This window comes from Periophthalmus magnuspinnatus, chromosome 1, assembly GCF_009829125.3.
Source record: "Periophthalmus magnuspinnatus isolate fPerMag1 chromosome 1, fPerMag1.2.pri, whole genome shotgun sequence".
NCBI classification, from domain to species: domain Eukaryota; kingdom Metazoa; phylum Chordata; class Actinopteri; order Gobiiformes; family Gobiidae; genus Periophthalmus; species Periophthalmus magnuspinnatus.
The window spans coordinates 197817-325000 of NC_047126.1; the positions used below are offsets into that span (position 1 = coordinate 197817).

General features: G+C 49.2%; 12 protein-coding genes across 13 annotated transcripts; 7 read left to right on the forward strand and 5 right to left on the reverse strand.

The window, feature by feature from the left end:
* The first annotated feature begins 4392 nt into the window (after window positions 1-4392).
* Window positions 4393-8158, forward strand: soul4 (heme-binding protein soul4). The gene is made up of 6 exons (XM_033968708.2): window positions 4393-4477; window positions 5431-5597; window positions 5829-5914; window positions 6918-7059; window positions 7188-7371; window positions 7494-8158. The coding sequence occupies exons 1-6, from the start codon at window positions 4395-4397 to the stop codon at window positions 7666-7668; spliced, it is 837 nt and encodes a 278-aa protein (XP_033824599.2). The 5' UTR covers window positions 4393-4394; the 3' UTR covers window positions 7669-8158.
* A 419-nt stretch (window positions 8159-8577) lies between these two features.
* kat14 (lysine acetyltransferase 14) lies at window positions 8578-31789 on the reverse strand. Its single transcript, XM_055222394.1, has 12 exons — window positions 31750-31789; window positions 30809-31020; window positions 29668-29789; window positions 27404-27525; window positions 27102-27274; window positions 16527-16901; window positions 12995-13428; window positions 12330-12437; window positions 11234-11367; window positions 10913-11088; window positions 9654-9844; window positions 8578-8911 (listed from the first exon to the last, which is right to left on the reverse strand). Exons 2-12 carry the CDS (start codon window positions 31017-31019, stop codon window positions 8738-8740), a joined length of 2220 nt encoding a protein of 739 aa, XP_055078369.1. The 5' UTR covers window position 31020; window positions 31750-31789; the 3' UTR covers window positions 8578-8737.
* Window positions 30936-32902, reverse strand: LOC117374929 (protein PET117 homolog, mitochondrial). Its single transcript, XM_033971166.2, has 3 exons — window positions 32722-32902; window positions 31750-31877; window positions 30936-31020 (listed from the first exon to the last, which is right to left on the reverse strand). Exons 1-2 carry the CDS (start codon window positions 32815-32817, stop codon window positions 31755-31757), a joined length of 219 nt encoding a protein of 72 aa, XP_033827057.1. The 5' UTR covers window positions 32818-32902; the 3' UTR covers window positions 30936-31020; window positions 31750-31754.
* A 145-nt stretch (window positions 32903-33047) lies between these two features.
* Window positions 33048-40080, reverse strand: dzank1 (double zinc ribbon and ankyrin repeat domains 1). Its single transcript, XM_033974876.1, has 12 exons — window positions 39978-40080; window positions 39516-39642; window positions 38800-38987; window positions 38606-38655; window positions 37888-37952; window positions 37377-37491; window positions 36812-36967; window positions 35743-35937; window positions 35445-35589; window positions 34253-34356; window positions 33864-34038; window positions 33048-33247 (listed from the first exon to the last, which is right to left on the reverse strand). Exons 1-12 carry the CDS (start codon window positions 40078-40080, stop codon window positions 33048-33050), a joined length of 1623 nt encoding a protein of 540 aa, XP_033830767.1.
* A 1782-nt stretch (window positions 40081-41862) lies between these two features.
* On the forward strand, window positions 41863-50096 carry polr3f (polymerase (RNA) III (DNA directed) polypeptide F). The gene is made up of 9 exons (XM_033973505.2): window positions 41863-42052; window positions 42642-42759; window positions 42889-42956; window positions 43620-43687; window positions 43822-43934; window positions 45542-45685; window positions 46380-46487; window positions 48465-48656; window positions 48948-50096. The coding sequence occupies exons 1-9, from the start codon at window positions 41991-41993 to the stop codon at window positions 49023-49025; spliced, it is 951 nt and encodes a 316-aa protein (XP_033829396.1). The 5' UTR covers window positions 41863-41990; the 3' UTR covers window positions 49026-50096.
* A 3530-nt stretch (window positions 50097-53626) lies between these two features.
* On the forward strand, window positions 53627-86267 carry LOC117378294 (echinoderm microtubule-associated protein-like 6). Its single transcript, XM_055222304.1, has 42 exons — window positions 53627-53823; window positions 54187-54346; window positions 54437-54535; window positions 54676-54744; window positions 54888-55067; window positions 55616-55751; window positions 56168-56369; window positions 56704-56841; window positions 57528-57659; window positions 58791-58948; window positions 59494-59703; window positions 60365-60532; window positions 62084-62306; window positions 62599-62785; window positions 63660-63765; window positions 64070-64163; window positions 66246-66346; window positions 66446-66645; window positions 67122-67233; window positions 67320-67447; window positions 67651-67792; window positions 68032-68184; window positions 69848-69979; window positions 70275-70363; window positions 70463-70639; window positions 70741-70942; window positions 71364-71472; window positions 73669-73744; window positions 73890-74019; window positions 74117-74215; window positions 74858-74878; window positions 74998-75012; window positions 75187-75354; window positions 76336-76544; window positions 77260-77417; window positions 77537-77651; window positions 77866-78126; window positions 78775-78947; window positions 79204-79366; window positions 79650-79744; window positions 79825-79981; window positions 85752-86267. The coding sequence occupies exons 1-42, from the start codon at window positions 53627-53629 to the stop codon at window positions 85917-85919; spliced, it is 6012 nt and encodes a 2003-aa protein (XP_055078279.1). The 3' UTR covers window positions 85920-86267.
* Window positions 86268-88033: 1766 nt separating this feature from the next.
* LOC129456309 (gastrula zinc finger protein XlCGF57.1-like) lies at window positions 88034-92251 on the reverse strand. Of its 2 annotated transcripts, none has more exons than XM_055222437.1 (2): window positions 92057-92251; window positions 88034-90441 (listed from the first exon to the last, which is right to left on the reverse strand). In XM_055222437.1, the coding sequence occupies exon 2, from the start codon at window positions 90362-90364 to the stop codon at window positions 88817-88819; it is 1548 nt and encodes a 515-aa protein (XP_055078412.1). In that variant the 5' UTR covers window positions 90365-90441; window positions 92057-92251; the 3' UTR covers window positions 88034-88816. The 2 variants fall into 2 exon arrangements, with proteins under 2 accessions (XP_055078412.1, XP_055078407.1); XM_055222432.1 differs by having other exon boundaries at window positions 88243-90461; window positions 92061-92251.
* Window positions 92252-92894: 643 nt separating this feature from the next.
* On the reverse strand, window positions 92895-96062 carry LOC117378325 (zinc finger protein 235-like). The gene is made up of 3 exons (XM_055222548.1): window positions 95685-96062; window positions 95280-95353; window positions 92895-94518 (listed from the first exon to the last, which is right to left on the reverse strand). Exons 1-3 carry the CDS (start codon window positions 95750-95752, stop codon window positions 93803-93805), a joined length of 858 nt encoding a protein of 285 aa, XP_055078523.1. The 5' UTR covers window positions 95753-96062; the 3' UTR covers window positions 92895-93802.
* Window positions 96063-96144: 82 nt separating this feature from the next.
* LOC117378347 (gastrula zinc finger protein XlCGF57.1-like) lies at window positions 96145-99027 on the forward strand. Its single transcript, XM_055222444.1, has 2 exons — window positions 96145-96373; window positions 97143-99027. The coding sequence occupies exons 1-2, from the start codon at window positions 96237-96239 to the stop codon at window positions 98668-98670; spliced, it is 1665 nt and encodes a 554-aa protein (XP_055078419.1). The 5' UTR covers window positions 96145-96236; the 3' UTR covers window positions 98671-99027.
* Window positions 99028-99710: 683 nt separating this feature from the next.
* LOC117378369 (gastrula zinc finger protein XlCGF57.1-like) lies at window positions 99711-103215 on the forward strand. The gene is made up of 2 exons (XM_033974960.2): window positions 99711-99913; window positions 100819-103215. Exons 1-2 carry the CDS (start codon window positions 99831-99833, stop codon window positions 102533-102535), a joined length of 1800 nt encoding a protein of 599 aa, XP_033830851.2. The 5' UTR covers window positions 99711-99830; the 3' UTR covers window positions 102536-103215.
* Window positions 103216-103600: 385 nt separating this feature from the next.
* On the forward strand, window positions 103601-108087 carry LOC117378380 (gastrula zinc finger protein XlCGF57.1-like). Its single transcript, XM_033974971.2, has 2 exons — window positions 103601-103790; window positions 106472-108087. The coding sequence occupies exons 1-2, from the start codon at window positions 103690-103692 to the stop codon at window positions 107892-107894; spliced, it is 1524 nt and encodes a 507-aa protein (XP_033830862.1). The 5' UTR covers window positions 103601-103689; the 3' UTR covers window positions 107895-108087.
* Window positions 108088-108902: 815 nt separating this feature from the next.
* On the forward strand, window positions 108903-118587 carry LOC117378390 (zinc finger protein 3-like). The gene is made up of 4 exons (XM_055225697.1): window positions 108903-109089; window positions 110231-110898; window positions 113012-113051; window positions 116964-118587. Exons 1-4 carry the CDS (start codon window positions 108953-108955, stop codon window positions 118585-118587), a joined length of 2469 nt encoding a protein of 822 aa, XP_055081672.1. The 5' UTR covers window positions 108903-108952.
* Window positions 118588-127184: the final 8597 nt, after the last annotated feature.

A 127184-nucleotide genomic window follows, 5' to 3' on the forward strand; every position in this document is an offset into this window, starting at 1 on the left:
TGGCTCTCGTGGCTCTCATGTCTCTCGTGGCTCTCGTGGCTCTCGGATCACTGTGGCTGAAGTATCAGCTCTGTGTCTCTCGTGGCTCTCGGATCACTGTGGCTGAAGTATCAGCTCTTTGTCTCTCGTGTCTCTCGTGGCTCTCGTGTCTCTCGGATCACTGTGGCTGAAGTATCAGCTCTGTGTCTCTCGTGTCTCTCATGGCTCTCGTGTCTCTCGTGGCTCTCGTGGCTCTCGTGGCTCTCGGATCACTGTGGCTGAAGTATCAGCTCTGTGTCTCTCGTGGCTCTCGGATCACTGTGGCTGAAGTATCAGCTCTTTGTCTCTCGTGTCTCTCGTGGCTCTCGTGTCTCTCGTGTCTCTCGGATCACTGTGGCTGAAGTATCAGCTCTTTGTCTCTCGTGTCTCTCGTGGCTCTTGGATCCCTGTGGCTGAAGTTTCAGCTCTTTGTCTCTCGTGGCTCTCGTGTCTCTCGTGGCTCTCGTGGCTCTTGAATCACTGTGGCTGAAGTTTCAGCTCTTTGTCTCTCGTGGCTCTCGTGTCTCTCGTGTCTCTCGTGGCTCTCGTGTCTCTCGTGGCTCTCGTGGCTCTTGGATCCCTGTGGCTGAAGTTTCAGCTCTTTGTCTCTCGTGGCTCTCGTGTCTCTCGTGTCTCTCGTGGCTCTCGGATCCCTGTGGCTGAAGTTTCAGCTCTTTGTCTCTCGTGTCTCTCGTGGCTCTCGTGTCTCTCGTGGCTCTCGTGGCTCTTGGATCCCTGTGGCTGAAGTTTCAGCTCTTTGTCTCTCGTGTCTCTCGTGTCTCTCGTGGCTCTCGTGTCTCTCGTGGCTCTTGGATCCCTGTGGCTGAAGTTTCAGCTCTTTGTCTCTCGTGTCTCTCGTGGCTCTCGTGTCTCTCGTGGCTCTCGTGGCTCTCGTGGCTCTTGGATCCCTGTGGCTGAAGTTTCAGCTCTTTGTCTCTCGTGGCTCTCGTGGCTCTCGTGGCTCTTGGATCCCTGTGGCTGAAGTATCAGCTCTTTGTCTCTCGTGTCTCTTGTGTCTCTCGTGTCTCTCGTGGCTCTCGTGGCTCTTGGATCCCTGTGGCTGAAGTATCAGCTCTTTGTCTCTCGTGTCTCTCGTGGCTCTCGTGTCTCTCGTGGCTCTCGGATCACTGTGGCTGAAGTATCAGCTCTGTGTCTCTCGTGGCTCTCATGGCTCTCGTGTCTCTCGTGTCTCTCGTGGCTCTCGGATCACTGTGGCTGAAGTATCAGCTCTTTGTCTCTCGTGTCTCTCGTGGCTCTCGTGGCTCTCGTGGCTCTTGGATCCCTGTGGCTGAAGTTTCAGCTCTTTGTCTCTCGTGGCTCTCGTGTCTCTCGTGGCTCTCATGGCTCTCGTGGCTCTTGGATCACTGTGGCTGAAGTATCAGCTCTTTGTCTCTCGTGTCTCTCGTGGCTCTCGTGGCTCTTGGATCCCTGTGGCTGAAGTTTCAGCTCTTTGTCTCTCGTGGCTCTCGTGTCTCTCGTGTCTCTCGTGGCTCTCGTGTCTCTCGTGGCTCTCGTGGCTCTTGGATCCCTGTGGCTGAAGTTTCAGCTCTTTGTCTCTCGTGGCTCTCGTGTCTCTCGTGTCTCTCGTGGCTCTCGGATCCCTGTGGCTGAAGTTTCAGCTCTTTGTCTCTCGTGTCTCTCGTGGCTCTCGTGTCTCTCGTGGCTCTCGTGGCTCTTGGATCCCTGTGGCTGAAGTTTCAGCTCTTTGTCTCTCGTGTCTCTCGTGTCTCTCGTGGCTCTCGTGTCTCTCGTGGCTCTCGTGGCTCTCGTGGCTCTTGGATCCCTGTGGCTGAAGTTTCAGCTCTTTGTCTCTCGTGTCTCTCGTGGCTCTCGTGTCTCTCGTGGCTCTTGGATCCCTGTGGCTGAAGTTTCAGCTCTTTGTCTCTCGTGGCTCTCGTGGCTCTCGTGGCTCTTGGATCCCTGTGGCTGAAGTATCAGCTCTTTGTCTCTCGTGTCTCTTGTGTCTCTCGTGTCTCTCGTGGCTCTCGTGGCTCTTGGATCCCTGTGGCTGAAGTATCAGCTCTTTGTCTCTCGTGTCTCTCGTGGCTCTCGTGTCTCTCGTGGCTCTCGGATCACTGTGGCTGAAGTATCAGCTCTGTGTCTCTCGTGTCTCTCATGGCTCTCGTGTCTCTCGTGGCTCTCGGATCACTGTGGCTGAAGTATCAGCTCTGTGTCTCTCGTGTCTCTCGTGTCTCTCGTGTCTCTTGGATCACTGTGGCTGAAGTATCAGCTCTTTGTCTCTCGTGGCTCTTGTGTCTCTCGTGGCTCTCGTGTCTCTCGTGGCTCTCGGATCACTGTGGCTGAAGTATCAGCTCTTTGTCTCTCATGTCTCTCGTGGCTCTCATGGCTCTCGGGTCACTGAGGCTGAAGTGTCAGCTCTTTGTCTCTCGTGGCTCTCATGTCTCTCGTGTCTCTCATGGCTCTCGTGGCTCTCGTGGCTCTCGGATCACTGTGGCTGAAGTATCAGCTCTGTGTCTCTCGTGGCTCTCATGGCTCTCGTGTCTCTCGTGGCTCTCGTGTCTCTCGTGGCTCTCGTGGCTCTCGGATCACTGTGGCTAAAGTATCAGCTCTTTGTCTCTCGTGTCTCTCGTGGCTCTCGTGTCTCTCGTGGCTCTCGTGGCTCTTGGATCACTGTGGCTGAAGTATCAGCTCTTTGTCTCTCGTGTCTCTCGTGGCTCTCGTGTCTCTCGTGTCTCTCGTGGCTCTCGGATCACTGTGGCTGAAGTATCAGCTCTGTGTCTCTCGTGGCTCTTGGATCACTGTGGCTGAAGTATCAGCTCTTTGTCTCTCGTGTCTCTTGTGTCTCTCGTGGCTCTCGTGTCTCTCGTGTCTCTCGTGTCTCTCGTGGCTCTCGTGTCTCTCGTGGCTCTCGGATCACTGTGGCTGAAGTATCAGCTCTGTGTCTCTCGTGGCTCTCATGGCTCTCGTGTCTCTCGTGGCTCTCGTGGCTCTCGGATCACTGTGGCTGAAGTATCAGCTCTTTGTCTCTCGTGTCTCTCGTGTCTCTCGTGGCTCTCGTGGCTCTTGGATCCCTGTGGCTGAAGTTTCAGCTCTTTGTCTCTCGTGTCTCTCGTGTCTCTCGTGGCTCTCGTGTCTCTCGTGGCTCTCATGGCTCTCATGGCTCTCGTGGCTCTTGGATCACTGTGGCTGAAGTATCAGCTCTTTGTCTCTCGTGTCTCTCGTGGCTCTTGGATCCCTGTGGCTGAAGTTTCAGCTCTTTGTCTCTCGTGGCTCTCGTGTCTCTCGTGTCTCTCGTGTCTCTCGTGGCTCTCGTGTCTCTCGTGTCTCTCGTGGCTCTTGGATCCCTGTGGCTGAAGTTTCAGCTCTTTGTCTCTCGTGTCTCTCATGGCTCTCGGATCCCTGTGGCTGAAGTTTCAGCTCTTTGTCTCTCGTGTCTCTCGTGGCTCTCGTGGCTCTCGTGGCTCTTGGATCCCTGTGGCTGAAGTTTCAGCTCTTTGTCTCTCGTGTCTCTCGTGGCTCTCGTGTCTCTCGTGTCTCTCGTGGCTCTCGTGGCTCTCGTGGCTCTTGGATCCCTGTGGCTGAAGTTTCAGCTCTGTGTCTCTCGTGGCTCTCGTGTCTCTCGTGGCTCTCGTGGCTCTTGGATCCCTGTGGCTGAAGTTTCAGCTCTTTGTCTCTCGTGGCTCTCGTGTCTCTCGTGTCTCTCGTGGCTCTCGTGGCTCTTGGATCCCTGTGGCTGAAGTTTCAGCTCTTTGTCTCTCGTGTCTCTCGTGGCTCTCGTGTCTCTCGTGGCTCTCGTGGCTCTTGGATCCCTGTGGCTGAAGTTTCAGCTCTTTGTCTCTCGTGTCTCTCGTGTCTCTCGTGTCTCTCGTGGCTCTTGGATCCCTGAGGCTGAAGTTTCAGCTCTTTGTCTCTGATGAGGTTTGTTTTTCATTCACATTTTCTCTGAGACTTTCAGATGGTGCTTCACCTCAGTCTCTGTAGGTGGCGCTGTTTGTTGTCGTGTGTTGATTCGGGTCTTTCAGGTCAGTCTCTCTCGCCTCATTCTGATTTCTGATTGGACAATCGTTTTGAACCAAAGCACCAAATTCTAACAAATAAATGTGACGTGACGACAGTTTGTTGTGATTAAGAATAAATCAGCGTCACAGTCGATTAAAGAAAAAAAGATTAAACCAACTTCATTTTACACGAGTATGTGACAGTACTCTGAGTACAAGTACACGAGTATGTGACAGTACTCTGAGTACAAGTACACGAGTATGTGACAGTACTCTGAGTACAAGTACACGAGTATGTGACAGTACTCTGAGTACAAGTACACGAGTATGTGACAGTACTCTGAGTACAAGTACACGGCACACAGCGCCCTCTTGTGCCCGCGCTGCGCCTCGGCCTGTAGGCGGTACTCTGTGCGCATGCGCACTGGGGTTGTTTTGGTTCAGATCCTGCTCCAGACCCGGATCATAACCAGACTAACACCTCCGGGACCCGCAGCCAGGTGAGCGCGCGTCTGTGCCACTGTGCGCCCGCCCTGCAGCGCTCTGTCCCGGGCACAGCTCCTGCCGCGGCCCGGGGAGACGCACCGGACTAATGCTAAAGCTAAAGCTAACAGCTGACCTACTTTACGCACGGCCTGGTTCAGACCGGGACAAATAGGCGCTCTCAGGGTTTAGTCCGGGTTAAACACAGACTGACCCGGGAAATAAACCAGGGCAATGATCCAAACGTGAGTCTGTTTACGCCGTGCGTCACAGCGGAGCGGCGCAGAGGAAGCGCACGGTTTAACCGCAGATTTTACGCATTATCTGCTTCATATGTGACAGAATGTGGCTTTAACACGAGACACGTCTGACGTGACTGACGTTTTTACAGCTGAGACTCTGGACATCAGGAACATAAATAACAGAACTAAACACCTGTGTACACCTGTGTATGTACACTCTGTGTACACCTGTGTATGTACACTCTGTGTACACCTGTGTGTGTACACCTGTGTATGTACACTCTGTGTACACCTGTGTATGTACACTCTGTGTACACCTATGTACACCTGTGTATGTACACTCTGTGTACACCTGTGTGTGTACACTCTGTGTACACCTGTGTGTGTACACTCTGTGTACACCTGTGTGTGTACACTCTGTGTACACCTGTGTGTGTACACTCTGTGTACACCTGTGTGTGTACACTCTGTGTACACCTGTGTGTGTACACTCTGTGTACACCTGTGTGTGTACACTCTGTGTACACCTGTGTGTGTACACCTGTGTGTGTACACCTGTGTGTGTACACTCTGTGTGTGTACACCTGTGTGTGTACACCTGTGTATGTACACCTGTGTATGTACACCTGTGTATGTACACTCTGTGTGTGTACACCTGTGTGTGTACACCTGTGTGTGTACACCTGTGTGTGTACACCTGTGTACACTCCTGACCCCGCTGTGCACAGGTCAAAGGGCATGGCGCTCATCTCTCTGGACGACCTGGAGGGGTTGGACAATGACATCACCGACGACATTAGCGATGACATCACAGAGGAGCAGCCAATGGCAGAGGACCGTCTGCTGTCACACTGGCAACGGGTCGCCTCCACACACCAAGTCTCCGTCCCCACAGGTGAGTACTATAGTACTATAGTACCCCCCCGATATACGATACTATACTGTACTAATACTGCACTATACTATACTACATTAATACTGCACTATACTATACTACATTAATACTGCACTATACTATACTACATTAATACTGCACTATACTATACTACATTAATACTGCACTATACTATACTACATTAATACTGCACTATACTAATTCTGCAGTACGATGTTTTTCTCTTTTCAGAAATGACCGGCCCCATCCATGAAATGACTCAGAACAGCCAACAGAGGGAGACACTGCCCTATGCCCCCATCTCCTCCCACGAGAAGGTACTGATGTCTGCTCCTCTGTCTCTGCTCCTCTGGCTCTGCTCCTCTGGCTCTGCTCCTCTGTCTCTGCTCCTCTGCTCCTCTGCTCCTCTGACTCTGCTCCTCTGCTCCTCTGGCTCTGCTCCTCTGACTCTGCTCCTCTGACTCTGCTCCTCTGCTCCTCTGGCTCTGCTCCTCTGCTCCTCTGCTCCTCTGGCTCTGCTCCTCTGACTCTGCTCCTCTGACTCTGCTCCTCTGACTCTGCTCCTCTGCTCCTCTGGCTCTGCTCCTCTGCTCCTCTGGCTCTGCTCCTCTGCTCCTCTGACTCTGCTCCTCTGGCTCTGCTCCTCTGACTCTGCTCCTCTGACTCTGCTCCTCTGGCTCTGCTCCTCTGCCTCTGCTCCTCTGCTCCTCTGCCTCTGCTCCTCTGCTCCTCTGGCTCTGCTCCTCTGCTCCTCTGCTCCTCTGCTCCTCTGGCTCTGCTCCTCTGACTCTGCTCCTCTGACTCTGCTCCTCTGACTCTGCTCCTCTGACTCTGCTCCTCTGCTCCTCTGGCTCTGCTCCTCTGCTCCTCTGGCTCTGCTCCTCTGCTCCTCTGACTCTGCTCCTCTGGCTCTGCTCCTCTGACTCTGCTCCTCTGACTCTGCTCCTCTGGCTCTGCTCCTCTGCCTCTGCTCCTCTGCTCCTCTGACTCTGCTCCTCTGCTCCTCTGGCTCTGCTCCTCTGACTCTGCTCCTCTGACTCTGCTCCTCTGCTCCTCTGGCTCCGCTCCTCTGCTCCTCTGGCTCTGCTCCTCTGGCTCTGCTCCTCTGCTCCTCTGACTCTGCTCCTCTGCTCCTCTGGCTCTGCTCCTCTGGCTCTGCTCCTCTGACTCTGCTCCTCTGGCTCTGCTCCTCTGGCTCTGCTCCTCTGGCTCTGCTCCTCTGCTCCTCTGGCTCTGCTCCTCTGCTCCTCTGGCTCTGCTCCTCTGGCTCTGCTCCTCTGGCTCTGCTCCTCTGACTCTGCTCCTCTGGGTTGTGTGCAGATGGGCGCTCTGCAGTATGAGGAGCGCGTGTACCCGGCCGGGCGCTGGGCGTGTGTGACTCGAGCCGACGGACTGTACGAGCAGAGCATCTCCATGGCCTTCATGAAACTGATGCGCTACATCTGCAAAGAGAACTCCCTCGGTAAGTCCAGAGTCCTGGTCTAGTCCTGGTCTAGTCCTGGTCTAGTCCCGGTCTAGTCCCGGTTCAGTCCTGGTCTAGTCCTGGTCTAGTCCTGGTCTAGTCCTGGTTCTGACCCGGTTTCGTCTCAGGGCGGTACTTGGGGATGACGGTCCCGGTGGTGAGTCTGATCCAAATGATTGAAGATGGATCTGGGTTCCAGAAGTCGGTCCTGACGGGGTTTTTCCTGCCGGCGCAGTATCAGAGCTGCCCCCCCGCCCCCCTGGACCCCGAGATCCAAGTCCAGGACTGGGACCCGATTACGGTCATCGCCCGGTAAGCCCCGCCTCCAACATCATTTACATATTTATATAAAAGGCCCGGTCTGAGGCCCGGTCTGAGGCCCGGTCTGAGGCCCGGTCTGAGGCCCGGTCTGAGGCCCGGTCCTCTCCCTCCAGGCCATTCTTCGGGACCACGAACGAGTCCACGGTGCAGAGGCAGATCTCGGAGCTGTGGGAGGTCCTGGCTGAGTCCGACGGCGTCCGGCGAGATCGCTACATGGTCGCTGTGTTCGAAAACCCCGGGGTTCCTCAACGGCGCAACGAGATTTGGTTCCTCCGAGACCGAATCTGAGTCCCAGCATGCACTGCTCTGACCACGCCGATGTCCAATCACAGCACGGATCTGCTCCAGCCCCGCCCCCTCAGAGGAGATGTCCAATCACAGCTAATGTCCCCCCTAACCACGCCAATCACAGGAGGGAGGCGGATGGAAGCCCAGCAGAGGAGCTCGATCCTGGGCAGAGACAGAACCACGTTCCCCTGAGTCAGACCTGCTCCACATTCCAGACCCGGCACATTAAATGGGATTAAAGAGGGGGTATGTACGTCTGTGGGGTATTAAAGAGGGGGTGTGTACGTCTGTGGGGTATTAAAGAGGGGGTATGTACGTCTGTGGGGTATTAAAGAGGGGAATCGTGTGGAGATTAAAACAGCGTCTTTTTAAAAACAGAAGCTCCTGGTCCAGACTTTCCTCTTTTTGTGTAAATATTTATCGTGTTTATCTACAGAAAAATCCATATTTGTCTTTTGTTTCTGTTCAAATAAAAGTGGAGGTGATTTTATCAAAGACTCGGGTTCATCTTTTATTATTTACATGTAAATCTAAAGAAAATCTGCACAGTGCGGCGCCCCCTGTGGTCGGTGTAGAGCGGCGCCCCCTGTGGTCGGTGTAGAGCGGCGCCCCCTGTGGTCGGTGTAGAGCGGCGCCCCCTGCGGTCGGTGTAGAGCGGCGCCCCCTGCGGTCGGTGTAGAGCGGCGCCCCCTGTGGTCGGTGTAGAGTTAGAGTATTAAATTACCTGTTTAAAATTGTACTTAGAGTAAAAAGTAAAAGTATTTTGTGACGTAATGAAGCTTCAAATGTGACTTTGATAAAGATTTGAGCTTAATTTTGTCCAGGTCTGTTTTTAAAGAGGAGCATTAGAACAGCGCCCCCTACTGCTCAAACACTGAATAAAAGAAACAGCTCAGAGTCAGCGCCCCCTACTGCTCAAACACTTTATTCAACTCAAATACTTCTCATTTGGAAAACATCTTAGAAATCAGGAAAAATATTTCAGATCTACACAAAGTTGAGTCCAGGTCCAGGTCCAGGCCAAGGCCCAGGTCCCGGTCCAGGTCCCGTCCCGTCCGCAGTGGCGTGCTCAGCGGCGCAGGCGCAGGAGGAAGGCGTGCCGGCACTCGCGGCTGTCCAGAGGGAAGTATTTATGGTAAAAGTCCAGGATGTACTCTTCAGCCCGGAACCCGAACTTCTGATACAAGAGCATGGCCGGGTTCGACGCAGACACATGGAGAGTGACGTCCTTACCCATGCACGTCTGTGGAGAGGAGAGCACAGGGGGTTAGACCTGGTCCAAACCTGCTGTAGACCGGGCTTAGTCTTTGTTTAGTCTTTGTTTAGACTTTGTTTAGACCTGGTTTAGACCTGGTTTAGACCTGGTTTAGTCCTGGTTTAGTCCTGGTTTAGACCTGGTTTAGTCCTGGTTTAGACCTGGTTTAGTCCTGGTTTAGTCCTGGTTTAGACCTGGTTTAGACCTGGTTTAGTCCTGGTTTAGACCTGGTTTAGACCTGGTTTAGTCCTGGTTTAGACCTCGTTTAGACCTCGTTTAGTCCTCGTGTAGTCCTCGTTTAGACCTTGTTTAGACCCCATTTAGTCCTCATTTAGACCTCGTTTAGACCTCATTTAGTCCTCGTTGAGACCTCATTTAGTCCTCGTTTAGACCTCACTTAGTCCTCGTTGAGACCTCATTTAGTCCTCATTTAGACCCCATTTAGTCCTCGTGTAGACCTCATTTAGTCCTCGTGTAGTCCTCATTTAGACCCCATTTAGACCTCGTGTAGACCTCACTTAGACCTCGTTTAGTCCTCGTGTAGACCTCATTTAGTCCTCGTTTAGACCTCAGTCCTCGTTGAGACCTCATTTAGTCCTCATTTAGACCCCATTTAGTCCTCGTGTAGTCCTCATTTAGTCCTCGTGTAGTCCTCATTTAGACCCCATTTAGACCTCGTGTAGACCTCACTTAGACCTCGTTTAGACCTCGTTTAGTCCTCGTGTCGTACCTGGATGAGGTGGTAGATCATAAACGTCCCGATGCCGGCGCGGCGCCACTCGGGATGCACCAGGAGGAAGGAGATGTACGCCTGGTTGTATTTCACGTCTGGGACCATGACCCCGAACCCCACCACCACCTTCTTATACAGCGCCACCACTGTGAAGTCGGGGTACTGCAGGCTCTCGCTCAGGTCCACTCCTGGAGGAAACAGCTTTAGTCAAACTCAAATCTCGTCTCTGTTTCAGAATAAAAGTCATAATTCTAAACAAAACTCTTGTAACTCATAACCACATTGTTTCTAACAAATGAAAACGACATAAACCAGACTCCTGCTCGTGACGGGGCGTGCGCTGTGCACACTGCTCCATCCAAACACATAAAAGAGGTTTAATAAACTCCGGGCTGAAGTTTTGAGTCTCAGGTTTGGAGCAGAAGCTCTGACAGAGTAAACCCTGAGTTTAGGAACAACTTTATCAATGGAGAGAACATTCACCGTGGGAACAGTAAACGAGGCGTCCATCTTAGAGCGCCGGGACGTCCTGGGACGGCATCAGGTTTAATATAAAGAAAACTCATTTTAGTCTGAAGATACAAACAGGCCCATAACTGGAACATTTAGAAGTATTATTTAAATACTTCATTAAATGTCCCAATGAAGATGTGCAGATCAGAGTTTTAAAAGGTTAAAACGAAATAAAATGGACTAAAGTCTGACACATTAATCTGACCACATGCTCCAGAGACCGTCCAATCAGAGCAGAGGCCGTCCAATCAGAGCAGAGACCGTCCAATCAGAGCAGAGACCGTCCAATCAGAGCAGAGACCGTCCAATCAGAGCAGAGACCGTCCAATCAGAGCAGAGACCGTCCAATCAGAGCAGAGACCGTCCAATCAGAGCAGAGACCGTCCAATCAGAGCAGAGACCGTCCAATCAGAGCAGAGACCGTCCAATCAGAGCAGAGACTGTCTCTCTCCCTGGTCAGGTTCACAGAGTTTTCACGGTGACTGACTCCAGGTTTAGATTCAGACTTTAACCCTGAAAAGAGTCAACTCAGAGTTTTCAGTTGAGTTGAGTCTGGACTAAACCTGCTTCTGTGATGACACGAGTATCATAGCAACCAGAGAGCCAATCAGGAGTGAGGCTGTTGAACGCCCCGCCCCAGATCTAGATGTGAGGGCGTGTGTGACTGGGCGTGTGTGTGGGCGTGTGTGTGTGGGCGGGCGTGTGTGAGTGGGCGTGGCTGAGTGGGCGTGGCTGGGTGGTACCGGGCCAGAAGGCGTCGTGGCACAGAGCGTTGAGCGTGGGGATGTGGCTCGGTCTGACGTAGCAGTAGTCGATGGGAGAGTCCGGCTCCGGGATCCAGTCCGGGTCTTTACGATGACCAAAGGCTCGGACCTCAGACAGTAACTGCAGCTTCAGCGGGCGGCTCTCGTAGTCCCGCCTGGACACAAGATGAGGCTTAGACCGGGCCTGAGACCGGGCCTGAGACCGGGCCTGAGACCGGGCCTCAGACCGGGCCTGAGACCGGGCCTGAGACCGGGCCTGAGACCGGGCCTGAGACAAGGGATGAGACCGGGCCTCAGTACCTGATGTAGGGCTTGAGGAGGCGGGCGGTGTAGGGGCTGCGGATGCTCTGGTTGTGGGCGGAGTCTGAGCCCATCACACGGTGAAAGAACGACACAGAGCTCAGCGTCTGGCGGTGTCGACTGCAGCCCGTGCTCTGCATACACACACACACACACACACACACAACGTTAGACCCGGTCCAGGTCTAGACCCGGTCCAGGTCTAGACCCGGTCCAGGTCTAGACCCGAGCAGCTCCATTACTGAAAACCTTTGATTCTTATTTTATTGCCTCGATGTTTTGTTTATAATAATTTAAACCACGAAACTGAAGAAACTGAAACTGAACAGTAAGAGAACACACACACACACACCCCTACACCCCAACACACACCTGTACACACACACACACCCCTACACCCCCCCCCCCCACACACACACACCTGTACACACACACACAGGAGACGAGGCTTCTTAACCCTATAGCGTCGGATCCTGTCGTCGGCGATAGCGCGCGGATGCGGACTTTCCAGCAGCGTAACTCCGCCCCCAGTCGTGCTCTCATGTAAATTCAAACGGCGTCTCAAAGCGGAGACACAGGGCTATTTAAATATTTTTCTGTCAGTTACAGTAATCTGCCTCTGTTGCTCCGCGAAGGTGACGAATGAGAGCGCGGGGCTGCGGGGATTTTCCCAGTCATTTATTCGATGCGTAAAAGAAAAAATATGGATGAAAGTGTAAAATAGAAGTAGATGTGTAAAAAAATGCAGTAAATTCTGATACTTCCTTTAATATGATTTTTATGGCTAACAAAAATATAAAAGTCTAGGTGACCTGTACTGGCCCATAGTGTGCTCAGTCCTTAAAGGGTTAACTTCTGAGCGTCACAGTCCATCAGAAGCTGAGCGGGGGCAGTTTGGAGTTTTGACCTCCTCCAAACGGCCCACAGTCTTTAGGGGCGGTCCTGCTTAGGCTCGACGGGACGGCGTGAGCGCAACATAACACGACTTTAACAATATTTCATATACCGTAAAAAAAGTGAACCGATCACTCGATTAATCAAAGTAAATAATCAATAGTTTACTCGATCACTAATAACTGAGCTCCTAAAGTCTCACCTGGAATCTGTCAAGGATCTGAGCATCGCCATTGGTCGCTCTGTGTGTGGCCCCGCCTACATGTGTGCTGTAGACTCCGCCCACCTGTGCACTGTACACTCCGCCCACCTGTCACAGGAAAAGCAGGTTAGACCTAGGAAGGACTAAACCAGGACTGAACCAGGTCTGAACCAGGACTGAACCAGGTCTGAACCAGGACTGAACCAGGACTGAACCAGGTCTGAACCAGGTCTGAACCAGGACTGAACCAGGACTGAACCAGGACTGAACCAGGACTGAACCAGGACTGAACCAGGTCCGAACCAGGACTGAACCAGGACCGAACCAGGACCGAACCAGGTCTGAACCTGGTCCGGTCCTGAGTCGGTCCTGGTGTGGTCCGGTCCTCTGTCAGCCCTGGGTCGGTCCAGTCCTCTGTCGGCCCTGGTCTGGTCCGGTCCTGGGTCGGTCCGGTCCTCGGTCGGTCCTGGTCTGGTCCAGTCCTGGTGTGGTCTGGTCCTGGGTCGGTCCAGTCCTCGGTCGGTCCTGGGTTGGTCCGGTCCTGGTCCGGTCCTCGGTCGGTCCTGGTCTGGTCCAGTCCTGGTGTGGTCTGGTCCTGGGTCGGTCCAGTCCTCTGTCGGCCCTGGTCTGGTCCGGTCCTCGGTCGGTCCTGGGTTGGTCCTCACCAGGCTCAGGGCGGTGCTGGCAGCTCGGTCCACGTCCAGCAGGGGGAGTCCTCTGCTCCTCTTCTCCTGTCGCACTAACAGCTTCCTGCGCAAACGTTTAGCGCTCGCCGTCACCGCTAAGGCTAACGGACATGCCTCCAGTCGCCGTAGTAACAGCCGCTCCTCATACGGACCAATGGGAAGGCAGCGTGCGCCGCCTGAAGCCCCACCCCCCGGAGTGGCCAGCTCCGACGGGGCCGTCTGTCTGCAGCGCTCATTAGTGTCATTGGCATCGTTAGCGCAGGGGGGCGTGTCCTCATCCTCGCTCTCTGCCTCACGTTTGATCGGCGCAGAGACAGGTGGGCGGGCCTTCTTTCGACCAATCAGAGCAGAGCTGGGCGGGACGTACTCCATCCCGGGATCGATGACGGACTCCGGCTCCGGCTCCTCGTCGTCTGAAATGAAAGACGAGAGAAATGTGATTTTATACATTTAAGATGACGTCACCTCTAATAAAACAACACGATTAAAGTTAAGTTAGTTTATTAAGTTATTATAAAAATAAAAACAAGACGATTATAAAAATAAAACAAGACGATTATTATAAATACAAAACAACATGATCATAAATATAAAACAACTCAATTATTATAAATATAAAAAACAACACGATTATTCCACCCATCCATTTTCTTCCTCTTATCCGGGGCCGGGTCGCGGGGGCAGCAGTCTAAGCAGGGACTCCCAGACTTCCCTCACCCCAGACACGTCCTCCAGCTCTCTCTCTGTTTATTCTCTTATGTAGATGAACAGCAGACTGTGTCCTGAGCTGTTCTCTCTGTTTATTCTCTTATGTAGATGAACAGCAGACTGTGTCCTGAGCTGTTCTCTCTCGTGTTGGTTCATTCTCTTCTGGAGTGTGTTTAGTTTCTCCAGTGTGACTCTCACTCTTCACACACATGAACACTTTACTGAACACTAAACTGGACACTTAACACCGGTCACCTTAAAGTCAAGTTTGCTCTGTTGTTCTGATGTTGTATATTTCTACCTCAATGACCATTTTATTTTTAAGCATATCTTTTAACTTTATGCATGCCCTTATTTGCATGTATAATAGCTATATTTCCATTTTATTTTAAATATTATTATTATTCAGTGTTTTATGTTGCACTTTATCACTGTAGATCAGGGGTCACCTTTTTTAACCTGAGAGTGACTTTATGTCACTGAGTCGTACGAAGGGCCAGTTTGAGACGCTCGTCTGAAATATCACACTCAGTTTGCCTTTAGTTCTACATTATTAATAATGATAAATGATAATCATCTGTGTGAACACACTGATCACGTTACAACACACTGATCACGTTACAACACACTGATCACGTTACAACACACTGATCACGTTACAACACACTGATCACGTTAATGATTTATCAAAATAATTATCAACAATGAGCGAGGAGAGAAACAGATCAGTATTTAGCACTTTAACTTTACTGATCTTAGTAACTGTTAAATTTCCAGATGACACTTCACTACATCTCAAAAGTGTCCCATTTTCACTATGACAAACCTTTTTAACAAACATAAATAATACACACTGCACCATGTTTCATAAAGTTATCAATTATGTAATGTTAAAGAAAAATAAGCTTACATATTTTTAAATAAATCTCGGTTGCGTTGTTTGACTTTTTCACCGGTGTCGTGAAAAAAGTCTGTTGTTTCCCCAAAGCTCCCGCAGGGAGTGCGCGTCCCCGCGGGGAGTGCGCGTTCCCCCCGGGGAGTGCGCGTCCCCGCGGGGAGTGCGCGTCCCCGCGGGGAGTGCGCGTCCCTGTGGGTAGTTAGTGTGGAGTTTTGTGAGACGTAGTGACGTGTCCCTCCACATTGTGTCTTTGTCTCCACAGTCGCTCCGCAGAGACGCACATGTTTCTTTTGTCTTAAATGGTTGTGAAAGTGATTCTCTTTATTTTCTTCCATGTTTTGGAGTCAAACTGCTTCATCCTCACAGAGGGAGCACTGGTTTTGTCACGTGCACAATACTGACCTTTGAAGTGAGGTCAAAGTTCACATTAACTTATCTAAACTTCACGTATAATGAACATATGTTTAAGATATTGTCATTTTTAAATCTATATAAACTCAAGGGTGATAAAAAAAAAAAGCAACAGAATAAAATTAAATTTTAGATGCAGCTCATTAGTGAGTTGTGCTGTTTTTAGAACCGTCTGCAGGCGACTCATGTGGGGCTCGGGGGCGACTCGCGTGGGGCTCGGGGGCGACTCGCGTGGGGCTCATGGGCGACATGGCGCCCGCGGGCACAGGGTTGGTGACCCCTGCTGTAGAGAGTTCCTAGTTTGTGAGTTGTGTTCACTGACAATGGCAATAAAAGTTTTCTTAGACACATTTCTTGGTTTGTGTTTCGGGGTTTTGTCCTTTGGTTGAACCACTTTTTGTCTTAGTGTCTGAGATTCTATTTCAAACCCCCAAACTGTCTGACGTTTTTCAGACACACCCGCAGTGTAGGGAATAGTTACACCTTTCCTTCTAGGTTAAGATTCCCTGTTTTTTGTCTCTCTTAGATCTATTGAAGGTCCATTTTGGACGTCCACACGCAGAGAGGGCTTTTTCCACGTGTTGTTCCTCCTTCACTTTTCCATCTGTGTTTGTGGCTTGAGCTCTGTGGTGTAGAGCAGTGGTCCCCAACCTTTTAATCCAGCTGCTTATTCTCCATGTGCCAAAGCAGTTTTGAAGGTTTCATTGCCTCATTTGCTTTTCCCTCGTGTCACACAGAGCGGACTCTGAGACTCACCTGTGGAGACAAACTCTGAGACTCACCTGTGGAGACACATACATGTTTAAGTGGGACTCTTGGTGTTGTCTGTTAAATGTATCTTTCTTTTTTCTTGGAGGATGTAGACTCCTCTTCTGGCTCCTCAGTTGTTCTTTTCCCCTTTGTTAAAAGCTCTCCAAACACTTTTGTTTTGTCTCATTTTCACTCGTTCGTGGCTCTACTTTTGTGCGTCGTGTCTGATGTGTTAAACCTGATACGTCATCGTGGAGACAAGAGCAGATCTATCAGCTATAATAAACTCACCGTTATATCAAATAGATTTCTGTGGGGATTTCCTCTCAGGATTTTCATTATACATCTACGGACGAGCTTATTAGTGCGTCATGAGGGACGGGTGAAAGTTACGTTGGAGAAGATGCGGTCGCTGATAAACGATTTACTGTTTTTGTGCGGCCCGGTGTTTGGGGACACTGCTGTAGAGCACAGATCACTCAGTGGATGGTGTGATGTTCTGACTTTGAACAAAGTCAGAAAATATTGTCTTAAAAAAATTGTTCTCTCATTATTTTGACATTTAGAAAATAAAAATAACTTTGTTAATCCTAACTGACCTAAAACAGTAAAGGTTTAGTCTGATTTAATGAGTGAGAAAAAAGTGCATCTTTTATATAGAGCTGTAAACTTCTGCTTTCAACTGTATAATCCCTAATGACACCAGCGCCCGCGGGGTCCCGCCCGGCGCCCGCGGGGTCTTACCGTGAAACAACGCCTGTGGAGGCATGGCGTCAGGGATGAGGTCGGCCTCGGACAGCAGGCTGGGAGAGGGGGAGGGGCTTGTGAGGGGCGTGCGGTCGGAGGAGCTGATGGAGGACAGGTCCATGAGTTCGGGTTTGTCCAGGGCGCCGCGTTTGGAAGGAGGCTTTGGGGCTTTGGGGGCGGGCTTTGGAGCTTTGGGGGCATGGTCTCTCTGGGTGGTGGGGGCGTGGCCTCTCTGGGCGCGGCGGATGTCTTTGGCCTCCTGAGTGCGGCTTCGTTTCTCCTTCAGCTGCATCGCCTTTTCCACCGGAGTGCTGCCCCCGCGCCTCCTCAGGCCCTCCACTGTGATGGTGGGGTCAGCACATGGCCTCACACCTGAGAGAGGTCAGAGAGCACACAGGGGTCACACAGAGGTCAGCACACAGCCTCACACCTGTACAGAGGTCAGAGAGCACACAGGGGTCACACAGAGGTCACACAGAGGTCAGCACACAGCCTCACATCTGTACAGAGGTCAGAGAGCACACAGGGGTCACACAGAGGTCACACAGAGGTCAGCACACAGCCTCACACTCTTGAGAAAAGACAAAGTAAATAAAACGGAAGGACATTTTAGAGATTCAGACACTGAATCACTCACTGCAGAAACCATCAAATATACAACACTGCACCTCTGCCCCGAAGACCCCGAGGAAGACCCCGAAAAAGACCCCGATAAAGGCCCCGACGAAGACCCCGATAAACTTTATTGATTGGGATGACCCAATGGAATTTTGTGTCAAATTTGGTAACATTTGGGAAAACTAAATTTTCGGTCCTCCATACAAATATATTAGATGTTCTGTAGGGGGCGCTATCGCGCCAATTTAGTTTCTATCATAATGAGTAGCTTTAGGCCCGAAAGTTTTACAACTGATTCGAATTTGAGCCAAATCGGACTTTGCATGCGCAAATGGGAGCAAATTTTGACTTTTGAAAATTGCAAAAATTCCGATGGAAATTTGCGGCTTTGTCGCACGGAAACCGTGAAAGGGATCATCATAAATTGAATAACTTTTGATGCCCCACTTGTCTAGATGATGTACAGTGATTTTCAGCCCTGCAGGTGAAGCGCCTTCAGAGGAGTTGATTAAAATGTGACATCAGCGAAAACGCTGACTTTACATTTTGGAATTTTCAATCCAAGATGGCCGACTTCCGGTGCGTCAGAGGGCGTGGCCATAATAATATAATTTTTTTGGCATCACTTGAAGAATGCGCGTACCGAATTTCGTGGCTCTATGGCAAAGTTGACGTCGGGACGTCTCCCATTGACGCAATGTATTTTGACTTTTGCAGGGGGCGCTGTCGCGCCATTTTTTATGCCCAATGATGCTTCGCCCATTGACTCAATGTTGACGCTGACGCAGCGCGAAGCGCTCATGTCCCCAAACACACTCCTGGCATCGAGCCCTATCCAAGCCCCCATGTCGCCATGGGCCATACTTGTTCCTGCTAAAATGAATGGAAAATATTCAGGGGGTTTTATGTGGTGCATCATTGGGCATAAAAAATGGCGCGACAGCGCCCCCTGCAAAAGTCAAAATACATTGCGTCAATGGGAGACGTCCCGACGTCAACTTTGGCGTAGAGCTACGAAATTTGGTACACACATTCTTCAAGTGATGCCAAACAAAAAATATTATCGCCACACCCTCTGACGCACCGGAAGTCGGCCATCTTGGATTTAAAATTCCAAAATGCCGACTCAGCGTTTTCGCTGATGCAGCATTTTAATCAACTCCTCTGAAGGCACTTCACCTGCAGGGCTGAAAATCACTGTACATCATCTAGACAAGTGGGGCATCAAAAGTTATTCAATTTATGATGATCCCTTTCACGGTTTCCGTGCGGCGAAGCCGCAAAATTCCATCGGAATTTTTGCAATTTTCAAAAGTCAAAATTTGCTCCCATTTGCGCATGCAAAGTCCGATTTGGCTCAAATTCGAATCAGTTGTAAAACTTTCGGGCCTAAAGCTACTCATTATGATAGAAACTAAATTGGCGCGATAGCGCCCCCTACAGAACATCTAATATATTTGTATGGAAGGCCGAAAATTTCGTTTTCCCAAATGTTACCAAATTTGACACAAAATTCCATTGGGTCATCCCAATCAATAAAGTCAATCAGACCTATGTCGTTTTATGGACTGTGTTGCCGTGGTGATGCACCAAACTGCCAATGTTATCCTAATGGGAAACCTCCCAATTTTTCCCATTCATGGAAAAAATATTAGTTTCATGGAATAATATGAAATTTGGCACCATGACTCTTCATGTCATCCTGATCAAAAAAGTCAATCACACCCATGTCATATTTTTGACTGGGTTGCCATGGCGATGCGCGAAAGCGCCCATGTTATCCTAATGGGAAAATTTCCAAATTTTCGTACATTTTAAAGTCTTATAACGACTTATTCGCTTCATTGAGGAATGTGAAATTTGGCACAGTGATTCTTCAGGTCAACCCCATCAAAAAAGTCCGGGGGCCAAGTTTGTATTTTGCACGGTGTTGCCATGGCGATGCCTGCAAAACCGATGTTTTTGCATTTTGTGCATCAGCACTTCCAATGTGTTTTGACTTGTTTGGTGACAAGTGCAGCCCAAAGCCGCAATAAAAAAGGGACAAGTGGCGCGTTAGCGCCACCCCCAGGGCGTGCCGGGTCGGCCGAGTGCGAAGCACGGCCCGCGAGGGCCGTTCGATGCCGCTTGCGGCTTTAATTGTTTTTTGTTTTTGTTTGTTTTTTACCATCACATTAAAACTCGGATCTGGCCCATGAGGGTTGTGAAAAGCTCTTAGAAACACATTGCAATTAATAATTAGGATGTTCAGACTGCATGAAGTAAGTGAGGAATAACTTTCAACCTCTGCAAGCCGTTAAAAATGTATTATTTCGACAGACAGTCAAAATCTGGTACAGTGCCTTTAACATCATGATGAGACAAGTTAATGGTGTACCCACCACCAGAAAAGTGACATACTGCACTTTTAACTCTTCTATTACTCTTTACCATCACATTATATTTGAGTTGAATTTTCCACAAACAAAAGAATACAACATTTTGACAAACAACTCCAAAGACTTGATGGACTGGCTAGAGGTTGGAGACTGGAGATAGGAAAGTGCGCTGAAAGTACTTGTGCCGATAATGGATGAGTTCAGCAGCAGAAAGCACAATAGCGCGCAGAGTAAAAGCTGCTATATTTAGAGAGAAAGAATGGCTTTGAATGGACCGGCTAGAGTGCAGGCTTTACAATAGGAGCTAACATTAACCCAGTCAAACAGCTCTTGAACTCAGGTGAGACGCTATCAGGCTAAGCTAAAGTCCTCAGACATCGAGGCGACCCAGGTTGGTAAACGCAAGACTAACAGTGTAGCAACAACCTGACCTGTTGGAGACTTAAAATATGCTAGCCATTTTCTGTCTGTACTTCACCACAGCTACAACATTCATTCTTTGGGGGGAGATTTTAATACTATATATATACTTATATACTACAACAGAGCAAAGCCGTTGTGGTGGACATTGCAGTACCAAGTGAGAAATACCAGAGGCTCAAAGAATAACTGGAGAAGGCCTGGAAGGTGACGGCATCAATGGTGTCCGTGGTCATCGGAGCACTCGGGTCACGTCAATGACCAACAAGTTTATGATTTTGTATTTTTGTATTTTTTATTGCCAATTTTAATTAGAACAATTTGTAGAGAAGATGGGATCACACTTGACTAGCTACCACCTACTAGCTACTCCTGGACGAATGGGGGATTACAGCGGCTCACTTTACTTCAATAACAGTGTAATAAACATATTACCCTGCTATTCCTGTGCTGTAAAGTGGCCTGTGTAATCAAATATGGTTGTGTCTGAACCTTCTTCTCATCTTCTTAAATACTTACTCATTATATTTTCCTGAGTTCTTAAGTTTCCTTCAGATGAAGGAAACTTAAGAACCTGAAGGAAACTTAAAAACCTACAACCCTAAAGAATTATGGGGAGTACAACGGCTCCAGCAATGATGACACATAACTGAGAGCAGTCTGTCCTGCTCGAAAACCACCAAATGCCACTGTCTTCAAACATCCCAAAAAGGAGCAGGAGCTGCTCAGGCTAGAACAGGCAAAATCTGAGTCCTGGGGTACAATGTCGTCTGGAATGTCGATGACAATGTAAGTGTGACAATGTAGTGTGACAGTGAGAGTTGAGCACACATAAATATTTAGAATAAATTAATCAACAAATTGTTTACAGACAGCATGCTAAATAAAAGTCAACTTCAAGTTTATGATTTTGTATTTTTGTATTTTTTATTGCCAATTTTAATTAGAACAATTTGTAGAGAAGATGGGATCACACTTGACTAGCTACCACCTACTAGCTACTCCTGGACGAATGGGGGATTACAGCGGCTCACTTTACTTCAATAACAGTGTAATAAACATATTACCCTGCTATTCCTGTGCTGTAAAGTGGCCTGTGTAATCAAATATGGTTGTGTCTGAACCTTCTTCTCATCTTCTTAAATACTTACTCATTATATTTTCCTGAGTTCTTAAGTTTCTTTCAGATGAAGGAAACTTAAGAACCTGAAGGAAACTTAAGAACTCAGGTTCTTAAGTTTCCTTCAGATGAACCATTTTAATTAGAACAATTAAAATTGTTCATCTTAAGTTTCCTTAAGTTTCCTTCAGATGAAGGAAACTTAAAAACCTACAACCCTAAAGAATTATGGGGAGTACAACGGCTCCAGCAATGATGACACATAACTGAGAGCAGTCTGTCCTGCTCGAAAACCACCAAATGCCACTGTCTTCAAATATCCCAAAAAGGAGCAGGAGCTGCTCAGGCTAGAACTGGCAAAATCTGAGTCCTGGGGTACAATGTCGTCTGGAATGTCGATGACAATGTACTCTGGCCTGTCTTCTTTTGCATTTGACGCTTCCCAAATCGGATCAGGATCTTCAAAGCCTGTGACGTCGATGCGGTGTTCAGACTTCTCTGACTGGATGTTCTCCTTGTTGTTCATCTGAGTCTCTAGAATAGCTGGGTTCAAACACTGAGGTATTTGGGGGACACTTGTTTCTCCTACATTAAGTGGTTCATTCCAAACTGGATCTTCAAGGTCCAAATTGAAAAACCCATCGACGTACTTGACAGGTTGCATGTTTTCCTCGTTGTCCATTGGAGTCTCTAGAATACCCTGGTTGAAACACTTTGTGTTGTCTATGTGCTCCAGTGTTTGGGTGGGTCTTATTGCTTCCTCCTCATCTCGGAGCGGCTCTGGTACATGTTGTGGGCCAAGGCCAAAATAGAAAAACCCATTGATGTACTTGACAGGTTGCATGTTTTCCTCGTTGTCCATTGGAGTCTCTAGAATACCCTGGTTGAAACACTTTGTGTTGTCTATGTGCTCCAGTGTTTGGGTGGGTCTTATTGCTTCCTCCTCATCTCGGAGCGGCTCTGGTACATGTTGTGGGACGTGTGGACTGGGCTGTTCAGGAGGGCTCAAATCAGACACAGTGTTGGACCCTTTAAGAGCTAAGGCCATGAGGCCACGAGCGTTCTCACTGTATTCACTGTCATCACCGATTAGATGTTCCATCGTCACAAAGGGGTGATGGAGTGCCTCCTTGGGAGTGATTCTCATCTCATGGTCCAGGTCCAGAAGTCTCTTTATGAAATCAGCAAAGGCCAATCTGTCTCTGTGCTCTGGGTCTCCCGTTCTTGTATGAGACCCCTGAAAAACACTGTCTAAAGAGCTGAATTTTCCAGCTAGACAATCTGAGACCATGGGCATGTCTTTTCTCTGTCTGCCATAGTACTCATCTAAGGTTTTAAGTCTCCACTGTGTGAAGTCACCTGAAGGGCTTACAAAGTAATCTAAAGACAGATGTGCTTTTTGGAGCACTTTTTCGCTTGGAAGTCCTAACAGTTCGACGATGGTCCTGAGATTGTCGTATTCTGAGTGTTCACTGAAAAGACAGTCGCCTGTGAAACACTCTGCCAGAGTGCAGCCTAGAGACCACATGTCCACAGCCTCAGTGACGTCGCAGCCTAGAGTGATCTCTGGAGCTTGGTATGGAAAAGGCTGCCCTATGTCCATGAAGCCCATCGTGTCTGCATAACCAGCAAGGCCAAAGTCAATGAGTTTGACTTTAAAAGGCTGCTTACTGTGGTTCACCAGCATGATGTTGTCTGGCTTTAGGTCTGCATGAATGATCCCAGCCGTCTTGAGACCGTCAAAGGCCACCAGGAGCTGCTGTGCCACTGGACGGAGCTCACACAAAGACAATAGCTCTTCTCTCATGTTCATAAAGTCGACCAGGCTCCTGTCTAATGTTTCAAATACCATGCATTCGGAGTCCTGTTCCACAAAGTATTCAATGAACCTGACAATATTGTACTTGTCTGGTTGTAAGAGGCGCAACTCCTCCAAGATCTTAACTTCGTCTTCGAGACTGCTATCGGCGTTCTTCAGGGTTTTAACTGCCACGACCTCTAAAGTCTGAGGGTGAAAGCATCTAGTGACTGTACCAAAAGTCCCTTCCCCAAGTACATCCAAGACGATGTACTCCCCTAACTTAAACGGGGTTTGATCTGGTCTGGAGGAATTTCCTGAAGCCATTTCAGTATGTATTTAGGTTGGTCAAAAAATTAGATATCTAAGCAACAGAAGAGCAATACACGAACAATACACGAACAATACACGAACAATACACGAACAATACACGAACAATACAAGAGCAATACACGAACAATACACAAACAATACACGAATAATACACGAACAATACAAGAGCAATACAAGAGCAATACACGAGCACTTGAAAATTGAATTGAAGAATTGAATTGACTTTGTTGTGACCGTTGAGTTTGATCTAACAAGTACTACAAATCGATTGCTTTGTGTCAAAGAATCAATTTGTGTCAAAGAATCGCTTTGTCAAAGGATTTCTTTGTCACCGTTGCCATGGTGACGAGAACTGTTACTGGTTGCTAGGTGAGTGTCCTAGAGCTGGTCACATGACTTCATGACAACATTATAGAATGCCTCATTTAAATGTGAGCTGGAGAACAGTCAGGATTCTATGGTAGAATTTGCTGTTTAAAGTGACTGTACCTAGTTTTCATATAATTGAGCTAAATCTGTCTTGCTCATTACAGATATATTGTAAACCACAACATCACAAGGGGAGACTGAACATTTTGAGCATTGGATATGTAGACAGACTAATAAACCAGTTTTTTGTTTTTTGTTTTTGTGGGTTTTTTTTATGAAGTAACAACATTATAACATGGCTTAAAGCTCACAAGAATAGAATCAATTTTGTGTAGTACAGGATCTTATATTATAGGACCCAATATATTCTTAGACAAACATAAATTTGGGCAATATGTACATGGTGAATGGTCCGAAACCTTCTATTCTGATGTTATTGTTTTGCCTGGGATTAATTTCTGGTCAATGCACACATTAAAGCAGTATAGATTTATTTTATGACAGTTATGCCTTTTAATTTACCTTTTCGCGGGCTGCATAAAATGACGTGTAGGTTGATGGGGAGAACCTGGGGGAAACCCACCTAGACACAAGGACAATAAACTGCACAGAAAGGCCTGGACCAATCAGGAATCCAACCCAGAACGGTGCAAGACACTCAGTCACCATGCCTCTGAAATGGGATGCTCAGAATGCTTAAGATAAGTGAGGAATAATCACTGCAAACCATTTAAAATGAACTAGTCCTGTTGTCTGTTTACTGCCTGCATACAAACAGCAGTCACAACACCAGGACACAGCACCGCACGGCCAATCTGTCAAATAAAAGCCCACACATTCTAATCGCTGGTTAAATGCTCGGCTGTTTACAGACAACTGTGTAGTGACTCATAATTGTCCACAGAGACGCACTTGTAATTAGTTGTCACTTGACATCTTTATTGTCAGCTGAAGGTTTAGTGAACGGACGTGTGGTGCAACAACAGCAGTCAGGGCATTTCAGATCTTTGGAAACATTACAAGGGGAATTGTGATTGTGTTTACATGTGATGTGTGCCTCAGGTCAGTGGTGGAACGCCAAAATCAATGTATTAGTCACTTTAACGTCTTATCTTAATAACTCTGGACCAGTGCAAACTATTTAAAATGACCTAGTCACATTTTTCATATTTTTTTGAAGATGGTAAAAATCTGATATTAATAAAACTTGTATTTATTTATTTATATTTAAATTTTTTCTATACTAAATGGTAATATACAATGTTAAGGAAGGACAGATGTCATCAAATGACAAATTAAAGTCACATTAAGTAACTTTTTAGCCAAAAATAAGAGCACATTTTTTCATTTTGGTTGTCTTTATTCCACTGAAAACCTTGTGGTCAGCAGACTTGCATCTCCACAAACCTGATCCTGGATGAGGACGAACTCCTTCCTTTTCCTTTGGCTTTAATTTTCCACAACAACGTATAAATGTATCTCCATTGAAAATGCTCCCGAGCAAAACGCTCCCGAGCAAAACGCTCCCGAGCAAAACGCTCCCGAGCAAAACGCTCCCGAGCAAAACGCTCCCGAGCATGGTTGGACTTAGGCCCGAGCCCCTACAGGGCGTAGGGCCTAATGCTTCCGCAACGATGAGTGCATGGGCCAAGCCCATGCACTCATCGTTGCAGACTGTCTGTGGCAGCACCGCCCCCTGCACAGACTCCTGTATCCAAGCCCCCATGCCGCAGACATGGGACATCTTTATTACTGCTAAAATGAATGGAAGTCAATGGGAGGTCAATGGCGGACCCCGACGCCATGGCGAATGACGAGCGCGTTAGCGATCGTCATTCGCCATTGACCCCACGGTGACGTGGGGAAAGTCGAGAGCTTTCAAAAAACGTATAATATGTCATTCTAATGTTATCGGATATATTGTTTTTGCTAAAAATATTATTATATTTCTTCTGCTCTTTGAGCAGTAATTTAACCCCCTGAACTTTTTCAAAAACTCACCAAATTTTGCCCATAATTCAGGTCTGGTGAAAATTTTATTTTTTTATGTGGTGCATCATTGGACATAAAAAAAAATGGGCTGAAAATCACTGTACATCATCTAGACAAGTGGGGCATCAAAAGTTATTCAATTTATGATGATCCCTTTCACGGTTTCCGTGCGGCGAAGCCGCAAAATTCCATCGGAATTTTTGCAATTTTCAAAAGTCAAAATTTGCTCCCATTTGCGCATGCAAAGTCCGATTTGGCTCAAATTCGAATCAGTTGTAAAACTTTCGGGCCTAAAGCTACTCATTATGATAGAAACTAAATTGGCGCGATAGCGCCCCCTACAGAACATCTAATATATTTGTATGGAAGGCCGAAAATTTCGTTTTCCCAAATGTTACCAAATTTGACACAAAATTCCATTGGGTCATCCCAATCAATAAAGTCAATCAGACCTATGTCGTTTTATGGACTGTGTTGCCGTGGTGATGCACCAAACTGCCAATGTTATCCTAATGGGAATCCTCCCAATTTTTCCCATTCATGGAAAAAATATTAGTTTCATGGAATAATGTGAAATTTGGCACCGTGACTCTTCATGTCATCCTGATCAAAAAAGTCAATCACACCCATGTCATATTTTTCACTGGGTTGCCATGGCGATGCGCGAAAGCACCCATGTTATCCTAATGGGAAAATTTCCAAATTTTCGTACATTTTAAAGTCTTATAACGACTTATTCGCTTCATTGAGGAATGTGAAATTTGGCACAGTGATTCTTCAGGTCAACCCCATCAAAAAAGTCTGGGGGACAAGTTTGTATTTTGCACGGTGTTGCCATGGCGATGCCTGGAAAACCTATGTTTTTGCATTTTGTGCATTAGCACTTCCAATGTGTTTTGACTTGTTTGGTGAAAAGTGCAGCCCAAAGTCGCAATAAAAAAGGGACAAGTGGCGCATCAGCGCCACCCACAGGGAGTGCCAGGTCGGCCAAGTGCGAAGCATGGCCCGCGAGGGCCGTTCGATGCTGCTTGCGGCTTTAATCTATTTTTGGTTTTGACGAGTATTAATGACGCCCTGGCTTCAAAAATACAATGTGTGAAGCCTCCTCTTTATTGTAATATATATGTGTCAACAAAACTGAAAGAAAATAGTTAAAGGGCCAATTTTACACTCTCTCTCGCACAAACAGAAGTTTCACAGAGCGCTGAATAATTTGTCACGGACATTCAGGACTAGCATTAGCATCATCCTAAAATCAGTACATTTTGAAAATTTTGCTGCAGTTGAAAAAAATACTTTTTTCAACTGCAGCAGCTCTTAAAAAACACCCAATTCCACTGGAAAACCGCGTACCTGGCAACACCTTATCCCCTCTCCAAAGCTGCAACAGAGGGGGTGCCACAGGGCTCCATCCTCGGGCCTCTGCTTTTTAATCTGAACATAAAGAACCTCCCCTCAGCGTGTGTGACGTCAAGAGAAAGACGTACACTAGAACAAAAAGTGAGGCTGAGTGGGTAAAGTCTATGTAAACTGCAGAGTCTTGCCTTTGCTCTTGGGGGCGCTCTTGTCTGCCTCGGGCCTCAGGGTGGGGGGACGGTTATGGACCAGCTTCCACCATCCAGGCTCTCCGAACTCCTGCGCTCCCGACCGGAAGAAGGCCGGGCTCCCGACGGACAAGCAGCCCGCCACCGTGCTCCACCACGTCGACGTCCTCTTCCTGAGACAGAGACGGTTTAACGAGGATCATAACCAGACAACCGAGGATCTAAGGAGGATCATAACCGGTCTAGAGAAGAATCATAACCGGTCTAGAGAAGAATCATAACCGGTCTTGGGGGGGTCTGACCTGGTTCCCAGCAGAAAGGTCCAGTGGCGTCCGATGAAGGCGCAGATGTCCTCCTTCCACCTGAAGTACCCCTGACGCCCGCTGCCCTCCAGAGACAGGTTATACATGGCCAACATGACCACCTGAGACAGTGAGACAGGTGAGACGGGTGAGACAGGAGAGACAGGTTATACATGGCCAACATCACCACCTGAGACAGAGACAGTGAGACAGGTGAGACAGGTTATACATGGCCAACATGACCACCTGAGACAGAGACAGTGAGACGGGTGAGACAGGAGAGACAGGTTATACATGGCCAACATCACCACCTGAGACAGTGAGACAGGTGAGACAGGTTATACATGGCCAACATGACCACCTGAGACAGAGACAGTGAGACGGGTGAGACAGGAGAGACAGGTTATACATGGCCAACATCACCACCTGAGACAGTGAGACAGGTGAGACAGGAGAGACAGGTTATACATGGCCAACATCACCACCTGAGACAGTGAGACAGGTGAGACAGGAGAGACAGGTTATACATGGCCAACATCACCACCTGAGACAGTGAGACAGGTGAGACGGGTGAGACAGGAGAGACAGGTTATACATGGCCAACATCACCACCTGAGACAGAGACAGTGAGACAGGTGAGACTGGTGAGACAGGAGAGACAGGTTATACATGGCCAACATCACCACCTGAGACAGAGACAGTGAGACAGGTGAGACAGGTTATACATGGCCAACATGACCACCTGAGACAGAGACAGTGAGACGGGTGAGACAGGAGAGACAGGTTATACATGGCCAACATCACCACCTGAGACAGAGACAGTGAGATAGGTGAGACGGGTGAGACAGGAGAGACAGGTTATACATGGCCAACATGACCACCTGAGACAGAGACAGTGAGACAGGTGAGACGGGTGAGACAGGAGAGACAGGTTATACATGGCCAACATCACCACCTGAGACAGAGACAGTGAGACAGGTGAGACGGGTGAGACAGGAGAGACAGGTTATACATGGCCAACATGACCACCTGAGACAGAGACAGTGAGACAGGTGAGACGGGTGAGACAGGTGAGACGGGTTATACATGGCCAACATGACCACCTGAGACAGAGACAGTGAGACGGGTGAGACAGGTTATACATGGCCAACATCACCACCTGAGACAGAGACAGTGAGACAGGTGAGACGGGTGAGACAGGAGAGACAGGTTATACATGGCCAACATCACCACCTGAGACAGAGACAGTGAGACAGGTTATACATGGCCAACATGACCACCTGAGACAGAGACAGTGAGACAGGTGAGACGGGTTATACATGGCCAACATGACCACCTGAGACAGAGACAGTGAGACAGGTGAGACGGGTGAGACAGGAGAGACAGGTTATACATGGCCAACATCACCACCTGAGACAGAGACAGTGAGACAGGTGAGACGGGTGAGACAGGTTATACATGGCCAACATCACCACCTGAGACAGAGACAGTTAGACTGGTGAGACAGGTTATACATGGCCACCATCACCACCTGAGACAGAGACAGTGAGACGGGTGAGACAGGTTATACATGGCCAACATCACCACCTGAGACAGAGACAGTGAGACAGGAGAGAGAGGAGAGACAGGTGAGACAGGAGAGGGAGGAGAGACAGGAGAGACAGGTGAGAGAGGAGAAGGAGGAGAGACAGGAGAGACAGGAGAGAGAGGAGAGACAGGAGAGAGAGGAGAGACAGGTGAGACAGGAGAGGGAGGAGAGACAGGAGACACAGGTCAGAGAGGTGGGAGGTGAGACAGGAGAGAGAGGAGAGAGACAGTACCTGACAGTAGGGAAGTAACGATATCCAAATCTCACAATACAAACTGTACAGTACAATATTATTCTGGTATGAACCTGATGATTTTTGTTGTTATTTGTTGTGATATTTGTTATTTGTTGTGATATTTGTTATTTGTTGTGATATTTGTTATTTGTTGTGATATTGTGAGAGCGTTCATGTTTTATAGAAGAGCTCATTATATTGAGCTCATGTTTGCAATAATGAGCAGAACATTTTTCGATGCCTTTTTAAAGTGCAAAAAAACAATTTATGTTAAGAACAACTGCACTGATGTCTTACTCGGGACCTGCACTGATGTCTTACTCGGGACCTGCAGTGGCGTCTTACTCGGGACCTGCAGTGACGTCTTACTCGGGACCTGCAGTGACGTCTTACTCGGGACCTGCAGTGACGTCTTACTCGGGACCTGCAGTGACGTCTTACCTGTTGCCAGGTGAGCCTCATCCGTTCGAAACTCTCTCGTTCGTCGTCTGAACACTCGCTGCAGATGAACTTGAAGAAGTTGTCGCCTTTGAGGAAACTCGGGGCATCTCCTCTGAGATGAGCTGAGCACAGGACACAGGAAACACACATGAAACACACAAAACACACACGAAACACACAAAACACACACGAAACACACACGAAACACACAAAACACACATGAAACACACAAAACACACACGAAACACACAAAACACACACGAAACACACACGAAACACACACGAAACACACAAAACACACATGAAACACACAAAACACACATGAAACACACAAAACACACATGAAACACACAAAACACACACGAAACACACATGAAACACACAAAACACACATGAAACACACAAAACACACATGAAACACACAAAACACACACGAAACACACATGAAACACAATGTTCATATCTTGGTCACTGAGCACAATAGAGGAATTAAAACCCCAGGGCACAAGGTTAAAACCAACATTTTAAAGTCAGAGTGAGTCTGACAACAGCAGGTACAGAGAGAGGGGAAAGATTTTCATCAGAAAATGAACTGGAGCCAGAGTCGATGGAGCAGGAAGTGCACCCATGATCACTTCCTGTTTGGAACACGGTGGCTTTTATATATTCAGTCTATGGTAAAGATCCACAGATGTTTAACCAGGTCTACATCAGTCATGCCAATCTTAGCCTGACGATATTTTTATGAAATTTTGTGTGAGCTCTGGCTTCATTTATGTGAAACAGAACTTTAAAAACCCACAGCAGCCAATCAGCCTGGTTCAGGCTGACCTCTGACCTCAGCCTGACCTGTGACCTCAGACTGACCTGTGACCTCACACTGACCTCAGACTGACCTGTGACCTCAGACTGACCTGTGACCTCAGACTGACCTGTGACCTCAGACTGATCTGTGACCTCAGACTGATCTGTGACCTCAGACTGACCTCAGACTGACCTGTGACCTCAGACTGATCTGTGACCTCAGACTGACCTGTGACCTCAGACTGATCTGTGACCTCAGACTGACCTGTGACCTCAGACTGACCTGTGACTTCAGACTGACCTGTGACCTCAGACTGATCTGTGACCTCAGACTGACCTGTGGTGATCCACTTGTGGCAGCGCTCGCAGCAGAAGCCCATCTCCTGGTCCAAGTCCTGGTCTTGGTCCGGATCCTGGTCCGGTCCCTGGTCCTGGTCCACGTCAGAGACCACAGAGTCCCCGCTCTGGTCCTGGGACAGATCCACAGAGTCTGACTCCACCATGAGGAGAGTCTCACCCTCCACCTCCCCCTCCTCCAACCCGTCCATCCTGAAACACACAGACTTGGATTAGTCCTGGTCCAAACCTGGTTCAGAACTGGTCCTGGTTTAGTCCTGCTTTAGTCCTGGTTCTTGTTCAGACTTTGGAGAAGATCGTACGGGCAATAAGTGTCTTCAGCGTTTAAAGTGAGGTGCCTCGTTTGATGGTTTGACCCTGGAGGGTACTAGTTCCCAGAGGGGACCAGCATGGCACAAATTGCTTTAGCTGCACAAGAATCACATTCAAGACGGCAAAAACCAGCTATACACAGAATATGATTTCTCTAACCCTGCGCCACTCACTTACAAAGATCAAACTCTAGTATTTCCAGGTCAAATGGTGTAAAGGAGCAGAGCAGTCAAATAAATGCAGAAGAAACAGACGATAAACCAGAAGAGGTTTTGTGTTTACGCTAGCTTTAGCTTTAGCCGCGTCTCAAAGCGACACAAACTGAATTATTAAACATCTTTTTGTGAATCGCTGAGATCAGCCTCATGATTCAGAGTATAATTATTTTAATAACGTTCTGTTTGGGTGACGTCAGTGTCTTAGAGCAAAGTCCTGCCCCTGGATCCAGAGCCTGGAGCAGAGACACAACTGGGCTGGAGGGAGCCGCTCCACAGAGCCGCTCCACAGAGCCGCTCCACAGTCCAAGAGGACCGTGCCAGTGGAAATTAGGCTGATTAGTCCTGGTCCAGACCTGGGTCAGTCCTGGTTTAGTCCTTTCCTGGTTCAAACCTGGTTTAGTCCCGGTCCTGGTCTTGCTGCAGGACTCGGGTCAGTTCTCTTTGTTCTTTTAGACGTTGAAGGTTTTCTTCTCTCCTCTGGAGCCGCTCCAGGTCCCTCAGCACACCCTCATGGAGGCGCTATAGAGCACACACACGTTAGAGCCTGATGGAGGCGCTATAGAGCACACACACGCCTTAGAGCCTGATGGAGGCGCTATAGAGCACACACACACACGTAGAATCCACAGGACGCTGGACCTGATGCACAGATCTGACCTGGTCGTCGTTGTCCAGGTGAACAAACAGCTCCACTTTAAACATGTTAGTTATTCCGAGGTAACACACTGTTTATCTGCTAAGTAAACATTAGCTTAGCCTTATTAGCCCCTTTAGCCAGTTACCCAACTCAGTTAGCCTTGTTAGCCCATATTAGCTCCTTTTAGCCCCTGGTTGCTCCTCTATGCTCCTCTTAGCCCCTGTTAGTCTCTCTTAGCCCCTGTTAGCCCCTGTTAGCCTCTCTTTGCCCCTGTTAGCCTCTCTTTGCCCCTGTTAGCCGCTCTTTGCCCCTGTTAGCCGCTCTTTGCCCCTGTTAGCCTCTCTTTGCCCCTGTTAGCCGCTCTTAGCCCCTGTTAGCCTCTCTTTGCCCCTGTTAGCCGCTCTTAGCCCCTGTTAGCCGCTCTTAGCCCCTGTTAGCCTCTCTTAGCCCCTGTTAGCCTCTCTTAGCCCCTGTTAGCCCCTGTTAGCCTCTCTTAGCCCCTGTTAGCCTCTCTTAGCCCCTGTTAGCCTCTCTTAGCCCCTGTTAGCCTCTCTTTGCCCCTGTTAGCCGCTCTTAGCCCCTGTTAGCCTCTCTTAGCCCCTGTTAGCCTCTCTTAGCCCCTGTTAGCCTCTCTTAGCCCCTGTTAGCCCCTGTTAGCCTCTCTTAGCCCCTGTTAGCCCCTGTTAGCCCCTGTTAGCCTCTCTTAGCCCCTCTCTCCGCTCGTACCTCTCGGTCCCAGGCCTGTTTCACGTGCACGGCGGTCACGGTGCTTAGGGTCAGGACCACGGAGACTCCCAGCACCACTCTGGAGGCTGTAGACATCCCCGTGTCCTCTGTCTCAGCCCGTGTCCTCCTCTGTCTCAGCCCGTGTCCTCCTCTGTCTCCACACACAGGGACCAACTGTGTTTTAAACAGGCATCCGCCAGGCCTGCCCTGAAGGACCCCAGTGTGACGCGCTAAAGTGACTATTTACTTTGTGTGTGTGTGTGTGTGTGTGTGTATGTGTATATATATATATATATTTATATAAAATAATATATATAACAATAGGCTCAAGCTGGAGAAGGCCTGAAAGGTGAAGGAAAATTGCCGTACAGCAAAGATACTGTAGAACCCTCAAGCTCCCGGGCCTCTGTAGAGGACCTGACCCGAGGACCCGAGCTCCCGGGCCTCTGTAGAGGACCTGACCCGAGGACCCGAGCTCCCGGGCCTCTGTAGAGGACCTGACCCGAGGACCCGAGCTCCCGGGCCTCTGTAGAGGACCTGAGAGTGGAACAAGGATGAGAGACCACCCGCGGAGGGGGAGGATGAGATTTTTATACATACAAAAAAAAATAAATAAGTAAAAAGTCAGGAGCAGGAGGCCCATGAGGTCCGGTCGTACAGTGATTTTCCACTGTGGCCTCAGTTGGTGTAACTTTATGCGAGAGTCGATTCTATGGCCTAGAGTTGAATCTTCACATATTTATACATTCAGTTTACACAAGAAGAGATGAGACATTCACCAGTTTAACCAGGGTTTACCTATAGTGAAATCAGAGCGTTAGCATGAACAGAGCGTTAGCATGAACAGAGCGTTAACATGGAAGAACCACAGTTGTGTAGTGGAGGAACATTCAGAGACAGACATATGAAGTGTTACGCATCACAGAAAAGTCAGAATAACACTGTCCCATTTAGACATGGGTCATGTTTGAGCCGTTTGTCCAACAAAGTGACGCCTGACCCTCGCTGTCTCTCCACACTTAAATATGATTGGTCTGTAGAATGACGTCCTCTGTGTCGTCTGAAACATCCTTTCACTTAAGTTTATAGCTGCACAAGGGGGCGGGGTCATAGTGAAGGGGGCGGGGCTCAGTGGGTGTTACTCGTGAGTCCTTCTGTGATGCTGCTGAGAGTCTGAAGCTCGCCACCTGCAGGCGCCGCCCTGGCGGGGCGGGTCACAGTGGTCACAGTGGTCACAGGGGTCACAGGGGTCACTGAGGAGAAGCTCAGGGTCAGTGTGACCTCCTGGGGATCCTCATGGACCACAGCAGAGACCAACTGCAATAAAAAAACAAGAACTCACAACAAGAACAAGAACGATACAGCGGAGGAGAGAAAGGGAGAGAGGGGAGGAGAGACAGAGAGAAGAGAGGGAGAGGAGGAAAGAGAAGAGAGAGGAGGAGGATAGAAAGAGAGAGAGAGGAGAGGGAGGGAGAGAAGTGGAGAGAGGAGGAAGAGCGTGAGAGGGGGAGGGAGGAGGGAGGTGACTGACTCGTCCGAGGCGAGGTTCTCCTAGCAGTGTCCTGAAGGGGGCGTGGTTCTGGGCGTGGCTCCTCAGGTGAGCACACACATGGTCCACCTGCTGCCTCCAGAAACCTGAAATCAAAGAGTCAAAGAGAACGTCAGAGAACTCAGAGAACATCAGAGAACATCAGAGAACATCACGGTTACATTATGGCTCCATGGAGTGAAGAGAGGCCACGGTCACATGACGTAAAGACGCCACGGTCCACATGACCTAAAGACGCCACGGTCACATGACGTAAAGACGCCACGGTCACATGACGTAAAGACGCCACGGTCACATGACCTAAAGACGCCACGGTCACACGACGTAAAGACGCCACGGTCACACGACGTAAAGACGCCACGGTCACATGACCTAAAGACGCCACGGTCACACGACGTAAAGACGCCACGGTCACACGACGTAAAGACGCCACGGTCCACATGACCTTAAGACGCCACGGTCACATGACGTAAAGACGCCACGGTCACATGACGTAAAGACGCCACGGTCCACATGACCTTAAGACGCCACGGTCACATGATGTAAAGACGCCACGGTCACATGACGTAAAGACGCCACGGTCCACATGACCTAAAGACGCCACGGTCACATGACGTAAAGACGCCACGGTCCACATGACCTAAAGACGCCACGGTCACATGACGTAAAGACGCCACGGTCACATGACGTAAAGACGCCACGGTCACACGACCTAAAGACGCCACGGTCACACGACGTAAAGACGCCACGGTCACACGACGTAAAGACGCCACGGTCACATGACCTAAAGACGCCACGGTCACATGACGTAAAGACGCCACGGTCACATGATGTAAAGACGCCACGGTCCACATGACCTAAAGACGCCACGGTCACATGACGTAAAGACGCCACGGTCACATGACCTAAAGACGCCATGGTCCTCCACATGAAGCCGACAGTAGGGGGCAGTAAGGGGCTGAGCAGGTCTAGTGATGCACCGCAGCTCTAGATCCCAGGGGGGAGGGGCCTGTGAGGAACCAGGAGACCAGGCTGGACACATCAGGTCAACATCTCCGACGTTCCTCTGTGGAGGGTGAGGCTTTTCCAAAGGCGTCTGGACAAACCACGTTTCACTCAAAGTGTGTTTGAAGTCCACAGGAGTGTGACACATGACCTCTGACCCCGCACACACCTCTCCCAGGACTGATCCCGCTCGGCCTCGGTCTCCTCTGGTCCTGGTTCTGGTCCTGGTTCTGGTCCGGTTTGGTCCTCAGAGCAGTGGCTGATGGGAAATACAGTCCTACAGTCTGAGTGCTCTGCTCGGCTGTGGGCGGAGCCTTCATTGAGGGCGGGGCCTGGAACAGAAGACCTGTGTCAGATGCCCTCCCTCCTCCCTCCTCCTGTGTGTCAGATGCCCTCCCTCCTCCTGTGTGTCAGATGCCCTCCCTCCTCCCTCCTCCTGTGTGTCAGATGCCCTCCCTCCTCCTGACCTGATTGGTAGCTGCCCTCTCTGTGGGCGTGGCTCTGAAGCCACAGGTGGAGCAGAAGGAGGCGGAGGTGGGCGTAAAGGCTCCACACCTACCACAGGGGCCGCTGCGCCTCTCTGTCCTACAGCAGGCGCTATCACACAGCACGCAGCTGGAGTGGGCGGGGCCAGCAGCACCGCATGCACACAAGGGCGGAGCCTGGAACAAACACAACGCAATGTCAGTCACTGTATTAAAGAGGAGGATTTACCTGTGGGGCATCGAGGGGCGTTAAGAGGTAATTAAAGGTTAGAAGTTTCACTTTTGTTTTTGACGCTCTGAGTCTCTCCTCCCTTTGCTCTCCGCACTAAGCCCCTCCCCCTTCAGAGCACTATCACAATCAGCTGCATCGCACTAATGAAACTCCTGCACATCACACCAGGTTTGTCACGTCATAGTGCACAGTTTGTGTCATGTTTTTGTTTATTTATGGAGGATTGTCATGTGGAGCATGGGTGATGTAGGCCTGTGGGCGGAGCCTCGTACATGGGTGATGTAGGCCTGTGGGCGGAGCCTCGTACATGGGTGATGTAGGCTTGTGGGCGGAGCCTCGTACATGGGTGATGTAGGCTTGTGGGCGGAGCCTCGTACATGGGTGATGTAGGCCTGTGGGCGGAGCCACACACAGACTCTTTGGATGAAAGTGACAAAAACAACTAAACCAGGACTTACAGACAGGTGGAGGATTTACAGACAGGTGGAGGATTTACAGACAGGTGGAGGAGTTACAGACAGGTGGAGGAGTTACAGACAGGCGGAGGATTTACAGACAGGTGGAGGAGTTACAGACAGGTGGAGGAGTTACAGACAGGCGGAGGACTTACAGACAGGCAGAGGACTTACAGACAGGTGGAGGAGTTACAGACAGGTGGAGGATTTACAGACAGGTGGAGGTGTTACAGACAGGTGGAGGATTTACAGACAGGTGGAGGAGTTACAGACAGGTGGAGGAGTTACAGACAGGCGGAGGACTTACAGATAGGCGGAGGACTTCCAGACAGGTGGAGGAGTTACAGACAGGTGGAGGACTTACTTCCAGACAGGTGGAGGACTTACAGACAGGTGGAGGACTTACAGACAGGTGGAGGGAGCTCTGGGGCTGGAGCTGAAGAGCGAGTGGAGCGTCACAAACGAAACACGACTCAGAACGAACAGGAACCGGAGAACGACAGAAAACACATGACATCATCTGAAAGAGAAGAGAGAGAGAGTGAGGGACAGAGAGATAAAAGAGTGAGGGAGAAAGAGGAGAGAGGGAGGGATGGGTGAGAGAGAGAACGACAGAACACACACAACATCATCTGAAAAAAGAGAAGGAGGGAGGGGTGAAGGAGAGAGGGAGAGAGACAGAGGGTAGAGAGGCAGAGGAGAAAGAGTTGAGAGAGAGGGGGTGAGAGAGAGGGAGAAGAGAGGGAGTTAGAAGTTAGGAGGGAGAGAAGTGACAGAAAAGGAAAACAAAAGGGCGAGGGAGAGACAAAGATGAAAGAGGAAAGGAGAGGTGAGAGACAGAAGGAGAAACACATGACATCAACTGAAAGAGAGAGAGAGATTGAGAGAGGGGAGAGAAGATGGAGAAAGGAGGAGAAAAAGTGCAGTACCTGTGCTGTCTCTGGTGGTGGCGCTGCAGCGGGGACAGCGCTGAGGCGAGCTCCACACAGAGGACAGAAAACAGCTGCAGGGTCTGAGGGTCTGACGCCAAGGCACTCTGGACACCTGCAACGTCCAAACAGAGAGGTGACAGGGCATCTGACACGATCTGACACACGGGGAGGGCATCTGACACACGGGGAGGGCATCTGACACACGGGGAGGGCATCTGACACCATCTGACACACAGGGAGGGCATCTGACACGATCTGACACACAGGGAGGGCATCTGACACGATCTGAGACACGGGGAGGGCATCTGACACGATCTGAGACACGGGGAGGGCATCTGACACACGGGGAGGGCATCTGACACGATCTGAGACACGGGGAGGGCATCTGACACGATCTGACACACAGGGAGGGCATCTGACACGATCTGAGACACGGGGAGGGCATCTGACACACGGGGAGGGCATCTGACACACGGGGAGGGCATCTGACACACGGGGAGGGCATCACCTCATAAAGTCTGTGTCTCTCTGGATTCGGTTCTTCTCAGTCCTGCTCAAAGTTTTCAGGAAAATCTAAAAGAAAAAGAACCAAGATTAAACCAGGACTAACCCAGGTCTAAACCAGGACTAAACCAGGACTAACCCAGGTCTAAACCAGGACTAAACCAGGACTAACCCAGGTCTAAACCAGGACTAAACCAGGACTAACCCAGGTCTAAACCAGGACTAAACCAGGACTAACCCAGGTCTAAACCAGGACTAAACCAGGACTAAACCAGGACTAAACCAGGACTAACCCAGGACTAAACCAGGACTAAACCAGGTCTAAACCAGGTCTAACCCAGGACTAACCCAGGACTAAACCAGGTCTAAACCAGGACTAAACCAGGTCTAAACCAGGACTAAACCAGGACTAAACCAGGACTAAACCAGGACTAAACCAGGACTAAACCAGGACTAACGCAGGACTAACCCAGGACTAAACCAGGACTAACCCAGGACTAACCCAGGACTAAACCAGGACTAACCCAGGACTAACCCAGGACTAACCCAGGACTAAACCAGGACTAACCCAGGACTAAACCAGGACTAAACCAGGACTAACCCAGGACTAAACCAGGACTAAACCAGGACTAAACCAGGTCTAAACCAGGACTAAACCAGGACTAAACCAGGACTAACCCAGGACTAAACCAGGACAAACCCAGGACTAAACCAGGTCTTACTGAGTCCTCTGGTCCTGGGGGAGGACTTCTCTTCATCTTCAGTTTTTGATCTGGAGAAATAAAAATTCAGACACAACCTCGTCTCCTTTGTCTCTTCCCTCCTCGTTTCCTTTCCTTGTCTCCTGTCACCTCATGTCCTTCTTCCTTGTCTCCTCTCTCCTTGTGTCCTCCCTCCTTATCTCCTCTTTCCTTACCTGAAGTAGGCGTCGCGGGACGGGAATTGGCGAGTAAGCTCCGCAGGTGAGAGGGCGGGACCGGAGTGAGATGTGCTTCACTCTGATTGGTCAGAGTTATCAGAGCAGGGCTGTCATTGGCTGGATCAGAGGTTGTGTCATAAGTGACATCATCTACCGTGAAGAACTTGGTCACGATCAAACTCTCCCTGAAATCACTGAAACAGAGTCCAGGGTTAGTCCTGGTTTAGTCCTGGTTTAGTCCTGGTTTAGTCCTGGTTTAGTCCTGGTTTAGTCCTGGTTTAGACCCAGTTTAGTCCTGGTTTGCTATTGATTCTGACCTGATTTGGTCCTGGTTTAGACCCAGTTTAGTCCTGGTTTGCTCTTGGTTCAGTCCTGGTTTAGTCCTGGTTTAGACCCAATTTAGTCCTGGTTCAGTCCTAGTTTAGACCCAGTTTAGTCCTGGTTCAGTCCTAGTTTAGACCCAGTTTAGTCCTGGTTTGCTCTTGGTTCTGACCTGGTTTGGTCCTGGTTTAGACCCAGTTTAGTCCTGGTTCAGTCCTAGTTTAGACCCAGTTTAATCCTGGTTTGCTCTTGGTTCTGACCTGGTTTGGTCCTGGTTTAGACCCAGTTTAGACCCAGTTTAGTCCTGGTTTGCTCTTGGTTCTGACCTGGTTTGGTCCTGGTTTAGACCCAGTTTAGACCCAGTTTAGTCCTGGTTTGCTCTTGGTTCTGACCTGCTCTGGGCCTGAGCTCTCACACACACTCGTCCTGGGGGGAGGGTGATGGGAGCGGTGTATTTCCTGGAGCGAGAGTTTGGTTTTGATCCGTCTAAAGTGAAGAAGATCTCAGCGTCCGGGGACTCTGTAAAATCAGAACCAGAGTCAGACCGAGACCAGACCTAGGTTAGTCCTGGTTTAGTCCTGGTTTAGACCTGGTTTAGTCCTGGTTTAGTCCTGGTTCAGTCCTGGTTCAGTCCTGGTTCAGTCCTGGTTCAGTCCTGGTTTAGTCCTGGTTCAGTCCTGGTTCAGTCCTGGTTTAGTCCTGGTTCAGTCCTGGTTTAGTCCTGGTTCAGTCCTGGTTTAGTCCTGATTCAGTCCTGATTCAGTCCTAGTTCAGTCCTGGTTTAGTCGTGGTTTAGTCCTGGTTTAGTCCTGGTTTAGTCGTGGTTTAGTCCTGGTTTAGTCCTGGTTTAGTACCTGTTTGCAGACAGACTCTGGTGCAGGTCTGGATGTGGTTCTTGTGTTTCTGAGTCGGAGGAATCAGGGGCAGGACCAGAGGAGCCGAGATGGAACCGGCCATCGTGATGCACCTGTGACCTCTGCACCTGTGACCTCTGCACCTGTGACCTCTGCACCTGTGACCTCTGCACCTGTGACTTCTGCACCTGTGACCTCTGCACCTGTCTCTGAACAGGTAAAATCTTAAATAGATCACTGAAAACCGGTTGGCTAATGCTAACTAGCTTGTGAGTGTAGTTATTTGACAGAGACTTGTTTACCCACTCACGTCACCTGTTTAGTTCGGTTAAGGCAGTTCTTTGTGGTGTGATTGTTTACCTGTTTAGTTCGGTTAAGGCAGTTCTTTGTGGTGTGATTGTTTACCTGTTTAGTTCAGTTAAGGCAGTTCTTTGTGGTGTGATTGTTTACCTGTTTAGTTCAGTTAAGGCAGTTCTTTGTGGTGTGATTGTTTACCTGCATCACCTGTTTAGTTCAGTTAAGGCAGTTCTTTGTGGTGTGATTGTTTACCTGTTTAGTTCGGTTAAGGCAGTTCTTTGTGGTGTGATTGTTTACCTGTTTAGTTCAGTTAAGGCAGTTCTTTGTGGTGTGATTGTTTACCTGTTTAGTTCAGTTAAGGCAGTTCTTTGTGGTGTGATTGTTTACCTCTTTAGTTCTTTGTGGTGTGATTGTTTACCTGTTTAGTTCTTTGTGGTGTGATTGTTTACCTCTTTAGTTCTTTGTGGTGTGATTGTTTACTTGTTTAGTTCTTTGTGGTGTGATTGTTTACCTGTTTAGTTCTTTGTGGTGTGATTGTTTACCTCTTTAGTTCTTTGTGGTGTGATTGTTTACCTGTTTAGTTCTTTGTGGTGTGATTGTTTACCTGTTTAGTTCTTTGTGGTGTGATTGTTTACCTCTTTAGTTCTTTGTGGTGTGATTGTTTACCTGTTTAGTTCTTTGTGGTGTGATTGTGTAAAAAAAAAAAAAAAAAAGCTCAGGTCAAAGTCTAACTTGAGTAACAGACAGAGCAGTGCCCACAGTTAGCATCGTACAGTTAGCATCGTACAGTTAGCATCGTACAGTTAGCATCGTACAGTTAGCATCGTACAGTTAGCATCGTACCTCCAGGGGTGTTTGTGACATCAGGTGTAAAGTATCAATAGGCCAATATTCTTGGTTTAGACCTGGTTTAGACTCAGTTATTCTTTTACCTTATATATTTTGTTAAACTATATAAAGTTGAATATTTTCAAGTATAAAGAAGGTTTAAATACAGTATTTTTAAAGTATAAAGAGGTTTATATAAAGTCTATGGCCCAAACGTTCACATTTATAACTTTAAATACTCTTTTGTCACTCACCTTTCTGAGCTGTGAAGTCTGTCCTCCCTCAAAGCCAAAAATCATCAAACAAATTCAAATGTTCCTCAAAAACAAACCAGGCTCCTGCTGTTTGGCGTCACCATGGCAACCGGGCTCACCGCACATGCGCACTGATCACCATAAACACAAAACTTACTAAAAAAACACAAATTTATTATATTAAAACTAAAGGTTGTATAACTCATCCAAATACGCACTGTTTATTTTTCAGTCGGAGCTTTGGCGGGAATGTTGAGAAGTTAATATTTAGCTTCGGATGCTATGCTAAGCTAACCAGGTTAATTTATGAAGAAAAGCACCTCCCTTCGCTCATATGCAGTTTTATAATGTATTTAAAATAAAGTTTAGGAGCTGAAACAAACCACAGTTACAGAAATTAACTTAAATTTGAATGTATTACCTTTTTATTTTCTCTGTCTATTTTCTCTTTTTCTTCAGGCAGCGCTTCAGGCGGCCCCAAAGGTCACGTGGCCTCGGAAACTCATGCGCGCAAGGACCCCGGTCACAAACTGTCCAACACGCGCTGTTTACGGGACAAACCGGGACTAAACCGGGACTAAACCTGGAGTAAACTGGGACTAAGCCGGGCCCAGAGCCGCGGCGGGACGGAAACATGGCCGAGGTCAAAGTGAAGAAGGAGAAGGGCGTGCTGGACCCCGCGGAGGTGGAGAAAAGGTGATGCCGCAGTCACATCACCTGAACTCGGACACGTCTCTGAGGACGGCCCCTGGAGCCACGGGGTTATTTAGATTTCACTGTTAAAGGTTCTATGTGACACAAAACTGACTCTTGTTATAAAAACAGACCTGGAGTTGTGTTTTGTTTCATTCTCACATGTTTGAGTCACTTTATTATTAGTCTGTAACATCTACAAAGATCAAAATGCTCCGCTCCACCTTGTGATGTCATCATGTTAACTCCTCCTTTTACCTTTAGTTCAGTCGAGATAAGAGACAACTCCGGGACTGAAATGATCCAAACGATTCTAGTGAAGGTGGAGTTTAAAAACACAGTGGAGCACTTCCTGTATCACCACACAATGACATCACAAGGTGGAACAGAGTGTTTTCAGTTTGAGAGAAGAACTCAGCCTAAATCTGCAGGTTTATGTTAAATATGTGAGAATGAAACAAAAACACAACTCCAGGTCTGTTTGAAACATAAAGCGGCTCTTTAACGTGTTCTGGTGTTGAGAGGAGGAGGAGGTGCAGAGGAGGAGGTGCAGAGGAGGAGGTGCAGAGGATGACTGGTGTCTCTGTTCCAGGATAAAGGAGCTGTGTGAACAGTTTCCTCAGGGCATCACTGATCATGTGATCCAGAACGACATGCCCCACCTGGAGCCGCAGCAGAGAGCCGGAGCCATCAACAGACTGCTGTCCCTGGTACGACTGGGACGAGTTGGGGTGTGTGTGTGTGTGAGTGGGTGTGTGTGTGTGTGTGTGTCTGTGTGTGGGGGTGAGTGTGTGTGTGTGTGCGGGAGGGCATCTGGTCTAAACGTGTCTCTGTTCCAGGGGCAGTTGGATCTCCTGAGGAACAGCTCTGGTTTGTTGTATCGTCTGAAGGACACTCAGGGCTCCAGGTGAGACAGGGGTCAAAGGTCAAAGGTGAGGGCTTTAGTTGAGAAAGGGGTCAGGTCCAGGTGAGTCAGTTACTACGGCAACACACACACGGACAAACTCCACGTGTGTGTGAGTCTTTAAATGTGTGTTTGATTCTTTAAATGTGTGTGAGTCTTTAAGTGTGTGTGAGTCTTTAAATGTGTGTGTGAGTCTTTAAGTGTGTGTGAGTCTTTAAGTGTGTGTGAGTCTTTAAGTGTGTGTGAGTCTTTAAGTGTGTGTGAGTCTTTAAATGTGTGTGAGTCTTTAAATGTGTGTGTGAGTCTTTAAGTATGTGTGTGAGTCTTTAAATGTGTGTGAGTCTTTAAGTGTGTGTGAGTCTTTAAGTGTGTGTGAGTCTTTAAATGTGTGTGAGTCTTTAAATGTGTGTGAGTCTTTAAATGTGTGTGTGAGTCTTTAAATGTGTGTGAGTCTTTAAATGTGTGTGTGAGTCTTTAAGAGTGTGTGAGTCTTTAAATGTGTGTGAGTCTTTAACAAACTTTGACAAACATGGAGGCTCTGACCTCAGTCTAATGTTCCATGTGTTTGTGATCATTAAAAAAACCTGTACGCTAACGACACGCTAACGACACGCTAACGACACGCTAACGACACGCTAACGACACGCTCATGTTTGTTTGTTGCAGTAAAATGAAGGGCTCAGACAATCAGGAGAAACTGGTCTATCAGATCATTGAAGATGCAGGGAACAAAGGTAAAACCAGGACTAAACCAGGACTAAACCGGGACTAAACCAGGACTAAACCAGGACTAAACCGGGACTAAACCGGGACTGAACCGGGACTGAACCAGGACTAAACCAGGACTAACCCCGGTCTGGTGTTTCAGGGATCTGGAGCAGAGATATTCGCTTTAAGAGTAATCTTCCTCTGACTGAAATCAACAAGATCCTGAAGAACCTCGAGAGCAAGAAACTCATCAAGGCCGTGAAGTCTGTGGCAGTGAGTCTGAACAGCTGCAGGGTCTGAACAGCTGCAGGGTCTGAACAGCTGCAGGGTCTGAACAGCTGCAGGGTCTGAACAGCTGCAGGGTCTGAACAGCTGCAGGGTCTAATGCTGCGTCCTCCTCAAAAACAGACCTGGACTTGTGTTTTGTTTCATTCACACATGTTTGAGTCACACTTTATCAAAAGTCTGTCTCAAAATACTCTGTTCCACCTTGTGATGTCATGAAGTGGTATGGTGGGAGTAACGGTTCCTTTTACCTTAAGTTCAGTCGAGATGACAGTTCCAGGACTGAAATGATCCAAATGATTCCAGTGAAGGTGTGTGGAGTTTAAAAACACAGTGGAGCACTTCCTGTATCACCACACGATGACATCACAAGGTGGAACAGAGTGTTTTCAGTTTGAGAGAAGAACTCAGCCTAAATCTGCAGGTTTGTGTGTGAAACATGTGAGAATGAAACAAAACACAACTCCAGGTCTGTGTGTGACGAGGAAACGACATTAGAACAGATCAGAGAAAAGAGGAGTCTGGCCCTTTAAACGGCCTCCAGCCCAAAAGTGACCAGGCCCTTTCAAAATAAAAGAGCAGGATGACGTTAAACTGTCACAAAAACCACAACAACCACAACAACAACCACAACAACCACAACAACAACAACAACCACAACAACAACAACCACAACAACAACCACAACAACAACAACCACAACAACCACAACAACAACAACCACAACAACAACAACCACAACAACAACCACAACCACCACAACAACCACAACAACAACCACAACAACAACCACAACAACCACCACAACAGACTCATGTGACTGCAGTGCAAATATGTGTCTGGGCTCTTACACGTCCTCCTCTCTCCTCCTCCTCTCCCTCGTCTCTCCTCCTCTCCTTCCTCTCCTCCTCTCCTCCTCTCTTGTCCTCTCGTCCTCCTCCTCTCCCTCATCTCTCCTCCTCTCCTTCCTCTCCTCCTCTCCTCCTCTCTCGTCCTCTCCTCCTCTCTCGTCCTCCTCTCTCCTCCTCCTCTTCTCCTCCTCTCCTCCTCTCTCCTCCTCCTCTTCTCCTCCTCTCCTCTCTCTTCCTCTCCTCCTCTCTCCTCCTCCTCTCCTCCTCTCTCCTCCTCCTCTTCTCCTCCTCTCCTCTCTCCTCCTCTCCTCCTCTCTCCTCCTCTCTCGTCCTCTCCTCCTCTCTCGTCCTCCTCTCCTCCTCTCTCCTCCTCTCTCCTCCTCCTCTTCTCCTCCTCTCTCCTCCTCCTCTTCTCCTCCTCTCCTCCTCTCCTCTCTCCTCCTCTCTCGTCCTCCTCTCTCCTCCTCCTCTCCTCCTCCTCCTCTCCTCCTCTCCTCCTCTCTCGTCCTCCTCTCTCCTCCTCCTCTCCTCCTCTCTCCTCCTCCTCTTCTCCTCCTCTCCTCCTCTCCTTCTCCTCCTCTCCTCCTCTCCTCTCTCCTCCTCTCCTCCTCTCTCGTCCTCCTCTCTCCTCCTCCTCTTCTCCTCCTCTCCTCCTCTCTCCTCCTCCTCTTCTCCTCCTCTCCTCCTCTCCTCTCTCCTCCTCTCCTCCTCTCTCCTCCTCTCTCGTCCTCCTCTCCTCCTCAGGCGTCTAAGAAGAAGGTGTACATGTTGTATAATGTCCAGCCTGACCGCTCAGTGACCGGAGGAGCCTGGTACAGTGACCAGGACTTTGAGTCTGAGTTTGTGGAGGTTTTAAACCAACAGTGTTTCAAGTTCCTCCAGAGCAAGGTACTAAACCGGGACTAGACCGGGACTAAACCGGGACTAGACTGGGACTAGACCGGGACTAGACCGGGACTAGACCGGGACTAAACCGGGACTAGACCGGGACTAGACCGGGACTAGACCGGGACTAAACCGGGACTAGACCGGGACTAAACCGGGACTAGACCGGGACTAGACCGGGACTAGACCGGGACTAAACCGGGACTAGACCGGGACTAGACCGGGACTAGACCGGGACTAAACCGGGACTAGACCGGGACTAGACCGGGACTAAACCGGGACTAGACCGGGACTAGACCGGGACTAGACCGGGACTAAACCGGGACTAAACCGGGACTAAACCGGGACTAGACCGGGACTAGACCGGGACTAGACCGGGACTAGACCGGGACTGAACGGGGACTAGACCGGGACTGAACCGGGACTAAACCGGGACTATGAACGGAGCCGGGACTGAATGTCTTTCCTCGTCTCCTCTTCTCCTCCCTCCTCGTCTCCTCTTCTCCTCCCTCCTCGTCTCCTCTTCTCCTCCCTCTTCGTCTCCTCTTCTCCTCCCTCCTCGTCTCCTCTTCTCCTCCCTCTTCATCTCCTCTTCTCCTCCCTCCTCTTCTCCTCTCCTCCTCTTCTCCTCCCTCCTCTTCTCCTCCCTCCTCTCCTCCCTCCTCTTCTCCTCCCTCCTCTCCTCCTCTCCTTCCAGGCGGAGGCAGCGAGGGACAGTAAACAGAGTCCGATGGTTCAGAGAAACGCGTCTTTTGCCACGTCACATGAAGTTTGGAAATACATCAGCGAACTGGGCATCAGTAAAGTGAGTCCCCCGAGACCACCCGAGACCACCCGAGACCCCCCAGACCACTCGAGACCCCCCGAGACCACCCGAGACTCCCCAGACCACTCGAGACCACCCGAGACCCCCCAGACCACTCGAGACCCCCCCGAGACGGCTACTCCTAACGAGACCCCCCAGACCACTCGAGACCACCCGAGACCCCCCAGACCACTCGAGACCCCCCGAGACCCCCCAGACCACTCGAGACCCCCCAGACCACTCGAGACCACCCGAGACCCCCCAGACCACCCGAGACCCCCCAGACCACTCGAGACCACCCGAGACCCCCCAGACCACCCGAGACCCCCCAGACCACTCGAGACCACCCGAGATCCCCCGAGACCCCCCCGAGACGGCTACTCCTAACGAGACCCCCCGGTCCTCCTCCGAGCGGGACCCCTCGCTCCTCTGAACTCTTTGCAGGTTTTAATAACCGTTCTCTTGTGCTGCGTTCAGACCATTAGGGTGTGGAGTTTACATGCAAGTCTATGGAGGATTTACGTCCAGGTGTTTGCAAATGTCAGAGCGACGCGAATCAGGTGTTGACGTGGCGCATCTTGAGTCGGTCGCTCTGTTCTCTCGCCGGTCGCTCTGTTCACTCGTCGGTCGCTCTCTTCTCTCGTCGGTCGCTCCGTTCACTCGTCGGTCGCTCCGTTCTCTCGTCGGTCGCTCTCTTCTCTCGCCGGTCGCTCCGTTCACTCGCCGGTCGCTCCGTTCTCTCGCCGGTCGCTCCGTTCTCTCGCCGGTCGCTCCGTTCACTCGCCGGTCGCTCCGTTCTCTCGCCGGTCGCTCCGTTCACTCGTCGGTCGCTCCGTTCTCTCGTCGGTCCCTCTCTTCTCTCGTCGGTCGCTCCGTTCTCTCGTCGGTCGCTCCGTTCACTCGTCGGTCGCTCCGTTCACTCGTCGGTCGCTCTCTTCACTCGTCGGTCGCTCTCTTCACTCGTCGGTCGCTCTCTTCACTCGTCGGTCGCTCTCTTCTCTCGTCGGTCGCTCCGTTCACTCGTCGGTCGCTCTCTTCTCTCGTCGGTCGCTCTCTTCTCTCGTCGGTCGCTCCGTTCTCTCGTCGGTCGCTCCGTTCTCTCGTCGGTCGCTCCGTTCTCTCGTCGGTCGCTCCGTTCACTCGTCGGTCGCTCCGTTCACTCGTCGGTCGCTCTCTTCACTCGTCGGTCGCTCTCTTCTCTCGCCGGTCGCTCCGTTCTCTCGCCGGTCGCTCCGTTCACTCGTCGGTCGCTCCGTTCACTCGCCGGTCGCTCCGTTCTCTCGCCGGTCGCTCCGTTCACTCGTCGGTCGCTCCGTTCTCTCGTCGGTCCCTCTCTTCTCTCGTCGGTCGCTCCGTTCTCTCGTCGGTCGCTCCGTTCACTCGTCGGTCGCTCCGTTCACTCGTCGGTCGCTCTCTTCACTCGTCGGTCGCTCTCTTCACTCGTCGGTCGCTCTCTTCTCTCGTCGGTCGCTCCGTTCACTCGTCGGTCGCTCTCTTCTCTCGTCGGTCGCTCTCTTCTCTCGTCGGTCGCTCCGTTCTCTCGTCGGTCGCTCCGTTCTCTCGTCGGTCGCTCCGTTCTCTCGTCGGTCGCTCCGTTCACTGGTCGGTCGCTCTCTTCACTCGTCGGTCGCTCTCTTCTCTCGTCGGTCGCTCCGTTCACTCGTCGGTCGCTCTCTTCTCTCGTCGGTCGCTCCGTTCTCTCGTCGGTCGCTCCGTTCTCTCGACGGTCGCTCCGTTCTCTCGTCGGTCGCTCTGTTCACTCGTCGGTCGCTCCGTTCACTCGTCGGTCGCTCCGTTCACTCGTCGGTCGCTCCGTTCTCTCGCCGTCTCGTCGTCGTTACTTGTGTTAAATGTGTTCAGTGCAGCAGAGCTAATACTTTAAATGTTCTACGTGTATTTTTACTCTTGAGTAAAATATTTGGATCTACCCGCCTCGGTCCAGGTCCTTGTTTAACGGTTGAGGTCCGTGTCTCACAGGTGGACTTGTCCATGGAGGACATAGAGACGATCCTAAACACACTGATCTACGACGGGAAGGTGGAGATGACGGTGATCGTGGCGAAGGAGGGCACGGCGGGCAGCGTGGACGGACAAATGAAGCTCTACAGAGGCGTCAACAGCATTACCGCGCCAACCGGCCTAGTCAAGACGCCCTGCGGCTTGTGCCCGGTACCGCAACGCACACGCCAACGCACACGCCAACTGACATGCCAACGCACACGCCAACTGACACGCCAACGCACACGCCAAGTCTCACACGCCAACTGACATGCCAACGCACACGCCAACGCACACGCCAACGCACACGCCAAGTCTCACACGCCAACTGACATGCCAACGCACACGCCAACGCACACGCCAAATCTCACACGCCAACGCTCCATTGACATTCTGTAATGTGCTGATGTCACATGGACCTATCAGAGCTCAGGATGTGTGCGTCCTCTGTTTTTGTTTCAGGTTTTCGACGACTGTCACGACGGTGGCGAGATCTCCCCCTCCACCTGCATTTACCTGAGCGAGTGGCTGGACTTCTGACACTTCCTGTTCCACATTTCCTGTTTCCTCACTTCCTGTTTCCTCTTTGAGCCGCGTTGGAGTTCAGGAGACGAGCCGTGTGATTGGTCCGAGTCACAAATGACGAAAAGCCTGGATCCAACCTGAGGTTACAGATGAAGAGATTAATGCCTCACTCTGGAACATTGCATTTTGGACCCTCACATTTGTTTAAACTGTACTTTGCTGATTGTGACTTGGTTTGGTGGAAAGTTTTGGGATTGATTAGCTGACCTTGTAGTTAGAGGGTGACTGCACCTCCTGAGCCACCGTTGCCTTAAAAAAAGATAATTTATTACCATATTTAAGTTTTTCTGTTTCTAGAGATGTGTTTAGTCGAGTGTTGTCACGGTACAAACACTTCAAACTGGATTTCGATACTTGATTCCGATACCGATACCGCGGTGATAATAAAAACACTTTCTGTGATTTTCCACATTAAATGGCAGAACTTTCCTTGTCTCTGTGTAATCCCAGTTGTCCAGGGGAGTTCCACAAAAAGTCCCATAAACTAAACTAATTCTTAGAAAAAGGAGTTTGAAGTTGTCGTACGGTGACTCCACTCACCTGAAGGCACCGTCCCTCTGCCGTACGACATCACGGACTGTCCCTGAACGCACCGCGGCTCAAACTGAACAGAGTGTGTAAATAAAGAGGCTCTGATTGAAGTTACCTCTGCTGTAAAAATGTAAAAACTTCAGTTTAGAAATATGTTTGTTTGAAAAGTGAATTTGTAAAAAAAATTAAGAAAAAAAATTTGTTTGTTAAAAAAAAAAATTATTTAATTTTTTGACAGAAAATAAAGTGCTGTAAAAAAATGCACCAATGATATTTGAAGGATTGACACGTGAGCAGTGACGTGTCGGGGTTAAAGGGCGGGGCAAAAAATATCAAATTTGGAAGAAAATAGATTTTTATTTTCCCACTTTCTTGCAGCTGCATCGAAGCAGCGAATTTTTAAACATTTGTACCAAAACGACGACGTGACGCTGCAGAATCTACGAGTATCAACAATTAAGAAAATAAAACTGGAGAAGGAAGAGCGGACGTCACAGTGGGCGTGTCACAGTGGGGGTGTGTCACAGTGGGGGCGTGTCACAGTGGGCGTGTCACAGTGCTGGTGTGTCACAGTGGGGGTGTGTCACAGTGGGCGTGTCACAGTGGGGGTGTGTCACAGTGGGGGCGTTTCACAGTGGGGGCGTGTCACAGTGGGCGTGTCACAGTGGGGGCGTCACAGGGGGCGTGTCACAGGGGGCGTGTCACAGTGGGGGCGTGTCACAGGGGGCGTGTCACAGGGGGCGTGTCACAGGGGGCGTGTCACAGTGGGGGCGTGTCACAGGGGGCGTGTTAAACTCAAACATGAATCACTCCAAAAACAACTTCGTAGGCTCAATGAGAAGTGATGGATTCAAAATATATATTCAAGTATATTATGTTATCTCACTGTTCATTTTAAAGGTACTGTAATGTAATGTTCACTCTTTATTTAGTCATTATATTCAACTATGTAAACTATGTAATCTGCACTAATGTTTGTTCTTGAGTCTTGCAGAAAATGTCTTTTGAAAGTGCAGGATCCCACGGGAAGAAGGTCACTGTGAAACCGAAACAGAAACATCATGGGAGGATGTTTTGTGGAAAGAGTGACCTTCTGGAAATGCAAAAACAAAATATATTTCTCTGTGAATTTCCTCATATGTTTTTACACTGCTTGCAAAGTATACGCCCCCCCCCTTCAGATGTGTATGTAACTAGGGTTCCCTAACTTTAATAAAAGAGGTGAAAGACGGTCTGGGCCCCAGAGAGGGTGGGGGTTTGTAACTGGGGTTTTTTGCCTCTCCGCTCTTTCTCCTCAATATTGAGACAAAATAATCTCTCTTGTCTTCTCTTCTCTTTTGAACTCTAATATAGGTTGTGAACCTATCAAGAAGAAACGACTGAAACATGAGAAACATCTGAACAGAACACCTCGACCTGAACCTCGACCTCGATATTGACTTGATTTACTCTAGAACACGTGTCAAACTCAAGGCCCGGGGGCCAAACGTGGCCCTCCACATCATTTCATGTGGCCCTCGACAGGGTGAACTCAAAGGTCTGATGGTCTTAAAATGTCATTTCTTCAGGAGATATGCAGTTACACAGCCACATTTTTACATCTAGGCTAATGCACATGGAATATTTGTAACTTGAACAAGTAATAAACACAGAAACAGTGAATTAACAAGTTAAAAAAGTAGTTAGATTTATTTTACATCCGGCCCTTTGAAGGCAGATATTTTGCTGATGTGGCCCCTGGTGAAAATATGTTTGACACCCCCGCTCTAGAAGTTATATTTTTTTCTTCAGGTAATTTAAAAAAAACTGGTTGTGAACTACATTTCCCACAATGCACCGCGGTGTGAAGAGGAAGTGTAGATCTGAGCTTCAAAATAAAAGCACAGACTCCACACAGGCCCTGAACAGTGAGTGTGGACCCTGCTTTGTCCTTAAAGACAAAAGAGACAGTGTCCTGACCACAGCTGGACACACAGATGATGCTTTTTTTAATCCTTTTTTAAATCCTTTTTAAATCATAAACTGTCTTTGTGCTTTTGCTCTGGTGAAATGCCCGGATGTCCTCCCGTGTCTCTCTTGACCCGTAAATCCCGTTAAATCCCGTTAAATCCCGGCGGTTCTGCGGGTCTTTGCTGGGGCGGGTCGGGGAGAGGAGCAGGACCGGGAGCAGGACCGGGGAGAGGAGCAGGTGTGAGCCGGAGAACAGCGCCTCTGTGCCGGCCTGGAGCTGCAGGAGGAGTCGGTCTGTGGAGGGACCGCGGGGGCCGTGCTCATTGTGGCCGCGTTTGGACGCTCTTCAGCGGGGACAGTGTGAGGGTTTGACCGGGAGCAGACGGAGGATCTCAGGGTTTAAACACATCTCTATTTAAACGGAAAATTTCACCGTTTCAGATCCTGTGACCTTCACGTGCGCGTGTTTCAGTAGAATCACATCAGTACCACGTGACCAGGAGCACGTGACTGAGCATCTCCAGCGCGTTCACACTGGACCCGGAGAAGAGCCGCATTAAACCAGAGCTCAAGTACAGGATATACAGGATATACACAGAATACACGGGAAATATACAGGATATACAGGATATACACAGAATACACAGGAAATATACAGGATATACACGGGAAATATACAGGATAAACACAGGATATACAGGATATACACAGAATACACAGGAAATATACAGGAAATACACAGGATATACACACAGGATATACAGGAGAAGAGCTAAAGTATAGAACCTGTGACCCTCTGGAGCCTGGGCAGCCTCTGTGTCTCCAGGAAACATAAACATAGAGTTTATATAAATGACGTTAAAGCAGCGTCATATATTTTGATGTGAATCACAAAGTAGATTATTTTTAGCTCATTTTGTGACTAAAGTTGTAAAGTTGTAAAGTACAGGAGGCTAAAGTTAAAATAATAAGAAAAGGGACAAATATAAATCTGTAGCCTGTCACCATCATCACTGTGTGGACTTACCGCTCACTGTGTGGACTTACCGCTCACTGTGTGTGGACTTACCGCTCACTGTGTGTGGACTTACCACTCACTGTGTGTGGACTTACCGCTCAGTGTGTGGACTTACCGCTCACTGTGTGTGGACTTACCGCTCACTGTGTGTGGACTTACCGCTCACAGTGTGGACTTACCGCTCACAGTGTGGACTTACCGCTCACAGTGTGGACTTACCGCTCAGTGTGTGGTTTATCAAAAGGGCTAAAGTTTCTGTTTTTAAAAAGAACCGAAACTGAAATTAAAATCAGGCTGAGAACTGTTCTTTTGATATTTTTTATTAGACTAAAATTTTAGACTAAACAAAGTTGTGACATGTTGTTAAAAGCTCACAGTGCCCCCTATCGACTGTGAGAGGAACTGTGTCTGGGCCAAAGATTCACAAAGTGCTGGTCACGTTTATACTGTGGTCATAAAGTGTTTCTACCTCCAGCTGTGCTCAGGGGTCAAAGGTCACAGGTCAGGGCTGTGCTCAGGGGTCAGGGCTGTGCTCAGGGGCCAAAGGTCACAGGTCAGGGCTGTGCTCAGGGGCCAAAGGTCAGGGGTCAGGGCTGTGCTCAGGGGCCAAAGGTCAGGGGTTAAGGCTGTGTTCAGGGGCCAAAGGTCAGGGGTTAAGGCTGTGATTCATATTTTTCATATTTGTAGTTCTGTTGTTTCCAGTCTCTCAGGCTCTTTTTAAACTTTGACCTTTCAGCAGTTCCGTCTGAGGATATTGGAGTGAAGGATTGTGGGAAATGTAGGTCGAGCTCTTCTTTAAAAAGACTCTTTGAACCTGAGGAGATTTGTTGCGTTTGAAGAAAAGTTTTTAACAAATTTTTTAAAGACATTGCCTCATCTGAGCTGATCTGAAGATCCTGGTCTGGAGAATCGGTTAACAATATTATTATTAATAATAATAATAATATTAATAATAATATTATTATTAATAAAGTAATATATTCAAGTCTCTCTGGCTCGTCAGGATAAATCTCCCTGAGTTTAATATTCTGTAGTCCGTGTACTTCTGCCCTGAGACATGTGTGATAAGACCGCCCCCCGCGGTCGCCTGCATCTGGAGTGGGTGTACGGTTACCGTGGACACCAGTGTCGGAATAACCTGTTCTACAGCGCCGCCAAAGAGCTCGTGTACTTCACTGCCGCTGTGGGCGTGGTCTACAACCCGCGAGAGCACACGCAACGCTTCTACCACGGCCACACGGACGACATCATCAGGTAAGACCCGCCCTAAAACATGTGACATCATCAGGTAAGACCCCACCCCTCAGAGTCAGATACACAAGTCTTCAGAGTCACACAAGTCCTCCGAGTCACACAAGTCCTCCGAGTCACTCGAGTCCTCCGAGTCACTCGAGTCCTCCGAGTCACTCGAGTCCTCCGAGTCACTCGAGTCCTCCGAGTCACTCGAGTCCGAGTCACATAGACCTTTTGTGCTGTAGACGAGCTCCAATCATAAACTTTTAAAAATGTTATTGGTAAAAATACATTTTAGACAAACAGCTCCAGTGTGCTTCCTGAAGGTGGCGCTGTTGTTTACATGTTTTAAACTGGATTAAATATTCTGCTGTCATTTGTCAGTTTGGCGCTGCACCCGGACCGCGTCCTCGTGGCGTCGGGGCAGGTGGGGGCGGAGTCTTTCGTCTGTGTGTGGGATTCTTACTCCACCTCCACCGTCTCCATCCTCCAGGGGGCGCACAGTCATGGTGTGTCCGGCCTGGCTTTCAGCGCCGATGGGCAGGTGAGGAAGAACTCTAGTCCTAGTCCTGGTTTAGTCCTGGTTTAGTCCTGGTTTAGTCCTGGTCCTGGTTTGACTCAGTCTCTGTTGCAGCGGTTGGTCTCTGTGGGTCTGGACTCTAAAAACACAGTCTGTGTTTGGGACTGGAGACGAGGACGATCCCTGGTCTCAGCCTCGGGACACTCGGACCGGGTGAGTCCTCCCGGGTCTGGACCTGGTCCGGACCTGGTCTGGACCTGGTCTGGACCTGGTCTGGACCTGGTCTGGACCTGGTCTGGACCTGATCGGGTCTGTTTTGGTCCTGTTTATTTCTGACCTTTTTTTCTCCTCAGATCTTTGACGTGAGCTGGGACCCTGTTCAGCCCGACCGACTCGTCACCTGTGGAGTCAAACACATCAAGGTACGGAAGGGCATCTGGCACACGGGGAGGGCATCTGGCACACGGGGAGGGCATCTGGCACACGGGGAGGGCATCTGGCACACGGGGAGGGCATCTGGCACAATCTGACACACGGGGAGGGCATCTGACTCTTTCTCTCTCAGTTCTGGAGCCTGTGTGGGACGTCCCTTTCGTTCCGGAGGGGCGTCTTTGGAAAGGTCCCGGAGCAGACGGTTTTGTCCCTGGCGCTCAGAGATGACATCACGTACTCCGGCGCTCTGAGCGGAGACGTGCTGCTGTGGAGGGACGCCAGCGTGATCAGAACTGTCCCCAACGCCCACGCCGTGAGTCTGAACCGGGACTAGACCGGGACTGAACTGGGACTAGACCGGGACTGAACCGGGACCAGACCGGGACTGAACCGGAACTAGACCGGGACCAGACCGGGACTAGACCGGGACTAGACCAGGACTAGACCGGGACCAGACTGGGACTAGACCGGGACTAGACCAGGACTAGACCGGGACCAGACTGGGACCAGACCGGGACTGAACCGGGACCAGACCGGGACTAGACCGGGACTGAACCGGGACTAGACCAGGACTGAACCGGGACCAGACCGGGACCAGATCGGGACCAGACCGGGACTGAACCGGGACTAGACCGGGACTAGACAGGGACTGAACCGGGGTCTGAAGTGTAGATGGGTAGAGCTGAACAAAAGAAGAGAGGCAGCAGAGGCAACAAGCCCCTCGTCTGGGGCCCCTCCTCTGGGGCCCCTCCTCTGGGGCCCCTCCTCTGGGGCCCTGCTCCTGACAGGGACCTGGGTCTCTGATCCGGGCTCTAGTCCGGTCTCTGGTCTAATCCGGGTCTGGTCTCTGGTCCGGGTCAGGCGGGGATCTTCAGTTTTCAGGCGTCTGAGGACGGATTCTGCAGCGGAGGCAGAGACGGATGTGTCCGACTGTGGGACATGGACTTCAACCCCATCACCAGGATCAACCTGAGAGAGAGTCCCCAGGGCTACGCAGGTACCAAACTGGACTAAACTGGACTAAACTGGACTAAACCAGGACTAAACTGGACTAAACTGGACTAAACCAGGACTAAACTGGACTAAACTGGACTAAACCAGGACTAAACTGGACTAAACTGGACTAAACCAGGATTATGTGTTGGAGGACAGTTCTGTCCACATGTCTCCGTGTGTTGGGGGACAGTTCTGACCACATGTCTCCGTGTGTTGGGGGACAGTTCTGTCCACATGTCTCCGTGTGTTGGGGGACAGTTCTGTCCACATGTCTCCGTGTGTTGGGGACAGTTCTGACCACATGTCTCCGTGTGTTGGGGGACAGTTCTGTCCACATGTCTCCGTGTGTTGGAGGACAGTCCTGTCCACATGTCTCCGTGTGTTGGACAGTTCTGACCACATGTCTGGTGTCCTCAGGTCTCTCGGTGCGCTCCGTGTGCTGGAGGTCAGACAGAGTCCTCGCGGGGACTCAGGACGGGGAGATCTTTGAGGTCCAAGTTCGAGACCTGAACCGGCCCCTGGTCTTGGTCCAGGGCCACAGTGAGGCCGAGCTCTGGGCCCTGGACACTCATCCCAAACAACAGGTGGCCCTGACCGGCAGTGATGACCGCTCCCTCAGGTCAGTACAACACAGTGATGACCGCTCCCTCGGGTCAGTACAACACAGTGATGACCGCTCCCTCAGGTCAGTACAACACAGTGATGACCGCTCCCTCAGGTCAGTGCAGTGATGACCACAGACTCTTCAACTTGGCCGACCTCATTTTCTCCTGTCTTCCTCTCACACTCTCTCCTCTTTCATTTAAGCTTTTCTGACGTCTCTCTCTCTCCCTCTCTTCTCTCCCTCTCTTCTTTCTCTTCTCTCCCTCTCTTCTCCCTCTCTTCTTTCTCTCTCTCCCTCTCTTCTTTCTCTTCTCTCCCTCTCTTCTCCCTCTCTTCTTTCTCTCTCTCAGACTCTGGAGTTTGGTCGACCATCGTTTACTCGCTCGCTGTAACGTGGAGGAGGGCGTTCGAAGCGTGACCTTTCACCCCGACGGGTCGGTCCTGGCTCTGGGGCTGAAGGACGGCTCCTTCACCGTGCTCCGCGTCAGGTCTGAACCAGATGCCCTCCCACACGTTTGACCCAGATGCCCTCCCACACGCACACGTTTGACCCAGATGCCCTCCCACACATTTGACCCAGATGCCCTCCCAGGTGCAGTTTGTCTTTGGGGGACAGTGGCTCAGTGGTTGAGTGTTGGTCCCTAAACCTGAAGGTCAGAGGATCGAGTCTCGCTCAGACTCAGACCAAGTTCTGTTGTTGTGTCCTTGGGCAAGACACTTCACCCACATTGTAGTATGAAAGTGTGTGTGTGTGTGTGTGTGTGTGTGTGTGGGTGGGTGGGGGGGGGGGTGTGTGTGTGTGTGATGGTGGACATTGATAGATTGGCAGCCTCACTTCCATCAGTCTGCCCCAGGGCGGCTGTGGCTACAGTCTCTGACCATCACCAAGTGAAATGAATGAATAAGGACGAAAGAGTGAAGGTTTGAAAAACACATGAAGTGTAAGATTATTATTATTATTATTGTCTGTTTGTTTATTTGTTTGTGTGTGTTTATTTGTTTGTTTGTGTGTGTTTATTTGTTTGTTTGTGTGTTTATTTGTTTGTTTGTGTTTATTTGTTTGTGTGTGTTTATTTGTTTGTTTGTGTGTTTTTATTTGTTTGTGTGTGTTTATTTGTTTGTTTGTTTGTGTGTGTTTGTGTGTTTGTTTGTTTACTGTTGTTGTTGTTTCCAGGGACATGTCGGAGGTCGTGCACGTGAGGCAGCGCCGTGAGGTCATTCACGAGCTCAAGTTTTCTCCGGACGCCGCTCTTCTGGCCGTGGGCTGTAACGACGGCTGTGTGGACATTTACGCCACAGCACAAAGGTACAAGACGAGGAAATACCCCTGTGTAATACCCCACACAGGGAAATACCCCTGTGTAATACCCCACAGAGGGAAATACCCCTGTGGTAATACCCCACACAGGGAAATACCCCTGTGTAATACCCCACAGAGGGAAGTACCCCCTCTGTAATACCCCACAGAGGGAAATACCCCCTCTGTAATACCCCACAGAGGGAAATACCCCTGTGTAATACCCCACACAGGGAAATACCCCTGTGTAATACCCCACAGAGGGAAGTACCCCCTCTGTAATACCCCACAGAGGGAAATACCCCCTCTGTAATACCCCACAGAGGGAAATACCCCTGTGTAATACCCCACACAGGGAAATACCCCTGTGTAATACCCCACACAGGGAAATACCCCTGTGTAATACCCCACAGAGGGAAGTACCCCCTCTGTAATACCCCACAGAGGGAAATACCCCTGTGTAATACCCCACACAGGGAAATACCCCTGTGTAATACCCCACACAGGGAAATACCCCTGTGGTAATACCCCACACAGGGAAATACCCCTGTGTAATACCCCACAGAGGGAAGTACCCCCTCTGTAATACCCCACAGAGGGAAATACCCCCTCTGTAATACCCCACAGAGGGAAATACCCCTGTGTAATACCCCACACAGGGAAATACCCCTGTGTAATACCCCACAGAGGGAAGTACCCCCTCTGTAATACCCCACAGAGGGAAATACCCCCTCTGTAATACCCCACAGAGGGAAATACCCCTGTGTAATACCCCACACAGGGAAATACCCCTGTGTAATACCCCACACAGGGAAATACCCCTGTGTAATACCCCACAGAGGGAAGTACCCCCTCTGTAATACCCCACAGAGGGAAATACCCCTGTGTAATACCCCACACAGGGAAATACCCCTGTGTAATACCCCACACAGGGAAATACCCCTCTGTAATACCCCACACAGGGAAATACCCCTGTGTAATACCCCACACAGGGAAATACCCCTGTGTAATACCCCACACAGGGAAATACCCCTGTGTAATACCCCACACAAGGAAATACCCCTGTGTAATACCCCACAGAGGTAAGTACCCCTCTTTAATACCCCACAGAGGTAAATACCCCTCTTTATGGACCCTCAGGTATAAGAAGGTGGGTGAGTGCAGAGGAGCACCTGCAGGGTCAGCGGAGGCCGGAGGAACAGCTGCAGGGTGCATCTCTCACCTGGACTGGTCAGTGGACAGCAGAGTCCTCCTGACCAACGACGCGGCCGGAAACAGAGCCTTCTACAGGATGCCCGGTAAGGTTAAGGTTTAGCCCTGGTCTAGTCCTGGTTTGGTCCTGGTTTAGTCCTGGTTTAGTCCTGGTTTAGTCCTGGTTTAGTCCTGGTCTAGTCCTGGTCTAGTCCTGGTTTAGTCCTGGTTTAGTCCTGGTTTAGTCCTGGTTTAGTCCTGGTTTAGTCCTGGTCTAGTCCTGGTCTAGTCCTGGTTTAGCCCTGGTTTAGTCCTGGTTTAGTCCTGGTTTAGTCCTGGTCTAGTCCTGGTTTAGTCCTGGTTTAGTCCTGGTTTAGTCCTGGTTCAGTTCTGGTTTAGTCCTGGTTTAGTCCTGGTTTAGCCCTGGTTTAGTCCTGGTTTAGTCCTGGTCTAGTCCTGGTCTAGTCCTGGTTTAGTCCTGGTTTAGTCCTGGTCTAGTCCTGGTCTAGTCCTGGTTTAGTTCTGGTTTAGTCCTGGTCTAGTCCTGGTCTAGTCCTGGTCTAGTCCTGGTTTAGTCCTGGTCTAGTCCTGGTCTAGTCCTGGTTTAGTCCTGGTTTAGTCCTGGTCTAGACCTGGTCCTGGTCTGTTTCAGGGGGGAAGCCGGTGTCTCTGGACGACCTTCGGGGGGTGCAGTGGATGACCTGGACGGGGGTCGTGGGGTCAGAGGTCAACGGCATTTGGCCCAAATATGGCTCCGAGTCCAACGTAAACTCCGCCCACGCCAACCTGAGCTCCGCCGTGTTAGCCACCGCGCACGCTAACGGCCAAGTCCGGCTCTACCGCTTCCCCTGCAGCAGCAGAGGTCAGATGCCCTCCCAGGCTCCTCCCCCCTGTGTCAGATGCCCTCCCATCTGTATACTTGTATAAACACTGCAGTACTCTGTATACTTGTATAAATACTGCAGTACACTGTATACTTGTATAAATACTGCAGTACTCTGTATAATGTACAAATACTGCAGTACTCTGTATACTTGTATAAATACTGCAGTACTCTGTATAATGTACAAATGCTGCAATACTCTGTATACTTGTATAAACACTGCAGTACTCTGTATACTTGTATAAATACTGCAGTACACTGTATACTTGTATAAATACTGCAGTACTCTGTATAATGTACAAATACTGCAGTACTCTGTATACTTGTATAAATACTGCAGTACTCTGTATAATGTACAAATGCTGCAATACTCTGTATACTTGTATAAATACTGCAGTACTCTGTATACCTGTATAAACATTGCAGTACTCTATACTTGTATAAATACTGCAGTACTCTGTATAATGTACAAATGCTGCAATACTCTGTATACTTGTATAAATACTGCAGTACTCTGTATACCTGTATAAACATTGCAGTACTCTATACTTGTATAAATACTGCAGTACTCTGTATACCTGTATAAACACTGCAGTACTCTGTATAATGTACAAATACTGCAGTACTCTGGTGTTTTCAGGGGCACAGTTTAAGAAGTACTGCGGTCACTCGGCCCCGGTGACCTGTGTGCGCTGGAGCTCCGACCTGCAGTGGCTCCTGTCGACGGGCGGCGCCGACCACAGCCTGTTCCAGTGGAGGTTTGTGCCCGAGGGCGTGATGGGCGGAGCTCTGGAGCCGCTACTGCGAGGTACGAATACTGCAGTACTAGTACTACTGTCAGACCACCGCGGTACTACCACAGTACAACTACTTTTACTTCCACTGTAAATTATATTGATACTACAGATGATGTCATCCACATTCTGAGGCTAACCGGAGGCACTGCTCTGTCTGAGGCTAACCGGAGGCACTGCTCTGTCTGAGGCTAACCGGAGGCACTGCTCTGTCTGAGGCTAACCGGAGGCACTGCTCTGTCTGAGGCTTTGTTAAACTTTGATCTGAGTTTTATTTTAACACAATCTGACCTTAAACATGTGATGTGTTCTGTTCAAGTCCCTCAAATAACATCAGTCACAAGCTAGCATTAGCATTAGCACTAGCATTAGCATTAGCATTAGTACTAGCATTAGCCAACAGTGTTTCATTGAGTGACTTTCACCTTTTTGTGTAAAATCAAACTCTGGTCCGTGAGCTCAGAGTCGAGTCGTTTTAGAAAAGCTGCAGTTTTGTTTTTTATAAATGTAGATTTTTTTAGCGTCATGAAAAAAATCAAACTTTCCCTTTACACGAGAAATAATTAAACGACCTGAGGCAAAGAGCGTCAACAAACACGACCTGAGGCAAAGAACGTCAACAAACACGACCTGAGACGAACACGACCTGATACAAACACGACCTGAGACAAACACGACCTGAGACGAACACGACCTGAGACGAACACGACCTGAGACGAACACGACCTGAGACGAACACGACCTGAGACGAACACGACCTGAGACGAACACGACCTGAGATGAACACAGCGAGATACTGCTCAGTCACTGCTCAGGACAAAGATAAATGTTTAAATACAGAATGTGAACGTTTAAGTTTGTGGTTTTACTCAGAGCAGGTCTGCACCTCTGACCCTCCACCAGGTGGAGCTACACCACAGGGTCTACACCTCAGACTGACCCTCTGACTCTTCTGACCCTTTGTCTGTTCTGACCCTTTGTGTGTTCTGACCCTCTGACTGTTCTGACCCTCCTGATCTTCTGACCCTTTGATTGTTCTGCCCCTCCTGATCTTCTGACCCTTTGACTCTTCTGCCCCTCCTGATCTTCTGACCCTTTGACTCTTCTGCCCCTCCTGATCTTCTGACCCTTTGACTCTTCTGACCCTCCTGATCTTCTGCCCCTCCTGATCTTCTGACCCTTTGACTCTTCTGCCCCTCCTGATCTTCTGACCCTTTGACTCTTCTGACCCTCCTGATCTTCTGACCCTGCTGATCTTCTGACCCTGTTGATCTTCTGACCCTGCTGATCTTCTGACCCTGCTGATCTTCTGACCCTCCTGATCTTCTGACCCTTTGACTCTTCTGCCCCTCCTGATCTTCTGACCCTTTGACTCTTCTGACCCTCCTGATCTTCTGACCCTGTTGATCTTCTGACCCTCCTGATCTTCTGACCCTGTTGATCTTCTGACCCTGTTGATCTTCTGACCCTGTTGATCTTCTGACCCTGCTGATCTTCTGACCCTGTTGATCTTCTGACCCTGTTGATCTTCTGACCCTCCTGATCTTCTGACCCTGTCTGTCCAGAGGGCTGTGCAGACTCAAACAGTGGGGAGTCTGATTCTGACCAGTCGGACGTCCCGGAGCTGGACTCAGAGGTGGAACAGGAGGCTCAGAGCGAATACCAGCGACAGGTGTACAAGCAGGACCTGCCCCACCCGCCCCACCCGCCCCACCCGCCCCACCCGCCCCACGGCTCCACCCACCAACAACCACCACCCTCAGGACTCCGCCTCAACTTCGTCCACGGGTAAGTCACATGTCTCTGTGTGTGATAGGGACACTTCACATGTCTCTCTGTGTGTGACAGGGACACTTCACCTGTCTCTGTGTGACAGGGACACTTCACATGTCTCTGTGTGTGATAGGGACACTTCACCTGTCTCTGTGTGACAGGGACACTTCACATGTCTCTGTGTGTGATAGGGACACTTCACCTGTCTCTGTGTGACAGGGACACTTCACATGTCTCTGTGTGTGATAGGGACACTTCACCTGTCTCTGTGTGACAGGGACACTTCACATGTCTCTCTGTGTCTCAGGTTCCGTGGCTGGGACACTCGCACATGTCTCGTCTCCTGTGTGTCGGGTGCTCTCGTGTTCCCCGCGGGGGCGCTCTGTGTCCTCTACGATCGTGTGAGACATTCTCAGAGGTTTTATCTGGGACACAGTGACGACGTCCTGAGTCTGACACTGCACCCGACCAAAGACCTGATCGCCTCGGGACAGGTGAGTCCAGCAGGGGGCGCCAGGAGCGTGGGGGCGGGGCTTATGCTGCCGTCACATGACACGTTTAGAAGTGTGAAGTATCGAAGTAAATACAGACGATAAACGATAATATTGAAACTCAGCGCGGGACGGGCGGGTGAGGGGGGCGGGTGAGGGGGACGGGCGGGTGAGGGGGGCGGATGAGGGGGACGGGTGAGGGGGACGGGCGGGTGAGGGGGGCGGATGAGGGGGACGGGTGAGGGGGACGGGCGGGTGAGGGGGACGGGCGGATGAGGGGGACAGGTGAGGGTGGGTGAGGGGGGCAGGTGAGGGGGGCGGGTGAGGGTGGGTGAGGGGGGCGGGTGAGGGGGACGGGTGAGGGGGACGGGTGAGGGTGGGTGAGGGGGGCGGGTGAGTGGACGGGTGAGGGGGACGGGTGAGGGGGGCGGGTGAGGGGGGCTCCTCTGCCTCAGGAAACAAAGGAGCGAGGAGGAGGTGAATGTGAATCGTTTATAAAAGTTTAAAACCCGAGGAATCTGCTCAGAGAAACTCACTTTTCTGATTCACACACAAGACACATCTGTCCTTCTGTGACACTGTCCCTGTCGCTGTCCCTGTCTCTGTCTCTGTCCCTGTCTCTGTCCCTGTCTCTGTCCCTGTCTCTGTCTCTGCCCCTGTCTCTGCCCCTGTCTCTGTCTCTGCCCCTGTCTCTGTCCCTGTCTCTGTCTCTGTCCCTGTCTCTGCACCTGTCTCTGTCCCTGTCTCTGCCCCTGTCTCTGTCCCTGTCTCTGCACCTGTCTCTGTCCATGTCCCTGTCTCTGTCCCTGTCCCTGTCTCTGTCCCTGTCCCTGTCTCTGTCCCTGTCTCTGTCTCTGTCCCTGTCCCTGTCTGTCAGGTGGGACGAGATGCAGAGATTCACATTTGGGACGTCCAGACTATGAAGTGTGTGTCTCTGCTACGAGGACAACACGGGACAGGAGTCTGCTCCCTGGACTTTACAGGTGAGGAGGAGGAGGAGAGGAGGAGGAGGAGAGGAGGAGGAGGAGGAGGAGGAGAGGAGGAGGAAGAGGAGGAGGAGGAAGAGGATGAGGATGAGGATGAGGAGAGGAGGAAGAGGAGGAGGAGAGGAGGAGGAGAGGAGGAGGAGAGGAGGAGGAGGAGAGGAAGAGGAGGAGGAGGAGAGAAGGAGGAGGAGGAGGAGGAGGAAAGGAGGAGGAGGAGAGGAGGAGGAGGAGAGAAGGAGGAGGAGGAGAGAGTCAGAGTAAAGGGTCAGACTGAACACCTGAATGGTCTGTGTCTCCTCAGCTGATGGGAGGAGCCTGGTCTCTGTGGGACTGGACGAGTCGCACTGCATCATGGTCTGGGACTGGAGGAGAGGAGACGCCCTCGCCAAGGCCAGGTGACCATGAGGCCGGTCAGGAGACTAGACCCGGTTTAGTCCTGGTTTAGACCCGGTTTAGTCCCGGTTTAGACCCGGTTTAGACCTGGTTTAGACCTGGTTTAGTCTCGGTTTAGACCCGGTTTAGTCCTGGTTTAGACCCGGTTTAGTCCCGGTTTAGTCCTGGTTTAGACCCGGTTTAGACCTGGTTTAGACCTGGTTTAGTCCCGGTTTAGACCCGGTTTAGTCCCGGTTTAGACCCGGTTTAGTCCCGGTTTAGACCCGGTTTAGTCCCGGTTTAGTCCCGGTTTAGACCTGGTTTAGTCCCGGTTTAGTCCCGGTTTAGTCCCGGTTTAGACCCGGTTTAGTCCCTGTATAGACCCGGTTTAGACCCGGTTTAGACCCGGTTTAGTCCCGGTTTAGTCCCGGTTTAGTCCCGGTTTAGACCCGGTTTAGTCCCGGTTTAGACCCGGTTTAGTCCCGGTTTAGACCCGGTTTAGACCCGGTTTAGACCCGGTTTAGTCCCGGTTTAGTCCCGGTTTAGACCCGGTTTAGACCCGGTTTAGTCCCGGTTTAGCCCCGGTTTAGACCCGGTTTAGTCCCGGTTTAGTCCCTGTTTAGACCCGGTTTAGACCCGGTTTAGACCCGGTTTAGTCCCGGTTTAGTCCCGGTTTAGACCCGGTTTAGACCCGGTTTAGTCCCGGTTTAGTCCCGGTTTAGTCCCGGTTTAGACCCGGTTTAGACCCGGTTTAGTCCCGGTTTAGTCCCGGTTTAGACCCGGTTTAGACCCGGTTTAGTCCCGGTTTAGACCCGGTTTAGACCCGGTTTAGACCCGGTTTAGTCCCGGTTTAGTCCCGGTTTAGACCCGGTTTAGTCCCTGTATAGACCCGGTTTAGTCCCGGTTTAGTCCCGGTTTAGACCCGGTTTAGACCCGGTTTAGTCCCGGTTTAGACCCGGTTTAGACCCGGTTTAGACCCGGTTTAGTCCCGGTTTAGTCCCGGTTTAGACCCGGTTTAGTCCCGGTTTAGTCCCGGTTTAGACCCGGTTTAGTCCCGGTTTAGTCCCGGTTTAGACCCGGTTTAGACCCGGTTTAGTCCCGGTTTAGACCCGGTTTAGTCCCGGTTTAGTCCCGGTTTAGACCCGGTTTAGACCCGGTTTAGACCCGGTTTAGTCCCGGTTTAGACCCGGTTTAGACCCGGTTTAGACCCGGTTTAGTCCCGGTTTAGACCCGGTTTAGACCCGGTTTAGACCCGGTTTAGTCCCGGTTTAGACCCGGTTTAGACCCGGTTTAGTCCCGGTTTAGTCCCGGTTTAGTCCCGGTTTAGACCCGGTTTAGTCCCGGTTTAGACCCGGTTTAGACCCGGTTTAGACCCGGTTTAGACCCGGTTTAGACCCGGTTTAGTCCCGGTTTAGTCCCGGTTTAGTCCCGGTTTAGACCCGGTTTAGACCCGGTTTAGACCCGGTTTAGTCCCGGTTTAGTCCCCGTTTAGTCCCGGTTTAGTCCCGGTTTAGACCCGGTTTAGACCCGGTTTAGACCCGGTTTAGTCCCGGTTTAGTCCCTGTATAGACCCGGTTTAGTCCCGGTTTAGACCCGGTTTAGACCCGGTTTAGTCCCGGTTTAGTCCCGGTTTAGACCCGGTTTAGACCCGGTTTAGACCCGGTTTAGTCCCGGTTTAGACCCGGTTTAGACCCGGTTTAGTCCCGGTTTAGTCCCGGTTTAGACCCGGTTTAGTCCCGGTTTAGTCCCGGTTTAGACCCGGTTTAGTCCCGGTTTAGTCCCTGTATAGACCCGGTTTAGTCCCGGTTTAGACCCGGTTTAGACCCGGTTTAGTCCCGGTTTAGTCCCGGTTTAGACCCGGTTTAGTCCCGGTTTAGACCCGGTTTAGACCCGGTTTAGTCCCGGTTTAGTCCCTGTATAGACCCGGTTTAGTCCCGGTTTAGACCCGGTTTAGACCCGGTTTAGTCCCGGTTTAGACCCGGTTTAGACCCGGTTTAGTCCCGGTTTAGTCCCGGTTTAGTCCTGGTTTAGACCCGGTTTAGTCCCGGTTTAGACCCGGTTTAGTCCCGGTTTAGTCCATGTCCATACATGTTCCTGTGCTGCAGAGGTCACAAAGATAAAGTCCTGGTGGTGAAGTCCAACCCGTTCAGAACCGACAAACTGGTCTCAGCCGGAACCAAGCACATCAAGTTCTGGCAGCACTTTGGTAAGTCCTCTTTTAGTCCTGGTTTAGTCCTCTTTTAGTCCTGAGTTAGTCCTGAGTTAGTCCTGGTTTAGTCCTGGTTCAGTCCTGTGTCTGTTGCAGGTGGGGGTCTGACCTCTCGGCGGGGCATCTGGGGTTCTCGGAGGACAGAGACCCTCATGGCTCTGGTCTTTGGTCCGGCCGAGGATTTAGTCTTTTCTGGGTCCAGCTCCGGAGACGTGTTTCTGTGGAAAGACACGAGACTCACCAAGACCTTCAAGACCCACGATGGACCCGTGTTCAGCATCTGCTCCCTGGACCAGGTCTGGACCAGGACTAGACCAGGACTAGACCAGGACTGAACCAAGACCAAACCAGGACTAGACCAGGACTAAACCAGGACTAAACCAGGACTGAACCAAGACCAAACCAGGACTAGACCAGGACTGAACCAGGACTGAACCAGGACTGAACCAGGACTGAACCAGGACTGAACCAAGACCAAACCAGGACTAGACCAGGACTGATCCAGGACTGAACCAGGACTGAACCAAGACCAAACCAGGACTAGACCAGGACTAAACCAGGACTAGACCAGGACTGAATGAAGACCAAACCAGGACTAGACCAGGACTAGACTAGGACTGAACCAGGACTGAACCAGGACTGAACCAAGACCAAACCAGGACTAGACCAGGACTAGACCAGGACTAAACCAGGACTAGACCAGGACTAGACCAGGACTGAACCAGGACTGAATCGAGACCAAACCAGGACCAAACTCCCTTCTCTGTCTCAGGGTTTCGTGAGTGGAGGGAAAGATGGCGTTGTTGAACTTTGGGACGAAAAGTTTGAACGTTGCCTCAAGAGCTTCGCCATCAAGAGGTCGTCCCTGTGCCCCGCCTCCAAAGGTCAGTCCTGGTTTGTTGTTTCTCTCGAGGTTTAGCTCCGGTTCAGTTTTAGCTCTGGTTCAGATACTGGTTCTCGTGTGTCTCAGGTTTGCTGTTGGAGGATAATCCGTCCATTCGCTCCATCGCTTTAGGACACGGCCTCATTTTTGTCGGGACCAAAAACGGCGAGATTTTAGAGATTGACAAAACGGGAGCAATCACACTCCTGGTGCAGGTCTGTACAGCTGAAAGGTTTCCGCTCCTCAGGGACACACGGAGGGGGAGGTGTGGGGTCTGTACAGCTGAAAGGTTTCTGCTCCTCAGGGCCACACGGACGGGGAGGTGTGGGGTCTGTACAGCTGAAAGGTTTCTGCTCCTCAGGGCCACACGGACGGGGAGGTGTGGGGTCTGTACAGCTGAAAGGTTTCTGCTCCTCAGGGCCATATGGAGGGGGAGGTGTGGGGTTTGGCTGCTCACCCGCTGTTGCCCATCTGCGCCACGGTCAGTGACGACAAAACGCTCAGAATATGGGAACTGTCAACCAATCATAGGATGGTCGCCGTGCGCAAACTCAAGAAAGGTCTGCTCCTCTGACCCTCTCCTCTGACCCTCTCCTCTGCTCCTCTGACCCTCCCCCCTGACCCTCCCCTCTGCTCCTCTGCCCCTCCCCTCTGCTCCTCTGACCCTCCCCTCTGCCCCTCCCCTCTGCTCCTCTGACCCTCCCCTCTGCCCCTCTCCTCTGCTCCTCTGACCCTCCCCTCTGCTTCTCTGACCCTCCCCTCTGCTCCTCTGACCCTCTCCTCTGCTCTGGTTCTTTAGGGGGGCGTTGCTGTGCGTTCTCTCCCGATGGAAAGGCTCTCGCTGTGGGCTTGAGCGATGGCAGTTTCCTGGTGGTGAACGCCGACTCTCTGGAGGACATGGTCAGCTTCCACCACCGGAGGGCGCCGATCTCTGACATCCGCTTCTCCCCGGGTCAGTCTGCAGCTCGGGACTATAGACTGTACGGCTGAAACCAAGAGTTTACACACACTTTATAAAAGACACATGTGCTTTTTTCTCGCTGACATGAAATCAGACTAAACTTCCCTTGTTTTAGGTCAATTAGAATTAACAACATTATTTCTATTTCCTAAATATCAGAATAATGAGAGAAGGATTTTTATAGAAGTTTTTATGACTTTCTTCAGAGTCAGAAGTTTACACACATTTCATTAGTATTTGTCCCATTGCCTGTAAACTGTGTGACACGTCTCATCTCCTCTGAAGGTTGTCACAGAGTTTAGAGTTTCTGAGTTTATTTCTTTGGGATATTTTCTTGATCTTTTTTATTGCAGACGGGCCATGTGTCTCTCTGATTGGTTAATCCACCTGTCAATCAGGCCCTCTGGGACACGGCTCCAGACCCTTTGAGATTCATATAAATCTTTTGTTTGTTCAGACTCTCACAAACCTTTCGTGCGCTCAGACTCTCACAAACCTTTCGTGCGCTCAGACTCTCACAAACCTTTCGTGCGCTCAGACTCTCACAAACCTTTCGTGCGCTCAGACTCTCACAAACCTTTCGTGCGCTCAGACTCTCACAAACCTTTCGTGCGCTCACTCTCACAAACCTTTCGTGCGCTCAGACTCTCACAAACCTTTCGTGCGCTCAGACTCTCACAAACCTTTCGTGCGCTCAGACTCTCACAAACCTTTCGTGCGCTCAGACTCTCACAAACCTTTCGTGCGCTCACTCTCACAAACCTTTCGTGCGCTCAGACTCTCACAAACCTTTCGTGCGCTCAGACTCTCACAAACCTTTCGTGCGCTCAGACTCTCACAAACCTTTCGTGCGCTCAGACTCTCACAAACCTTTCGTGCGCTCACTCTCACAAACCTTTCGTGCGCTCAGACTCTCACAAACCTTTCGTGCGCTCAGACTCTCACAAACCTTTCGTGCGCTCAGACTCTCACAAACCTTTCGTGCGCTCAGACTCTCACAAACCTTTCGTGCGCTCACTCTCACAAACCTTTCGTGCGCTCAGACTCTCACAAACCTTTCGTGCGCTCAGACTCTCACAAACCTTTCGTGCGCTCAGACTCTCACAAACCTTTCGTGCGCTCAGACTCTCACAAACCTTTCGTGCGCTCACTCTCACAAACCTTTCGTGCGCTCAGACTCTCACAAACCTTTCGTGCGCTCAGACTCTCACAAACCTTTCGTGCGCTCAGACTCTCACAAACCTTTCGTGCGCTCAGACTCTCACAAACCTTTCGTGCGCTCACTCTCACAAACCTTTCGTGCGCTCAGACTCTCACAAACCTTTCGTGCGCTCAGACTCTCACAAACCTTTCGTGCGCTCAGACTCTCACAAACCTTTCGTGCGCTCACTCTCACAAACCTTTCGTGCACTCAGACTCTCACAAACCTTTCGTGCGCTCACTCTCACAAACCTTTCGTGCGCTCAGACTCTCACAAACCTTTCGTGCGCTCAGACTCTCACAAACCTTTCGTGCGCTCAGACTCTCACAAACCTTTCGTGCGCTCACTCTCACAAACCTTTCGTGCGCTCAGACTCTCACAAACCTTTCGTGCGCTCAGACTCTCACAAACCTTTCGTGCGCTCAGACTCTCACAAACCTTTCGTGCGTTCAGACTCGGGGCGGTACTTGGCCGTGGCGTCTCTGGACTCATTCGTGGACATCTACAGCGTCCTGACGAGTAAACGAGTGGGCGTGTGCCGAGGAGCCGGGGGCGGAGTAAATCACCTGGACTGGGACTGCAGAGGTACTTCCTGTTTGTTTTTTTGGGTCATTTAGAGTTCTACACGTGCTCAGACGCTTCTGCGCAAACACTGTCAGTTACTACGGCAACACACACACTGACAAACTCCATGTAAATAAACCTGATTAAACTTTATCTCACTGAAATGAAGGAGAACCGAGGTTTAACTGATGTCACTGTTTCAAACTGAGAAAATAAAGTGAAGCTAACGACTAGCATGAGCGACGCAGATCAGGCAGGTGTCTCAAACCTCACGGCCCCTTAACATTAAAATCTGAACCTTTCGTGTGTTTTTGAGGTAAACTTTTGCAGGTGAACACCACGACCAATCAGCAGCTGTTCTACGAGGCACCGAGAGGAAAGAGGCAGAACATCAGCCAATCAGAGGTGAGCTCTGTGTTTCAGCCAATCAGAGGCGAGCTCTGTGTGCAGAGGGGCACAGTGTGGGAGGGCATCTGTTGTAATCGTGCTGTTGTGCGTCCACAGTTTGAGAAGCTGCAGTGGGCGTCCTGGAGCTGTGTCCTGGGGTCGACGGTGGAGGCGGCTCTGAGCTCCGCCCAGGGGCCCGTCGCCCTGAACGCCGCGGCTCTGACCTCTGACCGCTCTCTGCTCGCCACCGGGGACGCTCTGGGCTTCATACGGCTCTACAGCTACCCCTGCAGGGTGGGAGGGCATCTGACACGATCTGACACACGGGGAGGGCATCTGACACACAGGTGTACAGTTGTGTGGGAGGGCATCTGTTGTAATGGGTCTCTGCTCAGGGTGCGGCGGCGCGGTGCAGGAGATACGGCGGTCACAGTGGGACCGTGGCGTGCGTGCGATGGACCAATGAGGACGCGGCGCTGCTGTCTGTGGGCGGAGCCGACGCTACGCTCATGATGTGGACCCGAGACTCCGCCCCCTCCAGAGACAGCCACGCCCCCGACAGTGAAGATTCGGACCCCGAACCCGACCAGGATGGAGGTAACGCCCCCCCCCCCCCCGTGTGTCAGATGCCCCGGTGTAGACCTGGTGTAGACCTGGTATAGACCTGGTTTAGACCTGGTTTAGACCTGGTGTAGACCTGGTGTAGACCTGGTGTAGACCTGGTGTAGACCTGGTGTAGACCTGGTTTAGACCTGGTTTAGACCTGGTGTAGACCTGGTGTAGACCTCATTTAGACCTGGTTTAGACCTGGTGTAGACCTGGTGTAGACCTGGTTTAGACCTCATTTAGACCTGGTTTAGACCTGGTGTAGACCTGGTTTAGACCTGGTGTAGACCTGGTTTGGACCCGGTGTAGACCTGTGTCAGATTGTGTCAGATGCCCTCCCTGTGGATCTGGGATTATTGGATTAGTTTAAAGTCTCTTTCAGAATGTTCCTGAGTGAAGCTTTTCTTCTCAGGTTATGACAGTGACGTGTCCTGGGAGCGGACTCTGGACTTCGGGACCAAAGTCCAGACCGGGACTCGGACCAGACCTCAGCTCCAGGAACCGGCTCTGGACCAAGACAGGTACCGAGTCTCAGCGGGTTTGGACCAGAGTCAGAGGAACTCTGCTGTCGTCATGGAGACTATTCTGTCGTCATGGAGACTATTCTGTCGTCATGGAGACTATTCTGTCGTCATGGAGACTATTCAAACTATTTTCAGTCACATTTTATTTATGTCCAAAGTCTCAAATAATTGATTTAACCAAACTGTCATAGAAATGATACAAGAGACTTTACTCCTGGAACTAAACCAGGTCTAAACCAGGTCTAAACCAGGTCTAAACCAGGTCTAAACCAGGTCTACACCAGGTCTAAACCAGGTCTAAACCAGGTCTAAACCAGGTCTAAACCAGGTCTAAACCAGGTCTAAACCAGGTCTACACCAGGTCTAAACCAGGTCTACACCAGGTCTAAACCAGGTCTAAACCAGGTCTAAACCAGGTCTAAACCAGGTCTACACCAGGTCTTAAAGTAGGTCTAAACCAGGTCTAAACCAGGTCTACACCAGGTCTAAACCAGGCCTAAACCAGGTCTAAACCAGGTCTAAACCAGGTCTAAACCAGGTCTACACCAGGTCTACACCAGGTCTAAACCAGGTCTAAACCAGGTCTAAACGTAGGTCTAAACCAGGTCTAAACCAGGTCTTAAAGTCGACTCTCCTTTGGGTTTTACAGAGGAGTAAAAAGTCTTTATTCAGCCCCAGCTGGTCAAGTTCTGCCTCTTAAAAACGTTTTTTTTTAACGTCAACAGAATAAAAGAATCCAGGAAATGACACTGTGGGATTTTTAATGAATTTATTTGGAAATTATGGAGGAAAATAAGTATTTGGTCAATAACAAAAGTTCATCTCATACTTTGTCATATTCCCTTTGTTCACAATGACAGACGTCGTTTTCTGTCTCCAGAGGTTTTCACTGTTGTTGAGATCTGGAGACTGGGCCCCTCCAGGACCTTGAGATGCTTCTGACTCCACTCCTTTGTTGCCGGGGCGATGTGTTTGGATCATTGTCGCGCTGAAAGACCCAGACACGTTTCATCTTCAGTTCCCTCACTGATGGAAGGAGGTTTTCACTCAAAATCTCATGACACATGGCCCCGTTCATTCTTTCCTTTACACGGATCAGTCGTCCTGGTCCCTTTGCAGAAAAACAGCCCCAGAGCATGATGTTTCCACCCCCATGATTCACAGTAGGTCTGATGTTCTTTGGATGAGACTCTGCATTCTTTCTCCTCCAAACACAAGTTGAGTTTTTATCAAACAGTTGTATTTCGGTTTGATCTGACCATGTGACACTGTCCCAATCCTCTTCTGGATCATCCAAATGCTTCTGTCAAACTTCAGACGGGCCTGGACATGTCCTGTCTTAATCAGGGGACACGTCTGGCACTGCAGGATTTGAGTCCCTGGTGGTGTAGTGTGTTACTGATGGTCCCTTTGTTACTTTGGTCCCAGTTCTCTGCAGGTCATTCACTCGGTCGTGTGGTTCTGGGGTTTTTGCTCTTTGTTCTTGTGTCATTTTGACCCCACGGGGTCAGATCTTGGTGGAGCCCCAGGTCTTGGTCTTGTTCCATTTTGTAATACTTGCTCCACAGTTGATTTGTTGACTCCAGCTCTTACCTGTTGCAGATTGAGTGTTCGGGGCCTGGTGTCTACAGTTTTGTTTGTGGTTCCTTTGCTCTTTGGTCTTGTCCATAGTGGAGTTTGAGTCTGACTGTTTGAGGTTGTGGACATGTGTCTTTTATACTGAGGACGAGTTCAAACAGGGGCCATTAATACAGAGAACGAGTGGAGGACAGAGGAGCCTCTGAAAGAAGAAGTTACAGGTCTGAGACACAGATCTTGTTTGTTTGTAGGTGACAAATACTTATTTTACTGAGGAATTTACCAATGAATTCATTAAAAATCCCAGTGTGACTCGTTTCTTTCATTCTGTCTCATAGTTGAAGTGAAATTATGATGAAAATTACAGGCGTCTCTCATTTTTTTGCGCCACTGTATGTCTTAACCTGAACAGCTGAAAGGTTTTTTATCTCCACTGTATGTCTTAACCTGAACAGCTGAAAGGTTTTCACCTCCACTGTATGTCATAACCTGAACAGCTGAAAGGTTTTCCTCTCCACTGTATGCCATAACCTGAACAGCTGAAAGGTTTTCCTCTCCACTGTATGCCATAACCTGAACAGCTGAAAGGTTTTCCTCGTGTCCTGTTTCTTTCAGGCCTCCGGTGAGTCGAGCTGCTCCTCTGCCCGAAAAACTGCTCAAGACCAACACCTCCAAGAAGAAACCCGTCCAGGTACTGCCCTCTCACCAGGAGGTTGTGAGTTAGACTCCTGGTCCCTCTGAGTGGAATGTGCATGTCCTTCCTGTGTTACTGTGACATAGTGATTGTCCTCCCTGTTATGAGGAGGTTGCAGGTTAGACTCTGGTCTCTGTTGCAGGACCTGAGTCTGGAGCACGTGTTTGGATACAGAGGTCTCGACTGTCGGAACAACCTTCACTACCTGAACGACTGCATGGACGTGGTGTTCCACACGGCCCGAGTCGCCATCGTCCAGAACCTCTCCTCAGGTCAGATCACAGACTGGACACATCTACGTGTCTCTGGGAAAAACTGGTCCTGGTCTGGTCCTGGTCTTGATCTGGTCTTGATCTGTTTCTGTTTCAGGGACTCAGAGCTTTTACCTGGAGCACAAAGACGACATCCTGAGTCTCACCGTGAATCAACATCCAAAATACTGCAACATGATCGCCACCGGACAGAGAGGTACTGGACAGGGACTAAACCAGGTCTAAACTAGGACTAAACCAGGTCTAAACTAGGACTAAACCAGGTCTAAACTAGGACTAAACTAGGACTAAACCAGGACTAAACCAGGACTAAACCAGGACTAAACCAGGACTAAACCAGGACTACACCAGGTCTAAACTAGGACTAAACCAGGACTAAACCAGGTCTAAACTAGGACTAAACCAGGACTAAACCAGGATTAGACCAGGACTAAACCAGGACTAAACCAGGACTAAACCAGGACTACACCAGGTCTAAACTAGGACTAAACCAGGACTAAACCAGGACTAAACCAGGACTAAACCAGGACTACACCAGGTCTAAACTAGGACTAAACCAGGTCTAAACCAGGACTAAACTAGGACTAAACCAGGACTAAACCAGGTCTAAACTAGGACTAAACCAGGACTAAACCAGGACTAAACCAGGACTAAACCAGGTCTAAACTAGGACTAAACCAGGTCTAAAGTAGGACTAAACCAGGACTAAACCAGGATTAGACCAGGACTAGACCAGGACTAAATCAGGTCTAAACTAGGACTGAACCAGGACTAAACCAGGACTAACATATTAAACCGGTGCTTCTTTGTCTGTTTCTGTTTCTGTTGTTTCCTGAAGGAGACCTGAGTGAGGCTCCAGGTAAGACTCACCTGTGTACAAGCTCCACCCCTTTCACCACATGCCCCGCCCCTTATACACCAGGTCCCACTGTTTTCACATTTAAAGATTTAAAATGTCTTTTTCTGATTTTTTTTCAGATTCCGAGGATTCAGGTGAGTCATTTTTAAAGAGGACGTATTCTGCAAAATCGACAACTGGGCAAAAAGTTGTAGGAGTGAAGACGGACGAGGACACAAACGTCTTCAGTCCTACAACTTTGACGGATTTAAACTTCGTCTTTTGCTCTGGATCAGACACTTCTCACTCCAGTTTACTGAACCTTGCAGGCGCTCAGATCCGCGTGTGGGAGGCGGGGTCAAAGCAGACGCTGTCAGTGCTGCGGTGCGTTCATGGAAAAGGCGTCGGTTCCGTAAACTTCAGCGCCACGGGAAAACTGCTGCTGTCTGTGGGACTGGACCCTGAGCACACCGTCACCGTGTGGCGCTGGCAGGAAGGTACAAGCCGACGTCCCCCACGCTCCACCCGACGTCCCACCCGACGCCCCACACGCTCCACCCGACGCCCCACACGCTCCACCCGACGCCCCACACGCTCCACCCGACGTCCCCCACACTCCACACGACGTCCCCCACGCTCCACCCGACGTCCCCCACGCTCCACCCGACGTCCCCCACGCTCCACCCGACGTCCCCCACGCTCCACACGACGCCCCACACGACGCCCCACACGCTCCACCCGACGTCCCCCACGCTCCACACGACGCCCCACACGCTCCACCCGACGCCCCACACGCTCCACACGACGCCCCACACGCTCCACCTGACGTCCCCCACGCTCGACCCGACGTCCCCCACGCCCCACACAACGCTCCACACGACGCCCCACACGCTCCACCCGACGTCCCCCACGCTCCACACGACGCCCCACACGCTCCACCCGACGTCCCACCCGACGCCCCACACGCTCCACCCGACGCCCCACACGCTCCACCCGACGTCCCACACGACGCCCCACACGCTCCACCCGACGCCCCACACGCTCCACCCGACGCCCCACACGCTCCACCCGACGCCCCACACGCTCCACCCGACGTCCCCCACACTCCACACGACGTCCCCCACGCTCCACCCGACGTCCCCCACGCTCCACACGACGCCCCACACGACGCCCCACACGCTCCACCCGACGCCCCACACACTCCACACGACGTCCCCCACGCTCCACCCGACGTCCCCCACGCTCCACATGACGCTCCACCCGACGCCCCACACGCTCCACACGACGCCCCACACGCTCCACCCGACGCCCCACACGCTCCACACGACGCCCCACATGCTCCACCTGACGTCCCCCACGCTCCACCCGACGTCCCCCACGCCCCACACGCTCCACACGACGCCCCACACAACGCTCCACACGACGCCTCTCCATAAATATAAATCCCTGGGCTCTGATTGGTTCTTCTTGTTCTGTAGGGTCCATGGTGGCGAGCAGGGGCGGGCACAGAGAGCGCGTGTTCTTGGCGGAGTTTCGCCCGGATTCGGACTCGCACTTCGTCTCCGTCGGAGTAAAACACGTGAAGTTTTGGAGCGTCGTGGGAGGAGCTCTGATCTACAAGAGAGGACTGAGCACCTGCGTGGGCGGAGCCAAGGACCAGACCATGCTGGCGCTCGCCTTCGGAGCCGTGAGTCCTTTCAGCTGTTCAGGAGAGAATTCAACCGGTTTAACAAGGATCTGAACCGGTTTAGAGGAGGATCCAAACAGGTCTAGAGGAGGATCTGAACCAGTCTAGAGAAGCGATGGGTTTAATGAAGAACGTAATGGGTTTAGAGCAGGATCTGACTCGGGTTTTGGAGGGTCTGTGCTCTGTGGTGTGATTGTTCTCTCTGTGGTGTGATTGTTCTCTCTTCAGTGTGCTTGTTCTCTCTTCAGTGTGCTTGTTCTCTCTGTGGTGTGATTGTTCTCTCTTCAGTGTGCTTGTTCTCTCTTCAGTGTGCTTGTTCTCTCTGTGGTGTGATTGTCCTCTCTGTGGTGTGATTGTTCTCTCTGTGGTGTGATTGTTCTCTCTGTGGTGTGATTGTTCTCTCTGTGGTGTGATTGTTCTCTCTGTGGTGTGATTGTTCTCTCTTCAGTGTGCTTGTTCTCTCTTCAGTGTGCTTGTTCTCTCTGTGGTGTGATTGTCCTCTCTGTGGTGTGATTGTTCTCTCTGTGGTGTGATTGTTCTCTCTGTGGTGTGATTGTTCTCTCTGTGGTGTGATTGTTCTCTCTGTGGTGTGATTGTTCTCTCTTCAGTGTGCTTGTTCTCTCTTCAGTGTGCTTGTTCTCTCTGTGGTGTGATTGTCTTCTCTGTGGTGTGATTGTCCTCTCTTCAGTGTGCTTGTTCTCTCTGTGCTCCTCAGAACAGCCTGACGTTCTCTGGAGCGGTCAGTGGAGACGTGTACGTGTGGAGGGAGCACCTTCTGGAGCGAGTGGTGGAGAAAGCTCACGCTGGCCCCATCTTCAGCATGTGCACCACCCTGAGCGACGGACTCATTGTCACCGGGGCCAAAGAGAGGCCGTGAGTGACCCCGGGTCAGACCTGGTGTAGTCCTAGTTCAGTCCTAGTTCAGTCCTGGTTCAGTCCTGGTTTAGTCCTGGGTTAGTGCTGGTCTGGTTCTGATCCCGGTCTGTGTTCAGGACTAAAGAGGGAGGATCCGTGAAACTTTGGGATCAGGAAATGAAGCGGTGCCGAGCGTTTCATCTGGAGACTGGAAAACCTGTGGAGAACGTCCGATCAGTCTGCAGAGGCAACGTAAGTCTGGTCTAGACCTGGTCTAGACCTGGTTCAGTCCTGGTTTAGTCCTGGTTTAGTCCTGGTTCAGTCCTGGTTCAGTCCTGGTTTAGTCCTGGTTTAGACCTGGTTTAGTCCTGGTTTAGTCCTGGTTTAGTCCTGGTTCAGTCCTGGTTCAGTCCTGGTTTAGTCCTGGTTTAGACCTGGTTTAGTCCTGGTTTGGTCTTGGTTTTAGGGCAGGATCCTTGTTGGGACGAGAGGCGGTGACATCGTTGAACTTGGGGAGAAAAATGCAGCGTCGAATCTGCTCCTGAACGGACTTGGTGCTGCCCCCGTGGCCACTGCTGGTACTGCGCTCTCCAGCGCTCCCCCCGCAATCATGGGCGGGGCTACGGCGGTGGGCGGAGTCTGCGGCCTGGACACTCATCCGGTCAGAGAGCTACTAGTGACGACTGGAAATGACGCCACCCTGAGGATTTGGGACATCAGCGAAAAGGTGCCACTCATATTCAGACTGGTTTAGTCCTGGTTTAGTCCCGGTTCAGTCCCGGTTTAGACCTGGTTTAGTCCTGGTTTAGTCCCGGTTCAGTCCCGGTTTAGACCTGGTTTAGTCCTGGTTTAGTCCTGGTTTAGTCCTGGTTCAGTCCTGGTTTAGTCCTGGTTTAGTCCTGGTTTAGTCCTGGTTCAGTCCTGGTTTAGACCTGGTTTAGTCCTGGTTTAGTCCTGGTTCAGTCCTGGTTTAGACCTGGTTTAGTCCTGGTTTAGTCCCGGTTTAGTCCCGGTTTAGTCCCGGTTTAGTCCTGGTCTGTCTGTGTGGAGTTTGCTCGTCGGACTCGTTCACGTCACATGATCGTACCATGTGACCGCTCTGACCAATCAGATGGATTTTGAGAAAAAGTTTATGATCAGAAAAATAATTTCGACCTTTGTGAAAACTGAAGGTCAGAGCTGTGATGTGTCGTGCTCAGTCGTGGTCAGTCGTGGTCAGTCGTGCTCAGTTGTGGTCAGTCGTGGTCAGTCGTGGTCAGTCGTGGTCAGTCGTGGTCAGTCGTGGTCAGTTGTGGTCAGTCGTGGTCAGTCGTGGTCAGTTGTGGTCAGTTGTGGTCAGTCGTGGTCAGTCGTGGTCAGTTGTGTTGTGTTACAGAAGCTGCTGAGCTGTGTGAGCGTTGGCCGTGTGGCTCTGTGCTGCAGCTTCAGCTTCAGTGGAGACCTCCTCGCCATCGGCCTGGACCACGGAGAAGTCCTGCTCCTGACCACACACAACCTGCTCCTGTGGGGCAGCAAACGGGACCGCAACGGAGCCATTCAGGCGCTCAGGTGAGGACCAGGGCCCGAGGACCAGGGCCCGAGGACCAGGGCCCGAGGACCAGGGCCCGAGGACCAGGGCCCGAGGACCATGGCCCCTGTATGACTCTCACCGTACAGGCGTTCAGGTGCCACCTCAATGAAGCCATGGACTGTGGTCTCTGGTCTCTGGTCCGGTCTCTGGTCCGGTCTCTGGTCCGGTCTCTGGTCCGGTCTCTGGTCCGGTCTCTGGTCTCTGGTCTGATCTAGGCTCTGGTCTTTGGTCTAGGTTCAGTCCTGATGGGAGGTTTTTGGCTGTGGGGTTCCTGGACTCTCTGGTGGACTTCTACGACCTGAGTTTGGGTCCTGGTCTGAACCGGGTTGGGTTCTGCAAAGACCTGCCTGGACCCGTGAAGACCATGGACTTCTCTGCGGACTCCAGATTCGTACAGGTACTCAGCACACTCAAGACCTGATTTAGTCTTGGTTCAGTCCTGGTTTAGTCCCGCCTCAGTCCTGGTCTTGTCCTAGTTTAGTCCTGGTCTTGTCCTAGTTTAGTCCTGGTCTAGTCCCGCCTCAGTCCTGGTCTAGTCCCGCCTCAGTCCTGGTCTTGTCCTAGTTTAGTCCTGGTCTAGTCCCGCCTCAGTCCTGGTCTAGTCCTAGTTTAGTCCTGGTCTAGTCCCGCCTCAGTCCTGGTCTAGTCCCGCCTCAGTCCTGGTCTCGGCGTGTCTCCAGGTGTGCACTAGCGCCCTCTCTCGTCACGTCGTGGAGGTGCCGAGTGGGAAAGAGGTGCCTCACAGCGACAGGGTCACCTGGGCGAGCTGGACCAGGTGAGACAAACCGACCAATCACAGAACAGAGAGACGGACCATGTGACACAAACCCACCGACCGTTTCCGTGTTTCCGCAGCGTCGTCGGGGAAGAGGTGCAGGGGGTGTGGCCTCGAGCCCCAGAGGTCACAGAGGTCACAGAGGTCACGACCCTGAGTGCGTCTCACTCTGGACTCTCTGTGGTGACGGGAGACAACAGAGGAGTCATACAGCTGTTCAGCTTCCCCCCACAACAGGTGACTGCTCCTCCTGCTCCTGTCTGCTCCTCTGGCCCTGCTCCTCCTGCTCCTTTCTGCTCCTCTGACTCTGCTCCTCGTGCTCCTCTCTGCTCCTCTGACCCTGCTCCTCTGGCTCTGCTCCTCTGACTCTGCTCCTCTCTGCTCCTCTGACTCTGCTCCTCCTGCTCCTCTCTGCTCCTCCTGCAGGGTTCTTCTCGTGGTTTTGGAGGTCACTCTGGGAGTGTGAGCTGTGTGAGGTTCTCGTGTGACGACAGGTTTGTGGTGAGCGCTGGAGCCACAGACAGAACGTGAGTCTGACCCCAAAGTATCGATACTGACACTGACCGATACTGACACTGATCGATAAACTATTCAATTCAATTCAATTCATTTTATTTTTGTAAAAAAAATCACAACCACAGTCGTCTGAAGGGCGTTCATGTTTTGGTTGATGGGGGAAACCGGAGTACCCGGAGGAAACCCATCCAGACACGAGGAGAAACATGAAAAACTCCACACAGAAAGGCCTGGTGACCCGGGGATCAACCAAACACACAAAAACACAACAACACACAAAAACAAACACACAAAAACACAACAACACACAAAAACACAACAACACACAACAACACAACAACACACAAAAACACAACAACACACAAAAACACACAACACACAAAAACACACAACACACAAAAACACACAACACACAAAAACACACAACACACAAAAACACAACAACACACAAAAACACAACAACACACAACAACACAACAACACACAAAAACACACAACACACAAAAACACAACAACACACAAAAACACACAACACACAAAAACACACAAAAACACACAACACACAACAACACACAACAACACAACACACAAAAACACAACAACACACAAAAACACAACACACAAAAACACAACAACACACAAAAACACACAACACACAAAAACACACAACACACAAAAACACAACAACACACAAAAACACAACAACACACAAAAACAAACAACACACAAAAACACACAAAAACAAACAACACACAAAAACACAACAACACACAAAAACAAACAACACACAAAAACACAACAACACACAAAAACAAACAACACACAAAAACACAACAACACACAAAAACACACAACACACAAAAACACAACATACAACAACACACAAAAACAAACAACACACAAAAACACACAAAAACACAACACACAAAAACACAACAACACACAAAAACAAAACAACACACAAAAACAAACACACAAAAACACAACAACACACAAAAACAAACAAAACACAAAAACACAACAACACACAAAAACAAAACAACACACAAAAACAAAACAACACACAAAAACACACAAAAACAAAAACAAACAACACACAAAAACAAAACAACACACAAAAACACACAAAAACAAAAACAAACAACACACAAAAACACAACAACACACAAAAACAAACAACACACAAAAACAAACAACACACAAAAACAAAACACACAAAAACAAAAACAAACACACAAAAACAAACAACACACAAAAACAAACACACAAAAACAAACAACACACAAAAACAAAACAACACACAAAAACAAAACACACATAAAAACAAACAACACACAAAAACAAAACAACACACAAAAACAAACACACAAAAACAAACACACAAAAACACAACAACACACAAAAACAAACACACAAAAACACAACAACACACAAAAACAAACACACAAAAACACAACAACACACAAAAACAAACAACACACAAAAACACAACAACACACAAAAACAAACACACAAAAACACAACAACACACAAAAACAAACAACACACAAAAACACAACACACAACAACACACAAAAACAAAACAACACACAAAAACAAAACACAAAAACACACAAAAACAAAAACAAACAACACACAAAAACAAAACAACACACAAAAACAAAACAACACACAAAAACACACAAAAACAAACAACACACAAAAACAAACAACACACAACACACAAAAACACAAAAACACACAAAAACACAACAACACACAAAAACAAAACACACAAAAACAAAAACAAACACACAAAAACAAACACACAAAAACAAAACAACACACAAAAACAAACAACACACAAAAACAAACAACACACAAAAACAAAACACACAAAAACACAACAACACACAAAAACAAACAACACACAAAAACAAACAACACACAAAAACAAACACACAAAAACAAACAACACACAAAAACAAACACACAAAAACAAACACACAAAAACACAACAACACACAAAAACAAACAACACACAAAAACACACAAAAACAAAAACAAACAACACACAAAAACAAAACAACACACAAAAACAAACAACACACAAAAACACACAAAAACACACAAAAACAAAAACAAAAACACACAAAAACAAACAACACACAAAAACACAACAACACACAAAAACACAACAACACACAAAAACACACAACACACAAAAACAAAACAACACACAAAAACACAACAACACACAAAAACACAACAACACACAAAAACAAACAACACACAAAAACACAACACACAAAAACACAACAACACACAAAAACAAAACAACACACAAAAACAAAACACAAAAACACACAAAAACAAAAACAAACAACACACAAAAACAAAACAACACACAAAAACAAAACACACAAAAACAAACACACAAAAACACAACAACACACAAAAACAAACAACACACAAAAACACACAAAAACACAACAACACAAAAACAAAACAACACACAAAAACACACAAAAACAAAAACAAACAACACACAAAAACAAAACAACACACAAAAACAAACAACACACAAAAACAAACACACAAAAACAAACAACACACAAAAACAAACAACACACAAAAACACAACAACACACAAAAACACACAAAAACACAACAACACACAAAAACACACAACACACAAAAACACACAACACACAAAAACAAACAACACACAAAAACAAAACAACACACAAAAACAAACAACACACAAAAACACACAAAAACAAACAACACACAAAAACACAACAACACAAAAAACACACAAAAACAAACAACACACAAAAACACACAAAAACACAACAACACACAAAAACACACAACACACAAAAACAAAACAACACACAAAAACACAACATACAACAACACACAAAAACAAACAACACACAAAAACAAAACAACACACAAAAACACAACAACACACAAAAGGTGGAGGAGGGAGGGGGTGGAGGAGAGCCAGGCGAGCCTCATTTTTCAGGTGTCGACAAAAAAAAGTCCCGTTAACAGAAATGAATCTTTCCTGAATCTGTCACAAGAAGAAGACCAAAATCCACCACAGACCAGGACTAAACCAGGACTAAACCAGGACTAGACCAGGACTAGACCAGGACTAGACCAGGACTAAACCAGGACTAGACCAGGACTAGACCAGGACTAGACCAGGACTAGACCAGGACTAAACCAGGACTAGACCAGGACTAGACCAGGACTAGACCAGGACTAGACCAGGACTGAACCAGGACTAAACCAGGACTAAACCAGGACTAAACCAGGACTAGACCAGGACTAGACCAGGACTAGACCAGGACTAAACCAGGACTAAACCAGGACTAGACCAGGACTAGACCAGGACTAAACCAGGACTAGACCAGGACTAGACCAGGACTGAACCAGGACTAGACCAGGACTAGACCAGGACTAAACCAGGACTAAACCAGGACTAGACCAGGACTAAACCAGGACTAGACCAGGACTAGACCAGGACTAGACCAGGACTAGACCAGGACTGAACCAGGACTAAACCAGGACTAAACCAGGACTAGACCAGGACTAGACCAGGACTAGACCAGGACTGAACCAGGACTAAACCAGGACTAAACCAGGACTAGACCAGGACTAGACCAGGACTAGACCAGGACTAGACCAGGACTAAACCAGGACTAGACCAGGACTAGACCAGGACTAGACCAGGACTAGACCAGGACTAAACCAGGACTAGACCAGGACTAGACCAGGACTAGACCAGGACTAGACCAGGACTGAACCAGGACTAAACCAGGACTAAACCAGGACTAAACCAGGACTAGACCAGGACTAGACCAGGACTGAACCAGGACTAAACCAGGACTAAACCAGGACTAGACCAGGACTAGACCAGGACTAGACCAGGACTGAACCAGGACTAAACCAGGACTAAACCAGGACTAGACCAGGACTAGACCAGGACTAAACCAGGACTAGACCAGGACTAGACCAGGACTGAACCAGGACTAGACCAGGACTAGACCAGGACTAAACCAGGACTAAACCAGGACTAGACCAGGACTAGACCAGGACTAGACCAGGACTGAACCAGGACTGAACCAGGACTGAACCAGGACTAGACCAGGACTAGACCAGGACTGAACCAGGACTGAACCAGGACTGAACCAGGACTAGACCAGGACTAGACCAGGACTAGACCAGGACTGAACCAGGACTAAACCAGGACTAGACCAGGACTAAACCAGGACTGAACCAGGACTGAACCAGGACTAAACCAGGACTAGACCAGGACTAGACCAGGACTAGACCAGGACTGAACCAGGACTGAACCAGGACTGAACCAGGACTAGACCAGGACTAGACCAGGACTGAACCAGGACTGAACCAGGACTAGACCAGGACTAGACCAGGACTGAACCAGGACTAAACCAGGACTGAACCAGGACTGAACCAGGACTAAACCAGGACTGAACCAGGACTGAACCAGGACTGAACCAGGACTAGACCAGGACTAGACCAGGACTGAACCAGGACTAAACCAGGACTAGACCAGGACTTAACCAGGACTAAACCAGGACTAAACCAGGACTAGACCAGGACTAGACCAGGACTAGACCAGGACTAGACCAGGACTAGACCAGGACTAAACCAGGACTAAACCAGGACTGAACCAGGACTGAACCAGGACTGAACCAGGACTAGACCAGGACTAGACCAGGACTAAACCAGGACTGAACCAGGACTGAACCAGGACTGAACCAGGACTAGACCAGGACTAGACCAGGACTGAACCAGGACTAAACCAGGACTAGACCAGGACTGAACCAGGACTAAACCAGGACTAAACCAGGACTGAACCAGGACTAAACCAGGACTAGACCAGGACTAGACCAGGACTAGACCAGGACTAAACCAGGACTAGACCAGGACTAGACCAGGACTAGACCAGGACTAGACCAGGACTAGACCAGGACTAGACCAGGACTAAACCAGGACTGAACCAGGACTGAACCAGGACTAGACCAGGACTAGACCAGGACTGAACCAGGACTAAACCAGGACTAGACCAGGACTGAACCAGGACTAAACCAGGACTGAACCAGGACTGAACCAGGACTAAACCAGGACTAGACCAGGACTAGACCAGGACTAGACCAGGACTAGACCAGGACTAGACCAGGACTAGACCAGGGCTAGACCCTCCTCCACACTGAGGCGTTACACACAGATAAGACACATTTTAACAGAACACAAAGTACAACATCAGTGTGTTGTGTTTTGTATCATTGTGGTGAATCAGTATCGGTATCAGTATCGTAGCAGTATCGGTATCAGTATCGTGTCTTGAGTCTGATCTTTAGGGTCAAAGTGCAGTTGCAGTTTTCACTCGTTTGTTTTAAATATTACAATGATGAGAACCATAGAGACTCAAGCTCAACACACTGATTTTTTTATTGACCTTTGACCTTTTCAGTCTGATGCTGTGGAGGTGTCTGTGACCCCAGGGTCAAGTGTCCGTGACCCGCCCCCCGGGGTCAAGTGTCTATCCAGTCTAAGTCCATTTCAAGTCCAGGTCCAGTCCAGGTCCAGTCCAGGTCTTTACTCGACTTTTCTCTCCAGCTTCTTCAGTTCTGTCCAATAAATGAAACAAATTCAAGATATTTTAAATGAAATGAATTCTGAGACAGACCGGGACAGACCGGGACAGTCCAGGACCAGACCGGGACAGACCGGGACAGTCCAGGACCAGACCGGGACAGACTTCGACAGACTTCATCAGTTTGACTGAACTGACATTTAGAAGACGATCCAGCAAATATCAGACTGAAACATCCTTAAGTAACATGGATCTAAACCAGGACTAACCCGGGACTAACCCGGGACTAACCCGGGACTAACCCAGGACTAACCCGGGACTAACCCAGGACTAACCCGGGACTAAACCAGGACTAAACCGGGACTAAACTAAACGGGGTCTAAACCGGGATTACACCGCAGCTAACCCAGGGCTAAAGCTTAAAGTACAAAAAAGCCAGTGAGCCGACCACAACCAGGTCTGGTCCGGGTCTGGTCCGGGTCTGGTCCGGGTCTGGTCCGGGTCTGGTCCGGGTCTGGTCCGGGTCTGGTCAGGGTCTGGTCCGGGTCTGGTCCGGTTCTGTTTCACTAAACGAGTCCAGGTTGAGCTGTTTTTAGTCAAATGTTTTGATGATTTTGTGTAAAATTCTAAATGTCACAGATTTTTGTGTCGTGGAAATAAAAGTTGATCTTTATTTGGAATCAAAGTGTCTCAGTTTGTGCAGCGTGTGCAGGGTCACCAGAGGGTCACTGGTTCAGTTCTCTGTGCGGGGTCACCAGAGGGTCACTGGTTCAGTTCTCTCGTTCAGTTCTGGGGTCATTAACAGAACCTGAACCACTGGTCTAGAGTGAGTCCAGTCTAACGGTCAGAGATCTGCTCATGAAGCTCGTCGAGGCAGTTAGTCTGGAGTTAGTCTGGAGTTAGTCTGGAGTTAGTCTGGAGTTAGTCTGGAGTTAGTCTGGAGTTAGTCTGGAGTTAGTCTGGAGTTAGTCTGGAGTTAGTCTGGAGTTCGTCTGGAGTTCGTCTGGAGTTCGTCTGGAGTTCGTCTGGAGTTCGTCTGGTCAGACTAACTCCAAAAACAAATCCTCCAAACACAGCGTTGACTCAGAGCCTGGACATGATCAAACACTCTGTCAGTTTATCTCCATCAGAACCACCAGCCACAGTAGAACCAGAGGAGACGCACGAGGAGACGCACGAGGAGCAGCACGAGGAGACGCACGAGGAGCAGCACGAGGAGCAGCACGAGGAGACATGAGGAGCAGCACGAGGAGCAGCACGAGGAGCAGCACGAGGAGCAGCACGAGGAGACGCACGAGGAGCAGCACGAGGAGACGCACGAGGAGACACGAGGAGCAGCATGAGGAGACGCACGAGGAGACGCATCATCCCCTCAGGAAAAGTTTCTTTGGACAAAGTTTTTCTGTTGGTGCCTCAGACTGAACCTCAAACATCAGCTCCACCAACACCTTTAAAACACAGTTACACCCGGACTGAACACTGTCTGCTGCCCCCTGCTGACTGAACACTGTCTGCTGCCCCCTGCTGACTGAACACTGTCTGCTGCCCCCTGCTGACTGAACACTGTCTGCTGCCCCCTGCTGACTGAACGCTGCGTCTGCTGCCCCCTGCTGACTGAACACTGTCTGCTGCCCCCTGCTGACCGAACGCTGCGTCTGCTGCCCCCTGCTGACCGAACGCTGCGTCTGCTGCCCCCTGCTGACTGAACGCTGCGTCTGCTGCCCCCTGCTGACTGAACACTGTCTGCTGCCCCCTGCTGACTGAACGCTGCGTCTGCTGCCCCCTGCTGACTGAACACTGTCTGCTGCCCCCTGCTGACTGAACACTGTCTGCTGCCCCCTGCTGACTGAACGCTGCGTCTGCTGCCCCCTGCTGACTGAACGCTGCGTCTGCTGCCCCCTGCTGGCCTCTGTGTGCACTTGTGTGTGTGTATGTGCTTTCTTCATGAGTGTGTGTGTAGTTGAATGAATGTTGTGAGTCTGTCAATTTATTTAAGTGTGTGTATATTTAAGTGTGTGTATATTTAAGTGTGTGTATATTTAAGTGTGTGTATATTTCTCGTCTGTTTTCTATGTATTTATTGTTTTGTAATTTTGACTCTTGTTTTTTGGTGATTTTTTTGTGTTTTTTTGTTTTTTTCAGTGTTTTTAGGTTTTTTTGGGTGTTTTTTAGGTGGACAGTCTCTGCTGTGAGGGACGACAGATGAAAAAAAGCCTTTGGTCAATTCTGTCATATTTACAGAAATGTCGATAAATGTGCACTGTCCCTGAAATAAATAAATAAATAAGGTGTGTGTGTGTGTGTGGGGGGGGGGGGGGGGGGACTCAGGGTTTGTTTGGATTCAAAAACTTTTGAAAATCATTTTCTTAAACAGTAATCAGACTTTTATTCTACCACCACCTCCAGTGGAGCACTGGTGAACTTTGACCTTAAACCCAGTCACATGTGGCAGGTTAAAGGTCGTGTGTGATGGAACACTGACTCTTGTGAGTTCACAAATACTGAGAACTGATTTTACCTCAGTTTGAAGTTTAATATAAAATATTGAAATATTTCAGTCACATTTGAAACACTTCAGTCATAAAAGTGAGAATCTCCTGTCCCCTGTCCCATCTGTCCCATCTGTCCACAGACTAAGTGTCCCAGAGTGTCCCGTCCCATCTGTCCACAGACTGTGTCCCAGAGTGTCCCGTCCCGTCTGTCCACAGACTAAGTGTCCCAGAGCTTAGCAACGCTGTCAATCAAACCTGTTGCTAACGCTAACAGGAGCGACCTCGGGGAAAGAAGGACCTGATTTGTCTGTTATTAATGTTCACATAAAAACCTCAGGATCATGTAGAGCGCGTTAATATGAACATTTAAGACCAAAGTTACAGAGAGAGGGGACACAGTTTTTACGTAACACGCCGCAATTAGCGGTTTAGTCCGTTTATTTACACCGTCTATGGCCTGTCCCCTGTCTGGTCAGCCCTGACTGTCCTCTGTCCTTCGTGGCTCAGAGCGTGTCTCCTGAGTCGATCCTCGGTGGCGAAGGCTTTCTTACAAACTGAACAGCTGAAAGGTTTGTCCCCGGTGTGAATGGCCAGATGTTTCTTTAACGCTCCGCTCTGAGTGAATCCTTTCTCACAGAAGGGACATTTGAAGGGTTTGTCGCTGGAGTGCGTCGCCATGTGAACACTGATGTAACTCTTCTCTGCAAATCTCTTCCCGCAGGTGGGACAGGCGTAGGGTTTTTGTCCCGTGTGCTTCATCATGTGCTTCCTGAGATTGGTGTGCTGAGTGTAGCCTTTGCTGCACACGGCGCACACGAAGCGTTTGTCTCCTGTGTGGAGCTCGATGTGCTCCTTAAGCGTGCTCTTGTCCGCGAAGCCTTTCTCACAGAAGGGACAGCTGAAAGGTTTCTCGCCCGTATGGATCATCATGTGTCTCTTGTACTGGCTCTCAAACAGAAAGCCTTTGTTACACTCTGAACAGCTGAATGGTTTCTCCTCCCAGTGGTTCTTTAGGTGCTTGTTTAAGAGGCTGTTTCTGGCAAAGGTTTTGGAGCAGATCGCGCAGGTGGTTGGTTTGTCGTCACGGTGGCTCTTGAAATGTTCCGCTAAAGACTTTTTACTTTTGAAGCGGCGTTCGCACACGGAGCAGGTGTACGTATCCTCAGAGTGCAGCAGCATGTGACTCCGTAGAACATATTTCCGAGCGAAGCCTTTTCCACACTCTGGGCACTGGTGTTTTTTCAGGCTCCTCGCGTGAGCCCGGGCAGGTTCTGACCGGTCCAGCGCCCTGTCTCCGCCTGGTTTCTGATTCTGGCAGGTTTTGGCGGGACTCGGGCAGAGGTTGTGGCGCACGCGGAGGTGTCGGTCCAGACTGGACTTCTGTTTGAACGCACTCTCACAAACGGGACACTTTTGAGGCCGCTCCTCTGTGTGAACGAACATGTGAGTTTTTAAGTTTGAAGAGCGTGAAAACCTCTTCCCGCACTCTGAACAGCTGTAAGGTCTCGCAGCCTCCTCCTCGGCCGCAGAGGGGTCGGCGCACTTGTGTTTCTCTAAGCTCTGTTTGTACGCAAAAGCCTTATTGCAAACTGAACAGACAAACGGTTTCTCCCCGGTGTGCACTCTCATGTGAGTCTTTAGGATGTTTTTCAGTCTGAAACTTTGGTCACAAACTGAACACCTGAATGGTCTCTGTCCCGTGTGAATCAACACATGTCGCTTTAAGTCCGCCGAACGCCCGAAGCCCATCCCACACCAGGAACACCTGCATGGTTTCCCCTTCGCTCCCACAGAGAAGTCCAGATCAAAGTCTGCTCCTGTGGCTGTGTGCTCCCACTGCAGAGCCCAGTCCTCCCTCTGCTCCTCACTGTCTGAACAGCTGTATGGTCTCTGGTCTGCTCCACACTCCTCTCCGTTGGTTTCCTCTCTGTTCTCCTCAGCTGGTCTTTGATGAAGCACAGATTTGTCTTCATCATCTTCAGTTTTCACAGTGACCATGTGGAAAGGGAAGTCTCTGGACTCCGGTTTGAAGCACAGCTCTGGCTCCTCTGGCTCCTCTGGCTCCTCTGGCTCCTCTGGCTCCTCTGGCTCGTCACTGGACACAAACAGAAAACAGGATCTGATCATTTTCAGTATTAAACGTTTCATCAGTGGGGAATAAGTGGAGTGGTGGAGTCGGGGGTTTCAGATGACATCATCACGTACATCTGTGATGTAACAGTGAGGTCTTGGCTCTAATAGAAATGATCAGGTTCAACATTTGTCAATTTACCTTTGGGAGATTTCATGGTAAAATCCAGTGCGATCAATAAATACTCTGCAGAGACGTCACAGTGGACACATGAAGCACAGTGGACACGTCTTTAGGTTTAAAAAGTGATTCAAAGAGCTCGTGTTCAGAGCCTGAGGTCAGTCTGAGCTCACGGTCCCATTTAGAGTTTGATTTTACACAAAAAGGTGAGACTCACTGAACTAGTGCTGACCTGTGGTGTTATCTGAGGGACTGGAGTTCACATAAATCAGATCTATGGTCAGATTGGGTTTGACAGACAGAGTAGTGCCTACAGTTAGCGTCACACCTCTAGGGAATTTTGATGACATCAGCTGCAGCGTCATCAACAGAGAAAAGTGCGGTCCGTCTGAGAGTGACATCATCAGAGTCTCAGGTTTAGGACGAGGCCACAGGACAAAACCTCATTTAAATGATTCACGACGGCGGCGAATTTACCTCGAAATAAAATAAATCTAAAGAATCGCCCTGTAGAAGCTGCGTTCTGATTGGCTGAGGACCTTGTTGCTGCATTCTGATTGGCTGAGGACCTTGTTGCTGCGTTCTGATTGGCTGAGGACCTCGTTGCTGCGTTCTGATTGGCTGAGGACCTTGTTGCTGCATTCTGATTGGCTGAGGACCTTGTTGCTGCGTTCTGATTGGCTGAGGACCTCGTTGCTGCGTTCTGATTGGCTGAGGACCTTGTTGCTGCATTCTGATTGGCTGAGGACCTTGTTGCTGCGTTCTGATTGGCTGAGGACCTCGTCACTTAAAGCCCAGAGACAAAACCGCGATGAGCCGTTACATTTGACAAAAACGTAAAACAGAACAGAGTCACACAGTCACTGGTCTGATCACTGGAGGGGCGAGCACAGGGCAGAGGAGAGACCTCCCCTCTCTGCAAGACACACAGAGTCACATCTGTGGAGCGGCCGCCCCTCTCTGCAGGACACTTCCACCAGTGGAGTCCTCAGGAGGGACATTATGAGGGGACAGACCTCAGAGCTGCTCCGTCTCATAGGACCATCTCCATGGAGACAGGCAGGTGATGCCACACGGCCAAGTGACAGGTCAGATCTGTGTAGAGGCGAGCCCTCTCAGCATTAGTTGTGATTAAAGAGATGCAGATGAGGACAAACTGTCTCCATGGAGACGGACAGGTGGTGGAGCCTATAGCAGAAAAGTAACACAGTGCAACTTTAAACGTGTTTCTAAAGCCTCAGACTCCGTGACCCGCTCCGGGCTCCGTGCACCCGGGCTAAACCGGGTTTAACCTGACCGGGTGCACCCGGGCTTAACCGGGTTTAACCGGGCTTAACCGGGTTTAACCGGGTCTCCGGGTGGAGACGCTCTTCTCTCAGACTCTGGGGCCCAGAGGCTCTAACTGCACCCAGACCCCCCCGCCTCCCGGAGCCCGGTACCGACCTGTGCTCCTCCGCGGGGTCCCGGCGCTCCTCTGCTCCTCCTCTGCGCTCCTCCTGCTCCTCTGCTCCTCCTCTCTGCTCCCACTGCTCCTCTTCCTCCTCCAGTTTCACTTGTTCCATGTTTTAGTGCCTCCTCTTCACTGTTTGGCACAGTTAGCCTGTGTTAGCTTCAGTGCTAATCACAGGGGTCCTGAGGGCGGGCCCGGCGCGCGCCTGTTTAAAACTCAAACCCCGCGAGAACTGCGGCCGCCAGGGGGCAGCACTGCAGCATGGATCAGAGTATGATCAGAGTATGATCAGAGTATGATCAGAGTATGATCAGAGTATGATCAGAGTATGATCAGAGTATGATTAGTGTATGATCAGAGTATGATCAGAGTATGATCAGTGTATGATTAGTGTATGATCAGAGTATGATCAGAATATGATCAGAGTATGATCAGAGTATGATCAGAGTATGATTAGTGTATGATCAGAGTATGATCAGAGTATGATCAGAGTATGATCAGTGTATGATCAGTGTATGATCAGTGTATGATCAGAGTATGATCAGAGTATGATCAGAATATGATCAGAGTATGATCAGAGTATGATCAGAGTATGATCAGAGTATGATCAGAGTATGATCTTTAGGGTGTGTAGATGCATCTAAAGCCCAAATCCTCCAGACCCTGGTCCAGGTGGAGTTAAATTGTTTTTCTGAGGCTCAGTGTCACTTTCTCATTCAGTGTTTTTTTCTTTGTTTACATTTCATACAGAAAATATATAAAGTAGAAATAAAGGATTATGTTGCAAAAAAAAAAAAAAAAAAACACAAGTTAAATAAAAAGTGCAGTTTATTTTTATTCTTTTATTAAAATGTCAAAGTTACTGAGATTCTGTGACATTCAAACCAAAACCACGTCACACGTTTGGTCCAGTCCACATTTTCTGATCTAATGTTTCCTCATCAAAAACACACCTGGAGTTTAACACAAACCTGCAGATTTAGACTGAGTTCTTCTCTCAAACTGAAAACACTCTGTTCCACCTTGTGATGTCATCATGTGGTGATACAGGAAGTGCTCCACTGTGTTTTTAAACTCCACCTTCACTAGAATCATTTGGATCATTTCAGTCCTGGAACTGTCATCTCCACTGAACCAAAGGTAAAAGGAGCTGTTACTCTGAAAAATACCACTTCATGACATCACAAGGTGGAACAGGTGGAGTATTTTGAGACAGATTTATAATAAAGTGTGACTCAAACACGTGTGAATGAAACAAAACACAACTCCAGGTCTGTTTTTGAAGAGCATTAGAACAGGACTTAAAGCTCAGAGTTTGTGTGATACAGAACCTTTAAAGCTCTAATCAGAACAAAAGAAAAAAACAAAAATGTCCAAAATGGCCCATGTGACCTGTGTCAGGGGTCATTCAGGGGTCACACTGGGGTCACACACAGGTGTAGCTTCAAGTCTGGGCCCTGGGCATAAATCATTTCTGGGCCTCATTACAAAACTTTATAAATCATTTCCCAATTTCCCAGAAGCATCACTTTCTACGGCAACACCACAGGGACAAACTCCATGTGTCTGATTCTCTAAATGTGTTTATTTGAAGATAAACGTGAGAACAGAAGAGAGACGACAAACATGGAGGCTCTGATCTCATCTAACCTCACAGTACAACATTCCTGCACACTCAGGTCACTCAGGTCACACAGAGGTCACACAGAGGTCACACAGAGGTCACAGGTCACACTCAGGCCTCCATCGGTGCTGCTGCTTTCCCCTCGGCTCCCGTCTTGTGAATTCTCACGTGTCTTTTATACGAGGCCAGAAATGAAAACTGTTTTTCGCAGACTGGACACCTGAAAGGCTTCTCCCCCGTGTGGACTCTCATGTGCTTCTTCACGTTGCCTTTGTCTGTGAACTCTTTGTCACAGAATGGACAGCTGAAAGGTTTCTCTCCCGTGTGAATCCTCTCGTGTCTCCTGAAGTTACTCACATCCACAAAACCTTTATCACAAACTGTGCACCTGTAAGGTCTCTGTCCCGAGTGGATCAGGATGTGCTTCCTTAAATCGGAGATGAACTGGAAAGCTTTCCCGCACTCGGAGCATTTGTGCGGTTTCTCTCCGGTGTGCACCAGAACGTGCTTCTTTAAAGCCGAGTTAAAGCGAAATCTTTTCCCACACTCTGAGCACCTGAACGTTTTTTCTTTGCCTCCCGCCTCAGAGGAGCCCGGACCCGGGCGGACTCTGGGGGACGTGCGGTGGTCCCAGTGCAAAGGCCAGTCCCCCCTCTGCTCCTCTGGCTGCTCCTCGAGCTGCTCCTCATTGTCTGAGTGGAAGTGTGTGAGTGGACCTGAGCTGCAGCCCGCTTCTCCATTAGGTCCGTTGGGCTCCTCTGTGTTCTTCTCTTCAGACACAGTTCGGGGCCTTGGTTCCTTTTGAGGTTTGTGTGGAAGTTGGGCACCTGTTGGAGGAGCAGAGAATTACACAAGGATGGGACTCGAACCACAACAGCACAATCACTCAACAACCAAACAGAGGTTTCATGTTTAAGAGGCGGACGTTTGGACACTGTCGGCAAAACAATGAAATGGAATCCTGTGTTTTCTAAAACTTGAGTAGAGATGTCCTGATCCGATACTGGTATCGGTATCAGCCGCTGATCTAGGCATTTTCAGAGTATCAGCTTGGATTGAATTTGGTGAATAGATGAGATTAGATTATTTGACTTTCCTGTGTGTTGTTGTGTTTTTGTGTGTTGTTGTGTGTTGTTTTTGTGTGTTGTTGTGTTTTTGTGTGTTTGGTTGATCCCCGGGTCGCCCAGGCCTTTCTGTGTGGAGTTTTTCATGTTTCTCCCCGTGTCTGGATGGGTTTCCTCCGGGTACTCCGGTTTCCCCCATCAACCAAAACATGAAGCCCTTCGAGAGACTGTTGTTGTGATTTTGGGCGTTAGTGTCTCACAGATGTTTCTGCTGCAGCTCATGTGGCTTAAACACTGAGGAGGCGACTCTGTGTCTGAAGCTGCTGCGTGTGGAACATTATTTGACATTTTTACACATTATAAGGCTTTTTAAATACGCCTTTTATATCTGGAAATACTTTTATTAAACTGGAGTAAAATTCACTATTGTGAAACAGTAGAACGTGGATTAAACCTCAGAAGAACAGGACAGTTTAATATTGGACTTTAAATGTCTGTAGAATGTGTCTCCTCCTGAGCTGTACCTCTGTGCTCCTGGTCCATCATGTGCTCCTCCTCCCGAGCTCCTGCTCCTCCTCCTCCCGAGCTCCTGCTCCTCCTCCTCCCCGAGCTCCTCCTTCACCTGTGTACAGGACACACGTGTATGACACATGTACAGGACACATGTGTGTTACATAAACAATAAATCTGAGTTTCAGTTTTGAAGATGAAACGTCACTTTACATAAACTGACCCTGAGTCACGTGACTCCACTGATAAAATAAAAGAACGAATATAAACAGAACCAAAGACCCGCCCACGGCCCAGAGTGTGGGCCCTCAGTGTGGGCCCTCAGTGTGGGCCCTCGGTCTGGGCCGCACAGGGGCCCCGGACCCTCCCGGCGCTTTGACACAGGGGCCCGTGTTTAGAGCGCCCTCCTGCGGCCTTACTCCGAGCTGAAGCTGCGCTCCTTTGTCCTCCACAGCTCCGTGTCCTCCTCCCGCGTCCTCTGGGCCATGTCTCAGTGTCTCTGTCCGGGCTGGGACAGTTGTCCCGGGCGCAGAGATGTGTCTGTGGCGCAGGCCGAGGACCGGATGTTGTGGTTTTGGAGAGAGCACGTGACTTCCGGGTTGTGGGCGTGTATCGTTAGCATTAGCATCATAAAGCTAAAGCTCTACAATGAGCCGCACGAAGCAGCAGCAGAACACAGGCTTTATACAGCGTACTGTTAAATAAAGACCTGTCTCCTCCTGTCTCCTCCTGTCTCCTCCTGTCTCCTCCTGTCTCCTCCTGTCTCCTCCTGTCTCCTCCTGTCTCCTCCTGTCTCCTGCCTCTTGTCCAGTTGATGTTGGACAAACCGGACTGACTGACAGACTGTAGTTTTGAACAGGCAGCTCTGGGGACACCTGTGACCCCGGGATGAGGACCCCTATGTGATTAGCTTTAGCCTCTAAGCTAACGGGACAAACCTCCGTCGCGGACTCACGGTTTAAGAATGAGACATGTCCAGAACGCCGCGCCCCCAGGAGCCACAGGAGGACCAGGAGCCACAGGAGGACCAGGAGCCCCCACAGGAGGACCAGGAGCCCCCACAGGAGGACCAGGAGCCCCCACAGGACCCCCCGGAGCCCGCCGCAGCGTAAGCGCCTCTCGGTTTGTCCGGTCTGTCCCTGCGCCTCATCCACAGACACAGAGTCATGAGCTCGAGGCGCAACAACGGCACCGGAGACAGGGGCCCCGTGACACAGGGGCCCCGTGACACAGGGGCCCCGTGGCACAGGGGCCCCGTGGCACAGGGGCCCCGTGACACAGGGGCCCCGTGGCACAGGGGCCCCGTGGCACAGGGGCCCCGTGGCACAGGGGCCCTGAGCCCCTCCCGTACTGCAAGGTTTAAGTACCTGCTCAGGAACTAAACGTGCTGGTCAGTGCGGTCAGTGTGGTCAGTGTGGTCAGTGCGGTCAGTGGAGCTGTGCTGTTCATGGTAAAAGCCAAAGTTAAATCTGTCACGTGAACAGTCTCCATGGTTATCACAGAAATTCCATTAGATAAAGCTTTATTTTTTAATGGGGAAATTGATGATGTAACAGCGAGGCCCCGGTGTAACAGCGAGGCCCCGGTGTAACAGCGAGGCCCCGGTGTAACAGCGAGGCCCCGGTGTAACAGCGAGGCCTCATCAAAAACATGTTTGAAAAGGTCCATCTCTCCCGGGCCCTGTTCAAACCCTCCTTACACTTAGCTGTACAAGCCTGTACGAGGCTCCGCCCACAAGCCTACATCATCCATCCTCCACACGACAATAATAAACCATATCTCCTTAAATAAACAAAAACATGATACAAAACTGTAAACTGCAGTTTGTTATTATGGGATGGAAACTAAAACATTAAAATGTTTTTGTGTTTTTTCAGTTTGGAGCCAGTCTGTGTAAAACAAGAGCCAGACGAACAGCTGCAGGAGCTCCCCCTCGCTCCTGTCACCGTGAAACCGGAAGATGAAGAAAATTCCTCTGTGCTTCACCAAAAAACAACTGAGGAGAACAGAGAGGAAACCAACGGAGAGGAATGTGGAGCAGACCAGAGACCATACAGCTGTTTAGCTAGTGAGGAGCAGAGGGAGGAGCAGAGGGAGGAGCAGACTGACAGCTCTGACGACTATAGTCCAGAAAAGCCTGCAGGATGTGTGAGAGAGAGCACCAAACCCTGCAGATGTTCAGACTGTGGCAGAGTATTCCAGCGACTTTCAGAGTTACGGCGACATGAATTGATTCACACGGGACAGAAACCTTTCATGTGTCCTTTTTGTCAGAAATGTTTCAGACGACAGAGTCATGTGGACGGACATATTAGAATTCACACGGGCGAGAAACCTTACAGCTGTTCAGTTTGTCAAAAGGGTTTTGCAAAAAAGACAAGTTTTATTAAACACGTCCAAACCCACCCAGAGGCTCCGCCTTTACCAAAGACTCTGGTCACAGGGACTCGCTCTGAGCCCGGGGCCGCGGTAAAACGAGAGGTCAGATCATACAGCTGTTCAGAATGTGGCAAGAGCTTCAAGAATAGTGCAGCTCTAGAAAAGCATCGTGCAGCTCATCAGGGAGAGCGCCCCCACCAGTGTGCATCATGTCACAAATGTTTTAAGAATAAAAGTCACTTAAACCAGCATCAAATAATCCACCTGAGTGAGAAACCTTACAGCTGTTCTGTCTGTAAAAAATCCTTTTCTCGGAGCAGAACTCTGAGGGACCATTTAAAGACACACTGTGGAGATGAACGGTCTCAAGAGCGCCCCCTCTCTGTGAGCAAAGGCGAGCACAAGCCACACCTCTGCTGCGAATGTGGCAAAAGGTTCCAGCGCAGGGCTGAACTGCAGAGCCACACGCTCACTCACAGTGGAGAGAAACCTTTCAGGTGTCCAGTCTGTCACCAGGCATTCCGGGGACACTTTAAACGTCACCTGAGGACGCACACGGGCGAGAAACCGTTCACTTGTCCCATCTGTCACAAGGGCTTCGTGCAGAGCTCTAACCTGAAGGCTCATATTCGCGTACACACAGGAGAGAGACCTTTCAGCTGTTCAGTTTGTCAGAGCCACTTCATCTCCAAAGGCAGTCTGCAGAAGCACATGAGGAGCCACACGGGAGAGAAGCCTCACCGCTGCCCCCTGTGTGACAAAGGCTTTGTGGAGAAAACGCTGCTACGCGCACACATCGTCCTCCACACGGGACAGAAACCATTCGGCTGTTCAGTGTGCCCCAAGTCCTACACCGACCGCGGCTCTCTGCGCAAACACATGAAGAAGCACTGCCCCGAGTCTGTCCAAGAGACCGAGGAAGAGGAGAGGGAAGAGGAGAGGGTAGAGGAGGAGGGAGCAGAGGAGGAGGGAGCAGAGGAGGAGGGAGCAGAGGAGGAGGGAGCAGAGGAGGCAGATTCTATATGAGAGACTTTGTAAAAGTCCCATATCACACTACTCTCTACTGTCTGTTCTAATGTTTCCTCATCACAAACAGACCTGGAGTTGTGTTTTGTTTCACGTTTAACACACGTGTGTGTTAAAATGTGTGTCCTTCTTATGGAAATCCAGTTTGAAATGTTTGTATCGTGACAACACTCATTTACTGTTTGATGTTTTCCACTGGTTTAAAATCTTATGCTGCTTTTCGATCACAAATTGTTGATTTCTGAGGAGAAAGTGAAGCCTCCAGACTCGTGTGTCCTGTGTCTTTAAACGTGTTTAAACTCGTGTCACAGACTGTGTTTCATCAAACCCTGTTGTATTTAAATGTCTGATTTTGTCTGTCGTGTTTTATTCTTTGTCCTGGGGTCAGTTCACACATGTGTGAAACAGATTTATCGAGTTTAAAGGTCATTTGAAAAATCACATTCAGATGTGATGAAATTAGACACAAAAACTAAAAGTTGTCATTGAGTTTGTCCAGACGACTCTGACAGTTTAAATGATACAGACACTGGACTTAAAATCACATGTCAAACAGTGTCTCAGTCATTCACATTTGGGTCCTCTGGCCCTCAGGGGTCCTCTGGCCCTCGTGGGTCCTCTGGCCCTCGGGGGTCCTCTGGCCCTCGTGGGTCCTCTGGCCCTCGGGGGTCCTCTGGCCCTCGGGGGTCCTCAGGGGATTCTTAGAAAAGAGATCCAAACCAGACTGAGTGAAATCTCATCAAGTTATGATTAATTGCCTCTTTATAGTATTTAATATTTAGAAGTGTCTTCACACATGAGAGACAGAGACACATCAGAGACAGAGACACATCAGAGACACATGAGAGACAGAGACACATCAGAGACAGAGACACATCAGAGACACATGAGAGACAGAGACACATCAGAGACACATCAGAGACAGAGACACAGGAGGATGTGGCTCAGCGGCGCCTCCAGGGGCAGAACAGGGCAGTAACAGCCTCCTTGAGTCACGTGTTCATACGGGTTCTTTGGCGCCCCCTGTGGGTCTGAACAGCAGCTGGAGCCTCACGTGACTAGCTCCGAAGCTAAAGCTAACCCAGGCTAACCCAGGCTAACCCAGGCTAACTGCGCCAAAACGAACTGCACACAGCCCCGCAGTGTGCGCCACAGTGACCATGGAACAAGTGAAACTGGAGGAGGAGACGGAGGAGCGCGGGGGAGCGGAGGAGCGCGGAGGAGCGGAGGAGCACGGCCCGGGGTGAGTGCGCACGAAGCCGGGCTGGTGTCTGTCACAAAGACCAGAGGGACAGGACCAGAGGGACAGGGCCAGAGGGACAGGACCAGAGGGACAGGGCCAGAGGGACAGGGCCAGAGGGACAAGGCCAGAGGGACAGGGCCAGAGGGACAGTAAAAGTGTTGTAGAGCTGCATGTCCCAGAGTTTGTCCTTGGTCTGTGTCATAATGTCTCAAACACCTCAAAGCTCAGGTCGGAGCTCAGGTCAGGGCTCAGGTCAGGGCTCAGGTCGGAGCTCAGGTCAGAGCTCAGGTGGGAGCTCAGGTCAGAGGTCAGGTGGGAGCTCAGGTCGGAGCTCAGGTCGGAGCTCAGGTCGTAGCTCAGGTCAGAGCTCAGGTCAGACGTGTGTTTGTGTCTCTGAGTTTATCACATGAAACAAAAACGTTTCAGTTTAAACAAAAGTCAAATGTTTTTTCAGTTTTTTTTCAGTGGAGTCAAAGTTAAAACAGAAGATGAACATGTCCTCGATGTTCAAAGGGTTTGAGTGATTCACGATCCACCTTTTTCAGCTCCGATACGATTCTATAGTTTTAAGTATCTACCAATACTCGATATCGAACAACGTCAAGGCAGAGACTGAAAAGAGCATTTCATTAAAACTAGAATAAAATAAGACCAAACTGATCCTGATGTGTTGTTGTCTAAAGACACAAGAACTTTGCGTGAATGAAAATTCATCATACATCATTTTATATGTCCAACCAGGATATCGACAGAACCGATATTTGGAAACCGATCCAGCAAATGTTTCAGTTTCAGCTCCAGGGATCAGTTTGAAACTTCTCTGTCATAAATAAATACATTAGATCTAAGAATTTGTTTTGCTGTTTGTTTTCTCACCAAACTGAAACTGTGTTTTTTGCGTCCAGTGTTAAAGAGGAGCCAGAGGAGCCAGAGCCGTGCATCAAACAAGAGCCGCAAGACTTCCCTCTTCACACAGTCACTGCCAAAACTGAAGATGATGAGGATGATGAAGACACCGACCACTCAGAAGACTATAGTCCAGAACAGGCTCCGACCAAAAGAACCTACGCACTAATACCTCCTGATATAAACAGACCACACAGCTGTTCAGACCAGAGACCACACAGCTGTTCAGACCAGAGACCACACAGCTGTTCAGACCAGAGACCACACAGCTGTTCAGACCAGAGACCTCACAGCTGTTCAGACCAGAGACCACACAGCTGTTCAGACCAGAGACCACACAGCTGTTCAGACCAGAGACCACACAGCTGTTCAGACCAGAGACCACACAGCTGTTCAGACCAGAGACCTCACAGCTGTTCAGAGTGTGGGAAGACGTTCAGGTGGAAAGCTGAGCTGAAGCGTCACATGTTGGTTCACTCAGAGGAGAGACCTTACAGGTGTTCATTCTGTGAGACGTGCTTCAAACATAAACCTGCTTTTGTTCGACACCAGCGATTTCAACATCACGTGTGCCCCGTCTGTGAGGAGCGTTTCCCCAACAACATGACGCTAAACGGACACATGAAAGCTCACGTGGAGGACGGGACTGTGGACGGCACGCTTCTCAAGTCTCACCAATGCTCAGAGTGCAGCAAAGGCTTCACAAACGTCTCCGATTTAAAAAGACACATGTTGGTTCACACAGGAGAGAGACCTTACAGGTGTACAGTTTGTGAGAAAGGTTTTAAACAGAATTCTCAACTGGATCGACATCTGTGGCTGCAGCATCACATCTGCCTCGTTTGTGAGCAAAGTTTCACAGACAAAAGTCTCCTAAACCAACATCTCAAGACTCATGTGGAGGAAGGGACTCTGGATCCGGACTCGTATCTGATCGACGACACGCCGTTCAGCTGCTCAGACTGCGGGAAGAGGTTTCCCCGGAACACAGACTTAAAGACGCACATGTTGGTTCACTCGGGAGAGAGGCCGCACAAATGCTCCTTTTGTGAGAAAAACTTTAAACATAAACCCGGTTTGTCTCAGCACCTGCGGCACCGGCACCACCTCTGCCCCCTGTGCCGCCAACAGTCGCCAAACAAGTCCCACCTGAACGCTCATCTGAAGGTTCACGTGGAGGAGGGAGCCCTGGGTCCTGCTGCGCTCAGGTCCTACAGCTGTTCAGAGTGTGGCAAAGAGTTTGGAGAGAGGTCACATTTACGTGTGCACATGATGAGCCACAGCGGCGAGAGGCCGCACTCGTGTCCTGAGTGTGGGCGGGGCTTTCAGAACAAACAGGGTCTAAAAACTCACCTCATGATTCACAATGACGAGCGGCCGCACAAATGCCCGTTCTGCGCCAAAGGATACCGCGATAAAAGCGGCCTCCAAAAACACACAAGGCTTCACTCAGGAGAGAAACCGTACATCTGCTCCGTTTGCACCAAAGCTTTTCGATTAAAGGCCAGTCTGAAATCGCACCTGCGCATTCACACGGGAGAGAGACCTTTCAGCTGTTTGGTCTGTGACAAACGTTTCAAACACAGCTCCAGTCTGATCCAGCACCTGAGGGCGGTCCATCACACCTGCGCAGTGTGTAAGGCGCGATTCACCGACAAAGAGAGTCTGAAAGATCATCTGAGGAGTCACGCAGAGGACGGGGGACGCCACGAGTGATGTGACGGATCATCTGAGGAGTCACGCAGAGGACGGGGGACGCCACGAGTGATGTGACGGATCATCTGAGGAGTCACGCAGAGGACGGGGGACGCCACGAGTGATGTGACGGATCATCTGAGGAGTCACGCAGAGGACGGGGGACGCCACGAGTGATGTGACGGATCATCTGAGGAGTCACGCAGAGGACGGGGGACGCCACGAGTGATGTGACGGATCATCTGAGGAGTCATGCAGATGGTCAGCAGTATGAGTCTGTACGAGGCCCAAACCTGTTGTTTGATTAATGGGCTGCAGCTGATTGTGTTGTGATGTTGCTGTCGGGGGAGTGGCCTGTGTCGGGGGAGTGGCCTGTGTCGGGGGAGTGGCCTGTGTCGGGGGAGTGGCCTGTGTCGGGGGAGTGGCCTGTGTCGGGGGAGTGGCCTGTGCCTCTTTTTTCTTTTTCAAACCTTAAATATTGTGGTGTAATGTTTAAATGTTTGGACATTTGTTTCATTTGTGATTCAGATCAAACTGTTCTGTTTACTCACCTGAATGCAGTATTCAGTGTTCTGTCACTTTAAGCAGTACTTCAACACTACTTCAACACTACTTCAACACTACTTCAACACTACTTCAACAGTACTTTTGCATTGTTGCTCTGTCCTGTGTATTTTATAAATATTCAGTTTATTTGTACCAAACTCCTTGTTTGTTTTTATTTAATTTGATCATAATATCTGTGTAATCCCTCAGTCGTCTGATTTTATATCTGAGACGGATATAATCAGTAAACTGACCTGAAGTGTCTTGGACGAGGAGACAAACGTCTTCAGCCCGACAGCGATTTGTCCAGAGACAGATTTAAAATTCATCTTTTACTATGGGTCATTATTCTTTATTTTAATACCTTTCTCATTATTATGCAAATAATGTTATTTATTTATTGGTCAAAAAGATCTTAAATAAAACCATTGAGTCACTGTTTAGTGTGCGCCCCCTGGAGGCCAGAGCGCCTCCTGCAGTTTGTGCTTTAAACAGTTTTAAAGAGACTTTTAAAGAGAGTTTTAAACAGGCAGCTGTGAGGACAGCCCGGGGTCCTCAGGATCAGGACCCCTGTGTGATTAGCTCTGAAGCTAACTCGAGCTAACAGTGTCAAACAGAGAAACTGAAACATGGAACAAGTGAAGCTGGAGGAGGAAACGGAGGAGCCCCGAGGAAAAGCAGAGGAGCAGGAGGAGCACAGGAGCCCCGCGGAGGAGGCGCACGGCCCGGGGTGAGTGGAGGGTCTCGGTGCAGCTCTGAGGCCGAGGAACAGCGCGCACAGAGCGGCCACAGTCAGAGAGGAACCTCCGCTGAATCTGAAGGACCAGAGTCTGAAGGACCAGAGTGTGGAGGGTCAGAGTGTGGAGGGTCAGAGTGTGGAGGGTCAGAGTGTGGAGTGTGGAGGGTCAGAGTGTGGAGGGTCAGAGTGTAGAGTGTGGAGGGTCAGAGTGTGGAGGGTCAGAGTGTGGAGGGTCAGAGTGTGGAGTGTGGAGGGTCAGAGTGTGGAGGGTCAGAGTGTGGAGGGTCAGAGTGTGGAGGGTCAGAGTGTGGAGTGTGGATGGTCAGAGTGTGGAGGGTCAGAGTGTGGAGGGTCAGAGTGTGGAGGGTCAGAGTGTGGAGGGTCAGAGTGTGGAGGGTCAGAGTGTGGAGTGTGGAGGGTCAGAGTGTGGAGGGTCAGAGTGTAGAGTGTGGAGGGTCAGAGTGTGAAGGGTCAGAGTGTGGAGGGTCAGAGTGTGGAGGGTCAGAGTGTGGAGGGTCAGAGTGTAGAGTGTGGAGGGTCAGAGTGTGGAGGGTCAGAGTGTGGAGGGTCAGAGTGTGGAGGGTCAGAGTGTGGAGGGTCAGAGTGTGGAGTGTGGAGGGTCAGAGTGTGGAGGGTCAGAGTGTAGAGTGTGGAGGGTCAGAGTGTGGAGTGTGGAGGGTCAGAGTGTGGAGGGTCAGAGTGTGGAGTGTGGAGGGTCAGAGTGTGGAGGGTCAGAGTGTGGAGGGTCAGAGTGTAGAGTGTGGAGGGTCAGAGTGTGGAGGGTCAGAGTGTGGAGGGTCAGAGTGTGGAGTGTGGAGGGTCAGAGTGTAGAGTGTGGAGGGTCAGAGTGTGGAGGGTCAGAGTGTGGAGGGTCAGAGTGTGGAGTGTGGATGGTCAGAGTGTGGAGGGTCAGAGTGTGGAGGGTCAGAGTGTGGAGGGTCAGAGTGTAGAGTGTGGAGGGTCAGAGTGTGAAGGGTCAGAGTGTGGAGGGTCAGAGTGTGGAGGGTCAGAGTGTGGAGGGTCAGAGTGTGGAGGGTCAGAGTGTGGAGGGTCAGAGTGTGGAGGGTCAGAGTGTGGAGGGTCAGAGTGTGGAGGGTCGGAGGGTCAGAGTGTGGAGGGTCAGAGTGTGGAGGGTCAGAGTGTGGAGGGTCAGAGTGTGGAGTGTGGAGGGTCAGAGTGTGGAGGGTCAGAGTGTGGAGGGTCAGAGTGTGGAGGGTCAGAGTGTGGAGGGTCAGAGTGTGGAGGGTCAGAGTGTGGAGTGTGGAGGGTCAGAGTGTGAAGGGTCAGAGTGTGGAGGGTCAGAGTGTGGAGGGTCAGAGTGTGGAGGGTCAGAGTGTAGAGTGTGGAGGGTCAGAGTGTGGAGGGTCAGAGTGTGGAGGGTCAGAGTGTGGAGTGTGGAGGGTCAGAGTGTGGAGGGTCAGAGTGTAGAGTGTGGAGGGTCAGAGTGTGGAGTGTGGAGGGTCAGAGTGTGGAGGGTCAGAGTGTAGAGTGTGGAGGGTCAGAGTGTGGAGGGTCAGAGTGTGGAGGGTCAGAGTGTGGAGGGTCAGAGTGTGGAGTGTGGAGGGTCAGAGTGTGGAGGGTCAGAGTGTGGAGGGTCAGAGTGTGGAGGGTCAGAGTGTAGAGTGTGGAGGGTCAGAGTGTGGAGTGTGGAGGGTCAGAGTGTGGAGGGTCAGAGTGTAGAGTGTGGAGGGTCAGAGTGTGGAGGGTCAGAGTGTGGAGGGTCAGAGTGTGGAGTGTGGAGGGTCAGAGTGTGGAGGGTCAGAGTGTGGAGGGTCAGAGTGTGGAGTGTGGAGGGTCAGAGTGTGGAGTGTGGAGGGTCAGAGTGTGGAGGGTCAGAGTGTGGAGGGTCAGAGTGTGGAGTGTGGAGGGTCAGAGTGTGGAGGGTCAGAGTGTGGAGGGTCAGAGTGTGGAGTGTTTCACTGTTATTAAATTATCATTTATCAAATTTATCAAATGTCTAAAATACTTTTTCTGTGGAGTTTGACATTTATTTAAGCCCGAGGTCCAACATGGAGCCGCGTCACATTAAAGGAGCTGTTTTTACGGCCTCCACTCGTTCACTCACTGAAACTCACCTCGTGGAAACCTACACGAGTCATGTGACGCTCATTCTGCTTTCTGATTGGATAATCATCTTGAACCAAAACATCAAATTCCATCATAAATAAAAGTGACGTCATGTTGAGTGTTTCTGTGCAGCAGATTAAATAAAGTGGTGCAGTATTTAAACACCACGCAGACAATAAAGAGAGTGGACATGTTCCACCTGAACCGATCCTGGTATCGAATAACGGTGTCGATACTGAGAAATGAGCTGGAGCGAGGAGCGGATCTTTGATATTGGCCTCATAATATTAGAATTTTTTTTTAAACAGAGCTTTTCAGTTTGATGTGAAGGGTAAATAACAGCTGTCTAACACTATTGTGTCTCTTGTGTAATGGCATATATTTCCTGTATTTTAAGGAAGTAAGTGCCATTTTCTGCCCCTACACTGGTAACTGAAAATGCTGAATCGGTGCATCCCTAGTTTTCATGTTTCCTCCCAAAAACCCGAGGCCTTCAGTCATTTTAAGAGTGCGTTCTGCAAAGAGAAGGTTATTTACATGTTGCTGTTTGTGTCGTCTTATTCTTTCATTATTAAACTGATAATCCTGTGCTCTTGTCTGTACAGCTGTAAGCTCCTCCGCCTTAAAGAGGAGCCAGAGGAGCCAGAGCTGTGCATCAAACAGGAGCCCCAAGACTTCCCCTTTCACCTGGTCACTGTCAAAACTGAAGACGATGAAGAAGAAGAAGACAAGTCCTCTGTGTTCCACCAAAGACCAACTGAGGAGAACAGAGAGGAAACCAACGGAGAGGAGTGTGGAGCGGACCAGAGACCATACAGCTGTTCAGACCAGAGACCATACAGCTGTTCAGACAGTGAGGAGCAGACTGACAGCTCTGACGACACCGATCATTCTGAAGACTATAGTCCAGAACAGGCCCCGGTCAAAAGAAGCTACGCTGCCGTACCTCCTGACCCCTCTGCAACTAGAGCCAACAGACCATACAGCTGTTCAGAGTGTGGGAAGAGTTTTGAGTGGAGGGCGCACTTGGGGGTGCACATGTTGGGTCACACTGGAGAGCGGCCGCACAAATGTCCTGTCTGTGAAAAAGCATTTACTCAAAAAGGAACTCTCACCAAACATCTGAGAACACAACACCACGTCTGCACTGTTTGTTTGGCTAGTTTCCCTGATGACGCGAATCTGACCGCTCACCTGAGGACGCACATCGAGGACGGGACCCTGGATGCGTCGGTCCTGAAACTCCTTCGCTGCTCTGAGTGCGGGAAAGCGTTCCGGTGGAAGTCGGATTTACAGAAACACATGTTGGTGCACAGCGGAGAGCGGCCACACAAGTGTCCTGTCTGTGAGAAGGATTTTAAACATAAATACAAGCTTCAGAAACACATGAGAATCCACTCAGAGGAAAATCACGGCGATACAGAGGCGCCAGACCTCAGACCTTTCAGTTGTTCAGAGTGTGGGATGAGGTTTGCCGACAGGACGTACCTGAGGGTGCACAGTTTGAGTCACTCCGGGGAGCGGCCACACAAATGTCCCGTGTGTGGGAAGGGTTTCCCGGTGTCGTCCAACCTCAAGAGACACATGTCGGTGCACACGGGACACAGACCACACAAATGCCCCTTCTGTCAGAAAGGATTTATAGAGAAGTTTTATTTGGAACAACACATGAGAATCCACTCAGGAGAAAAACCTTTTGTCTGTTCCATTTGTGGGAAAAATTTTAGGTTAAAAGCAGGACTCGAGAAACACATGGGAACTCACGCTGCGGACAAACCTTTCGCATGTTCAGTTTGTGACAAACATTTCAAATATAAATCTGGTCTCACGCGTCACCTGAGTATGAAGCACAACTCAAATAAACCCACAGAGGAGACCCTGCAGGTGTTCACTGCTAAACCCACAGAGGAGACCCTGCAGGTGTTCACTGCTAAACCCACAGAGGAGACCCTGCAGGTGCTCACTGCTAAACCCACAGAGGAGACCCTGCAGGTGCTCACTGCTAAACCCACAGAGCAGAACAGCTGATGAGATCAAATGTGTGTAGATTGAGAGTTTACCGACCGAGCCTCCTAGGAGATTGTTCAACATGTGAAACTATCACATTTAGCTTTGAAAACACAGAGCCATTAACTATGATGTCAGAAGGAGGTTTATTCTTTATTTAACTGTGTGAATTTTTTTATGTAAAAGTGTAAAAATATTGATTAAATTTATACAGAAGAAATGTTTGTTTTGTTGGGAAAAGTCACATCAAAGCCTGGTGCAGGTTTCTGTTATTAGAGCTGAGAGTCAGTCACAAACTCTCACCCAAAACACGGGGACAGTTTCAGCGCGTTTACACTGAGCTCAGGGAGAATCAGGAAGAATCAGGTTTACACTGAGCTCAGGGAGAATTATTTCTGTCTAACCGCACAGGTAGCTCTGTTCTATATCACTACACTGTGAGCATCACCATAGCAACCGCTAAACAAATGAACTACTGTGAGGAGGATCTAGCTTCACCTGAAATAGAAATAACTCAAGCTTTGAACATCCACAGACAAAAGGTTGAGGTTTAAAAGTGTTTTCACTCTGAGACACCGGTATGAGCGGATCCAACGACGAGGAGCAGGTTCTTATTTATGAAAGTTTAATTTAGACGAGGTTTGGCCGTTGGCCACAGTGTGTTTGGTGTTTACAGTGTCACTGTCATATATATATATATATATATATATATATATATATATATATATATATATATATATATATATATATATATATATATATATATATATATATATATATATAATCTCAGAGCAGACTGCCACTTTAAAGTAAGTAAAGTAATATTTCTGTTTATGGTTAATATTTGTGTGTCAGTGTGCTTTTCATGAGGCTCTTCTCTGGCTCTTCTCTGGCTCTTCTCTGGCTCTTTCTCTTCTCTGTTTTTATTCATCACAGGCGTCTTTATCAAGGCCTTTTTAGCTCCGGAGTTTTAAACAGGCATCCGCCAGGCCCGCCCCGCAGGACCCCTGCGTCATTAGCTCCAGAGCTAAAGCTAATGCGAGCTAACCCGAGCTAACAGCGTCAAACAGCCCTGAAACATGGAACAAGTGAAGCTGGAGGAGGAGACGGAGCTGTGGGAGCAGAGAGGAGGAGCAGAGGAGCAGGAGGAGCACAGAGGAGGAGCAGAGGAGCAGGAGGAGCACATTAGCCCCGCGGAGGAGGCGCACGGCCCGGGGTGAGTGTGTTCAGAGCGAGACAAGTTTATTTATACAGCACAATTCATCCACAAGATAATACAAAGTGTTTTACAGAATAAGAAAGACATTAAAATCACAATAAATCAAATCAAAACATAAATAATCACTAGTATTTATCATAAAATGAACAATTAAAGAAAAGAGGCAGAATAAAACCCTTTCAGTCACAGCAGCTAATCAGAACAGTCTTACTGTCAGAGCAGAGGCCTGTCTCACATCTACAGGAAGTGAGACAGGCCTAAACAAAACTCAAACAGACTCAACGTGTTTAGACCTGGTCTAGTCCTGGTCTAGTCCTGGTTTAGTCCTGGTTTAGTCCTGGTTTAGCCCTGGTTTAGTCCGGGTTTAGTCCTGGTTTAGTCCTGGTTTAGTCCTGGTTTAGCCCTGGTTTAGTCCGGGTTTAGTCCTGGTTTAGTCCTGGTTTAGTCCTGGTTTAGTCCGGGTTTAGTCCTGGTTTAGTCCGGGTTTAGTCCTGGTTTAGTCCGGGTTTAGTCCTGGTTTAGTCCTGGTTTAGTCCGGGTTTAGTCCTGGTTTAGTCCTGGTTTAGTCCTGGTTTAGTCCGGGTTTAGTCCTGGTTTAGTCCGGGTTTAGTCCTGGTTTAGCCCTGGTTTAGCCCTGGTTTAGCCCGGGTTTAGTCCTGGTTTAGTCCTGGTTTAGTCCTGGTTTAGCCCTGGTTTAGTCCTGGTTTAGCCCTGGTTTAGCCCTGGTTTAGTCCTGGTTTAGCCCGGGTTTAGTCCGGGTTTAGTCCTGGTTTAGTCCTGGTTTAGTCCGGGTTTAGTCCTGGTTTAGTCCTGGTTTAGCCCTGGTTTAGTCCTGGTTTAGCCCTGGTTTAGCCCTGGTTTAGTCCTGGTTTAGTCCTGGTTTAGTCCTGGTTTAGTCCTGGTTTAGTCCTGGTTCAGTCCTGGTTTAGTCCTGGTTTAGTCCTGGTTTAGTCCTGGTTCAGTCCTGGTTTAGTCCTGGTTTAGTCCTGGTTTCTTTGTTTCTTTCTGATTCTCATCAGATTTAGACGTTTGTTTCACTGAAGTCATTTTAAAGGTCCAGAAATCAGACTATCATCAGATTTTGGTGTGAATAGGACCACAGTGATGCAGGAGGGCTAACCACTCTGCTGTTCTTCAGCCCCCCTCGGGTTAAAGAGGAACCAGAGGAGCCACAGGAGGAGCCACAGGAGGAGCCACAGGAGGAGCCACAGGAGGAGCCACAGGAGGAGCCACAGGAGGAGCCACAGGAGGAGCTCCCCTTCGCTCCTGTCACTGTCAAAACTGAAGACGATGAAGATGAAGAAGACAAGTCTGTGCTTCACCAAAGACCAACTGAGGAGAACAGAGAGAAAACCAACGGAGAGGAGTGTGGAGCAGAAGCAGACTGGAGCTTCTACTGTGAAGAGCGCCTGAAGGAGGAGCGCCTGAAGGAGGTGGAGGAGCGCCTGAAGGAGGTGGAGTGCCTGAAGGAGGTGGAGGAGCACCTGAAGGAGGTGGAGGAGCGCCTGAAGGAGGTGGAGGAGCACCTGAAGGAGGAGGAGTGCCTGAAGGAGGAGGAGGAGTGCCTGAAGGAGGAGGAGGAGCACCTGAAGGAGGAGGATCGCCTGAAGGAGGAGCGCCTGAAGGAGGAGGAGGAGCACCTGAAGGAGGAGGAGTGCCTGAAGGAGGAGGAGGAGCACCTGAAGGAGGAGGAGCGCCTGAAGGAGGAGGAGGGGAGTGACGTGGACTCGGACTGGAGCTGGGAATGGGAGCCTCCGCTCAGACAAACCATGAGAAGAACTGTCTCCATGATGGAACCCAAACCAGGTGAGATTCTCCCGCTCTTCTCCCGCTCTTCTCCTGTTCTTCTCCCGCTCTTCTCCCGTTCTTCTCCCGTTCTTCTCCCGTTCTTCTCCTGTTCTTCTCCCGCTCTTCTCCCGCTCTTCTCCCGTTCTTCTCCCGTTCTTCTCCCGTTCTTCTCCCGTTCTTCTCCTGCTCTTCTCCCGTTCTTCTCCCGTTCTTCTCCCGCTCTTCTCCCGTTCTTCTCCCGTTCTTCTCCCGTTCTTCTCCCGCTCTTCTCCCGTTCTTCTCCCGCTCTTCTCCCGCTCTTCTCCCGTTCTTCTCCCGTTCTTCTCCCGTTCTTCTCCCGTTCTTCTCCTGCTCTTCTCCCGTTCTTCTCCCGTTCTTCTCCCGCTCTTCTCCCGTTCTTCTCCCGTTCTTCTCCCGTTCTTCTCCCGTTCTTCTCCTGCTCTTCTCCCGCTCTTCTCCCGCTCTTCTCCCGTTCTTCTCCTGTTCTTCTCCTGTTCTTCTCCCGTTCTTCTCCCGCTCTTCTCCCGTTCTTCTCCCGTTCTTCTCCTGTTCTTCTCCTGCTCTTCTCCTGTTCTTCTCCCGTTCTTCTCCTGTTCTTCTCCTGTTCTTCTCCTGTTCTTCTCCTGCTCTTCTCACATAAACACAGAACACACTTTATTTATGATGCACTTTAAAAACTTTACAGCTGAACTTCACAAACTTCTGTTTCAGACACATCACATTCTACAGTTCATCATATTTAACCTGACGTAACAGTGAGGCCCTGACGTAACAGTGAGGCCCTGACGTAACAGTGAGGCCCTGACGTAACAGTGAGGCCCTGACGTAACAGTGAGGCCCCGACGTAACAGTGAGGCCCCGACGTAACAGTGAGGCCCCGACGTAACAGTGAGGCCTTGGCTCTCGTCACTGATAGAAATGATCCGGTTCAACATCTGTCTCTACTTTTGGGAGACTTCACTGTAAACAACAGAACGCCTCTGAGCTCTTTTTATAGTACGACATCGTCACACTCTACAGTCTGGACTCCATCCATCCATTTTCTTCTATCCGGGGCAGAAATCCACCAGTTGAATTGACACTTTGCAGCTGATCCACGTCCCCTGAGGGTGTGATGCTAACTGTAGGCACTGCTCTGTCTGAAGCTCTGTTAGATCTGAGCTTTATTTTAAGACATTCTGACCATAAAGAGCTGATTTATCTGAACTACAACAGATGAGCTGTGATGTTAAACATCAGAGTCACAAGCTAGCGTTAGCATTAGCATTAGCATTAGCATTAGCATTAGTTTTTCAGTGAGTCGCTCTCACCTTTTTGTGTAAAATCAAACTCCTGGACAGGACCATGAGCTCAGACTGACCTCAGGCTCTGAACACGAGCTCTTTAAATCACTTTTGGATTTTTTCTTCAGTTTTCAGATGATCTTAAATGTTTTTGTCAGAGTTTGCTGATGTGTGCATTGTGTCACCGCGGTAACTGATGAACATTGCACCATAGACATACATATAGAACACCCCGAGCGTGATGTCAAAGTATCAATACACAAAGACAATCACAAAGTCACAATACAAGGATTAAAAACACAGAAAACAAGACACAAGTTACTCAAGTTAATTAACAAATCTAGATTTCATCTGTTAAAAGTGTGAAAAGGAGACTCCGCCTGTCGAGCCTCTGGCTCCTGGTGTCAAACTGTTTATAATGTTTAATACGACAGGAGCCACGGGGCCCAGAGCCTCTTTAAAGGGCCACACTGCTCTGATCTAATGTCTCCTCGTCATTAACAGACCTGGAGTTGTGTTTTGTTTCATTCTCACATGTTTAACACACAAACCTGCAGATTTAGACTTTTTCTCTCAAACTGAAAACACTCTGTTCCACCTTGTGATGTCATCATGTGGTGATACAGGAAGTGCTCCACTGTGTTTTTAAACTTCACCTTCACTAGAATCATTTAAGCTCTGAAAGTGTGAATCTCTACTGCACCAAAAGTAAAAGGAGCTGTTAACTACCACTTGATGACATCACAAGGTGGAACAGAGAATTTTGAGCTTTGGAGATGTAACAGACTAATAATAAAGAGTTCCCTTTAATGTGACTGGTCATTCTAAACAATGTGTGTGTTTTTCAGATTTTCAGTTCTCATCCTTCGCTCCTGTCTGTGTGAAAACTGAAGATGTTGAAAACGAGTCTGTGCTTCACCAAAGACCAACTGAGGAGAACAGAGAGAAAACCAACAGAGAGGAGCGTGGAGCAGAAGCAGACTGCAGCTCACATCCACTCACACAGCTCCACTCAGACAGCGAGGAAGACTCCAACACCGAGGAAGACGAAGAGCGGCCTCACAAATGCTCTTTTTGTAGCAAATGTTTCAAAAACACCAGTCACTTTAACCAACATCTGAAGATCCACAGTGGAGAGAAACCCTACAGCTGTTCGATTTGTAAGCGAGCGTTCTTAAGGAGCAGGACTCTGACAGAACACATTAGAACACACACGGGCGAGAAACCATTCAGCTGTTCAGTTTGTAAGAATGACTTTACATCTAAAGCCAGAATGAAAAAGCACATGAAGATCCACACGGGAGAGAAACCTTTCAGCTGTCCCTTTTGTACTAAGTGTTTTGTACAGAGGTCGTTCCTGGTTATACACGTACGACAGCACACAGGCGAGAAACCTTTCAGCTGTACAGTGTGTCACAGATCATACACTGACAAGAGTTCACTCCGGAAACACGCCAAAAAACACAGGACTGAATCAGGCTCCTCACACCCGCGCCTCCACAGCGTGAGTCCTGAGCTGTATGACTGAGGAACCGGGAATCGTACCCTCGCCTCCACAGACCCAACACGGACGACAAACTCACTTTGGTTTGTTCAGCCCAAAATCATCAACATCACAGATTTCAAAACGGACTCTTTTGTGTTTGATATTCCTCACAGCCCACACTGAGGTTTAAATATGAAACAACGAGCAGCAGAAAGGTCCGAAAATCAGATACAAACTCATCCCAAAACTTACATTGAAACTAGATACTCATTTGAACAGATATCGATACTGAATAAAAAACACACCCTGATCACTTTGTTAGAATAAACTGTTGTGTTGAAAGAGCTTTAAAATGATCATTTGGGATCAGAATCGGTGAAGAGTCGATTCTTCAGCATCACAATCGAGTATGGATGTATCGTGACACTAGATGTGACCTCGCTGTGTTCAGATCTGTTTATTCTTGGCCTTTGTGAGACCCGTAAGTTATGATTTATTAATATTTATTTAGTGTAAAACTATTTAATTTTCCATGTAATTGTGTTTAAAGAGATTAAATCTTTTAATTAAAGATAAAAAAGACTCAATTATTTGAACTTAATACAACAGGTCAAATGCGTAAAGTCCAGAGTCTGTGGTCCTGTGAGGCCAGTGCAGACGTCCAGGTTCATCGGGGCGGGGCATCAGGGTCGGCTGTGACGTCACAGCTTCAGCTCCAAATGAAGCTCATCTAGGCTAATGGTTATAGTGGCTAATCTGGAGCACACGCCCATATTTGGAATTCCAAGTATCATAGCAACCAAAGAGCCAATCACACACAGGGGGGACACAGAGGGGACACAGAGGACAGAGAGGGGACACAGTTTTGTGTAAAGTGAATCAGAGCCAGAGTCGATGGAGCTGAATCACTCCCGTGGTCACTTCCTGTTTGAACGTGGCGGTCAGCGGGTCAGACGTGTTTATAATAATAATAATAATACATTTTATTTATATAGCACTTTTCAGGACACTCAAAGTCGCTTCACAGTAGATACAATAATAAAATATCACAACATTTACAACATAAAATCAAACATTAAAGCGATTTTGAACAGGTGAGCTTTGAGTTCTTTCTTGAAGGTGGGGAGGTCAGAGGTCACGGAGGGGTTTAGGTAGTGAGTTCCAGAGGGTGGGGGCAGCGATGGAGACGGCTCTGTCCTCCCAGGTTCGGAGCTTGGTCCTACAGGGCAGGGACGGGAGGTTGGAGCTGGAGGAGGAGGTGAGATGGAGTGAGGAGGTGGAGCAGGTCTGTGAGGAGGGGCCAGGTTGTGGAGAGATTTGAATGTGATGAGGAGGATTTTGAAGTGGATGCGCTGAGGGATGGGGAGCCAGTGGAGCTTGTGGAGGACAGGAGTGATGTGTCCACGTGAGCGGGTGTGGGTGAGGAGGCGGGCGGTGGAGTTCTGAATGTACTGTAGTCTGTTGAGGGTTTTGGGTGGTGTAATGTAGAGGATGCTATTGCAGTAGTCGATTCTGGATGTGATGAATGCGTGGATGAGAGTTTCAGCGGCAGAGAAGGTGAGTGATGGGCGGAGACGGGCTATGTTTTTGAGCAGAGTATGGCTCAGAGCTGCATTTAAGAGGAAAATGATGTCTGGTCCTCACAAGTATCACACCTCCAACACACTCCACTGTGTCACTCTGTCATGTCTTTTCTTTAAACCTCCTTTACTTTCGTTTCTCTTCTACAAACCTCTTCATTAAACTACTTCTTTATTTCAACATTTTTCCATCCTGTTTTTTTGTGTCTTCTCTGACACACGAGCTCCATCATAAAACAAGTACTGAAGTGTACTCTTTAGATTTGAGTAAAGTAACTGTACTCTGAGTACCATTAAAGAGTAACTGTACTCTGAGTACCATTAAAGAGTAACTGTACTCTGAGTACCATTAAAGAGTAACTGTACTCTGAGTACCATTAAAGAGTAACTGTACTCTGAGTACCATTAAAGAGTAACTGTACTCTGAGTACCATTAAAGAGTAACTGTACTCTGAGTACCTGTGACCATTGAGCTCCTTCATTTTCACTGACATAAATACAAATCATTGACAGTCACAGGTTCAGAGTCAGAGGCTGTGACTCTGGAGTCAGGACAGGGGGCGCTCTGCAGCAGCGCGAGCCCCTACAGGGCTACGGCTCGATAAGTTTAAAGCTCTATGGAGGAACATTCCACTCTAGAGCGCCTCCTGCAGTTTGTGCTTTAAAGAGTTTTAAAGAGAGTTTTAAACAGGCAGCTGTGAGGACAGCCCGGGGTCCTCAGGATCAGGACCCCTGTGTGATTAGCTCTGAAGCTAACTCGAGCTAACCGTGTCAAACAGAGAAACTGAAACATGGAACAAGTGAAGCTGGAGGAGGAGCACAGAGGAGGAGCAGAGGAACAGGAGGAGCAGGAGGAGCACAGGAGCCCCGCGGAGGAGGCGCACGGCCCGGGGTGAGTCTGTAGCGGCCCCGGTGTCTCTGAGGCCGGAGACAGTGACGAGTCTCCGCCGAGACTAAAGAGAAAACAAGGTTTGATTTAGTGTAAAAATGAACCAGGACAGAGACAGAGAGAGACAGAGACACGGAGAGAGACAGAGACACACAGAGAGACAGAGACACGGAGAGAGACAGAGAGAGAGAGAGACAGAGAGAGAGAGAGACAGAGAGAGAGAGAGACAGGCAAAAAGTCAGACAGAGAGACACAGAGGCAGAGGCACAGAGAGACAGCACAGTGGACACACAGTGGACACACAGTGGACACACAGTGGACACACAGTGGACTGGATCAAAGATCAAATGTATAAGATATAATTGAACTAAGAGACTGTGGCTCAGAGGACGGGACAGTCCCGTCTGTGAGGACACCGGACATACAGTGTGTGAGGACACTGGACATACAGTGTGTGAGGACACTGGACATACAGTGTGTGAGGACACTGGACATACAGTGTGTGAGGACACTGGACATACAGCTCCACAACAAAGGCCTCATGGGAAATAAGAGTTTTACCATTTAAAGTCACACAGTGTTTTTATCATGGTGGTATCGGTATCAGTATCGAGTATCGAGTCTGTTCTGTAGAATCAAAATAAAGTTTGAAATGTGGCATCAAACTCCTGAAATAGTCCAGTGTCAGGACTTTAACCAAATGTGCTTTTTGTGTCCAGTGTGAAACTGCCCCGCCTTAAAGAGGAGCCAGAGGAGCCAGAGGAGCCAGAGGAGCCAGAGCTGTGCATCAAACAGGAGCCGCAAGACTTCCCCTTTGACACGGTCACTGTCAAAACTGAAGACGATGAAGATGATGAAGACAAGTCCTCTGTGCTTCACCAAAGATCAACTGAGGAGAACAGAGAGGAAACCAACGGAGAGGAGTGTGGAGCAGACCAGAGACCATACAGCTGTTCAGACCAGAGACCATACAGCTGTTCAGACAGTGAGGAGCAGACTGACAGCTCTGATGACACCGATCGCTCTGAAGACTATAGTCCAGCACAAGCTCAGGCCAAAAGAAGCTTTGTGGTGATTCCTCCTGATGCCCCTAAAGCTGACAGACCATACAGCTGTTCAGACCAGAGACCATACAGCTGTTCAGAGTGTCAGAAAAAGTTCAGATGCAACGCCGATCTTCAGAGACACATGCCAGTTCACACAGGAGAGAGACCTTTCGTGTGTTCAGTCTGCGTCAAATGTTTTAAGCACAAATCAGATCTGACTCGACATTTCCGACTTCTCCATCACACGTGTCCGGTTTGTGACGCCGTTTTCACCGACCATGTTTACCTGAGAGCTCACCTGCGGCTGCACGCGGAGGACGGGACCTTAGACCCAGCTGTACAGACTGGTGCGGACTTCTCTGTGGCTGAAAACGCTTCCACTTTCAAATGTTCGATCTGTGACAAAACCTTCAAACAGAAGTCTGACTTGACTCGGCACCAACGCGGCAAACACCACGTCTGTCCTGTTTGCAGCAAAGGCTTTAAGAGGAAACTGAGACTGAAGGAACATTTGAGGATGCACGTTGAAGAGGGGACGCTGGACCAGTCTGCACTCCTCAGAACCGTCTCCCCAGCTACCAACAGGAGTGGGAACATCAAAAAACACAAGTGTCTCGAGTGCGGAAAAATGTTTCTGCGCACCGATCATCTTCAGAACCATGCGCTGATCCACTCCGGAGAAAAGCCTTTCAAATGCCCCATCTGCGACCGAGAGTTCAGACGCATTCACCAACTCCAAACTCACATCCGGGTCCACACGGGAGAAAAACCGTTCATCTGCACCATCTGCCACAAAACCTTCACCCGCAAATTCTGCCTGGAGGAGCACACAAGGACCCACTCCAAAGACAAAACTTACAGGTGCACAGTTTGTGAGAAAGGTTTCACGCTACCCAAGGGTCTCCGGGCACACATGAGAAGTCACTCCGGAGAAAAACCTTTCAGCTGTACTGTTTGCCCCAAAAGGTTTAAAAGCAACGAGAACATGAAACGCCACATGAAAACACACTCGGAGGACGTGACTCCAGATCAGCTACTCAAAGAAATGTTCAATGACAAAGGAGAGAAACCATTCAGGTGTACAGTCTGTGAGAAAGACTTCAGTGAAAAAGTTAATCTTATCCGACATATAAAGATCACTCACGCCGGAGAGAGACCTTTCAGCTGTCCATACTGTGAGAAAACGTTTGGGCAGAGATCAAACTTGGACCGACACATGAAAACGCACACTGGAGAGAAACCGTACTCCTGTCACTTCTGTCATAAAGGTTTTATACAGAAACACAACCTCAGTATTCACCTGAGAACTCACACGCTAGACCCTGCAGCTGTTCAGTCCAGAGAGGAGCCAGACCCTGCAGTTGATCAGTTTAGGGAGGAGCCAGACCCTTCAGCTGTTCATTCCACGGAGGAGCCAGAGTAGACATTACCTGTGAATATCATGAACATCAACTTTACTTTAAAGTTAATTACAGATGTACAGTTCACAGAAGAGGGGACGTGTCCCTGCAGCTGTTCATTTGAGCTCTTCTTTCTTTGGTGTGTGTGTATCGTGTGTCGTGTTACTCCTTCAGCTGTTCAGACGTGTTCTTTCAGGGGGCGGGGCGTCGCTGCTGTGCACTTTCCTTTGCTGATGTATAAAATATTACAGTTTGACCCAAAACATTGAGTTTCTAATAAACCTAAATTAGATGGTTTCACTCGTTTTTGATTCTCTGAGTCTCTCCTCTCTTTGCTCTCTGTGCTAAGCCCCTCCCCCTTCAGGGCTCAATCACAACACAATCAGCTGCATTGCACTAATGAAACTCCTGCACATCACACCAGGTTTGTCACGTCATAGTGCACAGTTTATATCATGTTATAAAGTAAAAGAAAAATGAAATTGTAAAACTGGACAAAAGATTTAGAGTAAAGTTTGTCTGTTCATCCACAACAGACAGTACGCTAACAGTCAGTACGCTAACAGACAGTACGCTAACAGTCAGTACGCTAACAGTCAGTACGCTAACAGACAGTACGCTAACAGTCAGTACGCTAACAGTCAGTATGCTAACAGACGTAAAAGTCGCGTCTTGCTCTTTCGTTTTGGTTTAGTCACATGTGAGATTTGATCAAAAGGGGGAATGTGAGATGAATGTTTCATGTAACATGATTATTATATTTGATATATTTGATATATTATATTTGATATATTATATTTGATATATTATATTTGATATATTTGATATATTATATTTGATATATTATATTTGACCTGTATGTTTTCGTGGGTGGTGCGTGGTGATGTCATGATGTACTTGGAATGTGCATTTTGTACCAAGACATGTTTCTTAAGGCGAGTTTATTTGTGCAGCACATTTCATACACAAGGTAAATCAAAGTGTTTTACAGAATAAAAAAGATTAAAATCACACAAATCAAAACATAAATAATCACAAATAATCATCATAAATTTAACATTAAAACAGAAGAGGCAGAATAAAAACCTTTAGTCACAGATGAACAGAGTCTGGATTTAAACTTTGTCAAAGGGAGAATGTTCCAGGTTTTAGCTTCATAAAACTGAAACTCTGATTCTCCTGTTTAGTCCTGACTCTGGACCAGGAGGTCGGTCCCTGAAGTCCTCAGAGTGTGAGATGTTCATGTGGCTCATGTCAGAGATGAACTTTGGACCGAGGCCACGGAGAGACTTATACACAAAGAGCTGATTTAAAGTCTCTGAGCCACAGGAGCCACAGGAGCCACAGGAGCCACAGGAGCCACAGGAGCCACAGGAGCCACAGGACACATGTGTGAAGTACTTCCTGGTTCTAGTCCTGACCCGAGCAGCAGTGTTCTGGATGTTCTGGATGTTCTGATGTTCTGGATGTTCTGGATGTTCTGATGTTCTGGATGTTCTGGATGTTCTGATGTTCTGGATGTTCTGGATGTTCTGATGTTCTGGATGTTCTGGATGTTCTGATGTTCTGATGTTCTGGATGTTCTGGATGTTCTGGATGTTCTGGATGTTCTGGATGTTCTGGATGTTCTGTTCTGTGTCTCGTTTGTAGAGTCCAGTGATCAGGACGTTACAGTCGTCTAATCTACTGGACACAAACGCAGGATAAGTCTCTGAGTCTGGTTTTGACAGTTTACCTTTGATTTTTGACGTGTTTTTAGATGTAAAAAGCTGCAGATGTTACTGATTTGATGTGTCTGTTAAAGTTCTAGTCTGAGTCCATTTTTACCTCTAGATTTCTGTCCTGAGTTGAAGGTTTTAGAGAGAGAGACTGGAGGTGACACTGACACTTTCTCTGTGTTTCTCTTGAGTCTTGTCTGAGTTTATCTGGACAAAGTTGTTTTTCCTCCACACACTGATCTGTTGAATCCACTGGTCCATATTCACCTGCTGCAGTGAGACATAGATCTGACTCGTCTGCAGAGTTGTGTGTGACACATTATTGTTGTGTATTAACTGTCCTAACAGCAGCATGTAGAGACTGAACAACAGGGGCCCCAGGACTGACCCCTGGGGCACCCCACAGGTCAGGGACATTTTATCTGAGACACATTTTACAATTTCATCAAAGTTCTCCCTGTTTTCTAGATAAGACTTGAACCAGTTTAGTGCAGTACCACAGATGCCCTCCCAGTCCTCTAGTGTAAGAGGATCCCATGATCCACAGAGTCAAACACTCAGATCAAACAGGATCAACACTGAGACTTTGATCAGACGGACGTCGTGTCTCATTGATCAGAGTCTCAGTCTGTGGGTCTAAAACCTGAAAACACCAAAGGAGTTGTTCATTTGGAGAAAGTTAATAAACTGTTGGTAAAATACTTTTTCAAGGACTTTGCCTAAAAACGACAGATTTGAGATCGGTCGATAATTGTTCAATATTGTGACATCGAGGCTGCTCTTCTTTAGGAGACACTTGATCACCACAGTTTTCAAAGTTCTGGGAATGTTCCAGATTGAAGTGACATATTAACTCTGAGAGTGAGAGGAGACACATGGAGGTGAAGATGGACTCAGACTGGAGACGATCTCTGGGACAGTTTTATCAGTTACAGGTGCAGACTGAGTCAGCTCTGTGTCCTGGTGGTGCTGGTTGTTATTTGTGGAGTTGGTGTCATTTTTAATGTCCTGAACCTTTTCATTAAAGAAAACTGCAAACTCACTGCACTTAGATGTTAAATTAGTTAAATTAGTTCTAACGTCAGTGGAGCTGGGGGTTTGTTTTCTGTTTTACTGCTGCACAGAAGAAAGTCCAGATCAGCCGAGTCTTCAGTGACCCCAGATGTTCATGTGTGTTTGTTCTGATCTTTAGAGAATGTGACTCTGAGTTTATGAATCCTCTCTGGACGTGTCAAATCAGGAGATTGTGACTCAGTTTGAACGATGTGCCAGAATAAAGAACCTGGTTTATGGATCTACTTGAGCTACTGGACTTTTATTTGCAATGAGCCTCCGGGAAAAGCTGAGAGTTTGGTGACCCCGACGTGACCCTGTGACTCCTGGAGGCTCAGGTGAATCATCTCAGGTGAATCATCTCAGGTGAATCATCTCAGGTGAATCATCTCAGGTGAATCATCTCAGGTGAATCATCTCAGGTGAATCATCTCAGGTGAATCATCTCAGGTGAATCATCTCAGGTGAATCATCTCAGGTGAATCATCTCCTCCACAGAACAACAGAGAAAGACAAAACAAACACTTAGAATTTCAGTTGGTTTAATGTTAAATGAATGTGATGTTTTCTTGGGACGTTGTGTGAAATTAATTACGTTATAATTTTATACTTTATAAAATGAGTCATTATTTCCGTGTTTCTGATTTAGCACGAAGAGAGAAAAAAAACAAGTTTTATAAAAAATACACTTAGTGGTTAAACTTTACACTAAAAAGAAAACAAAACTTTTAATCAAGTTTAAATAAAAATGTGGTACAAAAAAAACAACTATGTAACATCAGCAAATTTATCAACATGAAGAAAACGAACCAAAAGAATCACAGAAAGAACAGGAATCATAATTCAGACTGGAATTAAGTACAAGCCCCGAAACACAGAAGCACGAAAAGAAAAGAAAAGAAAAGAAAAGGTGGAACAGATTTGACTAAACCACAGCCTTTTTACCTCAGGACATGAATTAAAACAGAAAACAGAAAACAGTTTGACGTCCAAATGATAAAAAAAAACAAAATTGGTATTTTTAAAAGAATGATGTTTATTTCAGATGCAAGAGTAAAAGACACAGAGACAGAGACACAGAGACAGAGACACAGAGACAGAGACACAGAGACACAGAGACAGAGACACAGAGACAGAGACACAGAGACAGAGACACAGAGACAGAGAGACAGAGACACAGAGACAGAGACACAGAGACACAGAGACAGAGACAGAGACACAGAGACAGAGACACAGAGACAGAGACACAGAGACAGAGACAGAGACACAGAGACACAGAGACAGAGACAGAGACACAGAGACAGAGACACAGAGACAGAGACACAGAGACAGAGACACAGAGACAGAGACACAGAGACACAGAGACAGAGACAGAGACAGAGACAGAGACAGAGACACAGAGACAGAGAGACAGAGACACAGAGACAGAGACACAGAGACACAGAGACAGAGACAGAGACACAGAGACAGAGACACAGAGACAGAGACACAGAGACAGAGACAGAGACAGAGACACAGAGACACAGAGACAGAGACAGAGACACAGAGACAGAGACACAGAGACAGAGACACAGAGACAGAGACACAGAGACAGAGACACAGAGACAGAGACACAGAGACACAGAGACAGAGACAGAGACAGAGACAGAGACACAGAGACAGAGACACAGAGACAGAGACACAGAGACAGAGACACAGAGACAGAGACAGAGACACAGAGACAGAGACACAGAGACAGAGACACAGAGACACAGAGACAGAGACACAGAGACAGAGAGACACAGAGACAGAGACACAGAGACACAGAGACAGAGACAGCCACAGAGACAGCCACAGAGACACAGAGACAGAGACAGCCACAGAGACAGCCACAGAGACAGAGACACAGAGACAGAGAGACACAGAGACAGAGACACAGAGACACAGAGACAGAGACAGCCACAGAGACACAGAGACAGAGACAGCCACAGAGACAGCCACAGAGACAGCCACAGAGACAGAGACACAGAGACAGAGACAGCCACAGAGACAGCCACAGAGACAGAGACACAGAGACAGAGACAGCCACAGAGACAGAGACACAGAGACAGAGACACAGAGACAGAGACACAGAGACAGAGACACAGAGACAGAGACAGCCCTTATTCCATGAAGTTCTTCTGTATTTGCAGTAGATCCATGTGTCGGCTGCACATCAAAAGACTGAGAATGTTCCAGGTGAAGTTGTCCAGGATCTTAAGCCCAGAGCTCATGTCTCTGTTCTATGTCTCTGTTCTATGTTCTCATGTCTCTGTTCTCATGTCTCTGTTCTCATGTCTCTGTTCTCATGTCTCTGTTCTCATGTCTCTGTTCTCATGTCTCTGTTCTCATGTCTATGTTCTATGTCTATGTTCTATGTCTATGTTCTATGTTCTATGTTTATGTTCTATGTTCTCATGTCTATGTTCTATGTCTATGTTCTATGTCTATGTTCTATGTTCTATGTTCTCATGTCTCTGTTCTCATGTCTCTGTTCTCATGTCTCTGTTCTCATGTCTCTGTTCTCATGTCTATGTTCTATGTCTATGTTCTATGTTTATGTTCTATGTTCTCATGTCCAGTCTCACTGATGTTATAGATGTTAAGTTTCAGTCTCATCCTCATCTTGGCACAACTGGCAGCGGCGCTGAGTGAAGTGGAAGATGGAAAGGATCCAGTGAGGCAGCTCTGTTCTCCTCCTTCTGTGGCCTTAGCCCTTTGCTTTAGCCCTTAGCCTTAGCCCTTTGCTTTAGCCCTTTGCTTTAGCCCTTAGCCTTAGCCCTTAGCCTTCGCCCTTTGCTTTAGCCCTTAGCCTTAGCCCTTTGCTTTAGCCCTTAGCCTTAGCCCCTTGCTTTAGCCCTTAGCCTTAGCCCTTTGCTTTAGCCCTTAGCCTTAGCCCTAGCCCTTAGCCTTAGCCCTTAGCCTTAGCCCTTAGCCTTAGCCCTTTGCCTTAGCCCTTTACTTTAGCCTTTTACTTTAGCCCTTTGCTTTAGCCCTTAGCCTTAGCCCTTTGCTTTAGCCCTTAGCCCTAGCCCTTTGCTTTAGCCCTTAGCCTTAGCCCTTTGCTTTAGCCCTTAGCCTTAGCCCTTTGCTTTAGCCCTTAGCCTTAGCCCTTTGCTTTAGCCCTTAGCCTTAGCCCTTAGCCTTAGCCCTTAGCTTTAGCCCTTAGCCTTAGCCCTTTGCTTTAGCCCTTAGCCATAGCCCTTAGCCTTAGCCCTTTGCTTTAGCCCTTAGCCTTAGCCCTTTGCTTTAGCCCTTAGCCTTTGCCCTTTGCTTTAGCCCTTAGCCTTAGCCCTTAGCCTTAGCCCTTTGCTTTAGCCCTTAGCCTTAGCCCTTAGCCTTCACCCATTGCTTTAGCCCTTAGCCTTAGCCCTTTGCTTTAGCCCTTAGCCATAGCCCTTAGCCTTAGCCCTTTGCTTTAGCCCTTAGCCTTAGCCCTTTGCTTTAGCCCTTAGCCTTTGCCCTTTGCTTTAGCCCTTAGCCTTAGCCCTTAGCCTTAGCCCTTAGCTTTAGCCCTTAGCCTTAGCCCTTTGCTTTAGCCCTTAGCCATAGCCCTTAGCCTTAGCCCTTTGCTTTAGCCCTTAGCCTTAGCCCTTAGCCCTTAGCCTTAGCCCATTGCTTTAGCCCTTAGCCTTAGCCCTTTGCTTTAGCCCTTAGCCTTAGCCCTTTGCTTTAGCCCTTAGCCTTTGCCCTTTGCTTTAGCCCTTAGCCTTAGCCCTTAGCCTTAGCCCTTTGCTTTAGCCCTTAGCCTTAGCCCTTAGCCTTCGCCCATTGCTTTAGCCCTTAGCCTTAGCCCTTTGCTTTAGCCCTTAGCCATAGCCCTTAGCCTTAGCCCTTTGCTTTAGCCCTTAGCCTTAGCCCTTTGCTTTAGCCCTTAGCCTTTGCCCTTTGCTTTAGCCCTTAGCCTTAGCCCTTAGCCTTAGCCCTTAGCCTTAGCCCTTTGCTTTAGCCCTTAGCCTTAGCCCTTAGCCTTCGCCCTTTGCTTTAGCCCTTAGCCTTAGCCCTTTGCTTTAGCCCTTAGCCTTAGCCCCTTGCTTTAGCCCTTAGCCTTAGCCCTTAGCCTTAGCCCTTTGCTTTAGCCCTTAGCCTTAGCCCTTTGCTTTAGCCCTTAGCCTTAGCCCTTTGCTTTAGCCCTTAGCCTTAGCCCCTTGCTTTAGCCCTTAGCCTTAGCCCTTTGCTTTAGCCCTTAGCCTTAGCCCTTAGCCTTAGCCCTTTGCTTTAGCCCTTAGCCTTAGCCCTTTGCTTTAGCCCTTAGCCTTAGCCCTTTGCTTTAGCCCTTAGCCTTAGCCTTTTGCTTTAGCCCTTAGCCTTAGCCCTTAGCCCTTTGCCTTAGCCCGTTGTTTTAGCCCTTAGCCTTAGCCCTTAGCCTTAGCTTTAGCCCTTAGCCTTAGCCCTTAGCCCTTAGCCTTAGCCTTTTGCTTTAGCCCTTAGCCTTAGCCCTTTGCTTTAGCCCTTAGCCTTAGCCCTTTGCTTTAGCCCTTAGCCTTTGCCCTTTGCCTTAGCCCTTTGCTTTAGCCCATTGCCTTAGCCTTAGCCCTTAGCCTTAGCCCTTTTGCTTTAGCCCTTAGCCTTAGCCCTTAGCCTTAGCCCTTTGCTTTAGCCCTTAGCCTTAGCCCTTTGCTTTAGCCCTTAGCCTTAGCCCCTTGCTTTAGCCCTTAGCCTTAGCCCCTTGCTTTAGCCCTTAGCCTTAGCCCTTTGCTTTAGCCCTTAGCCTTAGCCCTTAGCCTTAGCCCTTTGCTTTAGCCCTTAGCCTTAGCCCTTTGCTTTAGCCCTTAGCCTTAGCCCTTTGCTTTAGCCCTTAGCCTTAGCCTTTTGCTTTAGCCCTTAGCCTTAGCCCTTAGCCTTAGCCCTTTGCCTTAGCCCGTTGTTTTAGCCCTTAGCCTTAGCCCTTAGCCTTAGCTTTAGCCCTTAGCCTTAGCCCTTAGCCCTTAGCCTTAGCCTTTTGCTTTAGCCCTTAGCCTTAGCCCTTTGCTTTAGCCCTTAGACTTAGCCCTTTGCTTTAGCCCTTAGCCTTTGCCCTTTGCCTTAGCCCTTTGCTTTAGCCCATTGCCTTAGCCTTAGCCCTTAGCCTTAGCCCTTTGCTTTAGCCCTTAGCCTTAGCCCTTAGCCTTAGCCCTTAGCCATGGCCCTTTGCTTTATCCCTTAGCCTTACCCCTTAGCCTTAGCCCTTTGCTTTAGCCCTTAGCCTTAGCCCTTTGCTTTAGCCCTTAGCCATAGCCCTTAGCCTTAGCCCTTTGCTTTAGCCCTTAGCCTTAGCCCTTTGCTTTAGCCCTTAGCCTTAGCCCTCAGCCTTAGCCCTTAGCCTTAGCCCTTAGCCTTAGCCCTTTGCTTTAGCCCTTAGCTTTAGCCCTTTGCTTTAGCCCTTAGCCTTAGCCCCTTGCTTTAGCCCTTAGCCTTAGCCCTTAGCCTTAGCCCTTAGCCTTAGCCCTTAGCCTTAGCCCTTAGCCTTAGCCCTTAGCCTTAGCCCACATATGTCAAACTCAAGGCCCGGGGGCCAAATGTGGCAATCAGATCAGGTGTATCTATTTCAAGTCATTTAAACCAAGGCTCGAATTTTTGTGGTTTATAAACGTTTTATAATTTGAGTCATTTCAACTAGATTAAGTCCATAGTATATGGTTCAGGTTTAGTCCTGGTCCAGTCCTGGTTTAGTCCTAGTTTAGTCCTGGTTTAGTCCTGGTCCAGTCCTGGTTTAGTTCTGTTTAGTTTAGTTCTCTCTCTCTATGTATATATGTTTATATATATATATGTATGTGTGTGTGTGTGTGTGTGTATATGTTTACTTTTATCCATCCATCCATTTTCTTCCTCTTATCCGGGGCCGGGTCGCG

Coding starts and splice junctions, on each gene's coding strand:
- LOC117378380 (XM_033974971.2), top strand. CDS start 103,690: ATGGAACAAGTGAAGCTGGAGGAGGAAACGGAGGAGCCCCGAGGAAAA. Junction 103,791..106,471: donor GAGGAGGCGCACGGCCCGGG/GTGAGTGGAGGG, acceptor TTGTCTGTACAG/CTGTAAGCTCCTCCGCCTTA.
- LOC117374929 (XM_033971166.2), bottom strand. CDS start 32,817: ATGTCTACAGCCTCCAGAGTGGTGCTGGGAGTCTCCGTGGTCCTGACC. Junction 31,878..32,721: donor AACAGGCCTGGGACCGAGAG/GTACGAGCGGAG, acceptor TGTGCTCTATAG/CGCCTCCATGAGGGTGTGCT.
- LOC117378390 (XM_055225697.1), top strand. CDS start 108,953: ATGGAACAAGTGAAGCTGGAGGAGGAGACGGAGCTGTGGGAGCAGAGA. Junction 109,090..110,230: donor GAGGAGGCGCACGGCCCGGG/GTGAGTGTGTTC, acceptor GCTGTTCTTCAG/CCCCCCTCGGGTTAAAGAGG. Junction 110,899..113,011: donor CATGATGGAACCCAAACCAG/GTGAGATTCTCC, acceptor TGTGTTTTTCAG/ATTTTCAGTTCTCATCCTTC.
- polr3f (XM_033973505.2), top strand. CDS start 41,991: ATGGCCGAGGTCAAAGTGAAGAAGGAGAAGGGCGTGCTGGACCCCGCG. Junction 42,760..42,888: donor TCAACAGACTGCTGTCCCTG/GTACGACTGGGA, acceptor TCTCTGTTCCAG/GGGCAGTTGGATCTCCTGAG. Junction 46,488..48,464: donor GCGAACTGGGCATCAGTAAA/GTGAGTCCCCCG, acceptor CGTGTCTCACAG/GTGGACTTGTCCATGGAGGA.
- LOC117378347 (XM_055222444.1), top strand. CDS start 96,237: ATGTCCAGAACGCCGCGCCCCCAGGAGCCACAGGAGGACCAGGAGCCA. Junction 96,374..97,142: donor CCCCCGGAGCCCGCCGCAGC/GTAAGCGCCTCT, acceptor GTGTTTTTTCAG/TTTGGAGCCAGTCTGTGTAA.
- soul4 (XM_033968708.2), top strand. CDS start 4,395: ATGCGCACTGGGGTTGTTTTGGTTCAGATCCTGCTCCAGACCCGGATC. Junction 5,598..5,828: donor CCAAGTCTCCGTCCCCACAG/GTGAGTACTATA, acceptor TTCTCTTTTCAG/AAATGACCGGCCCCATCCAT. Junction 7,372..7,493: donor CCGATTACGGTCATCGCCCG/GTAAGCCCCGCC, acceptor CTCTCCCTCCAG/GCCATTCTTCGGGACCACGA.
- dzank1 (XM_033974876.1), bottom strand. CDS start 40,080: ATGGCCGGTTCCATCTCGGCTCCTCTGGTCCTGCCCCTGATTCCTCCG. Junction 39,643..39,977: donor CAGAGTCTGTCTGCAAACAG/GTACTAAACCAG, acceptor CTGATTTTACAG/AGTCCCCGGACGCTGAGATC. Junction 37,492..37,887: donor AGAGACACAGACTTTATGAG/GTGATGCCCTCC, acceptor TGGACGTTGCAG/GTGTCCAGAGTGCCTTGGCG.
- LOC117378325 (XM_055222548.1), bottom strand. CDS start 95,752: ATGGCCCAGAGGACGCGGGAGGAGGACACGGAGCTGTGGAGGACAAAG. Junction 95,354..95,684: donor GAGCGCAGCTTCAGCTCGGA/GTAAGGCCGCAG, acceptor CTCGGGGAGGAG/GAGGAGCAGGAGCTCGGGAG. Junction 94,519..95,279: donor GATGGACCAGGAGCACAGAG/GTACAGCTCAGG, acceptor CTCCTCCAACAG/GTGCCCAACTTCCACACAAA.
- LOC117378294 (XM_055222304.1), top strand. CDS start 53,627: ATGTGTGATAAGACCGCCCCCCGCGGTCGCCTGCATCTGGAGTGGGTG. Junction 60,533..62,083: donor TCTGGAGCCGCTACTGCGAG/GTACGAATACTG, acceptor CTGTCTGTCCAG/AGGGCTGTGCAGACTCAAAC. Junction 79,982..85,751: donor TCAGCTTCCCCCCACAACAG/GTGACTGCTCCT, acceptor TGACCTTTTCAG/TCTGATGCTGTGGAGGTGTC.
- LOC129456309 (XM_055222432.1), bottom strand. CDS start 92,179: ATGGAACAAGTGAAACTGGAGGAGGAAGAGGAGCAGTGGGAGCAGAGA. Junction 90,462..92,060: donor GACCCCGCGGAGGAGCACAG/GTCGGTACCGGG, acceptor GTTTGTGTCCAG/TGACGAGCCAGAGGAGCCAG.
- kat14 (XM_055222394.1), bottom strand. CDS start 31,019: ATGGACGGGTTGGAGGAGGGGGAGGTGGAGGGTGAGACTCTCCTCATG. Junction 12,438..12,994: donor CCAGCACCGCCCTGAGCCTG/GTGAGGACCAAC, acceptor TTCCTGTGACAG/GTGGGCGGAGTGTACAGTGC. Junction 11,368..12,329: donor AGATCCTTGACAGATTCCAG/GTGAGACTTTAG, acceptor GTGTGTATGCAG/AGCACGGGCTGCAGTCGACA.
- LOC117378369 (XM_033974960.2), top strand. CDS start 99,831: ATGGAACAAGTGAAACTGGAGGAGGAGACGGAGGAGCGCGGGGGAGCG. Junction 99,914..100,818: donor GCGGAGGAGCACGGCCCGGG/GTGAGTGCGCAC, acceptor TTTTGCGTCCAG/TGTTAAAGAGGAGCCAGAGG.